We start from the raw sequence: 144179 nt of genomic DNA, 5'->3' as shown, positions 1-144179 counted from the left end.
TTTTTTATTTAATTATTTAATAATATGTCGAATTCGATCTAAATAATACAAAAATTGATGCATAATTTAAATCAATAGGGCGAACGTATATTGGTTAATTCAAAGTCTGTCAAAGATTTGTTTTAAATGTATTAATTCGATTTTTTCTAAAGTACTCTTATTATAACAAACTCAAAAATTAGTGATAATAGATTAATTTATTTGCTTATAAAAGAGCAGCAGTTATTTTGGCTAAAAGAAAAATAAATTTCACTTCACAATTGATCACAGTCCTTGCATTTAAATTGAAACACTAAAAAAAATCCTAGTGATGCGAGGCCTCTCATAACGACGTTTTAGTACAATTTTAGCATTCAACTAGATTAAATAATTAATAAATATTAACAGAATTTTATACTATTTCCATTAAACATGCCACTACTCATATCCTCTAGTTATTACAATTTTTATGTCTTCAACTTGGTCAACCTTCTGCTAGGTACCCTATACCAATCTAAATCAAGTTTTTTATAAGAACCAAAAGAAAACCGTGCCTCACATGATTCCCCAAACAAACCGTCCAAAACGATAAAGTTCCCCTCAATAATCTGTCTTGAACTTTCAAAAGGTAAAATGAAAACGTTGAGTTACTACTATACTAACCGAGTTAATAATTTCGGCACCTCCAAAACCCGACAACGGTTGAAATAAGTTACGGCAAAACTTAATCCGGGGATCTCGGAGGAAAAATAAAGTACAAGCAGCTTCGTCCCGATGAAACAAATAAGTTAGAAACTTTAATAAGAGGAAATCTAGCGATGGCGGCCAGGCCGCTTTATAGCATTAAGCAGTTTTCGAGCGACGAGGGTAATAAGTGGATTCGGATTTGATAAAGGAAATGTCTGCGCTCGGTTGAAGTTGCAAGCTGCAAGGGAATAACGTTTATGGATCCGTACTAGTTTTCGAGAGCTTTGCCTTGTTGTCAGCTCATCCACTAACCCATCCATAATTTTATTCGTGCATAACTTTAATGGACGCGACGAACTTATTTTTATTGTTTTCAAATTGCTATCAATGCAAACTATCTGGTAAAAATAACAGAAATTCTTCCATCAATTTTTTACTGTGACCCTATTAAGCAACTCTAACTAAAATTCATGCATAACTTTAATGGATACGGCCAAACTTTATATATCAAGAGAAGTAATGCATAATTCAAATGAATATAATGGAAAAAAATGTTAACGGTCATTAAAGCATCTGTTAAAAATATTAGCGACCTTTTACCACCTACTTGGACACCATTTTTTTTACCTTATGACCATACCCTCATTAACTGTTGACAGGTTTTCTCCTATCTACGCAATATTATTACCAGCAAACTTCCTTCGTAGCGGTCTATTTTAGATAACGCAACCTTTTTGGCAACATCTGCTAGTTGATAATGGCCTGTCTATCCTAGTGACGGCAGGTGATCGCACTGAAAACTAGATAATTGATTTGAAGAAACCCAAGCGTGGTATGCAATTAGTGTCACTACATATTTTTGCAAACAAAAAATCGACGTTATTGCAGTAATTATATATAATATAGGTAGCCCTTGTTAGTTATATAAATTAAAAAGAAACTCGTTATAGCTTGACAGGCAGTAGTAAAATATGCGGTCTAATTAAGAATAATTTTTAATTAATATTATCTTAATAAAAGATGGTTTTCCACATTATAGGTTTACCGAATACTGATTAATTTAGAATGACTAAATGATACTGGTGTGCCCAAAGCATTTATTAAACACGTACCTACTGACAATGTTCTTTTGTTTTAGAACCAGCTCGGCTTATAAGGTGACTTGCTAAGTACCGGTCAGTATGAGCCAAAGCGGTCGAGGAATAAATCTTAAATAGATCAGAGCTTGTTCACACTGGCCCGCAATTACGATGTTGGTGTGTGTGCTGGCCTTTTCTTGCCCTTTTTGGGATTATCTGCTTGGTAGAAGGTATTGAATACATTGGCGACTCGTCAACCAACAAAACCCTCATCATTAAACTCCTCAACTTATCCTATAAATTCTTACGCCAAAATAATCTCTTGTCTTATAATTTAAATCTTACCCTGACATAATTGAGATTCTTTTTTATTGTATCTCAGTCAAAAATCTTAAACCCAAAAGGTTTTCTTTGTTTCAAACCATTTAGGGCCTTGTTGGCCGATTCGAAGGACCAAATAAATACAATTTATGGTGACAACAACGATTTATAAGTCAGTTTTTTAGTCTTTATTTAAGTGGATCGGTATTTTAGATATTATTGTTGTTTATATAGTAAAGGACGCCATAGAACTGACATTTTTTACTAAATTCATGCTGCTCCATAAACCATAAATTCCTCAAAAGGAAATGGATATTGCTTACCCGTTCGTAAAACGTTTAGCGATATGTCGAGTTCGATCGGATATAATAAAAATTGATGCATAAATTAAGTAGATATGGCATGGATATGTGAAAGTTTATCAAATGTTTATTTAGGATGATATACGACTTTTGATGTCTTAATTTAATTTATTGAAATTACTGCCTTTAAAAAAAAATCTCGTGCATAATTTAATTGGACGAGACACGCCTATTTAAATAATTTAAATTTCTAAATGCTCAGCAATATTGAGAATTAAATTCCAAGAGACAAAATGCTCATATCTCAAAATTAAGGAAATTAGCGAGTAAATTCAATATGAAAATTAATTAAATAAATTATAATTTTTTTGCAGTAAGTATGTCGAGTTTCATTAAATAATATAAAAATTAATTCCTGATTTTAAGGCATACGCTGAAGTTCGATTTTTCCAACTATTTTATATATCATCGTTTCATTTTGTAAATAGTGTTTTTCTTCCATAATGTGTCTAATTATACCCGATAAATATTATTCTATTCCCATCCTCTTCTAACTTCCAGACTGAGATAGAGATATATAAATGAAAATATGATTTTTTCACCTATTTTCTATATCATCATTTAATTTTCTAAATAGTGTTCCGATCGCCTGAAAATAATGTTTTTCTTGCATAATGTGTTTATACCCGAAAAATATTTTTCTATTCCCATCCTCTTCTAACTTTTAGACTGAGATAGAGATATATAAATGAAAATATGATTTTTTCACCTATTTTCTATATCATCGTTTAATTTTCTAAATAGTGTTTGGATCGCCTGGAAATAGTGTTTTCCTCCTTTCATTTATCAATTTAAACCTGAAAAAGATCATTTCATTTCCATCCTCTTCTAAATTTTAGACTGAGATAGGAAATGAGAAATTGCTCTGTTTTAAATTTTTTTGGCATCGAGTTCCATCAAATAATACAAAAACTCATGCATAACTTAAATGGACACGACAAACTTATATTTATTAATTTAAAGTTTCTCGATTTTTTGAGGGCCATAGAGGACGTCTCTATTAAATCCATTTATTCAAGGGGCCTTACTTAAGCGAACTTTAACCACCAAACTGCCTTATTTAAAAAACCATTAATGCATAATTTAACGGGATGTGATACACTTATTTTTTAAATCTAATCTATATTATATGTTCTTAATTCAATATGGATGTTGTTGATTTTTCGAAGTGCGCCGCTGTTATTTATCTCGTCCTCTCTCTCTCTCTCTCTCGTTCTCCACCCGATTTGGCATTATTTTCAAGTATGAAGAACAAGTTTTAAATTGCGCCGGCATAATTGCGTTTTGCGATTCAGATAATATTACTATGCCGGTATATACGAGGCGACGCGAGGTGTTCTCGGTTGCTTTGTTAATATAGAATTATCGCACATGGACGCGGTTTCTTATTTACCCTTTTTCAGTGTAATTAGAGATTTTTATAATAAGGCCGCTTGGGTAAATATTTTTTTCTCGACTTAATGGCTCTTGTCTTTTTCTTTAACAAAAAAAAGATAATGGAGGAAGATTGATTGGTTCGATTGGCTGGTAATGGGTTATTCTGCGGTGCTTGCTGGGCGATGAAATTTGAACTGATGGTGTTCTTGGTAATGGTTTTCTTTATAAAATCAACCCAAGACAATGATTCACATCGAAAATGTTTTATTAATATAAAATCTGATGTAGCAAGAGCTAATGAGTTTTGTTAAACAGTAAACCCACGCCACTGTAAGGGTCAAAAGTAACAAAAACAACCGGACCTATTAATTTCGAAATAATGCGAAGGGTCAGCAATAAGTTGGAGCTAAAACTCGGTCGGAAAAGGGCTGAAATGTTAGGTATAATCAGCAAATAATAATTTTATTATTGCCACCCCGGCGAGGAGTGTTGTATACAGAAAATCGGACCTTTTCTACGACTCGGAAAAAGGAAAAGCCCAAGGCATTACGGTGGGGAAAGCTTTTGTTTCGGTTTGATGGAGCGTACAATAATTTGACGATTTTGTGTTTTAGATTAGCTCACTGGCTCTTTCTTTTTTGAGGGGTAGTTAGCACGGGTTTTCTCTCAGATATGATGATAATGTTAATTTATCCATAGGAGAGAAGGAAAACCAATTACTTTGATATTGATATTAAAGAACTAAACAAATATTTATACGATATTCGTGTTTTAGTTGCAGTTTATGCTGCATTCTTAGGGCATACGCAAATAAAGTAATAACAAAATTTCTTAAGCTCATATCCTTGAGATTGGGAAAGTTAGAAATAGGAAAATTTAGATGCAAACATTCTTTAATATATTTATTATATACCATAGATAAATTTTAATGAATCGTCTATATGCTTCTTAAATCTACTGTATAGGTTTTTTTTTAAAGAAAATAGAATTTTTCTTATGCCATTAAAGTTGGAATGTAACTGTTTAGGAGAAATTAAAACATTTTTCCAGGCAGTTGAACCTGGTGCTCTATGTACACTTTGTCAGCTAGTAAAACGTATTCAACTGCCTGGAAAAAGTCGTTTACTCCGATCCAGAAAATATTAAGAACATCTCAATAAAATTGAAATAGAAAAATTGTTGGTCAAATGTTCATAACTCTGAAATTAAAAAAAAACTAGAGCCATAAGAATTAAAACACAGATTCCTGTAATTAACTTAATTAATAACTAATTTAAACATTTTTCTCATAGCGGAAATTGAATGCAATTTATTGAAAATAATTAAATATTAAGGGACAAAGTGCTTGTATCTTTAAAACTAAAAATGGTAGAGCTATTAAAGTAAAAAATACAAATTCCTTTAACAAATTTATTAAATAGCTGTATCAGCGTTTTTTTAACATTTTTTTATAATAATGAAATCAGACTTGGAATTTGAGAAAATAATGCTTAAAAAAATGTATATATTTAGGGAGCAAATGCTCATTACTCTAAAATTAATAAAGCTACAGCACAGATTCCTTTAATGAATTTCATAAATACATGCTTCGGCGTTTTTCTCATAATTTTTTTACAATAATGAAATTAGCTTTAGAAATTGAAAAAAAATATAGATTTTTAGGGAACAAATGCTCATATTGTGCATAATTTTATTGGATAAGAGACACTTATTTTAAAATTTAACTTCTATTTGCTCAACAAATAGCAGTTTTGAAAATCGAATTCCTAGAGGAATGATGCTTAACGCTTTCTTGGTTTATTAATATATCGATTTTCATTAAATCATACAAAAATTCATGCATAACTTTAATGCACACGATAGACATATATTTATTAATTTGAAGTTTCTCGATTTCTATAAGACGTAAAAATATCTCTATTAATTTAGTTTATTTAAAGGGCCTTACCACCGTCAATTTACCACTAGATGGAGTCGCTTGAAAAAAATCAGTTATGGAAATTGAGAAAAAATTGCTTAAGAAAATAAAGATGCTAAGGGATCAAATATTCATAACTCTAAAATTGAAGTAGCTAGAGCTTTAGAAATTAAAACACATATTCCTATAATTAATTTATTAGATGCCTATTTTAGGGTTTTTCTCATAATATAAATGAAATAAGTTAATTTTTTTTAATTGTGATTCAAAATGCTTATAGCTCTAAAAATTTTAAAAAACCATAATTCTAAAATTTGAAATACGCACTGCTGAAGGAATTTATTAAATTCTTTCCACGTTTATCCAAAAATATTTTTGTTTTAATTATGAAATTATTGTCACAGTTCAGTACGAAAAATTATTTATTAAGAATTTTTTTCTCATATCATCAAGGAATATTTTTAATAAAACTCCTATTTAGAGCCCAAATAGATTTAAAAAACTATTAAAACACTCCAATTAAACGCTAGAAGAGGCCATTTAAACCTAATTAAATAAAACACAAAAAAGCTCATTAAATTGTTTTAATTTAAATTTATAGATCCACAGTGCATGTCTTTAAAATACCCTTGCTATCGCATTCCATTTAAATCCTTATGATCTCTGATTAAGGAAGGTAAATCTAATGTCCGACACAAATGGACCCGAAAGCCTGTACTGGCACTAACGACTTTTATCAAAGTTTTAAACTTAACATATACTGCAGACTGGTTTCTGCTGTTGTGGTCGTTAAGCTAAAGCTCTATCCATATTCTTAAAGCAAAATGGCCGGCTTAGACCTTATAGTATTCCAGTTACGGGATTTATTTGTACGCCAAGATTAAAAGCTTACCGTGACAAATGGTTTTCAGTATTTACTCATTAATTTAATAATAACTGAAGTTAGGCTAGTCGGATATGCATCCAGGTACGTGAATGGACCTTAAAGAAATCCCAAAAGAACGCCGTGCAATAAAGAAGTATTTATCGCGCTATTGTAGAGATAATGCCAGATCCCTTTACTTAATTTCGAAATGAAAAGAGCGTTTTAAGCGCGCACCTTACTATCTTCTGAAATTAAATTAACCGAATAGTAACAATATATAACACGGAAATCCTTTTAAAGTTTTAAAGGGGAATGGTGGGTTTTATTCGACCGTTTGACCCATCTGTCCATCAGGAAACCGGTTGTCTTTTACAAGTCTACTTAATTTCGATAAACTGACGAAATAGATAAGAATAATAATTTTTCTTTTACTTTTTCAGAATTTATTTAGCATTAATTACTTAAATCTGATTTACGAAATGTCGTATCATCAATTTTAAATCACCGTGATGTTAAGAAAATGCGAAAATCAATGATAATAACTACAAGTGCATCGTACCCATTTAAGTTATGCCTGATTTTCTAAATAAATTAATAGAGTTGCTCTGCATAATAATATTGCGTTGACAATCAGGGTGACATTATTACATAAATTTCATTTATTTTGAACTGGTAAAAAATAATAAAAATACATTCGTCGTTATCGAATGATTTTAGCGTAAGTAAAATGTCACTTGTTTTCAACAAAAGTTCCTGATATGTAAGATTTTACACAGAATAGAGTTAAATAAAAAAAATATTACAAATAAGTTAATCGTAGTTAATCTGTTTAAGTTATGCACACTTTCTCTAATTTAAAATTTCTTTTAAAATATAAACTTAATTTTTTGACTAAATCAATTTCGTCTAAATAAGAGAGGGAAGGCAGTTAATGCATAGAGGAAAACGCATTGTTTTCGACACTCCTTTGCATTTAATTAAATACGTGTGTTAACAGGAAAACGTAATTATTTTAAACATGTATGCGGAATGCTGCAGCTGAATCCTTTATAGCATCAAAATTTGATATATCATGTTGAGTGACCGGCAAATATTTAAGCGAAATAACTCCCGTGAGCTGTTTGCATATGAAGGGCATATGTATTTTTTTTATTAACTCAAATTTCCAAAGAACGTAAAATGAGTGCACTAAAATATTTCAAAGCTAAGCGTCTATTTATATTCCTCATAGTTCCCACCAGTCTCGCAGTCTATTTTTGGCCTGCACAGTTCAAAACGATAAGAATGACAAATCGGGCAGCAGCCCGCTTAATTTCCCATGGCGTTAAATTTATTAACATAAATTAAGTGATACTTGAAATGTAAACAAGCAATAAATTTGAGAAAAAAAACAGTAGGGCAATTGTGTGACAAATTGTTTCGATAAATAAGTAAGGAGATTATTTAACGTAAACACGTTGAGAGCGGGATAAGGTTTGATTATGATTTTTTTGTAAAATACCTTGAAGGTAAATCGTGGGAATGTTCAGATCAGATTTGCATTTTTTTAAATGTGTAAATAAAAATCTACGGTTGTTGGTACTGAGGTGAACAAAATGTCACTTATTTTTAATAAATTGTTTTGATATTGGCATTCTTTATTACCAAAAACCGATGAAAATAAAAATAAATTCGTCATGTACACTTAAGTTATGCATGCAAGTTTAATTATTTATCGAAATTGCATTATCAGAGGCACTTTACTGGTTATAATTCACTTTATTTTACTGGTTATAATTTAGGGTTAACGTAGCCAAAAATTTTAAAAGGTAAAATATTATATTTCAGCAAATTGTGATTGACAATTTATGACTTGAATTACCTCTGACTTTAAGATAATTAATAGAAATTAAACACATGGTTTGATACTGATTGCCTTTAAGGTTATAAATATAAGTTCATCATATCCATTAAAGTTATGCATGTATTATTTATATATAGCCCTAGTTAAGGAGAATTTATGTGATTTGAGTTTTTCATCTAAAATTTAATCGGAAAAATTAGGTGTATTTTATCATTTGCGCAAATATAAAATTTCAGGTTGATTATTGGTAAATCCGGCGATCTATAAAAGCAGATTAAGCAAATTACCGTGAAAAATGTATATTTATTTTAGAAAAAAATATTTAATTGATAATTTATGTTTTATTATATTTTATTAGGCATACATTTATTCTATGGTTGTGAAGTGAACAAAATAGCACTTATCTTTAATAATTTATGTTGATACTGATAACTTTTATTACATTAATTAAACCTGTGAAAATTAAAATATTAAACATGGGTTTGTCATATCCATTTAAGTTGTGCATGCACTTTTAATTTTTTAACGTAATTATTTTGTGAAGACGTGGTCAAAGTTAAGAATATTTTTTCATGGAGGTAAAATATTTAAGAAATGACGAGTGACAATTAATAACTTCAATTAAAAATAATTAACACACGGATTGATACTGATTAATTTAAGCTTTATAAATATAAGTTTTTCATATCCAATAAAGTTGTGCATCCATTTTTAATTATATAGACTAAAGTGGCAAATTCACGTGAATTGATACCTTAAAGGAATCAAAAATTTATAATATAATAAACATACAATCCTAGTATCCATTTAAGTTATGCATTTTTTTTTTTTAAATTACTATGTCCCGCATAATAAAATTTCACTTATTTTCAACAAATGATGCCGAGTCGCTTGAGTTAAAAACGATAAAAATAAGTGCGTCATGCCTAATTAAGTTATGCTCAAATGAAATTTTTTTAATGAATAACAAATAAAGCAGCCTTATAAACCGTTAATAAAAAACCAACGAATATCTATTGAAACCGTTACTATGTAGTCCATTAAATAATGAAAGTCTATTATAAAATTAACTTTTATTAAGCAAACAGCGAAATTTAATATTCAAAAGTTAATCAAACCCCGTCAAACAGGGTGCTCGTGGACCAGGGATAAAAAGCGAGGTTATATGCTTAAGCTTCTAAGTTAATAAACTTGAACTCTCATTATGTGGATTATGATCTTAGCGAAATTCCCCGGGGCCTTTGCCAACCCCCTTCTTTGTATATCCACAGATAATATCCGAAGTGTCTGATGCATCCGATACATATTGGAATTTTCTAGCGGGCAACTAATAAAGTTCCGCCTTGTTTTCCTAACGTTTGCCTCTTTTGTTGAATTTTTAAAGAATTTTAAAATTAATTTTTAATATATATGCGCATTTTTTTTCCTTATAAACCCCTTAAAATATTATTATACGTTGTCTGAAAGTTTTTTAAAGAGGGTGCTTTAATAATGACCCACGCGACAGATTGTGGATTTAATTATGATTATAATTTGTCAGTCCCATATTATATGGCAACAGTGGTAACTCACTCTACCCGTTCGCTAAAGTTTACTACAGTATTTTGTTACAAGAGAACAAAACAATTTCCCCGGTTTATCACTAATAAAACACAACCTTAGTTAAAAGTTCTCATATAGTTTCAGTTGCCTTAAGTCTAATGCCAGATAACAAAATGGCTGTCTGTTAATCTGTCTTAAGTTGCTAATAAGTTAATACCCCCACAAAAAGACGCTCGTTTCATCCCCTATCTTTATTTATCCCTATAAAGTTAATCTTCCCTTATTCGAGGTTGCAGTTATATGTGCACTTCTCAACTTCCCTTTATCTCTCGAGAATTTACTATGATTAATTCTTTTAGAAGCGGGTTGTCAGACGAAATCGCTGTATAGGGTGGACAATATTTATTACTTTTGTTCTTGGATGTTTAAATATTATGGAAGATTATTTGAGAGAGTTATAGTTACTATAAGAAAAATTGAAATATTTTTTAAATTGCGTTTTCAGTATAAATTTTTATATAGCACAAAATTCTGTTATTATTTTGTACTATTTTTTATTTAAATGGCTTATAAAATTGTACTGAAAAGGCCTTATGCGTGGTCAGAGGCCTCGCATCACTAAGAATTCTTAACGTGTTTCAATTTTAATGCAAAATTAGTGACAACAAAACATTTTTTGCCTCTAAATTTAAGTTTTTCAAACTTATTGTAACCTTAGGATTTTTATGCATGGGTGGACATTTGTGGCTATAACTTTGGAACCACTTGGAATATTTTCATAATTTTTTCACAGTAATATAATGGGATTCCTGAGTATTGAAATAGATGTATTTAATAGTCAACAAATATGACTCAATATATTTCTATTATTGGAGAGGTTTATGATGTTTATATTTAGTTTAAGCCAATATCCACATCGTCATCTTTCTTTATGAAAACAGAAAGCAATGTAATATAAATGCGTTTGTATAATAACTGACGTAGTGTTTTTACTAATACAAAGACCGATTCATTAGGTCCGTATTTGTCTGTATTAAAAGGGATATATTTAATATTCATTCCTTTTTCGACTTTTGCTTCATTCGCTGCTTAAGTAATAAAAATAAAAGAATAGTTATTATAATTTGTGTTTTTGTTCTACCCATATTCTTAATACTGAGGATAGATTCGAGGGTCAAAACGACATTCTACAATAAAAATTTCGAAATTTACAGCACTTTTGGTTGAGGCATATTTTTTATCAATTTTTATAGTAAATGTTCATTATTTTTGAGTATATTTTAAAAAGTAATTAGAATTATCGTAAAAGGGTTCTTGCACAAGAAAGTTTGTTTCTTTTGCAATAATTCTATACTAAAAAGTTTTTTGTATCTTAAAAAATTTTTGAGTTAAAGGCAATTTTGTCCATCAAGGTCCAAGAGCCTCCAAATTTAAGTTTTTTAAAGTTATTGTAACCTTAGGATTTTTATGCATGGGTTGACATTTGTGGCTATAACTTTGGAACCACTTGGAATATGTTCATCATTTTTTACAGTAATATAATGGGATTCCTGAGGATGAACTTAAGATTCAAAACATCGATTTCCACTAAAAATTTCAAAAGTTAGTGCACTTTTGGTTGGGGCATATTTTTTTCTCAATTTTCATAGTAAACCTTCATTATTTTTGAGCATATTTTAAAAAAGTACTTGGAATTTTCATAAAAGGGTTTTTGCACTAGAAAGTCTGTTTCTTTTCAAATAATTCCGTACTAAAACGTTTTTTCTACCTCAAAAACTTTTTGAGTTAGAAGCACTTTTGTCCATCAAGGTCCAAGAGACTCAAAATTTAAGTTTTTTGAACTTATTGTAACCTTAGGATTTTTATGCATGGGTGGACATTTATGGCTGTAACTTTGGAACCACTTGGAATATTTTCATAATATTTTTTTACAGTAATATAATGGGATCCCTGTGAATGGATTTAAGAGTCAAAACGTCATTCTGAAATTAAAATTTTGAAATTTACAGTACTTTTTGTTGAGGCATATTTTTTTATCAATTTTCATAGTAAACGTTCAATAATTTTGAGCATATTTTAAAAAGTACTTGGAATTTTCGTAAAAGAGTTTTTGCACAAAAAAGTTTGTTTCTTTTACAATAATTCCATATCAAAACATTTTTTGTACCTCAAAAACTTTTTGAGTTGGAGGCAATTTTGTCCATCAAGGTCCAAGAGCCTCAAAATTTACGTTTTTTAAACTTATTCTTACCTTAGGATTTTTATGCATGGGTGAACATTTGTGGCTATAACTTTGGAACCACTTGGAATATTTTCATAATTTTTTCACAGTAATATAACGGGATTCTTGAGGATGGATTTGAGTGTGAAAACGTTGTTCTACAATAAAAATATTAAAATTTACAACACTTTAAGTTGAGGCATATTTTTTTATCAATTTTCATAGTAAACCTTCACTATTTTTGAGCATATTTTAAAGAGTACTTAGAATTATCGTAAAAGGATTTTCGCACAAGAAAGTCTGTTTCTTTTACAATAACTTCATACCAAAACATTTTTCGTACCTCAAAAACGTTTTGAGTTAGAGGCAATTTTGTCCATGAAGGTCCAAGAGCCTCCAAATTTAAGTTTTTTAAACTTATTGTAACCTTAGGATTTTTATGCATCAGTGGACATTAGTGGCTATAACTTTGGAACCACTTGGAATATTTTTATAATTTTTTCACAGTAATATAATGGGATTCCTGAGGATGGATTTGAGGGTCAAAACGTCGATTTACACTAAAACTTTTAAAAGTAAGGGTACTTTTGCTTGGGGCATATTTTTTTGTCAATTTTCATAGTAAACCTTCATTATTTTTAAGCATATTTTAAAAAGTACTTGGAATTTTCTTAAAAGAGTTTTTGAACAAAAAAGCTTGTTTCTTTTACAATAATTCCATACTAAAGCATTTTTTGTACCGTAAAAACTTTTTAAGTTAGAGGCAATTTTGTCCATCAAGGTCCAAGAGCCTCCAAATTTAAGTTTTTTAACTTATTGTAACCTTAGGATTTTTATGCATCATTGGACATTAGTGGCTATAACTTTTGAAACACTTAGAATATTTTCATAATTTTTTCACAGTAATATAATGGGATTCCTGATAATGGATTTGAGGGTCAAATCGTCAATTTACACTAAAAATTTTAAAAGTTAGGGCACTTTTGTTTGGGGCATATTTTTTTATCAATTTTTATAGTAAACGTTCAATAATTTTGAGCATATTTTAAAAAGTACTTGAAATTTGCATAAAAGGATTCTTACACAAAAAAGTTTGTTTCTTTTGCAATAATTCCATACCAAAACATTTTTCGTACCTCAAAAACGTTTTGAGTTAGAGGCAATTTTGTCCATCAAGGTCCAAAAGCCTCCAAATTTAAGTTTTTTAAACTTATTGTAACCTTAGGATTTTTATGCATCAGTGGACATTTGTGGCTATAACTTTGGAACCACTTGGAATATTTTCATAATTTTTTCACAGTAATATAATGGGATTCCTGAGGATGGATTTAAGAGACAAAACGTTGATTTACACTAAAAATGTTGAAAGTTGGGGCACTTTTGGTTGGGGCATATTTTTTTGTCAATTTTCATAGTAAACCTTCGTCTGTTTCTTTTACAATAATTTCATATCAAAGCATTTTTTGTACCTCAAAAACTTTTTGAGTTAGAGGCAATTATGTCCATCAAGGTCCAAGGGCCTCCAAATTTAAGTTTTTTAAACTTATTGTAACCTTAGGATTTTTATGCATGGGTTGACATTTATGGGTATAGCTTTGGAACCGCTTGGAATATTTTCATAATTTTTTCACAGTAATATAATGGGATTCTTGAGGATGGATTCGAGTATGAAAACGTTGTTCTACAATAAAAATGTTGAAATTTACAGCATTTTTAGTTGAGGCATATTTTTTTATCAATTTTCATAGTAAACCTTCACTATTTTTGAGCATATTTTATAAAGTACTTAGAATTTTCGTAAAAGGGTTTTTGCGCAAGAAAGTCTGTTTCTTTTAAAATAACTCCATATCAAAACAATTTTCGTACCTCGAGAACTTTTTGAGTTAGAGGCAATTTTGTCCATCAAGGTCCAAGGGCCTCCAAATTTAAGTTTTTTAAACTTATTGTAACCTTAGGATTTTTATGCATGGGTTGACATTTGTGGCTATAACTTTGGAACCACTTGGAATATTTTCATAATTTTTTCATAGTAATATAATGGGATTCCTGAAGATGGATTTGAGAGTCAAACCGTCGATTTACACTAAAAAGTTTGAAAGTTAGGGCACTTCTGGTTGGGGCATTTTTTTTTGTCAATTTTCATAGTAAACCTTCACTATTTTTGAGGATATTTTAAAAAGTACTTGGAATTTTCGTAAAAAAGTTTTTTCACAAAAAGGTTTGTTTCTTTTACAATAATTCCATGCCAAAATATTTTTTGTACCTCAAGAACTTTTAGAGGCGTTAAAGAGGCGAGAAATTGCGTTTACAAATAAAACTTTATTTTAGAACAAATTTTTCATCCACTGAAGTTAGTATACAAGATATCCCAAAAATAAGGGACATTTAAAAAATAATAATTTAAAAGTGGTATATTTTTATCTGAATTAGTAAGCGAAACAATCCCTTAACAGTGCTCTATAACCCCTTTAATAAATAAATTATATATTTTTGTCTTACTAATTATTACTATCTTCAATCCTAAAAAGGACAAAGGATTAAACTTGTACAGATTGTTCCGTAAAGCTAGAGAGTTGTCGGGGTTAAATTCTCATTTCAAGCAAACTTGTTCGTGGGTTTTCTAAATAATGGAGCGACAATATTGTGCCACATAATACTGCCAAGACAACTTGGTAGACAGGCTTCTATTTATCCGAAGTTTTCCCTCCGAGGTCTGACTCGATCGCGTTTTATCTCTATCTCTATTTGATCCACACTATAAAAAACTTTACGACCGAAAAATCTTCACCTAATTTTTTTTTAATAAAATATTTGATATTTTATTACGGTCCTACATCAAGGATTTCTATTTCTGTTAGTAAACCGATATCAAAAACACACTTTACGAGCCATTAGTCTGTTGGCACATAAAGCAAAAGATCCTAAAACTGGTCCATATGTTTTTATTTTGAACGTTAACACACGCTAGGAAATGGGCATTACGGCGCTAGGTGACGACAACTATATGCATCTGTGACATTAACACTAAGTTCATCTTATTTGAACCTCACGTGAAGGCAATGCACTGTCTATATGAGGTTTTTATTTTTTTAATATTTTATTGACTGTTATGAAATTATTTTTAGTTGGGTAAATCACAATTTACGAAGACAGTTACATTCCCAAGTAACACACGATAGTTAAATAAACGTTTATTTTTGGTTTATACGAGATGTAAATTTTTTTGGTTAAACCTAAATAATGAAAAGTTAATGACTTAAGAAAACGGAATTTTCACTTATTTGCGATTAAAAAATAACATAAGTACTGCAATTCTCATAGCGATACTCCTAATTATTTCCTACAAAAAAACGCGTTTCAGTAACCTTACCCTTATCCCCCCCACCCACCCCACACATCTTACCAGTTAGAAATTGTTTTCAAAAATCATTGTTTTCCAAAATAATACGCATGAATAACAGCTGCTTTTGCCGTTAATATCTAATCAAATAACACAGTTTATTTATTTAAATTGATATAATTTTATATATGTATATTTATAAATATTTAATACAAAAAACTGCTATTAGGTTGGATATTATGGACGTAAAACGGGGATTTTTCAAAAGAATTTCTTACTGGGTAAATTTTTGGGGTGGGTGGGGGGGGTAAGGGTTGTGTTAATAAAAACAATATTTTTGCAGAAAATATATATTCAATATTTAATTAAATAACATTGTTTATTTGAATTTGATATAATTTTATATATAAATATTTAATATAAAAACAGCGTTATTATATTGGATAATGTAGACGAAAAACAGTGATTTTTCAGAATAATTTCATCAAATATTTGAGGTGCAGTATATTGCGTGTCAATTTTTTTAAATGCCGAAATTTTCTCACTTTTGTAAAATAATTATAGCTTGACCATATACGGTGGATAAATACACTAAAATCAAAATAATAAATAGAATTGAATAAATATATTTACTATAATATTAAGATTGCTTAAGCCGAAAAAAAATTATAAACTTCGCTACTCAGTTTTATACAAAAACCCTTCTTTTAAGACTGATCTTTTTACAATACAAGAAAACGCCTATATCCCTAAAACGCAATTTCCTAGGAGGAAGTTCTTTTAAGAACTTAACAGGCAATGACTGGTAATAATGCACCTAACCCACAATAATAGTTCTAAGCGACCCAAGCGTTCCCTCACTATTTCCAATCGACGTGTTTTACAAAGCAGCCAACAGTCACGCCAATATAACTTTTTTCTCATTTTTTTTTTTGCATTTTACGAAGAACAATTAATTAATCCTAAATTGCCGCGTTGTCATCGTGTTGTACAAAAACCGACAACATTCGGTTCTGTGTCCGACAAACAACAGAGAATAATAATAATACAACAAAAAAAAAAAAAGAATCGGTCGTCTCTGTTTTTATAATGGTGTCGGACGTACGTCCGTCTTTTTCTTCTTTCTCTTTTCGGTTTGTTGTTCTTTGGGCATTGACGGCCTCTCGGACCCGACCGTCCTGTGAAACGTCGGCTTGTTAGATTCCGATGTAATTGCATTTCTGCACACTCATTTTTTTTTTCCTTTTTCTTCTTTTGTGCGTTATAAGGTCCCATTTAGAACGTTTCAGGGCCGTACCTACAACAAAAAAAAAACAGCATAATCATTAAAAGAAATTATAATAACCTCAAAGGTTCTTGGGAAACTCAAGTCAAGTTTTCTTGAAAACTTGTAAAGCGTAAAGTCTTTAGGGGTCATCGTAGTAGCAATACTACGATCAACGATATCGAAAAATTAGTTTTTTTTTTACGAGAACTTAAAATCTGCTACACTAATACTACACTTATTTTTCTACGACTAACCATTTACGAGATCAAAATTCTTACTAATGAACATACATGATTATTTTAACAAATAATAAGCAAATGAATTTATTGTAAAAATATTATTTTACAACCAAATACTCTTCAAAAAAACCCACCTAAACTTTGGAACATTAGGATGATGCAATCTTTTGAATCAACACGTAAATTGTCATCTATTTTCTAAATAATTAATAATGACCTCAGAAGGTCGTGTAAAGTATCTGTAGTACTATGACCCGGTAAAAACCCATATTGTTTATCTGATATAATATTATGAAAGCGTAATAATCATTTTTTTTTAATTTTCTTAAAACACGTAATTTGGCTACTTGGGCGGTAATTGCCTATAGCATTTTTGGGTTCTAATTTATAAATAGAAGTAGCAACTGATGGTTTAAAGCTATATGGTACTTACCCTGTTTCATAAATTTTGTCTATTATGTAGAATAGGGGTTCAAGAATTTCTACATGGGTTTCTTTTATTAGGGTAGCAGATATATCTAGACAAATTTTGTTTTTGAGATTTTAAATATGTCTAATGAATTAATTTTTAAAACATAGACTGACACTTTTACAGCGTTTGCAAAATATTTAGTATTTATATATTCTTATTTCAGTTTAATAATTACAAAAATGTATTGGAACGAAGTGATGTTTTTCTGGTTTAATTTGACAAACCACGCCAAAAAAACACTATTTCCAGGCGATCCAGATGCTATTAAATAAATGAAACTGCAAAGGTTCCTATTTTGCCTATTAACTTTAGGTTTTGATCTAGGTTTTAGCTATGCAGAACAATAAAAAAAATTGGAGAAAACGGCTGAAGTATATAAGAAATTATTTTAAATTCCTGAAGGAAGTAAAGAATTATTGATTGTTTTAATAACGAATTTAAGGTGATTTTCGAGATAACCATAACTCGAAGATGCCTTGGATTTAGTTTAAAACAATCTGTTTCATTATTTAGATATATCTATTTCATTTGCATGAATTCATAGACATATCAATTTCATTTTACAGACTTCAGAAGGGCGTTCAATACAGTAAAAGACCTCCTATTAAAAAGATTTTGAGAGTATCATTGTCACATTAATAACGCTTTTTAATAAGGAGAATTCAAAGAGTAACTACAGGTAATAGACTCAGCTTAAACTAATTGAGTGTGGGGGGCCCTGTATTTTTCCTAATATAATTCTTTTCGGTAGCGTTTGCAGATGACAAGGAAGGCTTCATAAAAGGAACATCATGGGATAAAATATAAAGATAAAAACATACAAATAAAAATTTAAGTATATCTTAGAATGGATAAAAACTGGCTGGACCTAAATGTTCTTAGTCTAAATCGTAAAAAAGTCAAATGATTTTGCTTTGTTATTCACGGGAGAACAAGCTCAAACCGAGATTTTTTTTACGGAATATCATGGCTTAATTAAGCAAACCCTATCGTATTTGATGATCATGAGTATGTATTTTTTTATATATCTAAGAGCTGAGGTTTAATCTATTAATCTCTGAGCTCGTTTCTTCTTTTTTCTCGTTATTTTTATCCTTTTTTAATTTTAATATTTATTAATAAAAGAAGAAACGAGTTCAAAGATTAATAGATTAAACCTCATTAAACCTCAGCTCCTAGGTATATAAAAAAATCTATTATACTTCAAGTAAGTTATCATGAGTAGGGCCAGTGCTATAAAAGTATTTTACATAATGTTTTAATTCTTTTCAGGCAATTTTAATTAATTTCAAGCAATTTAATTTTAATTGAAGGTAATTTTAAATGTATTTAAGGCATCTTACGTAATTTCTAACGTCTTTTAAATATTTGAAGAAACTTGTCGAGGCATTTGAAATAATTCTTGTATACCGTTTCATTATTATAAATATTTTTAGCCTGGAATAAAATAAAAATTTGCCTGGAATAAATTGAAACATTAATATTTCACATTCAAGAAAATTTTAAAAAATTGGATGTATTCCAGGTATTTGAAATTCTCTGTCGCTGAAGTCTTCCAGGCTTTTAAAATAATTTTTCTTTTTTTTTATTCCAGGCATTTGAACTAGTTTGAATGCATGCCAAGATTTAAAAATAATTCATCGTATTTTTTAAGCACTTCACATAATTTTTCAATGTTTTCAGGCAATTGGGGTTAATTTTCGATTTATTTCAGGTATTTTACATCATTTCTAACGCCCTTCAAGTATTTAGAGTAACTTTTTCAGACAATTGGAATAATTTGTTTAATTGGTTCGTTATTAGAAATATTTTTAGCCTGTAAAAGCCTGGAATAAAATAAAAATTTAATAATTTTTTTTTTTTTTTTTTTTTTTTTTTATAGGATCTGAGGTTTAACCATTAATCTCTGAGCTCGTCTCTTCTTTTTTCTCGTTGTTTTTATCGTTTATTAATTTTAATGTTCATAACAAAGTTAGGTAGTATCTTAAAAAGAAGAAACGAGCTCAGAGATTATTAAAAAAAAAAAAAAAAAAAAAATTATAAAATTTTTATTTTATTCCAGGCTTTTACAGGCTCAAAATATTTCTAATAACGAAACAAGATAAGCAAATTATTCTAAATGCCTTAAACAGTTACTTTAAATATAAAAAAAAATTATTATACCTCTAGTAAATTATCATGAGTAGGGCCAGTACTACAAAAGTGTCTGTGGGGGTAAACTTTGACAGCCATTGAACGCCAATTCAATTTGACATCTAGCTTCAAAGCTCAGAGAACTGATTAAATAAAATTAAAACATATTATATAAAAAACTACTATACTATATGTAAAGAATCGTTCCTGTCCAAAGACCCGCAGGTAAATTACGTAATATCTCACGATAAAGCGACCTTATCAGATCCGAAAGTGGCGTTTCTGAGCTGCTAAACAAACAGAAATTGTAAGGTCGGCTCTGCAAAGGTAACCTCTAGAGGCCACTCCATAATCGGTCGTACCGTGAGCGAGCGCGATGCAAGATAGTACCTATAAAGGTGTTATTAGGGGCACTAAGCAGGTGCCGAAAGGGGCAGGCCTCGCGTCTGCTTATTACCTCCGCACTCGAGTGGCTCATTATATTGTTTGTGGCTGCTTAGCGAGAATCACAGAACCAAGGAGACGTGGACCGAACGAGAACTACTTTGGGTGTTGCTTATCTGCACCAATAAACACTACTAATGCACTTGGAATAATTATTTTTTCAATATTATCATTAGTTATTAGTTCCGATTACCCTCTCATGAAACTAAATTAGTGATTTATCCACATCTGTTTCTTCACTGTGCAAAAGTGACGGGTATCTTCAATGTTCTGAGAGTTGCATTCTAACACCACTGTTTCATTTATTTAATAGTATTTGGATCGCCTGGAAATAGTGTTTTTCTGGCGTGGTTTGTCATATTAAACCAGTAAAACATCACTTTGGTCCAATACTTTCCTAATTATTAAACTAAGATAAGGATATATAAGCGGCAACCTACGTAACTTTTTTTGAAGACCTTTGAAATAATATTTGATGTCTTGCAAAATTGTCAAGCAATTTTTAATTTTATTTCAGTTAAATATTTTTTTTAAAGTATTTTAGTGTTTTGAAATAATTTTTAACTTTTCCTCAGGCTTTCAAAATAATATTTATTATTTTCAAAATAATTTCTGCTTTCTTCCAAACTTTTAGAGTCGTTTTCACAAGTACGATCTTTTTTGCTATCCAGGTATTTTAAATAATTTTACACCTTTTCCAGGCTTTTGGAAAAAAAATGTGCATCTTTTTCAGTCATTCCAAGTCATTTTAGTCCACGTATTTCAAAGATTTAAAACAGTATGTTGTATTTTATTCCAGGAATTTGGAATTTTATTCTTCCAGGTTTTTAAAATAATTTATTTATTTTATTCAAAGCATTTGAAGTTATTTTTATGTTCTCCAGGAATAAAAATTATTTTTTCTCAACATATTTATTTTTTATATCATTTTCAGGCATTTCAGGTTAATTGCAATTTTATTTCTGCTATCTTGCATATATTTTTACGTTTTTCAAGTCTTTGAAGTAACTCCTCAGTGTTGAAATAATTTTTCCCTTCTTGCGAACTTTTGGAGTCTTTTTTATGTTTTCTTGGAGACATCTGAGGTTAATTTTATTTCTGTAAGTACGATATTTTGCTATCCAGGTATTTTAAATAATTTTACACCTTTTCCAGGCTTTTGGAAAAAATTTGCATATTTTTCAGTCATTCCAAGTCATTTTAGTCCACGTATTTTAAAGATTTAAAACAGTATGTTTTATTTTATTCCGGGAATTTGGAATTTTATTCTTCCAGGTTTTTAAAATAATTTATTTATTTTATTCAAAGCATTTGAAGTTATTTTTATGTTCTCCAGGAATAAAAATAATTTTTTCTTAACACATTTACTTTTTATGTCATTTTCAGGCATTGCAGGTTAATTGCAATTTTATTTCTATTATCTTGTATATTTTTTTTACAAGTACTTTTTAAAATATGCTCAAAAATAGTGAAGGTTTACTATGAAAATTGACAAAAAAAATATGCCCCAAACAAAAGTGCTCTAACTTTCGAAATTTTTACGGTAAATCGACGTTTTGACCCTTAAATTGATCATCAGGAATCCCGTTATATTACTGTGAAAAAATTATGAAAATATTCTAAGTGGTTCCAAAGTTATAGCCACAAATGTCCACCCATGCATAAAAATCCTAAGGTTACAATAAGTTTAAAAAACTTAAATTTGGAGGCTCTTGGACCTTGATGGACAAAATTGCCTCTAACTCAAAAAGTTTTTAGGGTACAAAAAACGTTTTAGTATGGAATTATTGGAAAAAAAACAGACTTTCTTATGCAAAAACCCTTTTACGATAATTCCAATTACTTTTTAAAATATACTCAAAAATAGTGAACGGTTACTATGAAAGTTGATAAAAAAATATGCCTCAACCTAAAGTGCTGTAAATTTCAAAATTTTTATTGTAGAATGACGTTTTGACTCGAATTTATCCTCAGGAATCCCATTATATTACTGTGAAAATATTATGAAATTATTCCAAGTGGTTCTAAAGTTATAGCCACAAATGTCCACTGATGCATAAAAATCCTAAGGTTACAATAAGTTTAAAAAACTTAAATTTGGAGGCTCTTGGACCTTGATGGACAAAATTGCCTCTAACTCAAAAAGTTTTTAAGCTACAAAAAATGTTTTGGTATGGAATTATTGTAAAAGAAACAAACTTTTTTGTGCAAAAATCTTTTTACAAAAATTCCAAGTACTTTTTAAAATATGCTCAAAAATAGTGAAGGTTTACTATGAAAATTGACAAAAAAATATGCCCCAACCAAAAGTGCCCTAACTTTCGAAATTTTTAGTGTAAATCGACGTTTTGACCCTCGAATCCGTCATTTGGAATCCCGTTATATTATTGTAAAAAAAATATGAAAATACTCTAAGTGGTTCCAAAGTTATAGCCACAAATGTCCACTGATGCATAAAAATCCTAAGGTTACAATAAGTTTAAAAAACTTAAATTTGGAGGCTCTTGGACCTTGATGGACAAAATTGCCTCTAACTCAAAAAGTTTTTAAGGTACAAAAAACGTTTTAGTATGGAATTATTGGAAAAAAAACAGACTTTCTTGTGCAAAAACCCTTTTACGATAATTCCAATTACTTTTTAAAATATACTCAAAAATAGTGAACGTTTACTATGAAAATTGATAAAAAAATATGCCTCAATCAAAAGTGAATATATTTCTTTATATCGTTTTGTTCTTAGAAATATTTTTAGCTTGTAAAAACCTGGAATAAAATAAAAAAATATAATTTCACATCCCTAAAAAATTGACGTATTCCAGAAATTTGTTGTCATTTAATTAGTACTTAAGAAATATTAATCGCAAATTTCTTCCTTCAGTTTCTAGTTTTATTGTACAGGCCAAAAAATCAATCCTTCTGCGCTTAAACATTAACTGCATCAGTGCGCATCAGATTTCAAATTTTTATTATTCAGGGTGGAACTCGACAATTATTTTAAATAAATAAAAATAGGATAATTATCACTCTCATTATTCAGCATGGCGAGTTATGTGAAACTTAATAATATAGTTGGCCGCCTTAATTATCTTGGGAATCAGTGAGGTGTGGGTTTGTGTGTCTCTTTAATTCGTCAGTTTTTAATTGTTTAAGGGCATTGGTTTGCACTTCCTTAGAAAAAACAGTTGGTTTCTTATGCTTTAAGATTAATTTATTTAATTTGTGGGTATGTTTGTTTGCTTCGTGGGTGAGAAGATGCTTTTGATAACTTTATAATTAAAAAATAATTTTCGTGCGAGAAAAAAATTTAAATAAGACTAATCGAACTTAAAAAAAAAAATAAATAAATAAGACAAACTCTCGGAAAGTTTCGCCGAGATTTTCCGAGACCCACACATAAGCGATCCAACTATAGACATCCATCTAGAAATAAGTTTTCAAAAGAATTGCGTCCCGTATTTGCTAAAGTTTTTGATTGAAAATAAATAAGAAGCTGAAAGGAAGTTTCCCCGAAAGTTTCCCTACAGTCAAGGGAGAGAAGGAATTTTTATTTGTTAATTTCTTAAAGTTAACTCAAGGAAGTTTAAATAAATTTGGATGATAATAATATTTTAAAGTTGCTTGTCCTTGTATTCTTGAGTTTTTTTTTAATTGTATATCTTATTTGGTATAATCATTGCCTATTTTTTTTTCTAGATTTCTTTAAGTATGATAATACATTATTGCATAAGATATATACATGTATGAAAGGTATATCGTATCCTACACAGTAGAATATATGTGATCAAGGCAAATATTTTCTGAAAAAAAATGTTTTTCATAAAACTTACCTTCACCCCCCACCCACCCCACACAACTTACCAGTAAAAAATTATATTCAAAAATCATTGTTTTCCAAAATAATACGCATGAATAACATCTGATTTTGTCGTAAATATTTAATCTGGTAACACAGTTGGTTTTATATTAATTTGATATAAATATATATGCAGTAAATTAATAAATATTTAATACAAAAACATTGCTATTAGATTGGATATTATGGACGAAAAACAGTGATTTTTCAAAAGAATTTCTTACTGGGCAAATGTTTGGGGTGGGTGGGGGGGTAAGGGCTGTGTTGATGAAAAACAATGTTTTTGCAAAAAATATATATTCAATATTTAATTTAATAACACTGTATATTTAAATTTGATATAATTTTATATATACATTTTTTATATAAAAACACACAATTAGATCGGATATTATGGACGAAAAACGGTGATTTTTCAAAAGAATTTTCTACTGGGCAAATATTTGGGGTGGGTGGGGGGGTAAAGGTTGTGTTTATAAAAAACAATGTTTTTGCAGAAAATATATATTCATTATTTAATTTATTAACACAGTTTATTTTAATTTGCTATAATTTTATATTGTTATTAGATTGGATGTAAGTAATCAAATTACTTAAGAAAATTACAATTTTAAGGTGATTCTGGCCGTAATAGAAAAATAGAATGCAGTAGAGGCAAATAAATCTATTTTCTGTCATAAAAACTAATTTTAGGCCCAATAATCATGACAAATCACAATGAAATATTTAATTTATTAATATTCAGGTATTAAGAGAAAAATGAAATGCAGTACGATGGATAATTAATTTTGAACTACAGAAATAAAAAAGATCAAACGAAACAGAAAAAGAACCTTCTAAAATATCCGGAGAATGGTACAGTTGACTTAACCTCAAACTTAGGCATTACACCCGAATCCTCCACTTTATTATTCCGGGCAGGTTGGTCTAATAAAAATTCCGATACCATCGTGCGGCGCGAACTTACAAAAACCGATCCAGAAAGGAGAAACTTTTTATCAGCAAAACTCCGTGTAAAAATGAAACAAAAATTCATAAGAAAAGTTAGTTAGCGGAGTTATAATTGCGAGTTAAAATCTTCGTAAACGTTGTTTTTAAAGTTTTCGTAATTTTCAAAGAAATTCATAAAAGTTTCATCGCTGGTCGCATTACTGTTTTCCTTTGCTAGACACTTTGCCATCTTCATTAGGATCTTGTAATTATCTTTAGTTTTTCTTTCCTTGTTCATATTTGTCGTATGCTACGCATAGTAAACGGATTGAACATAAAAGAGCTCCTACTCCTCACGGAAATGAACGTTAAAGTGCAACAGAAAGTGACGTGACTCCCTAAGCGACAACTCACCAAGCTAAAATATTCAGGTGTATTGTCGTTAAGTGTATCTGAAACAATTATCTTAATTTTATGCAACTATTTTCAGTGGCTTAATGGCTCGTTAAATTCAACACCGCCGCAAATTATCTGATTATTTAATTAATTGCTTTGCCATGATTTAACTTTGGCCGTAGCAATTCTTGTTCGCCTCGCATAATTAACTACCGATTCACTCAATGAGCTTTTGATAACGCGACAAAATGTTTTTAATCAGGTTTGTACCTTGGATGTTTCGCGTTATTTGGCAACGATGTGCGTGTGGACTCACAGGATAACGCTGCTGCCGTATCACCCTAAAAGTCTTGAAATCTATTTAAATTAAAGTATTAAGGCGTACCTCTTTGAAAATTGCAGTAGTTGTGCCATTTTTTTATCGCAAATAAGTGGAAATTTAGTTTTTTAAGATAAATTATTAGGTTTTAAAAATTTAAGGTTTTTTTGGTTCTATAGCTTCAAAAATATAGTTTTTGAATTAAAACTGTTGGTATATTGATTAACCGTATAAGGTCAAGGTATATTTATTAAGCTATAGAATATACGTATATCATATATGATTCTGTTATACAAGGGGAAAAATTTCGGCATTTAGAAAAATTGACACAGGATTTAACTATCAAGTTTTTAAACTCGATTACTACGGCTCAAATATTTGATGAAATTCATCTGAAAAATCACTGTTTTTTTGTCCATATTATTCAATCTAATTTAATTAAATATTGAATATATATTTTATGCAAAAACATTGTTTTTCATAAAGACAACCCCTACCCCCCCACCCACCCCAAACATTTGTCTAGTAAGAAATTCATTTGAAAAATCACCTTTTTTCATCCATTATATCCAATCCAATAGCACTGTTTTTGTATTAAATATTTATTAATTTACTATTATATTATATCAAATTAATTAACAAACTGTATTATTAAATTGGATATTAATGTTAAAACCAGCTGTTATTCATGCATATTATTTTGGAAAACAGTGATTTTTGAAAATAATTTCTTACTGGTAAGTGGTGTAGGGTGGGTGGGGGGCTAAGGGTAGGCTTGATAAAAAACATTTTTTTTTTCAGCAAATTATTGCCTGCCAAAAAAATTCTGTTTAAGAAAATTATAGGTGACAGAAAATTTATATTTTTTTTATCTATTTTTTATCGCAAATAAGTGGAAATTTAGTTTTTTAAGAAGAGTCAATCAATTTTGAAGAAATTTTAGATTCTAAATAATTTTTTATGAACATGTTGTTCTCCAATATTTGTCTAGAAAACGGTCCATTATTCCATCAATTTTAACCAGAGTGTTGGCCACCTGATCGGGAGAAACAACCCCACACCATTACGCTTCCACCACCATGTTTTACCGTAGGCATTTGGTATTTGTGGCTGTACCTTGTACCTTTTGGTCGCCGGACATAACGTCTCCCGTCACCCCCAAATAATTGAAACTTACTTTCGTCACTAAACAATACAGTATTCCAATTTTGTTGAAACCAGGTAAGATGATCTCGTGCAAATTTCAAGCGATCCTTTTTATTTTTCTTTGATATTAGTGGTTTCTATACAGCAAGTCTTCCAAAAAGCCCCGCTTCATTTAGCCTTCTTCTCACCGTCCGAGCAGACACAGAAATCCCCATTTCACTCATTTTTCCAGAAATATCTATAAAAGTTTTCTTTGGGTCGTTCATCGATATTCTTTTCATTACCTTTATAGCCCTTTTGGACAACTTTCTTGATTTTTCTTGCTTGTTGGCTACCGAAACATTTCCTCTCTTCAATTTTTTTAATTATTTTTGAAACAGTGTCTTTTAAAATGTTCAAATTTTTACTTATTTCAATTTGTATAGTTCAACTAATTTACTTTTTAAATCACTAGATAAGTATTTACACTTAGGCATGATGCCTGTCTTCACTCAAACAAAATCGTACCGTTAAATAGCTTGTAGTAAACAATTACTATGATTTTATTAAAGGTTTCCATACATTGGGCCACAGAGAAATAACTCCTCTTTCATTAAAACTAATAAACAACATTCATTTGCTTTAGCTCCATTGGAATTTCTTTATTTGCTGATAAGCTGTTTATTTATATTTTTGAGAGTTTTCGCATTGAGATATTTGCTGAATTTTATGAAAAAGTTTAAAGTTTCCATACTTTTGGCCACCACTCTATGTATGAACCATATATCATCAAGGTATATTTAATAAACTGTAGAATATACGTATAACATATACGATTCTGTCTGCTGACACAAGGGGGAAAATTTCGGCATTTAGAAAAAATGACACGAGATTTACATCAAGTTTTTAAACTCGATTACTACACCTCAAATATTTGATGAAATTCTTTAGAAAAATCACTGTTTTTTCTCCATATTATCCTATCTAATAACGCTGTTCTTATACAAAATATTTATACATAAAATTATATCAAATTTAAATAAACACTGTTATTAAATTAAATATTGAATATATATTTTGTGCAAAAACATTGTTTTTCATTAACACAACCCTTACCCCCCCACCCACCCCTAACATTTATCTAGTAAGAAATTCATTTAAAAAATCACCGTTTTTCATCCATGATATCCAATCTAATAGCACTGTTCTTGTATTAAATATTTATTAATTTAATATCATATTGTATCAAACTAATACACAAACTGTGTTATTAGATTGGATATTAATGTTGAAACCAGCTGTTATTCATGCATATTATTTTGGAAAATAATGATTTTTGAAAAGAATTTCTTACTGATAAGTTGTGTGGGGTGGGTGGGGGGCTAAGGGTAGGCCTAATGAAAAACGGTTTTTTTTTCAACAATTTATTGCCTGCCAAAAAAATTCTTTTTAAGAAAATTATAGGTGAAAAAAATTCATATATTTTTATGTATTTTAAAATTGCAAATAAATGGAAATTTAGTTTTTCAAGAAGAGTCAATCAATTTTGAAGAAATTTTAGGTTCTAAATAAATTTTCATGATCTAGGTTCAAAAGTTTTTATAATAAAACTACTGACATATTTATGAATCATATATCGTCAAAGTATATTTATTAAACTGTAGAATATACGTATAACATATACGATTCTGTTTGTATAAGGGAGAAAATTTCGGCATTTAGAAAAAATGACACGACACAACATATCTAGTTTTTAAACTCGATTACTACACCTTAAATATTTGATGAAATTGTTCTAAAAAATCACTGTTTTTTCTCCATATTATCCTATCTAATAACGCTGTTTTTATACTAAATATTCATACATAAAATTATAACATATTAAAATAAACAGTGTTATTAAATTAAATATTGAATATATATTTTATGCAAAAACATTGTTTTTCATTAATACAACCTCTACCCCCCCACCCACCCCAAACTTTTGTGCAGTAAGAGATTTTCTTGAAAAATCATTGGTTTTCATCCACGATATCCAATCTAATACCACTGTTTTTGTATTTTAATATTTACTACCATTTTATATCAAATTAATAAATAAATTGAGTTATTAGATTAGATATTAATGACGAAACCAGCTGTTATTCATGTGTATTATTTTGGAAAATAATGATTTTTGAAAACAATTTCTTACTGGTAAGTTGTGTGGGGTGGGTGGGTGGCTAAGGGTAGGCTTAATGAAAAACGGTTTTTTTTCCAGAAAATTATTGCCTGTGATAAAAATCCTTTTTAAGAAAAAGCTGATAAAAAATCAATTTTTTTTTCTATTTTTTATCGCAAATAAATGGAAATTTAGTTTTTCAAGAAGAGTCAATAAATTTTCCAGGAATTTTAGGTTTTTTTGGTTCTAAACTAATTTTCATGATCTAGGTTCAAAACTATCGTCATTATAATAAAACAACATATTAACATATCATGCGGTTTTTATACTAAATATTTGTATATAAAATTATATCAAATTTAAATAAATAGTACTATTAAATTAAATATTGAATATATATTTTATGCAAAAACATTGTTTTTCATTAACACAACCCTTACCCACCCCCCCACCCCAAAGATTTGTCTAGTAAGAAATTTATTTGAAAAATCACCTTTTTGCATCCATGATATCCAATCTAATAGCACTGTTCTTGTATTAAATATTTATTAACTTAATATCATATTATATCAAACTAATACACAAACTGTGTTATTAGAATTGATTTTATCGACGAATCCAGCTATAATTTATGCATATTATTTGGGTAAACAATGCATTTTGATAACAATTTCTTAATGGTAAGTTGTGTGGGGTGGGTGGGGGGCTAAGGGTAGAATTAATGAAAAATGTTTCTTTTTTCAAAAAATAATTACCTGAGAAAACAATGCTTTTCAAGAAAATTATAGGTGATAAAAAAATCTATGGTTCTTGTATTTATACTTTTTTTATATCCCTTAACTATTGGTGTATTAAGTTTTTCCTGATTAAAATGTTAAGTCTTCATTTTTACCACATTTTAGTTCTCCATTATCACTATCTTAAAAGTGTATTTTTGGTTTGTAGTTCGTATCTACTGTGTTCTATTTTTCCATTACAACCTGGATTCCTTTAAAATTATAATTTTCTTAAGTAATTGATTTGCTTGCATTGAGAGTGTATTTTTTTAGTATTTTTATTCCGTACTAGAAAAATTAATATAAAATTATGATTATCCATGACACTTAAGTCTAAAATTAATTTTTACATCTGAAATTGAATTTTTAGGTCTCTACCACCTATAACTTTTTTATTATTCAAATTTAAATAAAACAAAAGCTTTGTGTTATAAAAAAATTAAATATTTATTATTATGGCCTGAATCACTCAATTGTATCATCTATTATCTACTAAACCTCAATGTGTTATTTTTCTAAATTGCATTATTTCCCTTCGGTTTTTTTATGATTCTTGGGTCTGGACTAAATTTTATTGACTGGAAATGAGTTTTTTAGGTCTTTATTAATTATAACTTTTTAATTGAAATTTAAATAAGAAACAATATTAATTCAATTGATTACTCATACAACCTCAATGTATTTTTCTCAAGCAATAATTGCACTTTCTGCATTATTTCACTACAATGTTCTGAGATAAGTTTTCATGTCTGAAATGGGTTTTTTAGGCATATATCACCTGTAACTTCTCTATTAATTAAATTCAAATATAAAATTTCTAAAAAACGTTAACTAATTAATGTTATGACTAACAGGACGTCAAAAAGAGAAAATTCCTAATCCAATTTTAGAACCTTTAAAGCAATTTGTCGCAGCCAACACCCCGGTCAACTTTTCACATCTCATTGTTCAACCTAATTAGCAGGAGCCGCGAAATTTCAAAGAGCAGTGGTATAAAAAACAAACATATTGACAAAGTATTTAATTGGATCCATTCGTTAGTGGGTGGGCGTGTGTATGTATATCAAAGAGTTCTATTTCGGGCAACTCGACCGCATATAAACCGACAAGTGGCCGAGGAGAGTAATTTAAAGAGTTTACGTCAGCTGTGACAAATTGGACGCCATAGATCACGCGGTTAGGATTAAGTGAACTGAAACACTAGGGATGTTTTAGCACTGTATAGTAGTGGTTCAAGAAAACCCTCGCCCGATCCAAGCTTAATTCCGCTAATAAAAACAAATGTAAGTTTTTAACAATTTTTAAATTAAATATCTAAGCGGAAAATTTATCCTTTTTAACGTAAAATCCGGAAAGTTTTAAGCCCCACGGCCGTAAGAACTTTTATTCGGGCCGTCGAGAATATAATTTTACAAATTTCCTGCCGGAGGCGTCTTTTTGACCGACCATTTATTTCTCTCCCTTGGGATCTCTTATTGGCAGGAAAGGTTAATGATTTTCATTACTTAACAGTGAAAATTCTTACGCCCTCCTGCTGGGAGAGCTTTAAAATAAATTTAATTTTTTTTCAAATAATAACCATCAAAAAATTTAGTTTTGAAGACTGTGAAATTAGCCCCACTTCTAACACAGAGAGCACCCTTGAAGCTAATGGAAAAATCGAATTCTTATTCATATATCCTTATCTGAGTGTAAAAATTAGAGGAACATGGTAATAAAATTGGTTTTTTGGGTATAATTTATAACTAAGTCCCTTTGTTTGTTACGCCACTGGAAATTTTTTTTTAAAATTGGCTCTATCAGTATTTGACAATTCACTACAATAACCTGCAGGCGAAATTTAATTAGAATTGAGCTGGTCGATTAAAAGTTATGATAAATAAACAAATAATTATTGTTAACTTTGTTATTAAATATTTCTGAGAAAAACTTTATAATAATTCTCTATCACGTGCTAAATTAACGACGTTTAAACTGGACCACTATAAGAAATTGGTCCCTGTTAAATTTATGGCGAATGCACCGGGGTACTAAGGGATTGGCTGCTAGGGGTACAACGATTGAAAAATTCTTGATTTCCTAAGATTAATGCAAATATCTTTACAAAAGTAAATTCTCTTATATTGGATATTCTTAGTACACCACAAGCGGCCCATTGTCGGGCAAGAACCCAAGAAAAAATTCGAATTTCTTTATAAAACCCAATGAATAACCGCCGACTCCGTGTCAAATATGGGCAAAGGGGCGGAATTAATTCGTTTCCATTGTGATGGCAAAATGCTCAATAGAGATTCTATTAAAATTACACCATATACCTGTCAAGAAATTTTGGAAATCTGGCTTCGGTATAAATAAACCGTTGATAATTTTTGATGGGTAATCTGGTAGCTATTAAAACGATACGATGTTGAAAGGCATACCTGTTTTTATTTATTAAAGATCAGACACTGTGTCGAATCGGTTCTCAGCCGTTCACCTTTACGTTTCGGTAGTTGGCTGCTTTTAATATTTACTACTAAATTGGTTTAGAAAGTTTTTTTTTTCAAATAATTTCACTTGCTTTTCCTGTATTATTTGTCATTTTTCTAAATATTTTAAATGCATATTTTAAAATAGGTGTCAATGTGTAAATTATTCTTGTAATGTGTGTACAAATTTTCAAAATTTTAACTGAAGAACTTTTTGAGTTATAAGGGTTTTGTAAAATAGTAAAAATTAAAAAAAAAAAAAAATCTCCAAATTTTGACAATTTTTTTAAAAAACGCTTAAATAGGTGTTTAGTTAAATTAGTCAAAGAATGTGTATACAAATTTTCAAAATTTTATCTAAAGAACTTTTTGAGTTGCAAGCGTTTTGTAAAATAGTAAAAATAAAAAAAAAATTCTTCAAATTTTGACAATTTCTTAAAAAACGCTGAAATAGGTGTTTAGCTAAATTACTCAAAAAATGTGTGTATAAATTTTCAAAATTTTATCTAAAGAACTTTTTGAGTTATAACCGTTTTGTAAAATAGTAAAAATTAAAAAAAAAAAATTCTCCAAATTTTGACTATTTTTTGAAAAACGCTAAAATAGGTGTTTAGCTAAATTCGTCAAAGAATGTGTATACAGATTTTCAAAATTTTATCTAAAGAACTTTTTGAGTTATAAGCGTTTTGTAAAATAGTAAAAATTAAAAAAAAAAAAAATCTCCAAATTTTGACTATTTTTTAAAAAACGCTGAAATAGGTATTTAGCTAAATTATTTAAAAAAATGTGTGTACAAATTTTCAAAATTTTATCCAAAGAACTTATTGAGTTATAAGCGTTTTGTAAAATAGTAAAAATTAAAAAAAAAAAAAAAATCTCCAAATTTTGACTATTCTTTGAAAAATGCTGAAATAGGTGTTTGGCTAAATTAGTCAAAAAATGTGTGTACAAATTTTCAAAATTTTATCTGAAGAACTTTTTGAGTTATAAGCGTTTTGTGAAATATTAAAAATTAAAAAAAAATCCAAATTTTGACCATTTTTTAAAAAACGCTGAAATAGGTATTTAGCTAAATTATTAAAAAAAATGTGTGTACAAATTTTCAAAATTTTATCTAAAGAACTTTTTGAGTTATAAGCGTTTTGTAGAATATTAACAATTAAAAAAAATTAAAATTTTCCAAATTTTGACTATTTTTTGAAAAACGCTAAAATAGGTGTTTAGCTAAATTCGTCAAAGAATGTGTATACAGATTTTCAAAATTTTATCTAAAGAACTTTTTGAGTTATAAGCGTTTTGTAAAATAGTAAAAATTAAAAAAAAAAAATCTCCAAATTTTGACTATTTTTTAAAAAACGCTGAAATAGGTATTTAGCTAAATTATTTAAAAAAATGTGTGTACAAATTTTCAAAATTTTATCTAAAGAACTTATTGAGTTATAAGCGTTTTATAAAATAGTAAAAATTTAAAAAATTAAATAAAATTAGCCAAATTTTTACTATTCTTTGAAAAAAACTGAAATAGGTGTTTGGCTAAATTAGTCAAAGAATGTGTGTACAAATTTCAAAATTTTGTCTGAAGAAATCTGAGTTATACACGACTTGTGACATTGAAAAAAAATTTTGTCCATTTTTTAATAAACGCTGAAATAGGTGTCCAACCAAATTAACTGAGGTTTCTGTGACTAATTTTCAAATATCTGTCTAACCTGGTTTCTGATTTATGAGCTTTGTTTGGCACATCAGTTTAATCATTTAGTCGCCGTCGCACTTATTGTGTGTCTTATTTTGTTTCTTTTTTTTTCAAAGTTGAGCCTAACGTTTGATTTTCAGGATTGCCTAAAACATACTTACCATCTTTTTTTTTTTTTTTTTTTTTTTAAAGAGGTTAAAAAAATCTGCAAACAGACACCCCAGGCCGGCCTGGGGTAGTGTGGGGTTAAGGCTTTTCCAGCCCCGACCCACTAAAAACCATTCCTCTAGGTCAATTTTTCAAGGGAAAATGCACACTTATACATGATTTGTCAATTTTATTCAGGGAAGCACACTGATACATGCTTGGTCAATATTTTCAAGGGAAAATGCACACTGATATATGCTTTGTCAATTTTTCAAGGGAAAAAAATTGCACACTGATACATGCTTTGTCAATTTTTCAAGGGAAAAAATTGCACACTGATACATGCTTGGTCAATTTTTCAAGGGAAAAAATTGCACACTTATACATGCTTTGTCAATTTTTCAAGGGAAAAAATTGCACACTGATACATGCTTGGTCAATTTTTCAAGGGAAAAAATTGCACACTTATACATGCTTTGTCAATTTTTCAAGGGAAAAAATTGCACACTGATACATGCTTTGTCAATTTTTCAAGGGAAAAAATTGCACACTTATACATGCTTGGTCAATATTTTCAAGGGAAAATGCACACTGATATATGCTTTGTCAATTTTTCAAGGGAAAAAAATTGCACACTGATACATGCTTTGTCAATTTTTCAAGGGAAAAAATTGCACACTGATACATGCTTGGTCAATTTTTCAAGGGAAAAAATTGCACACTTATACATGCTTTGTCAATTTTTCAAGGGAAAAAATTGCACACTTATACATGCTTTGTCAATTTTTCAAGGGAAAAAATTGCACACTGATACATGCTTGGTCAATTTTTCAAGGGAAAAAATTGCACACTTATACATGCTTGGTCAATATTTTCAAGGGAAAATGCACACTGATACATGCTTTGTCAATTTTTCAAGGGAAAAAATTGCACACTGATACATGCTTGGTCAATTTTTCAAGGGAAAAAATTGCACACTGATACATGCTTGGTCAATTTTTCAAGGGAAAAAAATTGCACACTGATACATGCTTTGTCAATTTTTCAAGGGAAAAAATTGCACACTGATACATGCTTGGTCAATTTTTCAAGGGAAAAAATTGCACACTTATACATGCTTTGTCAATTTTTCAAGGGAAAAAATTGCACACTGATACATGCTTTGTCAATTTTTCAAGGGAAAAAATTGCACACTGATACATGCTTTGTCAATTTTTCAAGGGAAAAAATTGCACACTGATACATGCTTGGTCAATTTTTCAAGGGAAAAAATTGCACACTGATACATGCTTGGTCAATTTTTCAAGGGAAAAAATTGCACACTTATACATGCTTTGTCAATTTTTCAAGGGAAAAAAATTGCACACTGATACATGCTTGGTCAATTTTTCAAGGGAAAAAATTGCACACTTATACATGCTTTGTCAATTTTTCAAGGGAAAAAATTGCACACTTATACATGCTTTGTCAATTTTTCAAGGGAAAAAAATTGCACACTGATACATGCTTGGTCAATTTTTCAAGGGAAAAAATTGCACACTGATACATGCTTTGTCAATTTTTCAAGGGAAAAAATTGCACACTGATACATGCTTTGTCAATTTTTCAAGGGAAAAAATTGCACACTGATACATGCTTTGTCAATTTTTCAAGGGAAAAAATTGCACACTGATACATGCTTGGTCAATTTTTCAAGGGAAAAAATTGCACACTTATACATGCTTGGTCAATATTTTCAAGGGAAAATGCACACTGATACATGCTTGGTCAATATTTTCAAGGAAAAAAATTGCACACTTATACATGCTTTGTCAATTTTTCAAGGGAAAAAATTGCACACTTATACATGCTTTGTCAATTTTTCAAGGGAAAAAATTGCACACTTATACATGCTTTGTCAATTTTTCAAGGGAAAAAATAGCACACTGATACATGATTTGTCAATTTTTCAAGGGAAAAAATTGCACATTTATACATGCTTTGTCAATTTTTCAAGGGGAGAAAATTGCACACTGATACATGCTTTGTCAATTTTTCAAGGGAAAAAATAGCACACTGATACATGCTTTGTCAATTTTTCAAGGGAATAAATAGCATACTGGTTACATGCTTAGTCAAATTTTCAGGGTAGAATTACTAAACGTTAGTTAGTTAAGTCGAGTGTCACAGTTAAGTCACGTCAAGTCATAGTTCTTTATAATAAAATTATTAAACTAAAAAATTACATCTTAAAATCTAAAAATTAAAAAAACATTTAAAACGAAATTAATACATCACAAACGCAGTTGCTGCTTATCTAGGATTGGATGTTAATTTATTCAGGTCCCATAAAATTTGAGTTATTAAAACCTCTGTTTCAATTATAATATAAAGAGGAAGCAATTTCAATAAGGAAATTTAACGCATAAATTTCCTATAAAAAAACCCCTAAAAACCAAACCCCAAGTATAGATTTAACGAATTATAGAAAAAAAAAACCATTGTTTGTTCATTGTTTATTAGAACCTACCCATAATAATGTTTGACTATAGTGATCTGGTTTAAAGTGCAGATTTAGCGAATAAATCTGCTTGCCAATTAGAGAGCAAAATTTTAATAAAGAGGAAATTTAACGAATAAATTCCTTATAAAAAAACCCCAATATTTTAATAAATTCTAAATTCCCTTTTTATAAAACAAGTTTTGAAGTGCAAATTTAGCGAATAAATCTGCCAATAAATATTTTGTTTGTTATTTATTAGAACCCCTTATAATAATGTTTGACTGTCATGACATTTTTTAAAGTAAAAATTTAATTAATCAGAGAGAAAAATTTTAATAAAGTGGAAATTTAACGAATAAATTTCCAATGCCTCCCCCTGCTCCCTTGAAAAGTATTGAAACATAACCACATAGCAGAAAAATGGATGAAAGCACCAAGTCGAGGGTTCTGGCAGCAAGCCCCTTATTAGAGAGCAATTACAACGTACCGTAATACCTCAACAAGGAGCTCAACACCCCTAAGTCTTTTTAGTCACACCAAGTCCAAGGTGTATACCCCGGATCTGAATAAAATTGCCACGAGTACCGTGGATATTTACCAAATACAAACGGAATATTCATCAGACATGGTGAACGTATGAGGTTATGCTTCTTTTTAAGTGTTTTTTTTTTAAGTGTGAATTTAACCGAATAAATTCACGAGAGTACGAGAATTTTTATTTAAATTTTCCCTTAATAACTCCCCTTATTAGTTTTATTTCATTTGAGAGAAATATTAAAAGCTTTTCAAAGAAAATATTCGAGTGTTTTAAAAGGTGGAAATTTAACGAATAAATTTCCTTATGTATGTGTAGAAAATTTTAAAAAAATTTGAGAATTTATTTAAATCTGTATTTGTTTTATAACCCCTTAGTGATTTGATGTGAATTTAGTGAATAAATTGACTGTTGTTGTTAAAAGAAAATATTTGACTGTTTTAAAAGGTGGAAATTTAGCGAATAAATTTCCTTATGTATATGTAGAAAATTAAAAAAAAAATTGAGAATTCATTTAAATCTGTATTTGTTTTATAACCCCTTAGTGATTTGATGTGAATTTAGTAATTAAATTGACTGTTGTTGTTAAAAGAAAATATTTGACTGTTTTAAAAGGTGGAAATTTAGCGAATAAATTTCCTTATGTATGTGTAGAAAATTTAAAAAAAAATTGAGAATTCATTTAAATCTGTATTTGTTTTATAACCCCTTAGTGATTTGATGTGAATTTAGCGAATAAATTGACTGTTGTTGTTAAAAGAAAATATTTGACTGTTTTAAAAGGTGGAAATTTAGCGAATAAATTTCCTTATGTAGAAAATTTTAAAAAAATTTGAGAATTCATTTAAATCTGTATTTGTTTTATAACCCCTTAGTGATTTGATGTGAATTTAGCGAATAAATTCACAAGAAACTTTTGAAAGAAATATTAAAAGCTTTTCAAAAAAAATAACCCCTTAGTGATTTAACGAATAAATCCACAAGAAAATTTTGAAAAAAAATATTAAAGTTTTCCATGTTTGAGTATTTTAAAAGTTGGAAATTTAGCGATTAAATTTCCTTATATTTAGAAAATTAAAAAAAATTGAAAATTCATTAAAATCCGTATTTGCCTTAAAACCCCTGAGTGATTTCATGTGAATTTAGCGAATAAATTCACATAATTTATTTTATTTCCCCTTGCCAACTAACGCGAATCCAATATCCAATCGTAAATAAGCATGCAAAAAGAAATCAACACTAGCAAGAATTACACAGAATCTCCGTAGTCGTAATTTTCGGATTGGGTATGCATCAATTAAAATAAAATAGTAATTCGAATTTAAAACATTTTAAAATTTGAACTGCTTTTCTTGTTACCAGAATTGCTTTGCTATTTAAATGTGAATTTAGCGTATAAATACACAAGAAATTTTAGCAAATAAAAATATCTTTGAGATGGAAATTTAGCGAATAAATTTCCCTATGAAACGTTAGTCTTCATGTTATTGTGAATTTAGCGAATAAATCCACAATAAAAATTATGTTCTTATTGACGTGTAAATTTAGTTGTTACAAATAAAATATTAATTTTGCTTCGATGTTAAATATCTATACCGCAAAATAAATTGCATGCAATTGTAAAAGAAAAATTCAGTACTTACCTTTTACTCCTTCAACTGTACAGGAACCACAATTAAAACATACACTAAAAAAACACCATATTAAAAACACTGTACCACTCAGGAACCACAAGGGAACAACTTTCTTCCGACCTACTTCTACCGCTGCAGGAACAAGACTGAGCTACTCTGCTGTACCTTCCAAGTGAGGCGAAATGTTCTTATCCCCTCCACTCGTCCGAATCCACCCGAACCCATACGAACGACTCCGCGCTCTCAGTAGAGGATGCGTGCGCTTCTACTTTCACTTTTCGTGCGCATTAGTTTACTTCTTAGTCCGGTCAAATTAGAAATTTAACTATAGGGCGTAATATTTTAACTCAGTTTACTGAACCTTTATCCCGAGATTCTATTACCGAGTTCTTCAACTAAAATGTTCTGAGCAACAATCTTGTTTTAATTATTGGTTTAATGTAGAAATGTTTAAAGACATTTTTTGTAGAGTCCTAAATTTTTGTTAAAAATCTATATTATTTTTTTTATCAATTTATTAAATTTAAAAAATATATCAATGTTTAAAAAGTCCTGTCATATACGTGAAATTTGACATTTTATCGAAAAATCTGCTAAAAATTCCAAATCTATGGGTTCGCAAGAAAATTTCCAACTGGTTTTATTGTCCTAGAAGTAATAACGAATAAATTATTTTAACTACTTAGAAAACCATAGTACATTAGTAGCTTAAATCTAATGCCCATAATATTTTTTTTGAAAAACCACAATACCACTAACACGACCATATTCTACTTCAACCACCAATATGCCCCAGAACATCCCTAATACTCTTTAATTAATTAAAAAAAAAAAGAGGGAGATCCCCAATCCATTACCCTTCGATTACCGTATTTCACCGCGTTCATTTTCCGCATATACCTTTCATGTTCCAATATACTCAATGGGTAAAGGGAGCATTATTCGTATTTAAAAAAAGGAGAAAAAAAACAGTAGCAGTCAAGCCCAAAAAACCTAATCATATAAATGAACGTGTACACCGCACACAAGCGGATTGAAAAGGAAAATTTGAAATGCAAATCTTCAGAGACTCACATGTCGGTTTCTCTGATGATTTATATCCAATTTGGTAATTGCAAAGGCATCCATTTTTTTCCTGGCTCTATAAAAGGGGATTGTACGTATTAATTTCGTATAGGAAAAGTCCATTTAGGAAATCATCGGCCGATGAAATATGTGAACGCGAGGACGGTTGAAATATACGTGTTTCGAGAAATAATAATTCGAGAGCTTAGAAAAACGAATGAAAAAAGAGCCTTTAATGACATAATTTATATTAAAACAAAAAAGAAATTCTGGCGTCTTAATGAAGCTGTTATTTTCCCGAGGATCTTAGGGGATATTAGCTGTTATTAACATATAAATAAAAGATGGAAAAAGTGAAAAGAAAGGCCCGTCCCGTCCGTTCGGCACAAAACGCGAAATGAAATGCAAGTCATTTCACCTTGGCTAGGCATTATGGGAGACGTTTACATGCCGGAAAATTAAGTTGGTGTCGGGAAAATACTGCTCCGAAGTAGGGATGGGGAAAACTCGAGAAACTGTATCGAGGAGACCTTAAAAATTCTGCCTTATTAAGGGTTATTTTTAGTTTTTTTCCTCCTCACTTTTCAACTTTTATCAACGTTTGTTACACCACCTAAGGAACATATCATATATTATTATCGTTAAATATATATTTATTCAAGGATTTTTTAGTACATTTTTTCAACCATATATGGTCAAGGTATTTTTATTAAACGATTGTGTAATTGATGAAATTCTTCTGAAAAATCACTGTTTTTTGCCCATATTATCCAGTCTAATAACTCTGTTTTCATACTAAATATTTATATATAAAATTATTAAATTAAATATTTAATAAATATTTTCTGCAAAAACATTGTTTTTTTATTAATACAACCCTTAACCCCCCCACCCACCCCAAACATTTGTCCAGTAAGAAATTCTTTTGAAAAATCACTGTTTTTCGTTAATAAAATCCAATCTAATAGCACTGTTTTTATACTAAATATTTATATATAAAATTATATTAAATATATAAATAAACTGTGTTATTAAATTAAATATTTAATTTATATTTTCTGGAAAAACATTGTTTTTTTATCAATACAACCCTTAACCACCCACCTACCCCAAACATTTGTCCAGTAAGAAATTTTTTGAAAAATCACTGTTTTTCGTTTATAAAATCCAATCTAATAGCACTGTTTTTATACTAAATATTTATATATAAATTTATATTAAATATAAATAAACCATGTTATTAAATTGAATATTTAATATATATTTTCTGCAAAAACATTGTTTTTTTATCAATAGAACCCTTAACCCCCCACCCACCCCAAACATTTTTCCAGTAAGAAATTCTTTTGGAAAATCAGCGTTTTTTGTCCATAATATCCAATCTAATGTTACTGTTTTTGTATTAAATATTTATTAATATTCATATTATATCAAATTTAAATAAACAAACTGTGGTATTAAATTAGATATTGATGACGAAGCCAGCTATTAGTCATGCGTATTATTTTGGAAAACAATGATTTTTGAAAACAATTTCTTAATGGGAAATTGAGTGGGGTGGGTGGGGGGCTAAGGGTAAGGTCAATAAAAAATGTTTTTTTTGCACAAAATAATTGCCTGAAAAAAATGCTTTTTATGGAAATTATGCTTTTCTCACATAACCTTAAGGTTTTGGAGTAAAACGTGAAAAAACCGTATTTTGGCAATTAAGAGCCTGGAAGAAATGTTCATTTTTTATTTCACTCTTTTTTAAAGGCCATTGTCATATTTTCTCTCTCTCTCTCTCTCTCATCACTTTTTTTTTTAATTAATTCCAGGGAGTTGAATGCCTGCAAGAAAGTTTAATTTTTTGATTCACTATATTTTATTATTTCATATTTTCTTCTTCACTTTCCACTTGTTTCTTAAATATCTCGAAAACTATCAAGTTTATCAAATAAATCATAAAAACCTAAATGAAAGGAAATTTAATTCTTAACAAAAAATGCACTTGTAACTTTTTTCATAAAATGAGTCATTGACGAGTTATCGGCTCATCAAACACTCCCATTTTCCAAGCATGCGCAGTTAATATTAAAAATGTCACTTATTATGCTGTTTTATTGAAAAATTCATAAAGCAAATTAGATGCTTTATAAGATCAGCAAATATAAGATTTTCATAAAAATAAAAAATTAGGGAAATTTTGGTAAAATGAATGGGTTACACTCGTATAAGTCGATTAATTATTACGCATTTTTTTGAATATCTTGAAAACTATTAAGTTTACAAAAAAATCATAGATACTAAAATAAAAGGAAATTTAATTTTAAACAAAAAATGCTTCTATAATTTTTTTAATAAAATAACTCCTTGACGAGTTCTAAGGTCGTCAAGAATTATAATTTTCCAAACATACGCAGTCAATGTTAAAAGGGCTAAATCGCCTAAATCTGTAGTTGTATGGGAAACTATATAGATCACTTTTTTAAAGCAAATTAAATTCTATATAAATTTCTCATAAAAATAAATATTAACGGAGATATCAATATAACAGAAGAGAAACCTAAACAACAGAAAATTTGATTTTAAACAATAAAATTTATACTTCAACGTTGACCTGTATTTTTTATCACGTCTCCTTGATATTTTTTTTCTTTTTTGCTCCTAGAATACTAATACTTTTTTCTGCATCCCTCTCCCTCTTTCTATATCAAACCAGAAAATGGTCCTTTTTTATTTAATTAGCAATGCGATTAATTTTATATATATATACATATAATATTTTTTTAGTTGAATATTATTCTAGTTCCAGTTCTCTTTTTGCTATTTTCTACCTCTATTGCTCCTTTGATGGCAAATGTTTTCTTCTTGAAACCCCTTCTATTGGAATGAGGTGCTTATTTCATCATATCTAACCCTAAAAACGCATATAAATCCTTATTATTTAATATATATGGTACGTAATGCTTGAAAGTTGATATAAAGTGAAACTCGATAGAAAATTTCTTGCCCATTCCTACTTTTTTACTTGAACTAATATGGTCCTTCCGAGTCGGTTCTATACGAGAGCATATTTTCTGCTTCGTTAAAAAATTCTGCGCTTTTCTGGTTACCGCTACAAACTATTTTTGTTCGCCGGAGAAACCTCAGACTCTTTGGCTTTTTAGGTACACATGGAAAAAGGCACGAAAAGGATTTCAACGTAAATTCGAGATTATAAAGGGTAAACCGCACCACGGTCCTGAGTAACAAGCTTTTTGGTCGGATAATTTGAATCTTTTTCCCCCCTTTTTTCATAAATTTTTAAGTAAGGGATGGGAAGAACCGTTTTTATTTGAATATTTTTTTAAACATTATAAGACCTTACCCTTTAATACCGCTAGTAAATGACCAGAGTGCCTTTTGTTGGAACAGTGAGGCTTAACAAACAATTCGGAATTACTACTACTACTACTACTAGGCAAATCGAGAAAACTTTTTGTTCCTATTTAAACCCGACCCATCGAACATTATAACAGGACTTCATTTTCCCAGTCCTTGTCTTTCTCGGAACTATTATCTGTGGACTTTTGTTCGGGACTCGCAGACTTAACAAAAATAAAACTTCTTGCCGATTATCGAGATTAAGCCCGAATAAAGTTAGAGGCAAACAAAAAAAAAATAACCGAGAGGAGACGATTTTGTGTTAAGGATTAAAGCGAGATGAAGAGGGACAGAGAAGAATGGGCCGCAGTTCTTCTAAGGGTTCAAGTTGAATTTTACAAGTGCGCAAATATCCCTTAAATGTCACGTTTTTAATAAGAATAAAAATGCTAGTTGTATACTATATATACCAGATTAAATAATAAGTCATGCTGTAATAAGAGAGTTTGAAAATTCTTTCATTGTTGCATTACATAGCATACATTCAGATTATTATGATGAAGTAAAAATATAGAAATGTAAATCACATCCATTTAAGTTATGCATATTTAAAACAAAAAGCTTAAGGATAACATCTAAAATAAGATGTTAATCCTTAAGCGGGTGATTTTAAGAAGAAAAATTCAAACCAACCTATGTCGCAATTTCAATCTCTTAACTTTTGACCTACAGTGCAATAAAATTATTCATTTGATTATACAAGAGATGGTGAGGGTCATGCCCATTTAAGTTATGCACAAAATCTATCTCAACTGATGATATCTTAAATTCTGTGGTCACAGCAATAAAAATATAGAAATGTAAGTGATATCCGTTTAAGTTATGCACAATTAGGGCCATAAAAATTTTATTTTTCACGTTTCGAAAATCACGTTTTTTTGCAATGGGAAATAAATATAGAATTAGACGCTAATTTTGAAAGCACATGTATGCATAAAGGTCTAAAATTGAGTTGAGACAGTGAGAATTATATCGATTTAAATAACGCAGGAAGATAAAGGAACCACATTTCTTCTCCAAGGGGTTTTTAATTTTTTAAATGATTATACAGGGTGTATTAAAATAGGGGGCTAATCTTTAAAGAGGTAAGTTGTTACCTAATTTTAAGGAGAAAAGTTCAAACGAGCCTATTTCCTAATTCAAATCTCTTAATTTTTTAGCTACAGCGTATTAAAATTTCAAGAAAATAACGAAATGAAAATATATTTAACATATTTTAAATGTTCAAAACAATTGATAGATAAAAAATGAGAAAATAATTTAAAAATATAATACTTTGGAGTGTAGACAGCAAAATAAATCCGTCTACTAAGTTACTTTAAGTAAAACTTTAAATAGTGAGCTTCTTATAGTTAAAATATGAAAAATAAAAATATAAATTTTAAAATGTACTTATTGATTTGTTTTAATCTGAGAAATTAATTTTTTTTATATGCGAAATTTAAATTTAGGGAAGGAAATGTTTCTGAAACAAAATATTTTAATATTAAATATTTGAGGTCTAAAAATATTATTTTTTGTAATTTTTTTAGCCTTCTTGAATATTTTCAGTTATTTTGTTTTTTTTTGTCTTCCTACTATATTTCCAATTTTTTTTTATTTGCTTTTTTTAAATTTATTATTTTTTACATACAATCGGAAAATTTTCATGTGAATTTCTATCTAAATCCTATAAAGCGTTAATGTTCATTTCACATTTGTTACTTACAAAGAGAAGCATGAAATATGTTAAAATTTATGTCTTCTTTTTAATTTATTTTTTTTTTGTATGTTATATTTTTTAATTTTTTGGTCTTTTGTGACAATGAAGCATGTTTTTTTTTTATTTTTAAGTCTCGTAATAATGCGTTTAAAATAAAAAATATATTTTAAATAAAGCAAGAATTTCATTTAAAATTTAACGAGATATTGGACATATTTTAAGTACTACTTGCGTTTTTTAACATAATTTCCAAATTTAATCTGGAAAATATGAGAACCGCATTTTTCAAAATGGAAAATTAATTACAGAGCAACTTATTGGCCTTAAAAGCCAAATATAGAAAACATATTTGCAGAAAAGTTTAAAAATCGAACAGAGAATAAAAAAACAGAGAAAGTGAGAGTCAGGTCCATTTAAGTTATGCATTTGTAAATATACCTCAAGAGTCTTAATTATGTTTCTGTATTTGCGGTGTGATTAAAACAGGCCAATATTAGCCAATAGAGGCTATAAATTTAAAAGGAGAATCAACAATTAAATATAAATAATAGTTGATACTAAATGAAATTCTCGTCTTGAACTACGCCTTAATTGTATTAAATAAAATCTTGAAATTAGGAATGAGAATTAAAAAAAAGAATGTGAGAATCATAACCATTTAAATTATGCACACATAAGCCAAAATAATCAAGTCCCAAGAGATCTTTTGTGGTAGCAAATATGATTGAAAACAAAACATTTTTAATAATACCAAACGCCATAGAAGGTCTCAAACAGTCTAGAAAAGTTAGAAAACAAAGCCCCTGCTTAAACCACCCACGTCTTAATCCATTAAGAGACAAGTTTAATGGAAATTCCCATGTCTTTTCCCTAATTGAAACTGACAGGGTTGCTTCATTATCCCTGCTAAGCAAATGCAATATATGCTATTAGAAGGTAAGCTGAAGCTCCAAGGACAAATAAAATAGAGGAAAAAAAACGGGGGTGGAAAATAGCTGTGCAATCGACTACAGCCACCATGCAGCGCCTTAAGTCGTTTGTTATGATTAGCGCTGGAGTTTCTTCGCATTTGGAGAAGCGACGGGATAAAAGGGACGTTGGACTTTCCCAGTCAATCGGGGGAGGGTTAACGGCCCTTTAATGTTAATGCAATATATCCCTAAGCTTTTTTGCCGTCGAGATATGAAATAAAATGTTTGCAATAAAAGGGCTAGAAGTCAAGCTTCCGCCCTGGTGCCTCCTCCAAACCTACACAATTATTACAACAAGCGATTTTCGTTTGAGCAAAATAAATCCAATAAAATATGATATTGCTTTTCTGCGAATATATAAAATACAATACATAATGGGTCGGTGGTCATTCTCTCCGCGTCCGGCGTAATAATGACCGAGGCAGACTGGAAATCACGCAAAAGATTGGTTTTACAAAACCTCCCGTTTTCTTTGGAGACCGTATAATCACGGAACTCGGTTCAGATGGTCGTCTCTCTAAAAAATAATTGGATTGCCAAAGACCAGTCGATGGGGATTTTGTACGTGGATGGGAGACAGATATCGGAAATTTCATTAGTTCAATGTACAATCAGGTGATTTTTACTTAAATTACTTAATCTTATTATAAATGGTATGTCATGTAAATAATCTAAATTGCATCTAGGCATCTATTAAATAATTTAGTAAAATGTGAGCCGTGTCCATTAAAGTTATGCATTTATTGGGTATAGTAAAATGGTTCGACATAGGTGTTATTTAAGAAAAAAAAAACGATTTCAAAAAAATGGTATTATTGTAAGAAAATGCAAACAAATTATTTACAATATTTATATAACCATACTGAAAATTTAAGAGTGATTTTTTATTAAATTTTTTACAAACCGTAATAGACATAGAAATGGTGTTATTAATTAAAGTATTAAATAATTTGGGTTATTATAAGAGCATGATCTTGTAAAGAGTTTTTTGCAATGTTTGACTATTAGAGTATCTCTTTGTCGTACATTTATCTATGCATATCCGTTTTAAACCGCATTTGTCTTAAAGGTAGCAAGGCATTTAATGTTTTATGATTTCAAACCTTACAAACGAAGTTTTTATTTAGCCAATTTAGGTGTAATTCTAGATCCGCTAATTATTTAAATATTTATATACGTAAATCGAGATTGAATTGATCCAGATTGACATTCCTAATGGATCTATATGAAAATTGTTTCTCCAAATTATTTTTGACGATTTTGAATTTAAATTCTAAATAAATTAAAAAGTGATCGGGTAGTTTTGCATATCTATTTAAGTTAGGCAAAGTTTGATAAAAGAGGTTTTTTTTGTTATGGGACAAAATGGGTTAAAAAGATTTAGCTTATGCATGTATCAAGTAATATTACACCTAATTAGATATTTTTTTAGGAATTTAGTAAAGGTCATTAAAACAATTGGAAATATACAGGGTTTAAGCCATTATTAAAAAAAAGGAAGTGCTACCCATATCTATTTAAATTATGCATATATTGGGCAAAATGTGTTCTAATCAGTGATTTTTTTAAAGCTTTGTAATTAAAATAACCTAAGGTACAATGCAATACTTAAAAAAATTTATATAATTGAAAAAAGAACATTTATAAATTTTGAAAATTATTTTTATTTTTCTTATTAGTTTTCAAGGTAAATTAAAGAAAAACTGTTTTGGGTAAAAAGCTATTAAAAGTCGAAATAGGTTAAATTAAAAATTATTGAAAAAAAATACAGAGTTTAAAGTTATATTAAAAAAAATGATATTAGTATATCTTTAAGTTATGTAGCTATTAGGCAAAATCTGTTACCTATTTACCTATAAAATGTTTTATGGTAATTTTACATTAAATTAACGTGATGATATTTATAAATATTTTTAAGAAAACTAATTGGTTATAATATATAATTTAAAAAAATACTTATAATTTTAGAAAATTATTATTATTTTCTTTGTTAATTTTGAAGAAAATAAACTTTTGCGAACACTGTTTTGGGTACAAAATTTAAAATATTTAAGAAAATTAATCATTGGAATTAATTAAGGAGGGTTTGGGTTACAACTTAAGTTAAATATTTACTATTAATAAAATTGTGATTAACTTTGAAAAGAGTGATTTTATGTAAAAATTTTAAGAGACCTATAGCATTAAATTTTCTTTAACAATCCATACTATTCTTTTCAATACATTTATTTGTTCGTTAGTTACAAAATTCCTAAATAAAAAAGGTAAATCTAAAGAATTTATTAATGTTTATAGCTTGATTATTGAGAAACGCTTCCTGTGGCGAAAATAAAAAAAAAAAGGTTTTTTGCAGGGCCTCTAATTTATTATAGATATCCATATATATGCAGATGTTTTTTTTTTTGACCCACCTTGAAAAATAAATTGTTAATTTTTCTGAGCCCAGTCTAATATATATAATATAAACCTCTTAGAAAAAATATTACAATCATATCCATTTAAGTTATGCATGTATGAGGGCAAGATGGGTTAAAAAAGGCTTAAAATTATTCCAAGTCACTAAATTTTGATAATTTTAGTAATGAAAAGTTCTATTGACATATAGTTGTTAGTTTTTAGCATTGGACAATTTTTTTTTTTCGTTTTTTAATAATATTTGTTAAAAAAAATATATTTTTTTTATTTATTGCTTATTATGTTCAGTGTAATTTTTTTACTCTCTTTAGAAATTTAAATTAAATTCAATTTTTTGCTTCATATATTGTTGACGCGCATCAGAATTTCTCTATAATCCAAGGATAAAAAGGTTTTTCTTTTAAACAGTTTATTTAAAAAGTAATAATGTTATTAATTATCGTCACTTTCTTATTAATATTATGGCATTCATATTTATTTAAATTATGCATATGTATATGTAAGGACAAGATATAAAAAACTCATTTTAAAGCGAGAAGGACTAACATAAATATTGTACTTAAATATTATAAAATAATTTCTTGGGTCCAAATAAGGGAACCTTTGATTATGCCTAGAATTAATCAGTGTTTCAATTTTTTTTTTAAATCGCTAACGTTTGAATAATTGGGTTGAACAAAGTCAATTTATTCTAAATTATATTATAGTTCTAATAATTATCTCAATTTGATTTAAAAAGTGGGAAAAACATTTTTTAAGTAGTAAGGATGGAAATAGGTTAAAAAAATCATTGACACGATTGAAGTAACATCAGTTATTATATATTTTTTTGTTGATTCTGAAAAAGCACGATTTTGTGTGTGAAATATTTAAAAAAAATTAGCCATTGGAATTAGATAAAAGAACTCTAAATGAACATTAAAGATAGAATATGACAATCATATCGATTTAAATTATGCATATATTGAGGCAAAATGGGTTAAAAATGCCTAAAATTCGTGTTTAAGTACAATTCTGCCGTGACAAAAATATGAGAAATGACAAGAAAAGGACGAAATTAAAAATAAGTCTTTAATTGAGGAGCGATCAAGCAAAACCATATTAATCCACTTTTTAACAAAACTCGCTAAATCACTTTTAAAATCGATCTAAAAGTCAAGTAAATCAAGCAAAACCAAACAAATCCACAAAATAAAATTGCGATTCATGTTTTTTTTTTGTAGTGTGTATTTTGTACGAAGAAATGTAATTTAAAAAAAGTCTTTTTTTTTCTTATTTTTTGTAGTAAAAAATAAACGTGTGAACATATATTTATTTTTTTTTCTAAGTGAATATAATATTATTTAGCTTAAAAGAAATGCGAATAACATCATGCATACATTAAAATATTCATTTTACATTATAAAATAAACTAAATATATTACTAAAATACATACAAACGAAAAATTTTGATGTTAATTTTTATCTTAAGCCTACAAAGCGTTAATGTTAATTTTATATTTGTTACTTACAAAAAAGCATAAAATATGTTGAAATTTATGTCTTCTTTTCAATTAATTTTTTTTTGTAAAGTATTTTATATTTTTTAATATTTTGGTCTTTTGTGGCAATAAAGCAAAATAATTATTAAATGAAGCATGCATTTCATTTAAAATTTAACGAGATATTGGACATATTTTAAGTACCACTTACGTTTTTTAACATAATTTCCGAATTTAATCTGGAAAATATGAGAAACGCATTTTTCAAGATGGAAAATTAATTACAGAGCAACTTATTGGCCTTGAAAGCCAAATATAGAAAACATATTTGCAGAAAAGTTTAAAAATCGAACAGAGAATAAAAAAACAGAGAAAGTGAGAGTCAGGTCCATTTAAGTTATGCATTTGTAAATATACTTCAAGAGTTATGTTTCTGTATTTGCGGTGTGATTAAAACAGGTCAATTATTAGTCAATAAAGGCAAAAGTCTATACATTTAAAAGAACAGTTAATAATTAAATTTTACATTATAAAATAAACTAAATATATCTAACTCATGCAAAATTTGATAAATCAATTGTTTAATTAGCAACAATTCTTATGGACCAAAATATTGTCTACTAGGCTTATAATATGAAACCTTTTAAGTACACTATATTTTATCTTGTTAAGTTCAGTGATGCTCTATTGCCACGTTTTTTATTATTATCTCGAAATTTTATGTAATGGATTTATCTGGTTTTGCTTGATCGCTCCTCAATTATGCTAAAAAATATACATAAAACAAATAACCCCAAATAATTAACTAGTTTAAAAATGCCAATAAAATCATTCTTTAACACCCCAGATAGCGCATACTCTAGGGATAAACTTAAGGCTAACTTACGTCAGATTCTCAGTTTCTTCGAAAAAAAAATCATCAGCAAATCATCACATACCAATTCCTTATAACATTCTGAAGTTCACAAGGCGGGGCGGACCGAAATCTTCGCTTGTCTCCGACCGTAGTCGTGAGCTTTCGGCCCGAAAGCTCCTCATCAAAAGCTTTTGACTGTTCGCGTGCATCATACGCCAAACTCTGCGCTAGTTTAGCTTCGAAAATCGTGCAGAGCGGTTGCTTGCCGCTCCTAACCGACTCCGTATTTATCGTAAATAATCGGGTGTAACGTGTTACTCTTTTAACTTTTTCGAAAAAAATTTTTTTTTAAATGTTTTAGACAGTGATGACTGAACAAAGACTGTAATATTGCCATGCTTTTATTTTTGTGATAGTGTTTTTAAAAAAGAAAAAGTTTCACCATGTTCCTCTCGTTGCTCTATTATTTCGTTATTTTTAAAAGTGGTTGTTGCCTAGACGTGTCTACCACTAGTGATGCCTCCACTGGCTTAAGATATGAGGCTCCTGATGATTGCCAATGGTGGATCAAAGACCCTTCGGTCTCTGGACAAGACGAGGTGGCTCTAACATGCAATCTTCGCACTATAAACAGTGAGTTTGACACCACTAATTTTAGTGTCATCCCTTCTGAGCACACCACCTCTCTAAGGATAGAGTGCAATCCAGAGATAATGTCGAGGTCTAGCTTAGACGAGAAGAGTTTTTTCCACTTAACTAAACTTAGGGCCCTCGAATTAGAGCATTGTAAGCTAGCCAGATGGCCGGCAGGAACCCTTTTTGGCTTAAGAGACTTAAGAAATTTAACAGTAAAGACCCACAACACCGAGTGGCCTGCCATGAACTTAGACTTTGCTAGAGAGAGCTTTAACCCCATTAGGAACTTAGAAAGACTAGACGTCTCTTGCAATAACATCTGGTCGTTTCCAGAAAACATCTTCTGTCCCCTGATCAACTTAGTGTTTCTAAACGTAAGTGAAAATCGTCTGCAAGACGTAAGTGACTTGGGATTTCGAGAAAAAACCCCTGGACTACCACAACCGTTGATCAGCGTGGCCGAGGATGAAGTGCCTCAGACTGAAAACACTAGATCACCAACACACCCTTGCAGCTTGGATATTCAGGTACTCGATGCTTCGTTTAACCATTTTGTCCTTATACCTGCCAATGGTTTCAGTGTTTTACGTAGACTTAAAGAGTTTTACATTCATAATAACGAAATTAGCATGGTGGCTGATAAGGCCCTAAACGGCCTAAAGGCTTTGCAAATTTTCGATCTCTCTAACAATAAAGTCGTAGCCCTACCTAGTGAACTATTCAAAGACTCTCGCGAGTCCATCAAAGAAATATACTTGCAGAATAATTCAATCAGCGTCCTTGCTCCCGGCTTATTCGCCAACCTGGAGCAGCTCCTTGCCCTGGATATATCCAGAAATTTACTTACGAGCTCCTGGATTAACGCAGACACATTTGCCGGCTTAATAAGGTTAGTGCTCCTAAATCTCTCTTATAATCGCATATCTAAATTGGACCCCACGTTCTTTCGGGATTTATACACACTACAAATCCTGAACTTGGAGCATAACTCTCTCGAAACCATTCCGGCAGACACTTTTGCCCCCATGAATAATTTACATACTTTAATAATATCGTTTAATAAAATTACGTATTTGGATGCCTACTCGCTTAATGGTCTTTACGTGCTCTCTTTACTTGCTCTGGATAATAATTTGCTGGAGGGGATCCACCCGGAGGCTTTTAGAAACTGCTCTAGCCTGCAAGACTTAAATTTAAACAGTAACCAACTTAAAGCCGTACCTTTGGCATTAAAAGATATGAGACTATTAAGAACAGTGGATCTCGGTGAGAACATGATTACTTATTTAGAGGAGCCTGGTTTTAGAGGGTTAAGTAATTTATACGGGCTCAGGATGCTTGGGAATAGGATCCAGAATGTAAGCAAACGTGCCTTTGCTGACCTGCCTGCCTTGCAAATATTGAACTTGGCCAAAAATAAAATCCAACGCATCGAACACGGTTCGTTCTCAAATAGCCCGAATTTGCAAGCGATTCGGTTAGACTCCAATTCGCTAACTGACGTGAATGGCTTATTTGCCGATATCCAGAGTCTATTGTGGTTGAATGTTTCGGATAATCAACTGGAGTGGTTTGATTACGCCCTGATTCCGCAGGGGTTACAATGGCTCGATTTGCACAAAAACAATATACGCGAACTGGGTAATAGATACAATTTGGATTATGAGCTCAGGCTCGCCCAACTGGATGCTAGCTTTAATAAAATATCTAAAATTGGGGCCTCATCAGTGCCTAGCAGTATCGAGCAACTGTTCCTAAACGATAATTTAATCAGCATTGTGGAGCCTCACACTTTTATAAAAAAGACTAATTTAAGTCGCGTGGACTTGTATGCCAACCAAATCTCTTCTATGGACCTAAATGCTTTGAGACTCACCCCAGTTAGTCCTGAGAAGGCTTTGCCAGAGTTTTACATCGGGGGGAACCCTTTTATGTGTGACTGCACTATGGAGTGGCTGCAAAGGATTAACAAGCTGGATCACTTGAGGCAGCATCCAAGAGTCATGGATCTGGAGAGTATTTACTGCAAGCTTTTACATAACAGGGAGAACAACTATATGCCTTTAATAGACGTTGAGTCCTCACAGTTCCTATGCACTTACAAGACCCATTGCTTCGCCTTATGTCAGTGTTGCGACTTTGATGCTTGTGATTGTGAAATGACTTGCCCTAACAACTGCACTTGCTACCATGACCAATTATGGAGTGCAAATGTGGTGGAATGTTCTAATGTAGGATACTCTGAGATGCCTAATACTATTCCAATGGATGCCAGTGAGGTTTATCTTGACGGAAACAACTTTGGGGAGCTCTCGCGGCACAGCTTTATCGGTCGTAAGAACTTACGGGTCCTTTTTGCAAATAATTCTAATATCGCAGCCATTTATAACCACACTTTTAGCGGATTGAGGAGGCTCAGGATACTGCATTTGGAGAATAATAAAATTAAGGAGCTCCTTGGATTTGAGCTTGCTACCTTGGAGTCTCTTAGGGAGTTGTACTTGCAAGGGAATCTGTTGCACTTTATTGATAATCGTACTTTCTTGGAGCTGAAGCAGTTGGAGGTGCTGAGGTTGGACGAGAATCGGTTGTACAGCTTTGAGGTGTGGCAGCTGTCACTGAATCCTTATTTAGTAGAGATTGGGTTGTCGTATAACCATTGGTCATGTGATTGTCATTATGTTACGAGGTATAAGCAGTGGTTGAAGCAGAACTATGCTAAAGTGGTTGATGCCACAAGGATTACTTGCATTGTAAATAACTCTACGAACCTGTTAGGGCCGAAGATGTCAGATTTCAACTCCTCAAAGTGTTTGCACTTCTTCTCTGATGGAAACCATGCTATAGTGGAGCAGCAAGTAATGAATGATTATCTGCCCCTTCTAATGGGCACCATGTGCGTTTTCATTGCTAGTGTTGTAATCGTTTGTGGGGTATTCTACTACAGAAGAGAGCTAAGGGTCTGGATATACTCCAGATGCGGACTAAGGATGTGCTACAAAACAACTGCCTATGATGAGCAACAAGACAAGGACAGACTATTCGACGCTTACGTCAGCTACAGCGTCAAAGATGAGGCGTTTGTTAATCAAGCTCTAGCTCCAGGTTTAGAAGGGGGTGACCCCTCTTATAGACTATGTTTACACTATAGGGACTTCAACGTGTCAACTTACGTAGCCGATACGATTATAGAGGCAGTGGAATCGTCTAAAAGAACGATTATAGTGCTCTCCAAAAACTTTTTGCATAACGAATGGTGCCGGTTTGAATTTAAAAGTGCGCTCCATGAAGTGCTGAAGGATCGACGGAAGAGGTTGATATTTATAGTGACGGGTGAGCTGCCCTCCAGGGATCTGGATCCAGACTTGAGGCTCTACCTCAAAATGAACACGGTGATCGAGTGGGGCGATCGGCAGTTCTGGCAGAAGTTACAGTTCGCCATGCCGGATGTGAGGAGGTCTTGTGTGCACCAAAGATCTTCTATAAATATTTATGCGACGGCAACACCTTCGCACTTCTCGGATCGATCCAGGAGTCCTAACTTACCTCCTCCGCCGCCTCCTGGAAAGCTGCCGCCCTTTTTGCAGAACTCATCCAGTTTACCCAGAGACAGTAGGGCGATGCCACATCCTTTGTGGGCGTAGCGGTTAAAGTTTAATAGGTAAGTTCTAATAATTATTTTTCCAGTAATGGTAAAGGGGTTTCATATATCAGAGCGTATAATCGTATACATAGCACAATGCTCTGACTAAATTCAATGTTACTAACTGTGTGTCTGTTTGCATTTAAACTAAAATTGATAAAATAACTCCTTGGAAGGAAAAATTAAGAGGGTTTTCTCTAAAACGCCCCCCCGTTGCAGTAAAAGCATTTTCCCGAAAAACTTTTACCCTTAATAAAACTTTTGCAATGCCGTTAGCAAGGTGTTATTACTTGTCGTAAACTTGCACAATAAAGAGGCAAATAGAAGTCTATAACTGAATCAAGTGAATGTTCTAATTTAAATGAAGGCGAAATTAATAATTCCCTCCTCGTCTACATTTTCGAGTATTTTCTTGTTAATTAGTTGATGTTATTCGCTCGGTTATTTATGATTGCAGGATGGAAATTTCCAGTTTAATTTCTTCGCGAGTTAACTGGGCATCGATCAAAATTACTTTTGTATATCATTAAGTCTATTTGCGGCATTTCTATCAGCGAGGTTGCTTTCATTACGTGGAGTTATTAAACGGAACTGAGTTTAAATATTTGAGGTTGAAACTTAAATTATTTATTTTTAATTAATGGGGCTGCTTATTGGAATTTCTTAGTATAATTAATACTTACTCAGAGTTTACGATCGGAATAAAATGAAGCCTTAGTAAGACAAGTTATTAAAGGGTAAAATGTTTTTTTTTTAATTAAATTAAATGCAGTAGAACTTTAAAAAAAAATAATTTAAAAAAATTTTTTTTTTTCAATTTAAATAAAATAAATTCAGAAAATTCGGTTTTCAACCCATTTCAGTCATGTCAGACCTGGAAATAATATTTTAAGACAGTTAAGATTATAGTTAGGAAATGAAATGCGATGGAACATTAAATCCAAATAAAAATTTTATAACAAAATCAGTTTTTAACCCATTTTTGTCATTTCAAAATCAGCAATTGTAATAGAATTATACTCATTATCTATAGGTATCATAATAACTTAAATAAAATTGTATAAAAAATTGTAAAAAAATATAGCGGTCGAACAGAAAAAAAATATTAAATTTTGCTCATATTTTTCCCAATGTTAATCCAAACAAAAATTTAAAAAAAAAATTTAACCCATTTAGTCATCTCAGACTCTTAGGATGAAATGAAAAATTGCTTTAAATGCCTGAAAGTAATATAACCACAATTTCAACTGCCCTAATACTATTTAAACAAGTAGCTTTAAGTTTTTAGAAGAAATACTTTAAATTTGAAATAATCAGGTGCCTAAAATAAAATAAAACTTAACCTAAAATACTCGGTAAAAAAATTCTAAGTGGCTTCAAATGCCTGGAATAAAGTAAAAATTAATTTGAAATGCCTGAAAAAATAAAACGTATCTTCAACTATCATAAAGCCTTAATTAAAAAAAAACCTTTAAGTGCCTGGAAGAAGTATTTTAAATTTAAAGAAAATTTTTTAAATAGCTTCAAGTGCCTGGAATAAAATGAAATATGTCTTTAAATGCTCGGTAAACAAATTCCAAATAGCTTATTCCAGTATCGAGTATTAAAAAGTGACTTTAAGTGCTTGGAAAAATGGCTGCAATGAAAAAAATCGAAATTGCTTCAAGTGCCTGGAATAAAATAAAATATGAGCTAAAATACTTATTAAAAAAATTCTAAATGGATTCAAATGCCTAAAATAAAGTGGAAAATGGCTTTAAATGCCTGGAAGAAATAAAACATATTTTCAACCGCCTTGAAGGTATTTAAAATAAAATTTCAATAGTCTAGAATAAATCCTTCAAATTTGTGGAAAAAAAATGCAACAATTTTAAGTACTTGGAATTAAATACAGCATAAGTGGCTTTAAATAACCAAAATAAAGTGAAAAAATGACTTCAAAAGTCTAAAAAAATAAACCCTATCTTTAAGTGCTTTAAAGCTACTGAAAAAAATTAACTTCAAGGACTAACTGGAAGAGATAAACCGTGTCTTCAATTATTTTCAATGTTATTTTCAATGAAAAAAATTCAAAATAGTTTCAAGTATCTGGAATAAAGTGAAAAATAACTCCAAAAGCCTAGAATAAAATAAAAAGTGACTTAAAATAATTAAAAAACAAATCAATAGCTTTTATTGCCTAGAATAAGGTGAAAAGTGACTCAAAATTCTAGGAAGATATAAACTGTATGTTCAACCTTAATAACGGTATTAAAGAAGTTTACTTTAAGTGCCTGAAAGAATTATTTCAAGTTTGAGGAAAAAAGTTCTAAATGGCTTTAAGTGCCTGGAATAAAGTGAAAAATGCTTTAAAATGCCTGAAAAAAATAAAGCGTATTTTCAAGTGCCTTGAAGATATTTAAAAAAGTATATTAAGTGCCTGGAAGAATAACCTTTTAATATTTTTTTTTTTCTTTTTATAGGCAAATAAAGTATTTTGAATTTGAATTTAAATTCAAAATCCCTTGTAAAAAAAGGCTTCTAATGCCTGGAATATAGTAAAAAGTGACTTCGAATGCTTAGAAGAAATCAACCGTGTCTTCAACTGCCTTGAAGGTATTTAAAAAAGTAACTTCAAGTGCCTGGAATGAAATAAATTATAACTTAAAATACCTGATAAAAAAAATTCTAAATATCTTCTTATGCCTGGAATAAAATGAAAATTTACTTTAATTTCCTGGAAGAAATAAACCATGTTTTCAACAAACCTTAAAGATTTTTAAAATAGCGCATTTAAGTCCCTGGAAGAACTCCTTCAAATTCAGAATGATTTTTGATATCTAAAATAAAATAAAATAAAATAAGACTTAAAATATCTCATAAAAAAATCTAAATAGCTTTTAATGCCTGAAATAAAATAAAAAATGACTTCAAATGCCTGCAAGAATAACTTCAAATTCAATATGACTTCAAATACTCAAGATAAAGTGGAATTCACATTCCACTAAATGCATTAAAGAAGTAAATTATATTTTCAACTGCCTTTAAGGCATTTAAAAAACCAACTTAAAGTGCATGGAATAAAATAGGTATGACTTAAGATATACGATAAAAAATTTTAAATGACTTCAAATGCCTTGAAGAACTACTACATTAAAGTTATTTCAAAAGTAAGTGCCTGGAATAAATAAATCATGATTTTTTGCTTTCAATTCGAGTAAAAATTTCAAATTAGTTCTAAATTCCTGGAATAAAAGAAAAAATCATTAAAAACCGAGTAAACAAATTCCAAGTGACTTCAAATGCCTAAAATAAAGTGAAAAATGGCTTTAAATGCCTGCATGAAATAAAACATATTTTCAACCGCCTTAAAAGTTTTTAAAATAATAACTTAAACAGCCTAGAGGAATTACTTCAAATTCGTGAAAAAAAAAAATGATATAATTTTAAGTACTTGGAATTAATGCAGTATAAGAGGCTTCAAATAACCGAAATAAAGTGAAAAATTACTTCAAAAGTCTGAAAAACATAAACCCTATCTTTAAGTGCCTTAAAGCTACTGAAAAAAAAATAACTTTAAGTGCCTGGAAGAGATAAACCGTGTCTTCAATTGTTTTCAAAGTTTTTTTTTTCAAATTCGAGGAAAAAAATTCAATTCATGATTTCAAGTGCCTGGACTAAAGTAAAAAATAACTGCAAATGCCTAAAATAAAATAAAAGGTGACTTAAAATTATTAAAAAAAAATCAATAGATTTTAATGCCTGGTGTCTAAAATAATTTAAAAAATTCTACATGGCTTTAAATGCTCAAAATAAAGTGGAAAGTGACTCTAAATGCATTAAGAAAATAAACCGTATTTTCAACTGCTATGAAGGCTTTTAAAAAATCAACTTCAAGTGCCTGGAAAAATTACTTTAAATTTTTAATGACTTTAAGTGCTTGGAATAAAACAAATATGACTTAAATTATACGGTAAAAAAATTCTAAATGCCTTAAAGAACTAGTACAGTAAAGGTATTTCAAAAGTAAGTTCAAGTGCCTGGAATAAATAAATCATGATTTTTTACTTCAAATTCGAATAAAAATTTCAAATAAGTTCTAAATTCCTGGAATATAAGAAAAAATGATAAAAACCCGGTAAACAAATTCCAAGTGACTTCAAATACCTGAAGGCAATAATTTAACAGTCGTAAAGGATCGCAATAAAATGATACATCTACAGAGGTCATAAGTACGTAAGAAAAATGATATGTTATATTTTTTTCATATTATATAATATTAAAAATTTTAGGAAAATCGTATTTTAACTTATTTTAGTTAATATAAAAGATCACGAATTATATACAATACGGACACTATCAATAACACATTTAATTTTTCTTCGTATCGCTATTGTAAAGAAAATTTAAATTTACTTGGGACATTTTTGATTTTTTCCCTAATCAGGTGCAAAATATTAATTTATACAACGGTCAAATTATAGTTTATTAGCTAAAACTTAACAAGATGATTTAAAGGGAATATAGTGCAAATATAGCAGTGTAAATTAGTATAATAAAATTAATTAAGATGAAAGTATTTCATATACAAGTGCAAGAAAATGATACCTATAATCTGTACTGGTGATTATTACATTTAAAGTATACAAATAAAAGAATAATATCACATCCAAACTGATCATTTGACGTGCTTCTAACATTGAAATTCCTAAATAACAAACTTGGCTTGCTATCTATAAATAAATCATCCCAACCTTTTAAGCAACTGATTTTTTTTTAAAGTTCAAAAAGCTTTTATGTACCGGGCCTAGTATCCAACCCCTAACCGTCTTTATAGACTTAAGTAAATAAGTCAAGAAAGCCCCATATATTAGTTTTTTTTTGCCATAAATAAAAGTCATATCAGATAATATGTTTCATCAAGCAAAGCCAGAAGGGCGCCCTCGCATATATCTCGTTCTTTTTATCATATATCCTTACAAAGAGATTTTTATAGGGAGGACTAAATTGGTCGATACACCCTTTTCTAGAACAAGCGAGATGTTTTACGACCAGTTTCAATCCGAGGGTCATAAATAGATTTTTATCGCCTCGTTTTTTTTTAAACGATTTAATACTTTTAAAAATCCGTATGTATGTAAAACAATTTAAACATTGTTCCTAATGAGTAAAAAATGCATCCCCAAGAAGCAAGTAATTAAGAGACCCTCGGCAAGTAACCGAAAATCAGATACGACCAACGCAGCAATAAATATGATCCTATCAGCAGTTAAAAATCGAATTTCAACCATTTTTACCGAAATAAGGAGCCTCTCGTTAGTTACTATCATTAAGTAGTTTCGGTTTTTAATGAAGGGTAGTTTAAGGGAGATTTATGGAGGCGATTTATTAAAGAAACGCGCGCATTTAATAAGATAATTTATATTTAAAATCGTGCTACTCGAAACAGCGCTCGTTTATTTAATTATTTTTCTTAATTAAAAATGAGCGATGGGAATAATGGCTTCCTTTCTCGGAAAGCGTTGAGTTGTGTGTGTGTGTGTTTTGATGTTAATTGCTTCCCCCACGGGTACGACGTGTAGACTGTTTAACAATTGTTGTTAACAATAAAACATTTTTTCGGTATATTAAGCTTTATTTGGTTAAGTTATGGTCATATCCGTCTTGGTGAAAAGCTTTATTATCTCATTAAAAAAACTGGTATTTTTTTTAACACACCTAAGGAAAGTAGGTCTCTATGAATGTCATTACATGAAAATCTTACTCTTGACGTAAAGTGAAAATTAAATATGTTGGATTTTATTCTTTAATTTTTTTTTCATAGGTCCAGTTGACCCAGTAAGGGCCAGCTGAGGTGAAAAATATGTTTGCGGAATTTGATACACATCTGATCATTATTCAACACTCATTATGACTAAGAAAAAAGATATAAGTGATTTCTGTGCTGTAGCTTCCTTAATAGAAGTACGTTGTATACCAGCTGAAATATCTCCACTGCTTTTAAATTTGGGGCTTTACTAGTCTCTATAAGTATTCTAAAGAAGATCAATACCAACCGAATAAAAGTTATTTGAAGACTATAGCTTCAATAGATCAAAAGTTATCAACTAAAAACTCCGAGGTTGACCTAGTAAGGGCCTACTGCCCTCAAACAAAATTTAAGGAGGCATATCTCATAAAGCGTTTAGAAAATAAAAATTATTTTACAAGAATATGCTAGCCAATAACATATACTTGAATACTCTTTATAAGACTCATGACTGTAAGTGCACTGCGAAAGAAGATATCAGCGATTCTAGTGTTGAAACTTCTTTGATAGAAGTATTTCTTGTAACATCTACTACATCTTCATTGCTATTAAGTTTAGGGTTTTGGTAGTTATGACCAATATTATTTAGCAAAACTTTTTAAACCCAATAAAAGTTGTTTGAGGACTTTAGCTTAAGTAGATCAAAAGTTATCAACTAAAAACTCCGAGGTTGACCTAGTAAGGGCCTGCTGACCTCAAACAAAATTTAAGGAGGCATATCTCATAAAGCGTTTAGAAAATAAAAATTATTTTACACAAATCTGTTAGCCAATCACTCATTCTTTAATACTCTTTATGACACTCATGACTGTAGGTCCACTACCAAAGAAGATATTAGCGATTTTTGTGGTGTAACTTCTTTGTTGACAGTATTTCTTCGAACATCTAGGATATTTTTAATTCTATTAAGTTTAGGGCTTTAATACTAATTACCAAAATTGTTTAGCGAAACATTGTTAATCGATTAAAAGTTATTTGAAGACTTTAGCTCTAGTAGATCAAAAGTTATCAACCAAAAACTTTGAGGTTGGCCTAGTAAGGGCCTGCTGACTTCAAGTAAAATTCAAAGACTTATATCTCATAAACCATTTAGAAATTGAAAATTATTTTACAAGAATATGCTAGCCAATTAGTCATTTTTCAATACTCTTTATGACACCCTTGACTGTAGATCCACTGCCAAAGAAGTTATCAGCGATTTTTGTGTTGCGACTTCTTTGATGAAAGTATTTCTTCGAACATCTAAGATATCTTTAATTCTATTGAGTTTAGTACTTTAGTACTTATTACCAATATTATTTACCGAAATATTGCCAATCGAATAAAAGTTATTTGAAGACTTTAGCTCTAGTAGATCAAAAGTTATTAACCAAAAACTGCGAGGTTGACCCAATCAGGGCCTGCTGACTTCACGTAAAATTCAAAGACCCATATCTCATAAATCATTTAGAAAATGAAAATTATTTTACACAAATTTGTTGGCCAATCACTCATTTTTTAATACTCTTTATGACACTCATGACTGTAGGTCTACTACCAAAGAAGATATCAGCGATTTTTATGTTGTAACTTCTTTGATGAAAGTATTTCTTCGAACATCTAAGATATCTTAAATTCTATTAAGTTTAGGGCTTTAGTACTTATTACCAATATTATTTAGCGAAACATTGTCAAGCGAATAAAAGTTACTTGAAGACTTTAGCTCTAGTAGATCAAAAGTTATTAACCAAAAACTGCGAGGTTGATCCAGTCAGGGCCTACTCACCTCAAATATAATTCAAAGACCCATATCTCATAAACCATTTAGAAAATAAAAATTATTTTGCAAGAATATGTTAGCCAATCACTCATTCTTCAATACTCTTTATGACACTCATGACTGTAGGTCTACTACCAAAGAAGATACCAGCGATTTTTGTGGTGTAACCTCTTTGATAAAAGTATTTCTTGGAACATCTAATATATCTTTAATTCTATTGAGTTAAAATCTTTAGTACTTATTCCCAATATTGCTTAGCGAAACATTGCCAACCGAATAAAAGTTATTTGAAGAGTTTAGCTTTAGTAGATCAAAAGTTATCAACCAAAAACTTCGAGGTTGACCTTGTAAGGGCCTGCTGACTTCAAGTAAAATTCAAAGACTCATATCTCATAAACCATTAAGAAAATAAAAATTATTTTGCACAAATACGTTAGCCAATCACTTATTCTTCAATACTCTTTATGACACTCATGACTGTAGGTCTACTACTAAAGAAGATATCAGCGATTTTTATGTTGTAACTTCTTTGATGAAAGTATTTCTTCGAACATCTAAGATATCTTTAATTCTATTGAGTTAAGGACTTTAGTACTTATTACCAACATTACTTAGCAAAACATTGCCAAGCGAATAAAAGTTACTTGAAGACTTTAGCTCTAGTAGATCAAAAGTTATTAACCAAAAACTGCGAGGTTGATCCAGTCAGGGCCTACTGACCTCAAGTATAATTCAAAGACCTATATCTCATAAACCATTTAGAAAATGAAAATTATTTTACAAGAATATATTAGCCAATCACTCATTCTTCAATACTCTTTATGATACTCATGACTGTAGGTCTACTACTAAAGAAGATACCAGCGATTTTTCTGTTGTAACCTCTTTGATAAAAGTATTTCTTGGAACACCTAAAATATCTTCAATTCTATTGAGTTTCGGGCCTTAATAGTTACTATCAATTTTATTAATCTAATCAATATCTACCAAATAAATATCATTGGAAGACTTTAGCTTCAGTAGGTCAAAAGTTATCAGTCAAAAATTCCGAGCACTGATCTGCTGACGTGAACCAAAATTCAATGCGTCATACCTTTACGAACAATTTACTCAACTCCTTTGAATTAATGAATTAAATAACCTGCTTTGAACATATGCATGAATACCTACAACTCAACTCGTAATTAAAACCGATGGTGTTGGTGACGGTGGTGTAATTTAGAGTAGATATAGTGCTTGTGTGACTTGTGATCGTATGTATACTAACAAAAAATCCAATTTTTCTAACTCAAACGCTTGATCTAATGGCTGTTGCTCTTTGCAGGAATTCAATTAAGATGTCTGCTTCTAGTGACAGTTCTGACAGCTCCAACAATGAATGGACAATGACTGAAGACCCTTTACCAAATCATAATGCCTTAGCGTTAAGAGAAATGTGGTAAAGGCCAGAAGTGTTTTTGTGGTGAAATAACTGATACTAGTGAGTTTAAAGATTTCGTTTTGTTAAAATATTACGTATACTACTAACAGAAATCTTGTTTTTGCTGTGATAAATATAAAATAATACTCTCCACTTGAAATTGAAGCCTAAAAGGAATTTTCTGAAATTAATTTGAAATTATTTGGCCCACCATTAAAGCGGAATATTTTTTTATTAAGATTTATTGTTTTAAAATAAATATTTTGCATTTTCCTGCCCCGAATGCTTATAAACATTTCTCTATTGACACTCGTTTACAATATTGAAATGCGTATAAAATATAACCGTGCATTGATTTCGGAGCCCATTAGTATAAATATGTATATTGTTTTGTAAATATTCATCGAATATTCGTACCTGTACATAAATTTCATCTGTAAAATGAAAAATTTTTATTTGTAAACTGGTTTATTGATATTTATACATACAAATATAACAAATGCATAGGAGCATTGTTTTTTTTAATTAATGAAACGAAATTGTTTCCCTTTATGTATGTATGTACTAATATACGTTTTGTAAATATTACATTTAACTTAATATAGCTGTAATTTCATCCTTTTGCAACTGTGATATATATTTAATATTATTTATGTAGTATATTTTTTAATAATTTGTTTTTTGCGTCTCGACCATTTGGTATTTGTGCTAAATGTTTCAAATCGTCTAAAGTAAAATGATAATAAATTGAATTTTTTTGTCATAAATATATAAAATTGTTTTATTTTATAACCTGTAAAAATTTCAGATTTTTAGCATCACGTTTAAAAATAAAAAATCTGATTTGTGTATCATGAGCCAAGTGCGTGGTTAAGTTAAATAATTAAAATGCTCTGTTAACAAATACTTTATTTAAAAAAAAAAAACAAACTTTATTTACCTAAAGTGTCCAAGAAGAAGTTTGCTTGGTGATCACTCACTTTGAAGTCCAGAATCTAGGAAACTAATAGGAATATTCTTATGAAATAAATAGCATGATATTCAGAGGAATATCTGTTATAAATATTATTTATGGTACAAGTCATTCTGAGCAAGAGTTGAGAAAGTATCAGGTTTCATAAGTAAAAGTGTCTAAAATGAAGGTTTGCTTCTTAAGGTAATCACTCACTTTGGAGTCCAGTATCTAGGAAACTATTAAGAATATTCTTATGAAATAAATAGCATCATATTCAGACGAATGTCTGTTATAAATATTGTTTAAGGTATTGGTCATTCTGAGCAAGAGTTGAGAAAGTATCAGGTTTCATAAGTAGTAGTGTCTAAAATGAAGGTTTGCTTCTTAAGGTGATCACTCACTTTGGAGTCCAGAATCTAGGAAACTAATGGGAATATTTTAATGAAACAAAAAGCATGATATTCAGAGGAACATCTGTTACAAATATTGGTTATAGTATAGGTCATTCTGAGCAAGAGTTGAGAAAGTATCAGGTTTCATAAGTAGTAGTGTCTAAGATGAAGGTTTGCTTCTTAAGGTGATCACTCACTTTGGAGTCCAGTATCTAGGAAACTAATAAGAATATTCTTATAAAATAAATAGCATGATATTCAGAGGAACATCAGTTACAAATATTATTTATAGTATAGATCATTCTGAGCAAGAGTTAAGAAAGTATCAGGTTTCATAAGTAGTAGTGTCTAAAATAAAGGTTTGCTTCTTAAGGTGATCACTCACTTTGGAGTCCAGTATCTAGGAAACTAATAAGAATATTCTTATCAAATAAATAGCATGATATTCAGAGGAATATCTGTTATAAATTTTGTTTATGGTATAAGTCATTTTGGGCAAGAGTTTTAAAATTATCCGACTTCATAAGTAGTGGTGTCCAAAAAGAAGATTTGTTCTTTAAGGTAATCACTCACTTTGAAGTCCAGAATCTTGAAAATTAATGGGAATATTTTCATGAAATAAAAAATGTGATATTCAGTGGACTATTTGTAACAGATATTATTTAAGGTATAAGTCAATCTGAGCAAGTGTTTTTAAAGCATCAGACTTCATAAGTAGTGGTGTTCAAGGAGAAGGTTAGCTCTTTAAGGTGTTTACTCATTTTAGGGTCAAGTATCTAGAAAACTAGTAAGAATATTCTCATGAAATAAAAAGGATGATATTCAGAGGAATGTCTGTTATAAACAGTGCTTAAGGTATAAGTCAGTTTGAGCAAGAATTTTGAAAGCATCAGACTTCATAAGTAGTGGTGTCCAAGAAGGAGGTTTGCTCTTTAAGGTGATTACTTACTTTGGAGTCCAAAATCTAATAAACTAATGAGAATATTTTCATGAAATAAAAAGCATAATATTCAGAAAAATGCTCGTTACAGATCTGAGAAAGAGTTTTGGAAATATCAGGCTACAAGGGAAAATCAAAAAGTAAAATATCGCCCAAACTAGTAAAAATTAATTACTAGCTGGAGTGCCTGAAAGAAATAAATTTTTTCCACTGGTTTTATTATTATAAGTATTATTATTATTATTATCTTAAGAATTCTTTATTTATATTATAATTTTCTCAATTTTTAATTTGGCTATTTTAAATTAAAAATTAATTAAAATTCCGCTTAAATGAAAGACAAATGATAACCAGAACAATTAATTAGTTCCACGACTGCCTGGACGAAATAAATAATTTATTTTATTGAGAATATTAATTTAATCAATATAAAATTCTTATTTAAAATCGCTAATTTAAAAATGATTTTAAATAACATATAAAAGCCCCCTTTCGAGTCCCAACCCTGTTTTTAATCTTTTTTTGTGCTATAAAAAAAATATAAATGCTAACAAATTTAATAAATTTGAAAACAAAATCGCCATTTAATTAATTTCCAGTTTATATGGGTTACGAGTTTATGTGAGTGCAACAATGCAGCACGAGCGAAACAAAATTGCCCTTTAAAAATATTATTTACCATAAAACCAAACAAATAAAATAATTTTATTCGATTAAAATTGTGAATAAAAAAATATTACTCGCGCTACTTTAGTAAATCGATAAATTTAATTGTTGCTGTCCTAAGAAGAAATTCTTAGACCAGAAAAGCGATAAAATCCACTCATTAAAGTCGAAATAAATCTCCTGCCCGGTCATTTAAATACCAAAAGGACCTAATCAAAAAAAATTTAAACATCACGAGCTGTAAAAAGCCAGTGGTAGGTGTCCCGGGACATATAAAAAACGAAACCGAACCACCATGGGGTCAGTTGTTTTTATTTTAGGTGGAACATTAAATATAAATAGAGATGCGTCCGTACAACAAAGCGTAATTTATTTTTAATGTTACAGCGTGACGGGTACAGGGAATGCCGGATGATATACAACATGCATACTCTGGGCCTGATTTTAAAAACCACCATCCATTAATATTACTTAAACTGCAATTTTATTTGAAAAATAAATATTATTATTAAGGGACCGCGCTGATTGATAGTGTTTCTTTGAAACGGGTAAATATAAACGATTTGGGCGCATAAAAATAGACTAAATAATAATTAATTGCCTTCATTAATTTAGGACGTTCAGAATGCTGATTTTATACTGACCTACTTTTAAGAATTATTTACATTATTAATATGAACAATAATTAATTAATGGGTTGCAAACGCATAACTTAAATAGATATGTTGTGCCAATATTTAGGGAATTTGAAAAAAACGGAAATATTATTATAACATAAAAAACTATTGTTTAATTTAAATGAGTATGATGTACCACTTTTTTATTTGGCTCACTTTTAACGAAATAATCATATTTAAATAAAATGTTTTTAAGATATAAAGAACCTCAAAAAATTACCCTAAAAATTACAAATTACGTTATAATATACTAAGAAGATTATGCATAACTTAAACGGGTCCGATGCACCTTTTTATATATTAGACTTATTAGTAGTAAAAATAGTGGTATCTTAGTGAAAAGTACTTTGGATAACATTAAAAAACATTCCTAAGAAAAAGAAAATTACGTTATAACATAAAACGAAAAGCTAAACCCGTGGAAATTTCAAATAAAATTTTAATACGACGGCCAAAGAAGAAAAAAGAGGAGAAGCGACCGCTGTAAGGCCGAATCCATTTCTCGTATTCAGTGGTTCTTTTTAACCCACGTGTGTTGTTTTTTTTGCGGAAAATTTGGCCTAGTTATCGAGCGCTTTTCGGTTTTAGTCGTAAAAACAAGAGTACACGTTTTAGGCCAAGGGCTATTACTTTTCCAAGTGCGGAAAGTTATTAGATTGAACATCCCCAAAGGGGTATTCGATGAGTAATCGGGTTTAAGGAGTATCATGCAATGCGAGAGGGATAAAGCATCCCTAATTTATTTTTTCAGGGTTCGAGGGAATAAAATTGGTGCCTAAGAAGGGTTATGGATAGATGTGATATGACTGGGTACAAAGTATAGTAAGGTTTAATTAAAATGAAAAATAGAACATCTATTCACAAAAAGTCAAGTTAATGAAATTCTTATTCCAGGAGTGCCTGTAAGGAACAAAATAATTTTTTTCTTATTGGAAACTTAATATTTTGGAATTTAGTAGTCAAAATTTAGGAACTATTGATTAGTGGACTAATTTGAAGAATTCTTAAGTCTTTTTTAAAGAAGTGACTAAAATCCATTCACAAAAAGTCAAGATAATGAAATTTTTATTCCAGGAGTGCCTGTAAGGAACAAAATAATTTGTCTCTTATTGGCACGTCAATATTTCAGGTTCAAATAACCAATATTTTGATTATTTAAAGATTCTCAATATTAATTTAGTCCTTTTTGAAGAAATTACTAAAGTCGATATGCTGAAAGTTACGATATTGGAATTTTATTCTAGGAGTGCCTGTAAGGAAGAAAATAATTTGTCTCTTATTGGCACGTCAACATTTCAGGTTCAAATAGTCAATATTTTGATTTTTTAAAGACTCTCAATATTAATTTAGTCCTTTTTGAAGAAATTACTAAAGTCGATATGCTGAAAGTTACGATATTGGAATTTTATTCTAGGAGTGCCTGTAAGGAAGAAAATCATTTCTCTTGTATTGGTAAGTGAATATCTTGGGTTCTGGTAATCAAATGTTTAAAATTATTGACTTGTAAACTACTTTCAAGACCTTTCTAGTTTTTTTTGAAAAAGTGTCAAAAATCCTTTCATAAAAAGTCAAGATAATGGAATTCTTATTTCAGGAGTGCCTTTAAGAAATAAAACAGTTTGTCTTTTATTGATAAATGAATATCTCGAGTTCTGATAGTCATAATTTAGAAATTATTAATTTATGGAATACTCTAAAGACCTTTTTAGTGTTTTTTGAAAAAGTGTCAAAAATCCTTTCATAAAAAGGATCAATATAGTGGAATTCTTATTCCAGGAGTGCCTGTAAGGAAAAAAATAATTTGTCTCTTATTGGCAAATGAATACCTCGGTTCCTGAGTCAAAATTTGGGACCTTAATTAATTTATGGACTACTGTAAAGACTTTTATTTTTTTCTAAAAAGGGACTTAAATGGACCTAAATTCCAGGAGTGCCTGTAAGGAATAGAATAATTTTTCTCTTATTTGAAAGTGAATATATTAGTATCTGGTAGTCAAAATTTAGGAATTGTTGATTCACGGACTACTCTGACGATTTTTTTTTTGTATTTTTTGAAGAAGTGAATTAAGTCTATTCATAAAAAGTCAAAATAATGGAATTCTTATTTCAGGAGTACCTGTAAGAAACAAAATAATTTGTCTCTTATAGGTAAGTGAATATCTTGGGGTCTGGTAGTCAAATGTTAGAAATTATTGACTTGTGAAATACTCTGAAGACCTTTCTAGACTTCCTTAAACAAAGTGACAAAAATCCTTTTATAAAAAGTCAGGATAATGGAATTTTTATTTCAGGAGTGCCTGTAAGGAACAAAACAGTTTGCCTTTTATTGATAAATAAATATCTTGAATTCTGATAGTAATAATTTAAAAATTATTAATTTATGGACTATTCTCAAGACTTTTCTAGTGTTTTTTGAAAAAGTGTCAAAAATCCTTTTATACAAAGTCAAGATAATGGAATTCTTATTCCAGGAGTGCTTGTAAGGAACAAAATAATTTGTCTCTTATTGGCAAGTAAACACCTTGAGTCCTGATAGTCAAAATTTGCGAATTATTGATTAATGGACTACTGTGAAGAATTTTTTATGTATTTTTTGAAGAAGTGATTAAAATCTATTCATAAAAAGTCAAGATAATGGAATTCTTATTTCAGGAGTGCCTGTAAGGAACAAGACAGGTTGTCTTTTATTGATAAATGAATATCTCGAGTTCTGATAGTCATAATTTAGAAATTATTAATTTATGGAATACTCTAAAAACCTTTCTGGTGTTTGTTGAAAAAGTGTCAAAAATCCTTTTATAAAAAGTCAAAATACTGGAATTTTTATTTCAGGAGTGCCTATAAGAAACAAAATAATTTGTCTCTTATTGGCAAGTGAATACCTCGGGTCCTGATAGTCAAAATTTGGGAATTATTAATTTATGGACTACTGTAAAGACTCTTTTACTCTTTTTTGAAAAAGTGACTGAAATGCATTTACAAAACGTCAAAATAATAGAGTTTTTATTCTAGGAGTGCCTGTAAGGAACAAAATAATTTGTCTCTTATTTGAAAGTGAATATATTGAGATCTGGCAATCAAAATTTAGAAATTATTCATTCACGGACTACTTTGAAGATTTTTTTACTATTTTTTTAACAAATAAATAAAATTTATCTATAAAAACTCAAGATAATGGAATTCTTGTTCCAGGAGTGCCTGTAAGGAACAAAATAATTTGTCTCTTACTGGTAACTAAATATCTTAACTCGTGGTAGTCAAATGTTGTAAATTATTGATCTATAGATTACTTTAAAGACTATTTTAGTCTTATTTGAAAAAGTTACCAAAATTCATTGATAAAAAGTCAACATAATTGAGTTCTTATTCCAGGAGTGCTTGTAAGGGCCAAAAACCTTTTCTTTTATTCATTCATTATTCAAGTGAATATCTTGACTTCTAATAGTCAAAATATAGAATTTATTGATATATGAATGCAGAGTAATTTTTTAAAAAAGCGACATAAATCTATTCACAAAAATCAAGATAATAGAGTTTTCCAAAAAATAGTTGCTTGAGTGGATTTATTTAAAGTATACTTGCCGTCTGCTATTATTTACCTTGCCGTCTATGCCAGGAGTTTCAATTTCCAGGGCGAATTTTTGATTTTTAAAAATTAATTAAGAAAAAACTGAAATAGATGTTTAATGAATTTATAAGAACAAACTCTATTCAGATTTTTAAATTTCTAACTTCGTTATTTTCAGAGATATGATCATTCTATCCATCAATTTTTTTTTTTAGTTCCAAGGTAAAAACCTCAATTTTTCTGAATTTTTAGAAGAAACGCTGAAATAGGTATTTGATTAATTTGTAAGAAGCAATCGTATTTTTATTTAATATTTTTTAACTTCGTTATTTTCAGAGATATAATCATTTTGCCCCTAGAATTATTTTTTTTTTAATTCCAAGTTAAATATCTCTATTTTTCAGAATTCTTCGAAGAAACGCTAAAATAGGTATCTGATGAATTTGTGAGGAGAAATAGGGTTCCAAATTTTAAATTTCAAACTTCGTTATTTTCAGAGATCTGAGCATACTCTCCTGGACTTTAATTTTTTTTTGCTAAATTTTAAATTCCAAGGTCCATATCTCAATTTTTCAGAATATTTGGAAGAAATGATGAATTAGGCATCTCATTAATTTGTAAGGAGAAATCGTGTTTTAATTTTCAATTTTTCAAAGTTATAAGCATTTTGAGCCTAGAATTTTACATTTTATATTCCAAGTCAATTATCTCTACTTTTAGAATATTCAAAAAAAAAACGCTAAAATAGGTATTTAATAAATTTATAAGGAGAAACGATGTTCCAATTTTCAAATTTCCAGCTTTGTTATTTTCAGTGATATGAACAATTTGTTCTTTGAATTTTCGATGTTTTTTATTTAAATTGAACTCCTAAGGCTTGAATGCTGTGTACCTCATGAACAGTTGCTCATAGACCTTATGCGCTTTTAAGATATATATACAAAAAATTAATTGGGGCATAAATCAATTTTTTTACTTTGACGCCTCATAACTCAAGAACTGTTACTGAGATAAGACATTTTGTTAAACAACTATTGCGGTATTGTTAATATGCCTAAAATTTCAATCGCTCACCCCTTTGGCGTCTCAATGGAGAATATATGGACAATTAAATGGCGCCTCCATAGTCGTCCCCACTACGCGCCCTGTCTTTTATCGTTTTCATCCTGTCGAACAACAAGGAAAGTTTTTTTACTGGTTTATAGAATACTGGCCGAAGAAGGGAAAAATAAAGGGAGGGCGAATTCTTTTTGTCAGAAAGTCGACACGCCACTTTCGGGATGAAAAGGGATACAACGACGTGTATAAATCAAGATTTATTCGATAGTGGGGCCACGGATATAAACTGGGGGATGACTAGGTTGTTTGTCATGTTTTCCTACGTCTTTTTGACGACTTTCGAAATATCGGGTCGATTTTATCGCGCCATATTATAACTACATTGACTCCTAAACCTGTTATAATTTTTTTTTGTGTTGCCAAAAGAAGACACAACTAAATTAAAAGTAGTTCCACGGGAGTTGTTTTAATAAAGTGCTAAAGTTTCTAAGAAGTTACATAGAAAATTCCCTATCGGGAAACTTCTTCGGTAAACAGAATCGATACACATACATATTATATCTAAGCCCCCTTTTTCTTTTATGTTCAGTTTCTGTTAGAGACAGACATAATAATGTCCTGTAGCTTCGCGCCCTTTTGCCGCAGCACGAAAGAATTATGTCGGAAACTCAATAACGCGAATGGGGCAACGGGAAACTTTAGGAAAAATTATGGGATCTCCGATTGGAAGTGCCTTTGTTTTATCTGTGGGAAATGTAGATTTTTACGGTTTCTGGGGAAAAAAGATTTTTATTGGATTAAAATATTTTATGGCAATAGGGGTGGGTTTGATATAAAACTTTAATATTCAATTATTATTTTTTTTTTAGTGTTGATGGCTTATGATACTGTCGAGAGTCGCTTTTCTGAAATTTGTTATATTTAAAAAAAATTGTTTTACCTTACTTGAGATTTTCTCTATAATCCCAAAATCAATAATCTTTTCTACATTTTTTTTCCAAGAAAATCAATTAGGCAATTTTCGATTTTACTATAAAAACACTCTTTGGAAAATATCCAATCATTTATGAACCATAAAAAATATTAAGGCTAAGATATGACATAAATAAAATAGATCGGTGCATCATATCCATTAAAGTTATGCATCTGACTTATTTTATAATTTAAAGTGAGTTTTAATAATCAAATTTTGCGATAGGAAACCTAAAAATTAGTTGAACGTTCGAGAATTTTTGAGCATATATAAAACGGGCCCGAAAAAACTAAAATAAACGACATTAATACGCTAAAAAACCTGAAAAGTGAGGGCAAACAAACAATGGGGCCATTATAGAAATGCTGTTGATCGTATTAATAATATACTTAACAATAAACCAAATTGTTGTATTGTGTATAACGGAACATTGGAAAATAATGGATTAACTTAAATTTTCAGCACTAGATAACTTTATCTTAGGTGCATGTTTCTATCGTGAAAAGAGAAAACATGAGGGTAGTGCTGATAAATAAATTATCAATTGTAAATAATATTGAATGTGCTGCTATAGACTGCAATAATACTTATTAATTTTTAATATATATAGACCACCAACAAAATACATGAACATATTCATCTTTTTTCTTTTCATTATTGTCATTAAGTTATGTCATCATGTCATTAAGTCCCTTTACAAAAAAAGGCGATTAAAACTTAATTGAAACTGCAGTGTCCAAAGACTGTCACATTTTTTAAATCAATTGACCCATCAGTATACTTTAAATAAATCCACTCAAGCAACTGTTTTTTGAAGAACTCTATTATCTTAATTTTTGTGAAAAGATTTAAGTCGCTTTTTTAAAAAATGCTAAAAGAGTCTTCAGAGTAATTCATATATCAATAATTTCTATATTTTGGCTATTAGAAGCCAAGATATTTATTTGTGAATAAAAGAAAAGGTTTTTGGCTCTTACAGGCACTCCTGGAATAAGAAGTCAATTATGTTGACTTTTTGTGAATGAATTTTGGTAACTTTTTCAAATAAGACTAAAATAGTCTTTAAAGTAGTCTATAGATCAATAATTTACAACATTTGACTACCAGATCCCAATATATTCACTTTCAAATAAGAGAGAAATTATTTTGTTCCTTACAGGCACTCCTGGAATGAAAACTCTATTATTTTGACGTTTTGTGAATGCCATTTAGTCACTTTTTCAAAAAAGAGTAAAAGAGTCTTCACGGTAATCCATCAATCAATAATTCCCAAATTATGACTATCAGGACCCGAGGTATTCATTTGCCAATAAGAGACAAATTATTTTGTTCCTTACAGGCACTTCTGGAATAAGAGTTCCATTATGTTGACTTTTTATGAATGGATTTTAGTCACTTCTTCAAAAAATACAAAAAAAAATTCTTCAGAGTAGTCCGTGAATCAATAATTTCTAAATTTTGATTACCAGATCCCAATATATTCACTTTCAAATAAGAGACAAATTATTTTGTTCCTTACAGGCACTCCTGGAATAAAAACTTTATTATTTTGATGTTTTGTAAATGCATTTTAGTCTTTTTTCAAAAAATTCTTAAAAACTCTTCAGAGTAGTCCATAAATCAATAATTCCCAAATTTTGACTATCAGGACCCGAGGTATTCACTTGCCAATAAGAGACAAATATTTGGTTGCTTATAGGCATTCCTGAAATAAGAATTCCATTATTTTGACTTTTTATAAAAGGATTTTTGACACTTTCTCAAAAAAATATAAAAAAAATTCTTCAAAGTAGTCCATAAATTAATAGTTTCTAAATTATGACTATCAGATCTCGAGATATTCATTTGTCAATAAAAGACAAACTGTTTTATTGCTTAAAAGCACTGCTGAAATAAGAATTCCATTATCTTGACTTTTTATAAAAGGATTTTTGACACTTTTTCAAAAAAGACTAGAAAGGTCTTTAGAGAAGTCCACAAATCAATAATTTCAAACATTTGATTACCAGAACCCAAGATATTCACTTACCAATAAGAGAGAAATTATTTTGTTCCTTACAGGCACTCCTAGAATAAAATTCCAATATCTTAATTTTCAGTATATTGACTTTGGTATTTTTTTCAAAAAAGACTAAATTAATATTAAGAGTCTTTAAAAAATCAAAATATTGACTATTTGAACCTGAAATATTGACGTGCCAATAAGAGACAAATTATTTTGTTCCTTGCAGGCACTCCTGAAATAAAAATTTCATTATCTTGACTTTTTGTGAATGGATTTTAGTCACTTCTTTAAAAAAGACTTAAGAATTCTTTAAGTTAGTCCACTAATCAATAGTTCCTAAATTTTGACTACTAAATTCCAAAATATTAAGTTTCCAATAAGAAAAAAATTATTTTGTTTCTTACAGGCACTCCTGGAATAAGAATTTCATTAACTTGACTTTTTGTGAATAGATGTTCTATTTTTCATTTCAATTAAACATTACTATACTTTGTAATTTCTGTACCCAGCCATATCACATCTATCCATAGCCCTTCTTAGGCACCAATTTTATTCCCTCGAACCCCAAAAAAATAAATTAGGGATGCTTTATCCCTCTCGCATTGCATGATACTCCTTAAACCCGATTACTCATCGAATACCCCTTTGGGGATGTTCAATCTAATAACTTTCCGCACTTGGGAAAGTAATAGCCCTTGGCCTAAAACGTGTACTCTTGTTTTTACGACTAAAGCCGAAAAGCGCTCGATAACTAAGCCAAATTTTCCGCAAAAAAAACACAAGTGGGTTAAAGAGAACCACTGAATACGAAAAATGGATTCGGCCTTACAGCGGTCGCTATATATTTTGAAATATTGGCCTTGGACGTTAAAATTAAAAAAAAAAAATAAAGACAGGGCGCTCATATCTCTAAAACTAAATAAGTTACAAATTTTAAAATTGGAACACAGTTTTTCCTTATAAATTCATTAAATATTGAAATTTTGAAAAATGGAGATATTAAACCTTGCATGTCAAAATTGAAAATAATTCGAAATTCCAGGGTCAAAATTCTCATATTTTTGGAAATAACGACGTTACAAAGTTGAAAATTGAAACACAGCTTCTCCTTATAAATTCATTAGGCACCTGTTTCTGTATATTTTTCAAAAATTACAAAAAAAAGAGATATTGGCCTTCGGAATTTAAAAAATAACCAAAATACTAGGCACACAGTGCTCATATCTCTAAAAATAACAAAATTACACATTTGACAATTAAAACATAATTTCTTCTTATTAATTCATTAAATACGTATCTTAGAGTTTTTTCCAAAAATTCGGACCTTGCAGGTTAAAATTAATAATAAATTAAAATTCCAGTAATAAAATGCTCATATCTCTAAAAATAATAACGTTACAAATTCAAAAATTGAAATACAGTTTTTCCTTATAAATTTATTATTAGACACCCACTTCTGTATTTTTTCAAAAATTTTGGAAAATAGAGATATCGGTCTTGGAATTTAAAACCTTAAACAAAAATTAATTCTAGGGATAGAATGCTCATATCTCTGGAAATAACAAAGTAAGAGATTTTGAAATTAGAACATCGATTTTTTAAGTTTTTGCTAAGAAGATTTGAAAGGACTCTAATAAGGAACCTATTAAGTATTGTTGTCCAAAAACACTCTTTGCACTTCAAGGTGACCAGTCACTTCAAACCCCAAAATCTCAATAACTACTTGGAATATTCTCATAAAATAAAAAGCTAAATATTTAAAATAATATTCTCTAAAAATAGTGGTAAATAATCAAACCAGTTTAAACAAGAATTCTTAAGATATTAGCCCTTTTATGTAGTGCTATCCAAGGATACTGTTTAATCCACAGTCATCATTCACTTTAAAGGGCAATATCTTGAAAACTAATTAGAATATTTTAATGAACTAAAAAGCAGAATATTTAGGATAATATTTAAAAAAAAATGTTTAATGTCCAAACTAGTTCAAACAAAAATTCTTAAGATATCAGCCTTTTTAGGCTTTGTTGTCCAAAAACAATCTTTGAACCACAAAGTGACCATTCAAACATTTCTTGTAATATTTTTATAATGCCAATTTATTTTTTTGTATATATATCAATAGAGTCAATAAAGTCTTTATACAATTAATGACAAGGATAATTTTTCTTGTCAGATCAACTATTCAAAAATAAAATGAAGTATTTGTCTGCTCTTAAGAACATCGGACATAATGAACGAGTCCTTAAGTACCTTTCAAAAATCAGGTAATTAAATTTCAACCGACTCGCCCCCGTCCCTGGACAAAACAAACTTTAATCTCTCAACCCTCAACGAGCTGTATCGAGGGGTGGAAAATGAAAAGCGGTTTTGTACTCGGCGCTGTATTGCGCGTTCTGTATACTTTATACGTCAGCTGTCTAACTGCGACTTCAGAGGTGTTTGGCAACATGTTTTGTGCCGACAATCGCTGTTTCATATAAACGGATTATCATTGGCTATTGTAAGTTTTGGACAATGATGAGGGGGATGGTTGGGGTTATTGTGTTTTGTAAAGACCAAAGGGTTGTTTCAGTGAAACATTCGTTTTTATTGGCGTGATTGAACTGCCGAGGGCATTTTATATTAACTTAAGCAGGTTTAAATGTTTATTTAAGCCAGACGGTTTTAATTTGGGTTTTTTACTGGGGGACGACTTTTTTTTTTAAAGTATAAACGTAAGTTTATTTTTTGTATAGCCAAAGAATTAAAGTTCCATTACAGAAAATCATATTTGAATTCCCATCGACGGTCGTTCGTTTCCCCTTCATCTCCTTAAGCAAACATGTCGATCCATCCTAACTAACCGAGACCACTTCAACAGTCCGAAAATATTTCCGATCGTCAGGCAGGGTACGTATTTACCCACCACTCGAAACTTTTGAGCATCTGAGTGTTATGTATTCACTATAAGAGAAGAAAAATGTCAACCGATATTTATTCGTATGCTGCTTTTGTTAAAGAGCAAGTTTGCGGTGGAACGGAGGGTGCTTGAACAGCGGCGTCCATCTACCGGGTGTTCAAACAACCACAAGTAATTTATGCACAAGGTCTTCTTGAAAATCCCATTATCATTTATATCAATAAAAATCATATAGTGCGTTAAAAGTCAGTTAAAATTGCTTTTTAAATTTTATTCGATATTCTTGGGTATTGTAAGTAAGTAAACCGCAGGACCAGCGCCGTTCCTGAAGCCCAAAGCGGAAACGGAAACAGACCGCGTGTCGCCGGCACCATGTCGACATTTCACATCGATCGTTCAGTTTTGTTAAGGGAAAAATCCGATTATTTGTGTGGATATTTCGGTTGAACTAGCAGCAACGATTTAATTGACTTAAAGTTAAATTCATAGCTTCTAGATAGTTAAGGCAATGCTTTGTTAAAGGCGGATCTCAAAGAATAGTCTTGTTTGTCAAGGATGCCAAAAGGTTAATGGAAAATAAAAACAAAATAGGATTTTTATTACAGGAGAGCATGTTTTACCACAAAAATTTCAACAAAAAAACCTTTTTTTCTATTAAGACTCTTTCTTAAAATGGAAAGTGGAATAACTAAGTAACTTGTAAATAGTGACCATTTTTTTAATTTCTTATAGGCAGTTACTAATACCTGTTACATATTTAATTTAATTGGAAAATTTTTAATAAAACACCGAAATATTCATCATATAAAATTTCGGAATTTGCATAACTTAAATGTACGTGATACAAACTTATTTAATAATTAATTAATATTTATTAACTCTGATTTGTTTAACTGCCTGGAATTTCTTTGTGAATTGCCTGAAAGCATTAATTTCATAAAAATACCTAAAATATTGATGCAAAAAATACCTAAAGGTACATATAATCGATAAGTAAAATATTATTTGAAGAATCGGTAAATCACGTATATAAAAAAAACATTAGTTGGCATAACCTTAATGGATGTGGTCACCACTTATTTAATAATTAAATAAAAATTGATGTTTATTCAATCAGATTTTTTTAATCATGTCAATTGCTTGGTATAGTTATAGAGTGCCTAGATGTAACAAAACATTTTTTTAAATGACATGAATAAAACACGTAAATATATATAAAACGTTAGTATTTGCATAACTTAAATGAATGCAATGCACACTTATTTAATAATGTATTAGGGAATTTTAACAATGGAATTTGTAAACCTTTAAACAGTGACCAATTTTTTTATTTCTTCTTGGCAATTAAAGGTATTTAGTAATACCTATTATATGTATAATTTAACTGAAAAATTCTCTATAAAACACTGAAATATTCATCTCATAAAATTTTGAAATTTACATAAATTAAATATACGTGATACAGACTTATTCAATCATTAAATAAAAAATTATATTTACTATTACTGCCTGGAATATCTTTGTAGATTGCCTGACAGTAATAAACATTTTTGTGAAAATGCTTTAAATCTTGATGCAGAAAATGCCTAATAATACATATAATCGATAAGTAAAATATCAATTGAGGAATCACGTTAATAAAAAAACATTAGTATTGGCATAACCTTAATGGATGTGATAACCACTTATTTAATAATAAAATAAAAATTAATATTTATTCCATCAGATTTTTTTAATCATGTCAACTCCTTGGCATAGTAATAGAATGCCTAGATGTAACAAAACATTTTTTTTAAAATGACATGAATAAAACACGTAAATATATATAAAACTTTAGTATTTGCATAACTTAAATGGACGCGATGCTCACTTAATAACTAGCTATCATAAAGCAATTCGACTGCCTGGAAGTAACTAAAAAATTCCTTAAAATAGCTTTAAATCGTAAAACATATATATTGATGTCATAAGTACGTGCATAACTTAAATGCACACTTATTTAATAATGTATTAGGGAATTTTTTCAAAGGAATAACTAAGTAATTTGTAAACCCTTAAACAGTGACCAATTTTTAAATTTCCTATAGGCAGTTAAAGGTATTTACCAATACCTTTTATATACCTAATTAAATTGAAAAATTGTCAATAAAACACTTAAAGATTAATCCTCCTTTACTTCGGAGTCCTTTATTAATTGAATGGAAATTGATATTTACTGTATGAGAGTCCCTGGAAGTAACGACATTATTTTTAAAATGACTTCAGTATTTGCATAACTTAAATGGACACGATGCTCACTTAATAACTAACCAACAAAAAGCAATTCAATTGCCTGGAAGTAACTAAAAAATTCCTTAAATCTAAGTTAAACGTATATATTGATGTCAATGGTTTGTGCATAACATAAATGGAAGCGATGCTTACTTATTAATTAATTCTTTAGATATAAAAAGACTTTATATAAAGATTTCCGAATAAAAACACGTATATATTGATATATTAAATCTGTACGTTCAGTGACTCTATCCTCCTTTAAAGCCGATAAAAAGGCATAAAAATATAACAAGGAGAACGCTTTAAAATAATATTAAAATGCCAAGGAAAAGGTCTTATAAAAACAAACCTCGATGCATACAAAATTCATCCACTTATACTGCAATACACGAAATTGAATAACAGTGTGTCGTGTAGCTGAGCCAAACTGCATAGCTAAACTACCCGTTTTATTATTCATACCGTGTCAGCTTGCTTTCTTTTCTCTATCATTTATTTTACAAGAGAAGTAAGACTATAGACATTCCGTATTCCGGGCGGAAAACAAAAATTATTATATACAAAGCCATGGAAGAATTGAAATTCAAATTTTATGCCGTTGCAGCCCTCTTTTGGTTTGATGGCTACGGTCTTGGAAAGGGTGGACAGGATGTCTAAAATGCTAAACGGTCGAGAGGGAAGGAATTGAAATAATATTTATGTTCGTTTTTTTTTCTTTCTTGCGGATTTTCATCAAGGATAATCTTTTATCAGTTTATTTGTTTGTGCCGCAAAAATACCACAGATGTCCAAATAAGTAGTAATCCAACCGTTTTTATCCGAAGGAAATGAATAGATTTCGTTTTTTCCTCCACTGACTCCCATAATAATACACGATAGAAATGTCACCAAGGGTCGGGTCTTTCTGTCAGCCCTCTGATGGCAAAAACTACCTATTAAGTTCACCGTCGTCTTAAATTTCAATGTCCCCAGGTCCTTTTATTGTCCTTTTATTTCTGAACTACCGTTTTGAGTGACAGAGCCATACGACAACGACCGGTCTGTCTTTTGTGTAGATTTTTAAAAAGCAAACTGAGTCTCAAAGGGATGATTCGAATAGTGTAATCACATATTTTTTTTTTCATGGGTCGATATGAAAGGAGGGGTTATTTAAACGATTTACTACCCTAGGGCCTTAGTTTAGATGAATAAATTACAGAATTTTTTTTAGTCAATACATAGTTGTTTATATGCGAAAATTAATGTGGTTACTCGTTTTCGTCCAGGCTCTTGAAATTAATCTATTGTTAGTGGAAATAGGACTAAGTTAGTTTGCTGCAATAATTAAAATTAATATTATTAAGCACTCAAGTAATATTTTGTTAATTATTAAGTAGGTGCGTATCGCGCCCATTTAAGTTATGCAAATTTTAAAGTCGTTTTAAGTACATTTTTTCATACGTCCAGGCACTTCATAAACGTATTGCAGACAGTTCAACTGCGTACAAAAAATCTAATTAAGTAAACATCAGTTTCTATTTAATTATTGAGTAAGTGCGTATCGCATCCATTTAAGTTATGCAAATATTGAAACTTTTTTAAATAATTTATTCCAGTGAAAAAGTTTCCTGGTACATTGTTAAGTAGGTGTGAATTGGGTTGATTTAAGTTATGCAAATTTTAAGTCTCATGATATTGGTGTTTTACTGGATTTTTTCATACGTCCAGGCACTTCACAAACGTATTCCAGACACTTCAAATGCGTGAAAAAATCTGATTAAGTAAACATCAATTTCTATTTAATTATTGAGTAAGTGCGTATCGCATCCATTTAAGTTATGCAAATATTGAAACTTTTTTTAGCAATTTATTCTATTAAAAAATTTCCCTGGTACATTATTAAACAGGTGTGAATCGTGTTCACTTGAGTTATGCAAATTTTAAGTCTCATGATATTGGTGTTTTACTGGATTTTTAAATACATTTTTTCATACGTCCAGGCACTTCATATTCCAGACAGTTCAAATTTGTGAGAAAAATCTGATTAGGTAAATATCAATTTCAATTTAATTATTGAGTAAGTGCGTATCGCATCCATTTAAGTTATGCAAATATCGAAACTTTTTTTAACAATTTATTTTAATTAAAAAGTTCTCTGGTACATTATTAAACAGGTGTGGATCGCGTTCATTTAAGTTATGCAAATTTTAAGCTCATGATATTGGTGTTTTACTGGATTTTTAAATACATTTTTTCATACGTCCAGGCACTTCATTAACGTATTCCAGACAGTTCAAGTGCGTACAAAAAATCTAATTAAGTAAACATCCATTTTTATTTAATTATTGAGTAAGTGCGTATCGCATCCATTTAAGTTATGCAAATATCGAAACTTGTTTAATAATTTATTCCAGTGAAAAAGTTCCTTGGTACATTATTAAACAGGTGTGAATCGCGTTCATTTAAGTTATGGAAATTTTAAGTCTCATGATATTGGTGTTTTACTGGATTTTTTCATACGTCCAGGCACTTCATAAACGTATTCCAGACACTTCAAATGTGTGAAAAAAATCTGATTAAGTAAACATCAATTTCTATTTAATTATTGAGTAAGTGCGTATCGCGTCCATTTAAGTTATGCAAATACGTAATTTAGAACCTAATAGGAAATGCGATATGACACATAAGTACATTAAATAATTTAACAAAAAACAGCCCTTCGGTAACGAAGTGTTTAACACCAGACGTAGCATAAACACATAAAGCGCATCAAAGGGCTCTAAAGTCTATAACACTGAGAACCACCCCCGGGGTTATTTTCAAAGTTCATCCTTTCCTGCTTCCCTGGACCCTGTGAGATATAATGCCGTTCGCTTTGTCTGACCGGTAGGGATTTTAGTTTGTAAGATCGTAAGTTCAAAATTCATTGTATGTGAAGCGTTGAATTGCTCTTATAACAAACCTAGTTAGGTCAAATCTTTAATGAAGAAATTGCGTTGTTTTTGAGAGATAAACCGACTTATGGTGCATAACTTGAATGGCTATGACGAAGTAAATTTTTAATTATTAAATATTTTGTCACAGTCCAGGTTTATATGAAATAAAGCAAGATAAACCTTCTCGTGGTGCATAATTTTAATGGTTATGATAAACTTTTTCCTGAATATTGTATTAAAATTAAATTTTATAAAATCTCTTATGTGAACCAGACTAACTTATGGCAAACCCTTAAGAAAGAATGTGGTGCATAACTTTAATGGCTATGAGGAACATATTATTAAAATATAATAAGCAAATTTATATTTATTTCATATCCTGTAGCAGTCCAACAACGACTGATTTTATATGAAATAAATCAAGATCACTCATTCATGGTGCACAATTTTAATGGATATGACGCCCATTTTTTTAAGTTCATTAGGAATTACACCTCTAAACTAAAATATGAGAAAGTTTTTCATGAATTCTTACGTTGATGCATAACTTTAATGGTAATTTAGGCTATAAATTAGCTTTTTTCTAAAACTCCTATTTGTAATCCACCGAAATGCTTTTCCGGACTATCCATTTTAAGAATCAGTACAGGTATGTTGTTATTCATGGCATATTAACCGTACCACGGGTAACCGCGGGCCCTTTGAGCCCAAAAACCGAAACCCTTGATACCAAAGGACATTTCCAGGGATACGACTTACTTGCCTTTGTGCAACGATTTGCTCGAGTTCGCCTCGTCGGATATTGCAAATTGACTGATTGTCCTGTATGGGATGAAACGGTATAGGGTCTAAATCCTGGACAGGGATGGACTTTACATCTTGTTTACATTCCAAAAATAAACGTGCTTCGAAGCCACTTAAATTATGCATAGATGCTTGAGCTAAACATGGCCCAGAGTGCACTGAATAAATGATTGAAAAGTAATTTTTTTGTAACCCATGTCCAGTCCAGCCCTGTCCAACACTAGTTACACCGACAGACAGAATAGAGACGCTTCATATTTTTACCTGAGTTTTGGCGTAGTATGAGACAGCTGACGTGATTGCGGCCAATGCTTTGTTACCTCTTGAATTCGCTACCTTGACATTTATATTTTCGTTTTTTTATTTTATGTTTATCCTAATATAAGATCTCTTGCGTGACGCTTTATGTAATACATCGCGTAAAGGTGTTTTATTATTTTGGAAGGCGATAATTATTTTATCACGTTACGTGTCTTAATTATATGAAATCAAGGTGTCAGAAGAGATTCTTATCAGATTAAATAATAACATGCAATTGCTCTGGCAGGTGAATATCGGCCCTTACTCATCCCACATTTTTTATGGAACAATTTTATAATAAAAAAATAAACCAATGATAAATAAATTTCGTGTACACTTGATGAATAAAAAAATACAACCGAAAATAGAAAACTTGATTGCCGTGTCAATACCAGCCTGGAATTTATGACAAACAAAACGCAAATTTAAAAATTAAAAATACCCATTCGAAATCGTGTATCATGTACGTGCAAACTAAATGTTTTTTATTTATGCTGCTTATTTTATTATTTAACTGTTTATGGAATTATAAATATCGCTTTCGTAAGCATTTATGCCCTTAAGTCTCTGAAGTTGATCAATTAATGATGTAATAATAACAGTTACTTATTAAAAAATAAATGAAAATTATCATTATTATATCCATAAAAATTATGCTACGGTGTTTATATTAAAATAAAAATATTATTATCATATGTGAGTAAAATAAATGTGTCCCTATAATTTGCAATATAACCACCCTTAGTGGTTAACAAGGTTTTTTGCTAAAAAAAATAAATAAAAATATTTCTATCGAATGCAGTTAAGTTATGCACTATATATTACGATTATAAGAAATTATGTATTATTTGTATTTAAAAAAAATTATAATATATTAAAAATTATCATATTTTAGTAAGAAATTTAAAAGTATTGTTATCATGTCCTATTAAGTTATGCACAGGTGCTTAAAATAACTTAATAATTTTTCGTTCAAAAAATTATTACTATCATACCTATTTAAGTTCTGTACAAATTAAAACAAAAATCAGAATTAATTGAACATTCACGTTTCTGCAAAACATTTAAAATAAATTGGAATATATTATTAAAACCGCTATTTTTAACACGAAACCACCCTTGTATTTAAATTGCAATCTAACCACTTTAGTGTGGTATAGGATAACAATTGAAATTATTTTTAAAATTACAAAAGTTCATCATATCCGTTTAAGTTATGCACAGATACTAAAAACAAAAGTGAATAACAATTATACATAATTGAATAACATAATATGGCCCTAGAAAAAATAAATTAACAATATACTTACCTCTAGTGTGGTATATTTAGTGGAATTAGGCATAATATTATTGCCATATCTAATTAAATTATGCACCATATAACAAGATATGTTAATAATTTTTTTTTTTAATTGTCAACCAAATGTTTTATAACATGAAAATGACCAGTTTATATTAATTTTTTTTTGCAAATGTTACCTTTTTATTAAATTATAAGTGTCGTTATCGTAGACATTTAAATTATGCATTTAAATCTCTAAAGATGAATATTTAATAGGTTAATAATTACAGTGATTTACTAAAAAAATATATGAAAATTATTGTAATATTTTCCACATCAAAAAAAAACAAAAAAGTTCATCATATCCATTTAAGTTATGCACAGGCATATATATGACCTCTAGTGTGGTAAATTTAGTGGAGTTAGGCATATCATCACCATATCCATTTAAATTATGCACAAGTACTAAAACTAAAAAACCATATAACAAAGTATATTATAATTTTTTTTTATTCTAATACCAAACCATTTAGCGTTGTTTAAACACTAAGAATCACATTCTAAATTGTACATCATATACGTGTCAACTAAATGTTTTAAAACATGAAAATGACCAGTTTATTTTAATTTTTCAAATTTTTTTTGCAAATATTACCTTATTTTGAGACATTTACCTTTATACTATATTATAAATGTCGTTATCGTAGGCATTTAAATTATGCATTTATACTTAACTTACATTTTACTTAAAAATTATATGAAAATTATTATCATAATATCCACATAAGTAAAATAAAAAATATTATTATCATATGTAAATAAATTAAATGTGTCCCTATAATTTAATAAATTTAAAATATAGTTAATAACAATTGGAAAAAAAATATGTTAAATAAAATTTTATTATAGAACCCTGCAAATTTAAAAAAAAATAAAATAAGCAGATCTATTGCAGTTAGAAGCAAAGTTTCTGAAATTCATTAAATTATTATATATTTTTTTTTTACTTAAAAATATTTATTAAATTTATAGAATTAGTTCATGTTATATGTGTATTTAAAAATAAATTATATTATTTTAAAAATTACTGTATTTCAGAAAGAAATTTCAAAATAATGTTGTCATATCCTATTAAGTTATGCACCGTAGGTCAAGATTATAAGTAATTACTAAAAAACTTAATAAGAAAAATGTGTTTAATAAAGTTTTATCACTCAACCCTAAATATTACATAACTTCATGCATTTAATTTATGCAATATGTGTATTTAAAATAAAAATTACCACATTTTAGTAAGAAATTTCAAAATATTGTTTAGGTATGAAGTTATGTTCAAATTAGGGCAAAACCCGAAATTGAATGAATATTCGTGTTATTTTTAACATCAAACCACCCTTGTATTTAAATCCCAATTTAACCACTTTTAGTATCGTATAGTATAAAAATTATTTAGACAAAAAAAAACAAAAAAGTTAATCATATCCATTTAAGTTATGCACAGGCAAGAATATGCGGCCCCATAAATTACCAACATAATCACTTCTGGTACGTTATATTTAGTAGAATTAAACATCACTAAGCCCTTTAAAACTTTAGAACATCATCACCATCATATCCATAAAAGTTATGCACAAATATTAAAACTAAAATTACATTAACAAATATAATAATAAAATCGTTTATTTTTACTGTGTAATACCAAACCACACAGCGTTGTCCAAACATTACATATAAATAGAGACGCGTCCGGACAATAAAGCGTAATACATTTTAAAATATGGTTGCCTAACGTGCAACAAAAGTTGGGCTTTTATTTGAGCAGTGATTTATGCATAATAAGGCTTTTATGCTTGCCTACCCCCATGTGAAATAACTCGTTGATATGTGCCTGTGGGTTCAGTGAGAGGGATTAAAGTAAACTCATGATGTTGTGTATAGGGTAGTTTAGAGGCAAGCAGTTTATTGTTTTTCAGATAAAATAAAATATATGGCTCCTAAGTTTTAAAAATCTAAAACGAATGATGGTATGTCTCTTTCTAAATAACCACCCTACAAAATGAAATATTTAGAAGCATATATCCAGTCGCTTTTTGTTTACACAATTAATTAATATTTCTGGCATGGGACTGGTGTTTATTTTTGATTACGTTGTGTAAATTGTTCAGCTTTTGCTGCAGTAATTTTAGTTTAGTTTGTTCATCCCCGTTTTGGTTTATTGGAGTGCATCCCAGTTTTATTTAGCCAAAATATACTGGTATATTGTACTGTTTTTTTTAAATCAAAAATAAGCACAAAAATAGATGTTAAAAAATCCCCCTCTGAAATAAATTATTTTACAGTATCAATTTACTAGACAAGAAACATCCTATAAACGTCTAATATCTTTCGTGCATAGCAATCATTTGCCCCATAAATTACCAATTGTTTTACAAAACTCGCTCCATTGTTATTTATAGTACCAAAAAAAAAACTGAAACAGTGATAATTAAATTACACAAGGAAGAATGTCTATTTTCGAAAATAATTCCTCAAATATTTACGCGGCTTATTTAGGCAGCTTCATTATTTCTTAGAGTTTATTTTAAAATTATAACGTCGGTTAGTTGGAATTTTAATATCGTTTTACGGAAGTAATCTTCTATAGGGGAACAACGTTATTTGACCAAGGATCGCAAAGCTTAAATCAACCAGCAATATTTATGAAAATAAATATGAACAGCTTTCGTTACGTATTGGCATAACTTAAATACACATGATGCACACTTATTTAAATATACTTTTTTAGTGATATAGCTAAGGTTGACAATTTTTTTTTGTGTCCTACAGGCAGTTAAAAATATTTGTCAATCATCAATATCAAGTAAACACTTAATATATTTTGGTGTTTGCATAACTAAAATGGATGCGATACGCATTTATTAATAGTGGTTAAAACGAATTAATTTTTTTAAAGCCTCAAATGGGTTACAAGTAGGAACATATTGTAATCAGAATTGAGGCTAATGATACAACATAATGGTATTGTACACATTTCCTTCATAATGGTGATTCTGTATTAAAGTTCGCTCGTTTTGTATACCCTAAACTAGTAAATTATCAGCGGAGCGAGAATCGTTCCGAGCAAACAAGCAAGTTCATTTCCATTTCGCACTATATTTGTATTATAATGAAAATCCCTTGTGGCCACTTTGGCACCGGCAGACCAGTATGCAAAATTCGGGTGTCGGTAATAAGACTCTCGCACAGCATTGTTTGCAGAACACTACATTACCGATATGGAGGTCTAATATTCGAGTGCGGGAAATTTAAGACGCTTTGGGATTATTGTGTGCGGCAAAACTAATTTTCATATAATAGGGACCAATAAAATGGAGTAAATAATAAAATGTGTAGGTTTATACCCTGTATATAGTCATAAATCAACGGACAAGATTTAAGTGTTAAATTAAGTGAAATAAATTATTTAACCTGACTCAACCCAAATCAATTTTTAATTCATTTGTTAGGTTTTCCTCAATAGACTATCAAATTCCCATAAAATAACTATAGTAGTTAAGTGGTAATTTCAGGCAGTCACAGTCAATCAGAGTTACTATCAGGATTCAAACATAACTTTGAAGGTGATTCTGAGTAATCCCAGTGACAGTTTGAGTCAAAAATGTGAACCATCAGGGAAATAAGCCTAAAAAAAGATAATTTCAGGCAATGGAACTGGCTCAATAAAATGTGTAGGTTCATACTTTACATATAGTTTGCTTATAATAAGTCATCAATGCAATGACTCAGATTCTTGGTATAGGACTCTTAATATAATCACATTGTTAAGAGCCATAAGCCAAAGGGCAAGTAAAGTGAAAAAAGTACTTTAACGTGACTCAACCGAGACCAGTTTTCAACCCAATAACTTTGAATATAGTCTCAGGTTAAATCAAGTTTTTCCTACTATGACTATCAAGTTTTAATAAAATAACTATAAATAGTAGTTAAGTGATAATTCCTGACTCAAATTCCTATATTAAGACTACCAAGTCACCTGATTCACTAACAGTGACTCAGTTTGACTATCAAGCTCGACAGAACAGTTTGAGTCAATGAAATGAATCGTTAGGATAATAAGCTTAATAAGAAGGTAATTTTAGGCAATAGAACTGACTCAATTGCCTGGAAAAAAAAATTAAAATATTTCAGGCAAATGATTCAAAATCCCAATCTGAGTTAGAGGGCCTTTAATTGGCTAAATACACGTAAAATGTGATTCAAAGTGACTCAATTTCCCGCTATAAAACTATTAAGTTCCATAGCATAACTAGAATCGAAGAAAGGAACCTTAGAATTATTAGTTGCTTAAAAGAAGCTAGAAGATGGTTTCTGGCAATAGAACTGACTCAAATTCCTGGAAGAAAATTTTAAATATTATTTTAGGCAAATGATTCAAATTCCATGCCTGAATCAGAGGACCTACAGCTGTTCCAAGAGCACCTAAAACATGATTCAAAGTAATCAATGTGATTCAGTTTCCTGTTATAAAACTATCAATTTTTTTTAAATAACTATAATTAAAGAATTGATTCGATAGGACTCTAAATATTTCAAATTATTAGGAGTTATAAGCCAAAGGGCAAGACTTGAGTCAAAATATCTTAAATTGAGTAAAAAAAGTACTTTAACCTGACTCAACCGAGACCAATTTTTAACCCAATAACTTTGAATATAGTCTCAGGTTAAATCAAGTTTTCCCTACTATGACTATCAAGTTTCAATAAAATAACTATAAATAGTAGTTAAGTGTGAATTCCTGACTCAAATTCCTATATTAAGACTATCAAGCTACCTGAGTCATATCCCTGATTCACTAACAGTGACTCAGTTTGACTATCAAGCTCGACAGAACAGTTTGAGTCAATGAAATGAATGGCTAGGATAATAAGCTTAATAAGAAGGTAATTTTAGGCAACAGAACTGACTCAATTGCCTGGAAAAAAAAAAATATATTTCAGGCAAATGATTCAAAATCCCAACTTGAGTTAGAGGGCCATTAATTGGCTAAAGACACGTAAATTGTGATTTAAAGTGACTCAATTTCCTGCTATAAAACTATCAAGTTCCATAGAATAACTAGAATCGAAGAAATGATCCTTGGGATGATTAGTTGCTTAAAAGAAGCTAGAAGAAGGTTTCTGGCAATAGAACTGACTCAAATTTCTGGAAGAAAATTTTAAATATTATTTTAGGCAAATGATTCAAATTCCTTGCCTGAATCAAAGGGCTTAAAAGTGTTCCAAGAGCACCTAAAACATGATTCAAAGTAATCAATGTGATTCAATTTCCTGTTATAAAACTATCAATTTTTTTTAAATAACTATAATTAAAGAACCGATTCGATAGGACTCTTAATATTTCACATTTTTAGGAGTTAAAAGCCAAAGGGCAGAACTTGAGTCAAAATATCTTAAATTGAGTAAAAAAAGTACTTTAACCTGACTCAACCGAGACCAATTTTTAACCCAATAACTTTGAATATAGTCTCAGGTTCAATCAAGTACTAAGAAGTATGACTATCAAGCTTCAATAAAATAACTATAAATATTAGCTAAGTGATAACACCTGACTCAACTTCCTATATTAAGACTATCAAGCTACCTGAGTCATATCCCTGATTCACTAACAGTGACTCAGTTTGACTATCAAGATCGACAGAACAGTTTGAGCCAAAGAAATGAATCGTCAGGGTAATAAGCTTTAAAAAAGGTAATTTTAGGCAATAGAACTGACTCAATTGCCTGAAAAAGAAACTAAAATATTTCAGGCAAATGATTCAATCTGAGTTAGAGGGCCTTTAATTAGCTAAAGACACGTAAAATGTGATTCAAAGTGACTTAATTTTCTGCTATAAAACTATCGAGTTTTTAGAATAACTAGAATCGAAGAAAGGATCCTTGGGATGAATAGTTGCTTAAAAGGAGGTTTCTGGCAATAGAACTGACTCAAATTCCTAGAAGAAAATTTAAAATATTATTTTAGGCAAATGATTCAAAATCCCAACCTGAGTTAGAGGGCCTTTAATTGACTAAAGACACGTAAATTGTGATTCAAAGTGACTCAATTTTCTGCTATATAACTATCAAATTCCATAGAATAACTAAAATCGAAGAAATGATCCATGGGATGATTAGTTGCTTAAAAGAAGCTAGAAGATGGTTCCTGGTAATAGAACTGACTCAAATTCCTGGAAGAAAATTTAAAATAATATTTTAGGCAAATGATTCAAATTCCTTGCCTGAAACAGAGGGCCTATAATTGATTAAAGATGTTCCAAGAGCACCTAAAATGTGATTGAAAGTAACAAATGTGACTCAGTATTCTGCTATACATTTTTTTCAAATAATTATAATCAAAAACCCACTCGTAAAATTATAAATTGTCTAACAGAAGCTAGTAGATGGTTTTCTAGATGGTGGCAGTTTTCCAGAAGAAAATTTAAAATATAATGCCATGCATGTGATTCAAATTCCTAGCCTGAATCAGAAGGCCTTTAATTAATTAAATATACTTAAAATGTGATTCAAGACAATCAATATGACTCATGTTTCTGAAATAGAACAACTGGAATCAATGAAGGGATCCTTAGGATAAATAAATGTCTAAAAGAAGCTGGAAGATAGTTTCGGGCAATAGAACTGACTCAAATTTCTGGAAGAAAATTTATAATATGATTCCAGGAAAATGATTCAAACTCCTAGCCTAATTCAGAAAGTCTTTAATTGGTAAATATTTTCCGAAGAGATTTAAAATATGATTCAAGACAATAAAAGTGACAGAAATTTTTGCTATGAATCTACCAAAATTTAGGATAATTAGTTGCCTAAAAGAACCTAGAGGCAATGGAATTGACTCATTTTTCTGGAAGAAAATTTAACATATGATTCTAGGCAAATAATTCAAATTCTTAAACTAAATCAAAGGGCATTTAATTGGCCAAAGGCACTTTAAATGTAATTTAAGACAATCAAAATGACTCAATTTCCTAGCATGAAACTACCAAATTTCTTAAATAACTGAAATCAAAGAAAAGTTTCTTAGGATAACTAGTTGCCTATAGAAAACTAGAATATAATTTCAGGCAATAAAACTGACTCAGACTCCCGTAAGAGGATTTAAAATATAATTCCAAGCAAATAATTTTAATTTCTAGCCTGAATCAGGAAGCCTTTAATTACTAAAGGTGTTCTATGAAATTTAAAATATGATTCAAATGAATCAAAGCGACTACTCGATCCTTTGCTATAAAACTACGAACATTCTTAGAATAATAAGAATCAAAGATATGAACCTTGGGATAAGCAAATGATTCAAATTTCTAGCCTGAATCAGAGGGCTTTCAATTGGCTCTAAAGGCATTTAAAATATGATTCAAGGCAATCAAAATGACTCAGTTTCCTGCCATATAAATATCAAATTCCTTAGATTAATTAGTATAAGATAAACGATAATAGATGACCTAAAAGAAGCTGAAGGGCAATAAAACTGACTCATATTTCTAGAAGAAAATTTGAAACATGATTTCAGGTTAATGATTCAAACTCTTTTACTTGTGTTTAATTGGCTAAAAGAACTTAAAATATGATTCATGGTAATTTCTTCTACTATTTCCTGCTATTCCTAATTAATATTGTTACTTTATTTCTATCAAACGATTAAGTTCCATAGAATAATTGGAACAAGCTAGAATATGACAGGCAAGTGATTCAAATTCCCAATCTGAATCAGAAGGCCTTCACTTGACTAAAGATATTACAAAGGTACTTAAAATATGATTCAAGGTAATCAAAGTGAATCAATTTTCTACTACAGAGCTGTCAAACTGTTTAGAATAATTGGGATCAAAGAAACGATCCTAAGGATAACTAATTGCCTAAAATAAGCTGAAAGAAAATTTCAAATATGATTCTAGGCAAATGATTTAAATGCCTTTAATTGGCTAAAGGTGTTTTAAAGGCACTTAAAATATGATTCAAGGCAATCAAGTGACTCAATTTCCTGCTATAAATTATCAGATCACATAGAATAATTAAAATCAAAGAATCAATCCTCAGGGTAATTAGTTGCCTTAAATGATTATTTCAAGTAATGGAACTGACTCAAATTCGTGAATGAAAATAAAAAACATGATTCAAGGACATAAATGTGAATCAAGGCAATCAAAGAGACTCAATTTCTTGTTATACATTTATCAGATTCTATAAAATTATTAGAATCAAGGAAACAATCATTAGGATAATTCGTTGCCTATAAAATAATAATTTCTGACTCTCTGAACTGAGTTTCGTAGAAGAATATTTAAAATATGATTCCAGGCAAGTGACTCGAATTCCTAACCTAAATCAAAGAGACTTTATTATGACTCTGGAGTAAGACTTAGAATAAAAGTAACTAATACTCCTGGAATAATACTTAATTTTCTTTGCAAAATATTAAGTCAGACCTGATTAAGATTCTATAGGTACTTGCTTTTTAATTAAATTGGTCAATCCGCGAGAACAATTATCAATTTCCTAAATATGCCTCCTTAAAGATCTCCTCCGTTCGCCCTAATCTTCTTAGCTACGAATTCCATCAAACTACCCCTTTTTTTTTCATCCCTTATTCCCAAGCCATTCAGGTGGATTCAATCAGAAATAATCACCACTTAAGACCACAAAGGCAAAAACCGGTTTCGGCTTACGTTCGTCTCAGCAAGCCTTTTGCGAAGCCAATTGCTTATCATTCCTTAAGCCGATTCAAATTTTAATTTTACCAAAAGGAAAAAGATCCGCTCCTCTTATTTTTTTCTCTTTAGGAGTATTTGGAACCTTTTATTTCTAATTAGGATTTGAGAATAAATCTCTTGGGTTGGCAGATCGGTTTTTATTGCCCTCTTTTGTTGGAAGGGTAAATACTTTTATTGTAATTGAAGTTTAACAATCAATGACAAATTTGATAATCCTTTTGGGTGTGCTGAAGTTGGTTGAGAGTAAGAACCCCAATTAAGGAAATAAAGCCTATTAAAGAAATGCTTTATTGCCACGAAATTACAGGTCGCATTAAATAAAATAAATTGTCCATATTCTACCCGCGACATCTATCTTGATCTACCAGCGCTATTACCCCATATGGCGTAACAGAATTAAATTTTTGACAATGTTATCGGGAGCAGAAATCAAAATTTTCCCCTCATTCCATAGGGCTCAATGATTCGTATCAACTGGGCCCTACCATTATACAAAGCACCCCACTTTATAATAACGTTAATGATTGTGGTCAAAACTGCTTTGTGATGTTGGAATCGGGAGAGTTTTTGCGTTAGGGTTTTATTGTGGGACACAACCAATTATATGTCATAGAAATAAAGAGATTTTTTAATACTTAAATTAAATTAATAGAAGAAATATATATTGGGGATTTTCCGTTATCAATATAGGCAATAGAAACAATGAAAACCTAAAAAAAATACCCATTTAATTTCTGACTCATCATAGGCCCAAGTATCATGGGATATCATAATAAAAACGACATTTGCCGTAACAGGAAGTGTATTCTATGCAAAAACTCACGCTTTTCCTATTTCAACCAGCCAATCTAACAACTGCAGGGAATTTCCTCTTAATACTTGACATAAAGTTGGTATCCCATGAAATTCTTGAATTATGACTGTTGGCCAGATGTCCCTCGCCTGTACGGAGCGGTAAACTAAGATTTATGTCCTTTCAATTACAAATGTTTTCCCATGTTTTTAAATGACAATTGTTTTATTAGCAGCGAGTCATTACAGTTTATTATCACGATATTGAATATATTAAAAAAGAAGTTTTTTAGAGCAGTCATACATTATAAAAAGTGCCCAAGAAGCTCCTCAGTGGAGCACTTATAAGACCGACTTAATTGTTCTTCTCTAGCGCTCAGGTGCTCTTATTAATAAAAGACAATGTAAAGTCAGTTTTCTTTGTTTAACCGTGAAGCCGCCTCATAACAGATGCGAAACTCTTACGTTCGTTTTTTTTTTCCTTACCTGTTTTCTGAAGAAATTCTGTTTAGCTTGGGTGATTTTTCAGGTAATTAAAAGATAGAAAAACGTGCCACAGTAAAAATGAAGGTAATTCTCTTTTGTGCTCGTTATCGAGGATGTTAATATGTTTTTCAAGTGCTGTTCTTTTATAATATAAATGGCGATGTCATTGTTGTGCCACTTTTTCTCAATAATAAGAGATCTTAAGCAACCGAGAATCTGATTTTCTATTTTTAAGTAAAATTATTGCAATAAAAATATACAATATATTTTTTTGCAAGGCAGGCATGATTTTTATGTTGGGCGCCAAAAATGTTGAAAGGTACCAACGAAAAAATTATTTTAAATGATTGTTTTACTCCTTCAGTTGTCAATTTGACTCCAAAATCCAGTAATCAAGAAAGAATTTCTGTCGTTGATTTTAACGTTTTAAACTCAAAGGTGAAAAATTAAATAAATAATTCCCGAATTTTGGAAGTACTCATTAGGACCTTTAAATTCTCACATGACCTTTTCTATTTATTTATTTTCTCTATATTTAGAAAAAAATTGCTTTTATTTTATAAAAAATTCAAAGATTGGAGGGACACAAAGTCAATGGTCTCAAATATTTTTTTTTTTTTTTTTTTTTTTTCAACGTATTTTGTCCTAAGGCATCATCAGATCTAAAAGTAGAAAGCGGTCCTAGTATAAAAAACAACAATGCATAAACACGAATTACAATGTTGAGATATGCCTTACCGAAAAAGCTATATTGCTGACGTTCACGTTATATCCGGTTTCAAAAATAAATAAAATAAAAGTATACAAAACAAGCAGAATGAAGTTAAGTTGAGCGGGAGAATGGAAATAAAACAAGAAATAAAATATAAAAAATAAAAACTAATTAAGAATTCAAGTCATATTAAGAAAAAAAAAAAAAAAAAAAAAAAAAAAAACATAAACTGAGACCATTGACTTTGTGTCCTTCCAATCTCTATAAAGAGGTCTCCTTGCGAAAAATGAACTACTTTTTTGAATTTATTTTATGAATTATTTAACTTTAAATCTAAAATTTCAAATATGAAAAAAATCAAAATGACAAACTTAGTGGTCACACTAATAAAATATGTCTAAAATTTTAAAAGTGCTCATTAGGACCATCAAAACCTCACAACACTTTCTTTAATATTCAACAGACAAGTGAACAAGGGTCGGGGTTACCAAAGGGATACATTATATGAATCATACCTTATTTAGTGTTTGGTTTAAAGTAAGATTTAATTAGGCAGAAGGCTGCAAACCCGAAAATTTCAATAATTACCAAGGAGGCGATGCCATGCCGTGGAATTCTTGAGAAATTAAGGTGTGCTTTAATAACGGACTAAAATGGTCTGTTTTCACGATTAGGGTTCGAAGAGTTTTTCATTATTTAGTGCTATGGCCACAGTAACGTTGAAAACAGCCTGAAATTACTCGATGAGGTACAAGCTTGAGAAATTAAACTTGTAGTAGCTCTGCTGACGATAATCCAAACCGTTCAACCTCTACATCCATTTAAGTTATGCATAGATTGATATTTAAAAACACGGTTGTCGGGTATAAACGAATTAAAGTTAATTAAACGAAATAAAGTCTTTGTAATTCGATAAACACTCGATAAACTACTCTAATTATAAAATTATTTATTTCAATTGCCTGGAATTAATAAGAAATTACCTTAAATAAAAAATCGTCCAGGCAGTTGAACTGTTTTAAAAAATACACATAATTTGTCTTAAAAATTGTACAATTACTGCCTTGGGAATAATGAAATTATTTGTTTCAACTGCCTGGAATTATTAAAAAATTACATTAAAAAGCAACAGAATAAATAGCAAAAGAGAAAAATAAGAAGTTTCTTCCAGGCAGTTGAATTCTTTTAATGGGAAATCGACTTAAAAATTGTATAATTTTTGCCTTAAGAATTATTAAATTATTCATTTAAACTGCCTGGAATTATTAAAAAATTACATTAGAAAGAAAAGAACTATAAGCATCATATACACTTAAGTTATGCTTTATAGAATAATATTGTTTTTGAACCAACAAAAATTTCCGCCTTAAAATTTACATTAATCGATTTGATCTGTTGAGATTCTGATGTTGTGGGAGATGTTGGGGGTTTCATTTAATTTTTTTGATTACGTTAAACTGAATCTATCTACAGCTGAATTGCATAATACTCAATATTCGTTAAAGCCTTTGGATCGCATTAACTCAATTTTAAGCTGACTTCGAGAAAGCCTCTTGGGACTCTTAATTGATGGATATCGATCGTAAAGTGAATTTTTCAACTTCGCCAATATTATAATGTTTTTGATTTGCATGTTCTATCAAAAGTAAAAAATAATTAACAGAAGAAACCATATAGCCGGTGGATAAAAAACCTTTAAAATCAAACACTTTAATGTTTTAGGTGTACTATATTCCAATGAATAGGAAGAAATTCAACTATAAATTCAAAAAAAATAAAGTAAATTAAGGATATTAAATATTCTTAATAAAAGTAAAGCTGTTTCTGATAATTTAAATAACATGAATGAATTAAATACACACATTTTAAACTACTCACGTTGCATATTATTATTATACACACAATACTAACATTGTAAATGGTATTTCAAAATACTAAATGCTCCTTAAATGAATTCGGTAAAAGCGGATTATTTAGCAGCTTAATAAGAAAAATTCAAAATTCACCTAAGGTCCAAATATAAATGTGAAATACGATTAAATTTGCATAAACCACAAATAAACCTTAAGCAAGCGTTCTACATTTTCTGTATGCAATTTTTGCTCTCTAAATCAAGGGAAAACTATAAATATAGGCACAGTATACAAAATCTAATGACACGAGAGTTTTATGTAATTTATGTTAAATATTAAAAATAATCCCCCCGTTTTTAGTACTGCCTATAAATGTTAATTCCGAATTATTTATAAATATATTGAAATTATTCTTCAAAACTCACAATTTTTTTTTAAAAACCATAATATTCAATAGATCGTGATTTACCGTATCAAATGCTTTCAAAAAGTCTAGTAACACCAAAATCGTATAATTTTTTTATTGTGCTCTAAAAATATTATGATAAATAACTAAATATATTTTTTTAAAGGAATATAGTAAGTATAAAAGTTTGGAAATCCTTAACATAAATTTTTGCTTCTGCCATATTTATTAAATATGTAATCCCATTTATATTCAAATTTATATAATTTTTGTTTGTATTTTAGGTTACGTAAATTATGGCTAGACTTCGCCTACATAGCTTGGTTTGGTACTAATACAGTCATTTATTATTAAGTTATGCACAAATACTAAAATTTAAAAAAATCTCACTTTGCTGAGTATATTAATTTGTTTGATATTTTAATAAGAAGGCCGTAGCTCTTGGTGTTTTCCTATAGCCCGAGCATCAAAAACTTCTTTGAAATTGTTAACAAGAAAATTGGGCTCGCCATGACGAGACTGATCGGGAATTGCTCCGAATGATATACGAGGGCTTGTTTGAATTCCCCTGGCCCTCAATTATCGAAAATTAGTAGGTGCCCGTACAGGCACGTTAAAAAACGTCGGGCCGCCGTTTGCCCAGCAGCGAATTACCGAACGCGTTTCTCCCAGACACTTTTAATTACAAATTGAAATTTTTATGGGGTGCTTCTTCTAGTAGGAAGCCACTCCCTTTACTTTCGTTTTAAATATTGAGCGCGAGAAACGTCACCAGTGTGCAGTAAAACCATAAAAATCTCTTCTTCAAAGACGGATTTCCAAACGAAAATAGACAATAGGGCATTAGCAATTTACGAGATAATTCACGAGGTGGCGTTCGAGTCGTTTACCAACTTAATTGTCAACGACTGATCCGATAAAGTCTAGAATTCCGCGCCATAGCTCACGATAATGGCGTTTCTGGGAAGAAGGTGACACTAATTGTTGTATACAACCGTCCGAGAAATCTCTGAGTCGGTGTCGTATTTATACGGGGCTCAGCTATCTTTATACGAGGGCAACACCAGCTTATATAACCGATATTCTTATTTTAGAACTAATTAAATCGAGATTAGCATGAGTGACAACGGTGCTTAAAATTTATAATGACACGACACACATGTAAGGTTTCAACATCCGACAATACGGTCAGTGTGTTATTAATGATGCCCAATGATCACAAAGTTGTTGTCGCTTAGGTAACAATAAAGAAAAATTGTTCAGTTATTAAGAATAGGCATATGATACCGTAAAGTTATGCACGATTTATAAGAACTCAATATAAATTGAAGAAATATATCATATTAGAAAATAAAATATTATATAAAAACTGTCACAAATCTATTAGGCAATAATTTAAATACAAAAGGGCTGCGTGACCAATAAAATTATGCACGTTAAAAAAATAATTTACAAAGTTCAATCACAATATTTGTTTTCTGCTCTGGTTGTCGATTATTGACAATAAAAATTTTTCCAATAGATCTGTATATCTATTCTGACAGAATTGTCATACAGAAAATTAAAGTAAATTCTCAATAATGTAAATTGAGGACAAATGCTGAATTTAAGAAAAATTGCAGCCTATATTTCCAATAAATTCCTATTTATAGTTAACCCTGTTTAAATCTTATTTATTTTTTAATAATTAATAAATATTTAAATGCCTTTAAAAAAAGCAAAAGAGGCAAACAGCATAAATCCGTGGGAGAATATTTTAATTACTTCCAGGCAGTTGAGTGACTTCAAAAAGTAAAAAAAAATTAATCCAGGAAGAAATTGCCTGGAATAAAACAAATATTTCAACTTAAAAATATAAAGTCATTGTGCATTAAAAAAATTGTAAAAACGACAAATAGTAGTTGAACTACTTTTACGTTTTAATAATAAATTAATTGATGAACTGCCTTGAGCTATAGAGGAACTTCGATCAATTGTGCAGTTAATAGACACTATACTATACAGACAACACCAAGGAAAAATAAATCCAGGTATACATTCGAATTGTCAATTACATATATTCAAGCCATAATTTTATTTAACCAAAGGCAAATGAGTGGTTCAACTGAAAAAATATAAATAAAAGAATCAGTAATGTTTGTCTTTTAAATGAAATTAGTTACTTAAATAATAATTAAAAAAAAGATAATATATTGTTCTTAAAATGTCTATTTTTTAAATTCTGTTGACACCTATACTGAGATCTATATTTGATAAAATTAATAAGCGAAAACCGTCAAGTAAATGTGATTTTTATATTAATTTATATATATATATATATATTATTATCTCTTAATTTTTAAGTAAATTTTTATTCTTGAGAAATTATGTGATTTAGGTATAAAAGAAACATTTTTTTTTAATTTTTGGTAAACTTAATTTACGTACTATTTAAGTTATTGCTACTTAAATATGCGCTCTAAACTACTACTTGTTTTGACTGGGCAAGTAATAATTAATCCCTAGATTCCTTATATGAAAAGAGGTAATATTAATTGTTTTATTACCCAAGTAAGGCGGTACTTTGGAAGTATCTTGTACATTATTATTGAAACTAATAGCTAAATTTCATAAATATCATTAATAATTAATCAAAATTAATAAATATTAACAATTAATGATAAACGTTTTTTTCAGGAAATTATTTTGTGCAAAAAAATCGTTTTTGATTAGGCCTACCCTTAGCCTCCCACCCACCCCACACCACTTACCAGTAAGAAATTCTGTTGAAAAATTACCATTTTTTGTCGATAATATCCAATCTAATAGCATTGTTTTTGTATTATATATTTATTAATTATATTAAAATTAAATAAACGAACTGTGTTATTAGATTAGATATGAAAAACAATGATTTTTGTAAACAATTTTTTACTGGTAAGGTGTGTGGGGTGGGTGGGGGGTTAAGGGTAGGCCTAATCAAAAACGATTTTTTTGCACAAAATAATTTCCTGAAAAAAAAAACATTTTTCATTAACTCTACCCTTGCCCCCCCACCCACCCCACACAACTTACCAGTAAGAAATTCTGTTGAAAAATTACCATTTTTTGTCGATAATATACAATCTAATAGCATTGTTTTTATATTATATATTTATTAATTATATAATTATATTAAAATTAAATAAACGAACTGTGTTATTAGATTAGATATGAAAAACAATGATTTTTGTAAACAATTTTTTACTGGTAAGGTGTGTGGGGTGGGTGGGGGGTTAAGGGTAGGCTTAATCAAAAACGATTTTTTTGCACAAAATAATTTCCTGAAAAAAAAAACATTTTTTATTAACTCTACCCTTGCCCCCCCACCCACCCCACACAACTTACCAGTAAGAAATTCTGTTGAAAAATTACCATTTTTTGTCGATAATATACAATCTAATAGCATTGTTTTTATATTATATATTTATTAATTATATAATTATATTAAAATTAAATAAACGAACTGTGTTATTAAATTAGATATGAAAAACAATGATTTTTGTAAACAATTTTTTACTGGTAAGGTGTGTGGGGTGGGTGGGGGGTTAAGGGTAGGCCTAATCAAAAACGATTTTTTTGCACAAAATAATTTCCTGAAAAAAAAACATTTTTTATTAACTCTACCCTTGCCCCCCCACCCACCCCACACAACTTACCAGTGAGAAATTGCTTTCAAAAATCATTGTTTTCCTAAATAATGTACATGAATAACAACTGATCTCCTCGTTAATATAAATATTTATAAAATAAAATAAATAAATATTTAATACAAAAAACAGTGATTTTTCATTAACTTGTTAATAATTAATCTAAATATCATTGTTTTTAGCCCAATGTACCTTCAGAATTGATCATTTTTTAAATCTCAAGAATCAGTGTGGAAATATTCAAATAATTCAAAAAAACAAACCTTTTTATAGACTATTTTATAGGCATTTAAATCAAATTACTAAAAAAAAAATATTCAATTTTCTATTGTCCAGGTGACAATAACCAAATTTCCCATTTTTGCCAAATTAATGAAAAACCTAAGAACGCCTAGAAAAACTGATTTTTACATATTGTTCGAATTCCTTTATTATTTGATCATTATTGTTATCCTAACTCATATTCAGAATTAATATTTTTTAACACTCAAAAATTGGTGTGGAAATATTTAAATTCAGTAATTCCAGATTTCGAGTACCTGGCAAAATATTCAAATTTATTATTTCTTCCAGGCATTTGGGGCAAAAGTCTGAAAATAATAAATTTGATTTTTTTTTTGGTAAATGGAGTCTTTAGGTATAAAAAAAACATTTGTTTTTTGAATTTTTGGAATATACAGGGTGTTTGGCGGAGGGTTAGCCAAACTTGGTGGGCATATAGATAGGCTTAGATAGAAGATATTTTGTTCTATCTGAGCCTATCTATATGCCCACCAAGTTTGGCTAACCCTCCGCCAAACAGCCTGTATAATATATTCTTGAGAATTGACTTTAATTTTCTGTCTGAAAAGTCAGTCAGAATAGATATACAGACCTATTGGAAAAATCGTTATTGTAATTGTTAATAATCGACAACCAGAGCAGAAAACAAATCAGACAATGAAATATTGTGATTGAACTTTTTAAATTATTTTTTTAACGTGCATAATTTTATTGGACACGCAGCCCTTTTATATTTAAAACGCAAACTGTTTACATTATTCTTTTCAGTTTTTTTTTTGACATACTGCGAGAAAAAAAGAATGCTGCGCAATTCAAAACGTGCGTTCCTATTGGGACACCCTTTATATCTAATACGACATATTTCTTCAATTTATATTGATTTCTTATAAATCGTGCATAACTTTATTGGATACGGTATCATATGCCTATTTTTAATAAGTCAACGATTTCTAACTGACAATAACTTTGTGATCATTGGGCATTTGGGGCTAAAGTCTGAAAATAATTAAATTCCTTATTTTTTCCAAGATTTCGTCCAGGCATTTTAGGTAAAAATTACCAAATTTTCCATTTTTAAAGAAGTTAAATACTAAAACCATGAGAAAACTAAACATGCCTGGAAAAACTGATTTTTACAAATTTTTCAGACATTTGGTGCAGAAGTTTGAAAGTGTTCAAATTCCTTCATTCTTCATTTATTTTTATTAGTCCAACTTACTTTCAGAATTCATTTATTCCAGACTCCAAATACCAGGAAAAATAATCAAATTTATTATTTCTTCCAGGAATGTTATCCAGGAATACAAATTAAAAAGCAATGAAATTTGGCACTTTTCCAGGCATTTGAAAAACAAGTTTGAAAATATTTTATATTTCAGGTTACTATAAAAAAAATTATATTTCCTCTTTCGTCCAGGCATTTTTACTTTAAAATTATGAAATTTTTTATTTTTTTCCAATCATTTGAGGTTAAAAATTTAAAATTTCTAAGGCTAAAAATGCCTGGAAAAAAATAATTTTTACACATTTTCCAGACATTTGGGGCAAGAGAACTTGTTCAAAATTTATATTTCAACATTGAAAAATCATAAAAAATGAGCTATAAATAACAAATTCGGTTATGCACGTAGGAATTGCCAAAATGAACCTGAAGGACTTGGTGAACTGTTGTAACTAAATATAATAATAATTTTCAGTGCATCTATAATATAGCAACATTGAATCAAATCCATTCCTGCTTAATTAATGATAGTAGCTAGAAAATGAAATATCCTACTGTAAATCTGGAAAAATTAATTTAATTAAAAAAAAAATCATACCTTACCTTCAATTATATATATTAAATTTATATACTATTTGAGCTATTTTTATAAGAAAATTATGCCATGTTAGCAGATAAACACCAATGACCATTTTCATTGAGTGACACTTTAATTTCCAAAAAATCCCATACAAAAATTAAAACTCGAGAACATTGATTTATCAAAATATGACCGACGACCCATATAAACCATAATTTCACCCGTCAAAATTTCACTTGCAAATTTTTCACTGTATATGCAGCGGTCTTGCCTCAGAATATTCAATTACAGCGATGTTACAATATCTGATCGAACTGGTATTAAAATTAATGCTTCAATGTGTTACGGAACGATTTTCTTTAAATAACAGGTGCCTTGTCTTTAAAATTATTTGTAAAAATCCGACGTTGGTTGACTTAGGAAGTAGGCTGTCAGTCCACCTAACAAAGGTACAATGAAACAAGTATTTCTACTTATGGTGAGAAACGCAATTTGAGGCATCCGCGGAGCAATTTCGCCCCTAGGGACTGAAAATTTAAAATTGAGAAGGGTCGAAATCTACTCACTTTTATGCTCTTAACCCACATCAAAAGAAAGGCGCCGACTCTCGAATTATTTAACACCCTGTGACCTGGTTTTATCGGTTTAAGTGGTTTCAAGTGGGCTTGTTTTAATTTTCGGATTGAAATACCAATGACAAGGTTGTACATTATTTGTAATTGGAATTAGGTGGTGAAAAATTTAAATGGTGCACCTGCAACAAATTGAGCGACAGTTTTCTCATTGTAGCAAATGCCTATGAACTAATCTTAATTGGACTGTTATTTATGGTGGGCTTTAAATTAACTAAGCATTAATCTCTCTCTCATAAATGACAAATTGAATTGAAAAAGGTATTGAATCGAATTGAACTGATACAACAAACTAAATTAGCTAATTTAATTAATTGTTTTGGAGATAAATTGGTTGTATGTTACTATATATTCAATTGACAGTTGGTTCAATTGGGTAATTACTTAACACAATAATGGTTCTTCTCGTTTATTTTAATTATAATGAGCCTTCTTTGAACATAACTTTGCTTTCATTTCTATTACGTTGAGGCCCTAAAACTAATTCCCACCTTGCTCTATTAATATTTCTTAAGAAAAGGCAAGGGAGCCTCCGCATTTACTCATTTTATTTTTTTTTAAACAAGAGGCAGGTAATAGCTTCGCTGAATAAATTTAAAAATACATATTTATGATGCCGCCGAACAACTTTGAAAGCGAAACACTTAGGGAGAGCGCCCTTTTGTCTTGTAATGCTCGTACAGTCTAAAATTGGCTCGAGAGGAGTAATGAAAAAAGCTACACAGAAGTAAAATGCTTTAAATTAGTTCTTTGTACTTTGTTCTGCAAAAGATTACGTATTAACAGCGATTTAGGAAAACAGACATTTTTACGAAACCTTTTTGTTCCATTTATGTCCTTATTGGAGCTTTCTGGATGTTTAATAAAAATTCAAAAAAAAAAATGTTTTAAGCATAATTTACGATAAAATAAATTATTGATCGTACGCTCCTGATTTGTAGTTTAATTTGTCAATTTTTGAAATGCGTCAAATTACACATCAAACGAATATGGATAACCCGTTATATGGGCAATAATTTAGCTTAAAACTTTTGCCAATATCAGCTTCAAAGCAGTTTTAATTTTTAATTAATAGGGTCCGTCAGTAATTGATGAGTCTGATGGGTTTTTTGTTTACCGTTTTGATTGAATGTTATTGCCAATTTATGGTTGATACATAAAGAATGAATTGAATGCGTTTTTTTTACTTATAGAAATAAATACAATTGGACAGTTTTAATGGGAATTTTCTATCTGCACAACATGTGTCCCAGTCTTTACACTCGATGTGATTATTTGGTAGAGCTGTTTATAAATTAAAAATGTATAATTCAATATGGCGTTCAAGGAAACGTCGTTAATTTAAATCATATAAAGCAAAAAAATTATTTCATTTGCTAAAGAACTAACCTAAACACGATTTTGATAATTTTTTTTTTAACAGAACATGCAACAAAGAGTTATAAACAATTTAATTGTTTAAATGCAAATAACTCAAAAGATATTGGTTATATGGTAAAAAATTGTTAATAAAAAATGTTGCCCGTAAATTTTTCTAAAAAAAAGGTTATTTGTTATATATCGAAATTCGCAACGGATTTTAAGATACAAGCGCTTAAATAAAATAAATAAAAAATTACTGCATATTGGCTATTTCTAGAGTGTACGAGTGTAAGGTGGTATAACTCTATTTTAACTATTTTAATTAATTCGCTACTACTAAGTGCCACAACAACGCATTATAATAAACAAATTTGCATATGTAAATAAAAAATGATTTAGAATTTCTGCATATCTGCTTATATTTGCGGTCAATTTGCATTGCTGTAAATATTTATTCACGAAGATTTGAACAATAGGACAAAATTAATTTTCTTTCGAATTATTCTAAGAATAAAATAAGCGATTTTTTAAATTCTTCAGTTATGCCACTCACGGTCAATCAAACAATATGAAATTTGTAAAAATAATAAAAGTAGTAAAAATAGAATTAGACCACGCAAATATACGCACCACGCTTATAGGCGTGCACTATAGAAATTACCATTATGCACTTATTTCTTACTTATTTTATTCAAGCGCTTGTAACTTGAAATCTATAGCGAAAAAAAATACCAAAAGACAAAAACTGATGCAAACTGGAATTTCTACAAACAAATTAAAAATCAAACTAATGTTGCAATTCGTCAAGAGACAAGACAGTATCTTGGTCATGCGGTATCCTCTAATTTTAATAATAACAATATAAATAATCATTTTATTCAAACATCAGAACAAAATAACCCAATAGATGTAGAACTTTTAGAGTTTTACAGAAACAATCAAAAACTTGAGATGCCAACAACTAAATTTAATTTTCGTGTCGTATCCATCGATGTTGTGCAAAAGTATTTGTTTGAAATAAAGTCGCTTGCTAACGGGGTGGATCAGATAAATTTTGATATGTTTCTATTGTGTGTGGATACGCTTTTGCCGTATATAGTTCATATTGTCAATTCTTGTATTTTGGAAAATTGTTTTCCTAATGTTTGGAAGGTGTCAAAGATTTATGCACCTTTAAAAAAACAAAACATTAATGATTACAATGATCTTAGGCCCATAAATATATTGCCAGTTTTATCCAAGGTTATGCAGAAGATAATGAATGCTCAGATAAGCGAGTATCTTGATTCCCACAAAATCTTACCAGAATATCAATCAGGGTTTAGATCGGGGTTTGGATGTACAACAGCACTTTTGAAAATTACAGATGATATAATTGGAGCCACTGATCGTGGAAAATCTACTGCACTAGTGCTGTTAGAGTATAGCAGGGCATTTGACCGAATCAATCACAAACTGTTTTATGCGATTTTGACTATAATGCACTTTCTCTCATTAAAAATTATTTCTTCGGATGATACACCAGCAAAGGTGTATCATCCGAAGGTACACTGGTGTGTGGGGTACCACAAGGTTCTATCCTGGGGCCAATTTTGTTTTGCATTTATACTTTTAACCTTACTAGTTGCCTAAAACATTGCAAAGCTCATTTGTATGCAGATGATACACAGCTATATTTTTCATTTTTCCTAAGCAAAAACAAAGTGCTACCAGCAATTTATTAGTATTTCTATTAAACACAATTTAGTAATAAATGCATCAAAATCAAACTTTTTAATTTTTGGTAAGGATCGGAGAGCACTTAAAGAAGATCTAATTTTAATGGCTTCTGCGGAACAACTTCCGCATTCTAATTGTTCTCGTAATTTGGGGCTTTATATTGACACCAACCTTCGATACAAACAGCATGTAAGTAAATGTATGCAAATTTAAAAAAATTGTTTCCGTCTAGGCATTTACTTTCAATATCACAAAAAATAAACTTATTTAGAGTCATTTTAATTTTGCTGACGTAGTGTATGGGCCATGCTTGGATCAAACAGATAAAGACAGTATACAACGGGTTCTTGTTTACGATTTATATACGGTATTCGTCGCCGCGAACCGGTAAGCTACAAACTGCATGAAACCAAATGGCTCTCTATGGAATGTCGAAGAAAGTCACATGCTTCAAGTTTATTTCATTCGGTAATTCATTCTAATTGTCCCTCGTATTTGACAAACAAAATTCGATTCCGAACGGATGTTCATTCCTTAAATTTAAGGCATAGAGGATTAATTTCTCCGCCGCTGCACACAACGTCTTTTTACGAACGATCTTTTTCATTTAATATATATATCGTATATAACCAAATTCCTGAAAGTTTTTTATAAGAAATTTTTAAAATAATAAAATGTTTCCCTGTTAAATTTTTATCGCATTCATTTGGCACTGAGCGTTATTGTGTTGCTATAGTAGTTGTTATTACACTAGTAATGTCAATATACACATATGTGTATGGCGTGTGTCTGGAATAGTATAGGATTATGTTATGAGTAATATAGATAATATGGTATTATTTGGAAATATGTAAATTTATAGATAATTTAGACTTATTATTTTGTTTTTTTTATTTTTGAGTTTTGTAATTTACTTATTTACTTTACACAGGAGGTTAAACCTGTATCTTTTTAAAATTGTTTTTTTAGCTCCTTTTTTGTTATTTTGTAAATAGATATAGTTTAAGATGTTAAATAGTATCATTTAAATAGTGGCAAATAAAAGACTTATTATTATTATTATTATTATTATTATTATAATACCCATTAAACTTTTATATGGAAAATTTTACGGACAACATTTTTTGGTAACAAGTTTTTTCAATACGACCAATACTTTTCGAGTTATTTGCATTTAAACTATTAAATTGTGTATAATTTAGTGTGTCCTGTTCTGACTAAACAATAATTATCAAAATCCTATAACGGCATTTTAATAAAAATTACAAGATTTGGCCATATACACGTTTGGCGAGTTGAATCTTACGGATTGAGTTTTAATGTATTAGACCTAATAGATAGAGAGTAGACAGAGAATGACTGCATCGGTAACCTCCTACCGATAGCGACGCCGATTCTCCGTACCGCTCGCAATGTGAATTTAATTTCGGCTTGCTCGCAGTGATATCAAGTGCTTGGAGATGGGTAGGTTAGCCTCGAATCAAGTATTGGAAGTTTTTTAACGTGCTTATAATCGCAAGTCAAAAAAACAACTTTAATATGGTCAAATTTTAAAAACATTTGATGAAAACTAAATACAATATTCTAAAATAAAATGAAAAATAACTCTTAAATAATGTTCAAATGCACCTCCTTGTTGGGCTTCACAGTATCCCAACCTGTCGTAAAATTCTCTACGTACATTGGCTAACATTTCAGGTGTAATGGACTTAGAAATATTAATAATTCTAAGCCGCAATTTGACTAAATTAGCGGCTGTTTCATGTCGGTGTTGGTAAAGAATTTCCGTCAAATAGCCCCATTAGTCAGATCTGGAGATCGCGCAGGTCATGGTATGGTACCTCTTGTGGAAATAAGCCGTTCAGGAAAAGTGTTTGTTAAATAGTCCTGCACTTATATAGCGTTGTGAGCGGGACATCCGTCTTGTTGAATCCAAATTTCCTCAAAATTAACATCCAAGTTTCATACAGCGGGTATCATATTTTGTTGCAATAAAAGCAAATATCTCTAAGAGTTTAATGTACCATCAATAAAAAAGGCCCTACAATGTGATATATGGCTAAAATACCAGCCCAAACATTTACCTTTTGCGGGTATTGAGTTCGTAATGGTACACTCAAATGTAGATTTTCCCGAGACCAATATCTCACGACTGAAGAATTATGTCGACCTAGAAGAGAAAAAGATGACTTGTCTGTGGATAAAATATTACTTGTGAAGTCGTCATTTTGATCAATGTTTTCTCTTAAGGTTTCACAAAACTCCAAGCGTTTTATTTGTTCTTCTTGAAAAATTTCTTGAGTGTTTTTAATTTTATAGGCTTGGTACTTATTTCTTTTCAAAATATCACGCACTATACGTTCATATCACGTTCTTTAGAAATTTGGGAGCTAGAACAAGGTTCACTTACTTCCACAAAAGCACACACCTGACCTCCTTTTCAATCCTAGCGTCAGGTGTTCGACGAGGTTCCTGATGGCCACTAGAACATTTTGCACACCGGTTTACACATCCCGACTGCTTAAACTTATGCCAGATATTATAAATCGTTTTAGCAGTAGGGACTTGCTGATCAGGATATGCAAATATAAAACGGCCGACAACTTCTTCTGTACTATCCGCATGACAATACCATTTAATGATATTAATCTTTTGATCAACAGTGAGCCACCCAGGGTGGAGCCAAGTTTGTTCTCGCTCTACTCCGTCTCCTTCTTACACATTACGCAAAAATCATATTCGAAATTTTTCAACCGCCGAACGTGTATATACAGTACTTTCATTTCAAAACGATCCACCCTTAATAACTTTCTTAAAAAAAAAAAAAAAAAAAAAAAAAAAAAAAAAAAAACACGTCAAATTAGATAGACAGGGGGACGCTTAATTATGCATTTACTGAAGTTCTGTCAATCACCTCCTCACCTCCAGCTAACCTCACTTTAATATGTCAAATGGGAAAATGAAATCGGTAAATGTCTAGAAATAATGAATATTTTATCTACGCCAAAATATATGAATGAATATTTTTTTTTTTTTTTTTTTTTTAAGAAAGTTATTAAGGGTGGATCGTTTTGAAATGAAAGCACAGTATAAATTAATACATATATACATACAATATACAGAATAAATAATACGCTATTGGCAACACCGATTTTATACAGCTAATTATTATGTCATATTACCAGTTTTTTAGATATTTGGTGACTTTTGAAAAAATGTAGTTCTGAGACAATTAACCCGATATCTCGATTGCAATTGATATTAAAATATTCCTTATTATAAGCAAATTTCCTTTAAACCACTATTATAAAACTAGTGGTACCCTACGTTGTTTAATAGTCCTTAAGGGTCCTGCAATAAAAATCCTTATGACTCGGTACTGACCGCATAGTAGATAATAGCTTTTCAATTCTAAATTATAAGTTATTCGTAAGGAATTGGGAATATTAATTTATCTATAAATTAAATTGTTGTTAATAAAAAAAAACTTTAGAAAGTATACACTAAAAAATTGACATTACATTTATAAGTTTACATAAAAATATCATTCGACTATCAATATCTAAGCTTCGGTTAAACATAATTTTAAACAGCTTTTAGGTCTTTTGCAATGGTAAAAATCAGAACAATTTTATCCTAATAAATTAGCATAAATGGTGAAGTTGTTTTAAGCTATCGAAAAAAATTACATATATTAAAAATAAGGAGAAACGCTAATATTTAAAGAAAAAATAAAATAGCAGACCTATCGACCTATAAAAATATTAGTAAGATGTTATTTTAATCATTAATAAAATATATAAACTTTCCCAATAAACGCAGTATAATTTTATGAAATATTAGAAAAATTCATGATTCCAGAATAAAAAATCCCTATTCTTGTTGCAAAAACCATTTGACCTTGACAGGTTACTTCAACCCCAAGGCTAAATACATATATGAACGTAAAATTTTCCGCTCTTTCAGATTCCAGAATAAAAAATAGGGGTTTCTACCTAAAAAACAAAAGTTGACTTTAAAATGACCCTGAAAAATAACCTTGAAATCTAAAACAAGGCTAGTTCATTAATTTTTTATTCTAAAAATTTTGAATAAATAAATATGCTTTTTAAATGGTGAACTTCATATTCTTACTTTAATCTGCAGGATCTGGCTAATTTTTTTTATCTTTAGCTCTTCACGAAATAATTCCTCATTACAATTTGAGCCTTTTGCTTCCTTGTTTTCTACTGTTGGTTAAAAATAAATATAGAGGCAGCATATCCATTTAAGTTCTGCACATTTCCGCAAAATACTCCCAATGGCTCTAATACCAGCCCAGCTTTTCACCCTTAACGTCACCACGGTTTTCGATTTTCCACACTGATAAATGCATAGAACCAAATGCCCCCGATTAAAAATCCCACCCGTTTTGTCCCAGTTTTCATCGTGATGATTCTACAGTTTCACTGTTTACCACAATAATAAACCCGAGCGTCATTTATCAAACTTAGTGTCATAAGTTGTATGAGTTTTTACGATCTTGGCGGCTTTTGTGCCCCAGTCTTTTTCACTTTGGGTTTTGTTTGTGCCCAGATTATGGGCGATTTAACGCTTAATCCGGTGGCGAACAGGGGCATAATATATATTTTCCATTTTTTCTAATGTAAATATTGGTGTTTGCTTGAGGACGTGTGCTTCAGTTAATATTAAGGATGATTCGTAATTTTTTTTTTAAATCAATTCATTGAGGTACGAGATTTTTAAATCGGCTGGGTAACTTTAACTGGCATTCCTTTCCCTAGATCGGTTAAAAATTGAACGTTATTTGTTAAAGGAAATAGTCAGCCTATTTACGTAATGTCCCGCCATTAGTTCTGAATGACTACACCTGAATTTCTTTAACGTTTAATGGGGGAAAGGATTTCCACTGTTAGAAAGTTAAATGTGAACGATAAAACTTTGCCGAGAGCATTAGATCCAAATTAGATAGCTCAGGGGTGTTCTCTTGCAAACAGAAAATTTGGAATGATTAAAAAGTTTTTAAATGATACAAATTATTGAGCAAACAATTAAAATTAGGCATAACTTAAATGGATATAAGGCCTCTTTGACATTTAGAAGGCGTTTTGTTGAATTTTTTTGTTTAAATTAAATAAAAACGACTGCTAATTTCCTTTAAATATTTTTTTTAACAAATGTTTGCGACCAATTATTAAACAATTTAAATAAAAACTTCAATGCGTTTTTTTTTTTAAGAATTTAATATAAATTTAACAAGTATATCCAGCAGCCCCAATAACTGAAAATAAAATTGCAATTTTGCAAGTTTAATAGAAAAAAGGCTGCGTATCCAATAAAAATATGCCCTAAAAAAATTTAAATTTTAAAAATGCATTTGGCAAAACAAACACAACATTTCATTATTTTTTGTGCAATAATTAAAGCCTTTATAAATGTTAAAAATCGGACGTAGCAAATCAATTAAAATATACCTTAGAGCAATCTCGATTATTAAATATTGAATAGAATTATGCAACTTAAACTTAAATGGACGCGATGCCACTTTTATATCAGAAGGTCTAAATTGAATTTTTACTGTTAGGGCATCGCATCCATTTAGGTTATGCACACATCAATAATGTTAACATTAGCAAACAAATCAACGATATCTTTAATCTCTGACATTCAAGGATGATTGTTGCCATAAAAAGTTCTATTGAATGCCGGGCAATTAAACATGACAAAAAAAACGTAAAAGCACAAACGTATAAATTCGTTCGAAACAAAAATGAAATTTGTCACAAACGGATCGCGTTATTTCTCGGTGTCATGTTTAACCGATCGACGTAATTTGTTCAACACACAGCAGGTTTTGTTCTGACATCCCTCCCTGTTCAATTTTTTGACTTGCCGCTCTGGATGACAGCCTGTGGGATGCAGATATGTACGGATTTACGTCACCCCGACATAATTCAATTAATTTTTTTGACACCTTTTGCATACACCTTTTTTAATCTGAAGCTTAGGATATGATAGGCGTATTCCGATAACACATTCATAGAACGTGAACCTCCCTTAAAATTCAACCATAATAACGTGCTAAAAAGCTCTTTATGATGGTTTAAGTATAAATATTTTTTAATCACCTATAGTAGCCATAATGGCCATCTTCCTGCATTAAATCGTTCTCACTCTTTTTTTTTCGTATGTTTTTTTCGTGTGTCACACAGGAGGAAACGAGAAAATAATTGCGCGGCTTTACACTTACAATTTTAATCCCGGCTGTTGTAAAACGGATCGCGTGGGGAATTTAATGCTTTGTAAATACTACGGAAACGTTATTATAGGCTCGTATGCGCAGGCTTTATTTTTACCCTAATATTTAACGATAGTCGCATCCATTTAAGTTATGCATCACTTATCAAACAAAGGAGGAAATATATTAAGGCTCCGTATCCATTAAAGTTATGCACGTTTTGTAGGAGTTCCACAAAATTTAAATATAAAAAAACTGATTTCTCAATAAAGCACATTTAAATCATCAACATAAATTACTTAATTTTTGTCTGTTTGCGACATTGTTTTTTAATTATTAAACAATTAGAGTAAATATGCGAACTAAAGCATAATGTATATTATATAATTTTTTAGTAATTAAATATAAATTTAAGAAGCTAAATAATTTAATTTTTAGTGTATTTCCTTGTTGTAGATGCGTATTCTTTAATAAAATTTGTGGATTTCCAATTTGATAAAACAGTGTATTTCTTTAAAATATAAAAAAGGTTCACATCCATTAAAGTTGTGCACATTTTGTAAGAATTTAATTGAAAAAAATTGGATTTTGTAATTCATTTTCAGTATATAAAAAAAGCGGCGTACTCAACACAGATATAAAAATTTAACGTTTATTAAACAAAATTATTACAAAATTGTTTTTTTTTTGTTTACGACCTTATTTTTTTATTATAAAATAATTACAGTAAAATTACAATTTTACCTTATCATTTATTGAACAAAAAAAAATTGTGCGTCATATTCAATAAAATTATGCATTATATTTAGAAATTTAATATAAATTTAAGAAGCTCAATATTTTAATAAAAAGTAATAAATAATTCAAAAGTTATGCACATTTTTAAATAATTTTATAAAAAAACTCAAGCTCAATTATTTGATATTTATTTTTAATTTAATTTTATTTTATTTTTTATTTCTTATTAGATAAAAAGGCAAATTTGCCACAATTATAAAAAAGGCGTCATATACATTAACGTTATATATAATTTATTAAACAAAAATTATATGAAGGTGCCGTATCCATTAAAGTTATGCACATTTAAATTATAAAAAAATTAATGAGCAAGATTTTTTTTTGTTGCAATTTCACCTCACAACTTTCCAACCAATGCTTGTATAAGTAAGTATGTTATATCATTATAAAAACATATGTATGCATCATTTATTAAATTTAAGAAAATAAAAAATTGAGTGTCGTATCCAATAAAATAATGCACATATTTAAGTGATTTAATGTAACTTAAGAAGCTTAACTATTTCATTGTAATTTGACCTGGATTGGATAAATAAGAATATTTCTTAAAAATAAAAAAAGGCGTCAAATACATTAAAGTTATGCATGATATGTCAAACAACAAAAAATATATAAAATGTACAAAAGGTCTTAACCAATATGGGAGGTCTAACCGCTGCTCCGTGTCGCCGTTGTTAATCTTTTAAGTTTAACACCGAAATCCGCCCATAATCCGATTAAAACCCCACCAAAAAAGAAAATAAAGCAATTCGTGGAAACTTCTTTATCCAACAATTACAGAAATTTATTTCTGTTTAGGTATTTCAGTCGGCTTAAGCGAGCCGACACGCCTCCACCTCAGTGTGATGCTATTTCTGTATTAATAGCCAATTTGTCTAGTGACTGGTACAAAATGAAAATGTACGAAAAGCTTTCTGGGTACAAGCTAAGCCGTACACTAACAACAATACTGGCAAAGTAGAATTTTGTGTATTTTACTGTGGAAATTTATCTTGGGGTACTTTTATTTCTCAAAGCCCTAATTAGGGCAGTTGGATTATTAAAATTTAAATAAAACGTTAGTCATATCCGTGAAAGTTATGCATCTAAAGTGGCTTATGCATAAATATTTTAAATATATAAATATTTTTTATCTGTATTTTTTAAATGCAAATAAACAGTTAATCGTATCCGTCAAAGTTATGCTTTGAAATGAAATGAACAAAAACAATATCTAATTGACGAAAAAACTTCCCTATTGTTAAAATAATCGTAATAAATTCCCGATTCCTGATATTTCTGCTCTCCCGGTTTTAATATGATCCGTCATTGTTCCTAAATTTCGGTCCGACGCAACATTCGAATTTACAAAATCATATGAATTTGAATCAATTTTACAACATTTAGGTTAATAATTTTGTATGCAAATTTTGTTGCAACCCCTTTCGTTTTTGATTAAATAAATGTTGAGGTTTGTGTGAATATAACCGATTAGAAAATCATATTTTCTTAGGTCTACATGCAGGGAAACTTGTATTAATACGTACTGACAATAAGTAACAGTGTAAACCGGCTTATCCTGTCACGTAATCCGCCTTCTAACTTCAATAATTTTACTTGCTCGAGAGTATATTAATTAAAGGATCAAGAGTCGAGCTCAACAACCAGATATGCACAGAGCTTAATACCTTGTCACATTTTTGGGCCAAATTGCATGGAACGGTATTAATACGGATTATAATGTCACTGTTACGCGACCTATAGAATTAAGGGAGTGTAAACAATTGTCTAAATGGGTTGTTGTTTATGAGTTTTAAATACTGTTTAATCCTAATGTATTTTTATCCATTTGTTTTATCTTAGGCATTCATTTATCGGCTCTTTATAAAGAGGTTTGGTATTTTGTGCCATATTTAATGAATGGAGTGAATATTGTTTCAATTTAGGTCAGTAACGTACTGAATATGTGAACTTAATGAATAATTTGTTTGTCTAAATTAAAAAAATAAATTACAAGCACGTGAAGTGAAAAAAAAATTAAAAATTATCAGAAAATTATTTAAACGTTTTATTAGGTTTTAAGACGATTTTAAAGGGTCACTTGTAATCCAGTCCAATTTGTTAAAACCATTACATAATTTGTCTTGAAACCCGACTTTTCTCAATTTCCACATAAATTCTTCATTAATTAATATTGAATATGTTTCACTTAAGCCTAAATTTACAAATAAATCAGTCTCTTATATGGAAAAGAGTTAACTATTATTACTGTATTTATTAAACGACATATAAAAATAAAAATAAATATTCTCAGAAAGTTACATGATGGATATACTGACTTGTTGAATTCCTTAAAAATAGGCATAACTTTATTGGATACCAAGCCTTTTTTGTTTAAATTGAACTAAAAAATTGCCTTGGGAATGTAGATTTAAATATACAAGTAAAATGTAAAAGTGCAATAAATAAAATGTAATTTTTTAGTGGTATTAAATAATAACCCCAAAACCGCTATCTCCGACTGTAACGCCCAACAAATTTTATAATTCTCAAAAATTCACCTCCATTAGCTGAAGCGTTTATTGAAGTTACATTATTACAAAACGATAATATTTAATATATTAAACCATTATCAAACGATATTATAAAGGATATTAATTTGCAATTCTTTGGAGATAATTATAAAAACATTTTGTTTGATACTATTGTTACATACCCACAATATTATGAATATCCACCTGCTAAATAATCATATAGTTGCCCTATATTACGTCAAATTCACATTATGGTAAATCTATTTATAAATAATGGCCAAGCAACACATTATATATTATTATCGTTAAATATATATTTATTCAACAATTTTTTTAGTAAATTTTTGGTTATAGGATTTAGATATGTAGTTTTTTAAATTGATTATTACACCTCAAATATTTGAAATATTTTGTGCAAAAACATTGTTTTTCATCAGCATAACCCTTGGCCCACCACCCACCCCAAACATTTACCCAGTAAGAAATTCTTTTAAATAATCACTGTTTTTCGTCTATAATATCAAATTTGATAGCACTGTTTTTGTATTAAATATATATTAATATACATAGTTATATCAGATTTAAATAAACAAACTATGTTATTATGCATGCGTATAATTTTAAAAAACAATGATCTTTAAAAACAATTTCTAACTGGTAAGCTATGTGGGGTGGGTGGGGGGGTAGGGGTAGAGTTAATAAAAAACGGTTTTTTGGAGAACATAATTGCCTGAGAAAAAATTGCTTTTTAAAAAAATTATAGTTGATAAAAATTTCAATAGTTGTGCCATTTTTTATCGCAATTAAGTAAAAATTCAGTTTAAGATAAAAATATAGTTAGTTGTAATAACATAGTAATTATTACAATTTTATGGCACATATTCAACATTTCTTAGCGTAATTATGCAAGTCTAAATTTAAATAAGTATACTCGTATTTTTCCTAAGCTTGATTCCAAACCGTCTAACCATTTTCAAGGACTTAACAGAAATTGTTGTATAATTGAGTTGATGATTTGAAACACTGATTTTTTTAATTGCAATTACAATGGAAATGCTTCTAAGTTTTTACTGTTTGTGTTAGACCACTACCGTTTTTAAAATGTGTGTATTTAATGTAGTGTTTTTTTTTTTTTTTTTTTTTTTTTTTTTAATTGTCTTATGTGCAAAGTGCCAAGTCAATTAAACGGGAAAAAAATTAATGAGTTTATTAAGTTTAGTTAATTTAAGTAGTAAAAAATTAAGGGGGTAACATAACAAATTCCTTTTTTGATATTTTTTCTAGTACTAACAATAATTAGTGCGCCGACAAGATGATATTCCTTATTGTCAATACTGTGGAACTAATTTAACAAAAAATGTACAAATCAGTGCAAATGAGTTACTGCTTTATCAAAATAGTCATAAAAAAAGTCACTTTCGATTTATTAAAGTAGACCCTAGGGCCTAATGGAAGTTAACTCAAAACCCCTTTTATTTTACCAATGATAAATTTCGCGAATTTTGACCGAATTCCCTTCTTGTCTAATGCATTAATAACTGGGATAATATCTACGAGTCATCGGATCATCAATCATGGAGGCGGAGACAGCGCCTAAGGCCAACGCAAAAAAAAAAAAAAAACTGGGTCGCGAGCTTTATCAGATTATTTCGTGAAAAATGTCCTGTTTATGGACAGAATGAAGAGAGAGGTCTGGATAGTAAATTATATGGAAATCGTGTAACTCCTCATTTATATTACTCCCTTTAAAAAAAAAAAAAACCTCCTTAAATGCATTTTTAAGTGTCACGAAAAGTTCGCCAGCACGACCCGGAAGTACAAAAATTGCACTTTTTAAAACCGGCCTGAAGTTAAAATATAAATTTATTTTGCGACACTCTTGTCCAACCCGTGTTCCAATTTCATGCTCTGAAAACAGTTTAACTAGTTCGGATTTAAATTCTCCGACAAAAAAGTTTTTGTAGGACAGATAAAGTTATAAAAGTCTCGCGATGTATCATTAAAAAGACTTTTTATGTCCCAACAAAATAATTCATTAAAATAAATCTAACAGGTCACGACAGGCCTCCCTAATTAATAATACCCGTTGCATTATTAGCCTTATAAAAAAAAAAACGAATTTTGCCATCTACCTGGTTTTTGGCAGACCATCCGCCATCTGCCACAATCATTTCATCAATAATAAGCCAGGTGTTTGCATTAAGGTGTTCGATACCACCAGAGCTAATGTTCTTTATTGTTTCAGGCTATTTACACTCAAGATAATCTGATATAGTCGTGTATATCTTATTAGAGCCTGCTTTTTGCAACCTATTATTAAACCCCTTATTTATTTGGGCACTAAAGGGCAACCCACTTATCGTAGAGCCAAAATAAAATTGTATCCATTTAAGTTTTGCATAATTTTTATTCACTTAATTTAATTGTTCTTTGGTGTGACTCAAATAAGAAAAATGTTTAGAAGAGGCAGTATTGGATCCCCCTCACCCCTTAAATAAAATATAATGTTGTGCAAAAAAAATTAAAAATAAAGAATGTTGAGCACAATAATTTTTTTTTAATTACTCCATTGCTTTTAAATAATTTTTTCGCAACTTTTTTTGTTGAACTTCGGCGTTCTCTAACTTCGTTCCTATTTGTTATAGGGCTTCAGTCTTAAAATATAAATCGTAAAGAATTTAATTTTCTTCATTTTTTGCTTATTACATTTTTCTGTACGACTTACGTTTAATTCAGAAAATAAAATCAAGAATTCAACGAAAAACAACCAGGCGGTGAAATTTTAAATTACACATTGATTGTGCTTCACGTCACTTAATTGCCAATCATCATACATATACAATTTGTTTTTAAATATTTTATAGTTTATTATAACGAAAGAAGCGACATATCCATTTAAGTTATGCACATTTTTAATATTAGTCAACATTTCTTTGCAAACTTTTTAGGGGTTATTATTACTATATTAATAATTTTCTTTTTTCTTTTTTAGTATGCCTAGACCTAGCAGCAGAAGAGTCCATCGCAGCAATAATGCAACCCCAAAAAGAAGCGAGGCCAGGCATACTATAGTCTACTAGTCATGTAATTTTGCAACATTAAAAATTACTGCCAAAATTGTATTTTTTTAAAATGTTTCCTGCATGTGTGTAAACCTTTACAAGGCTTTGGCTGATTTTTGGCAGTTATTTTTAAAAATATTATTATTTGTAACATAGGTAAAAAAAAATGACTTTTTTATTGTGATATAATTGTATATTGTATAATATTTAATAAATTTTCACCAATCTCATAAACGAAAAATACTCCCTTATAATGAACTACGCTAATTAAATAAATATGTATCTAAGCCACTTAATAAATAGCAAAAATTGTATAATGAATTAAATAAATAAATATATAATATAATTAGATAAACAATAATTTTCATGTCTATGATAACGTTTAATAATTGATTTGTTATTTAAAATGGTTGTGAACGTTTTTAAGTAGTTTTGAAATTCAGCAACGAAGTATGTGTAGTAGACAATTTTTTTAATTAAAATTAATTACATATCAAGTGCAGAAAGTGACAAATTGATCACTTTCTCATTAGCTATGTATGTACATTATTATTTTTCTTATATACAACTAAAGTTCCCAAGCAACACATCATATTTTGGTAAATTTTTGGTTTTGCTATATTTATCAACCTTATATGGTCAATGTATATTTATTAAACTGTAGAATATACACGATTCTGTTTATAAAAGGCTATCGCTCCTCAAATATTTGATGAAATTGTTTTAAAAAATCACCGTTTTTCGTCCATATTATCCAATCTAATGACGCTGTTTTTATATTAAATATTTATATATAAAATTATATCAAACTTAAAAAACAGTGTTATTAAATTAAATATTAAATATATATTTTCTGCAAAAATATTGTGTTTCATTAACACAACCCTTACCCCCCCACCCACCCCAAACATTTACCCAGTAAAAAATTCATTTAAAAAATCAACGTTTTTCGTCAATAATATCCAATCTAATAGTACTATTTTTGTGTTAAATATTTATTAATTTCGACATATATAATTATAATAAATTTAAATAAAGACAGTGTTATTAGATTATATATTAACGACGAAACCAGCTGTAATTCATCCGTATTATTCTGGAAAACAATTTCTTACTGGTAAGTTGTATGGGGTGGGTGGGGGGGGTAAGGGTAAAGTTAATAAAAAACGGCTTTTTTTGCAGAAAATAATTGTTCAAAAAAAAACTGGAAGGTGGAAATTCGGTGTAAACCAAAAATAAACGTTTATTAAACCATCGTGTGTTGCTTGGGTTCTTAAAAAACCTATTTTCAACGTAACTTATTTAAAATTTTGTATATTGTAAACTATGTAATTATCCCTTTAAATAACATACCATAATGCAAATATATATTTTCAGTCAGATTTCAGCAGTAACATATTTATATTATATTAATTGTTGTATATAACATTTGAAGCTTTTAAACTCGTATTTGAAATTATATAATAAATTTAATGTTTATTAATATTTTTTGTGTGTTTTTTTAAATCTAAATCATTTATTTTTTTTTTAAATAATTTACCTGCTTAAGGTCACTACAGTAAAATCTGCGGACCATCCCGGGACGATTTCCATTGTGTCCACCGGCAATTGTTAAGGAGAAGAAAAAAGGTGTGGACCTGAAGCACAAATTGTATTGAATGCAAAAGAATCTCTAACGATCTTCTATATCCCAGAGTGTCATAAATAATCTTTTATCAATGGCCGTGATTTCTTTCTGGTTTCGGATCATTAAGCAAATTTCTTTTCTCGACGTACACATATTGAGCAGTCGATTCAAAACGAAATTTTGCGGTTCTTTTATTTAAGGATTATTAATGGCTGGTTAAGTGTCTTATTGTTCCCACGAATTTTTTTATATTCCATGATAAAATGAGTTAAAGAATCTGTATTTAAGCCCTATTTAACGATTCTTTCACATCCATAAGAATAATTTATATGTGCAACCAAATAGATGCAATCCATTCTCTCTTATTAATTTATCATTCAATTAAACATGATTTAATAATTATTATGATTCAGGATCATTTAGTGATGCAATGATTCGGATAAGTATTTATTAGCAAGAATTGATTATATGAACAACTATCATGCATATCCAATGAGTGATCGACTAAAGGCACTGAATCCATTGTTTTGATTCAAAAAATCCTTTAATAACTCTTTAATGAATGGATTTGATTATCAGGAAAAATTGTATTAATTGATAAAGTTCAACTTTAAATAATTTAAATTGATAATTTCCATCATGCATTCATCAATCAATAATAAAATTGCCTTGATGCTTCTAAAGCTAATAATACAATTGATTGTGAACTAAAAGAGTCATCGAGTCGAGTCTTTTAATTTGCTTTTTAAATTACAAGACCAGTTGATTAAAATATTATTGATTATGCTTTCAATTTAATGAGCAACAGTATAAATACAATGGACAATAAAACAAATAATTTTGCTAATATTATAGTGTATTGATTTTGGTAAATTGTTGATTATTGTGATTTGATTCAGGTGAGCTATTAATGACAATGTAATAATTAAAATCATCGGCCTAGGATATATGATTAAATTAGCATCGATATATTTAATAAGTTTAATCAATGCAAATTTTGCTTTGATTTAGAGACACTATAAAAGCCATGAACTGATAATAATTATTGAGTATTATAATTATCGTAAAATTATTGATTATGGTGATTTAATTAACAGCGATTTAGTAATTAAAATAATAGTCCTGGGATAATTGATTAAAATATAGTTAATATATTTTTAAAAAATTTGCTCTGATTTAAATACCCCATTAAGAGCCGTAAATGGAAAAAAAATGAGTATCATGATTTAAGTAAATTATTGATTTTCTAATATAAGAAAAGAACACCAATTGATTATAGTGATATACTGATAATGATTTTTTTAAGTCGGTAATAGCCATGAATTAATAAAACTATCATCAATATATTCAGCAAAAACAATTATCAATGAAATATAAACAGCTGCAATATTATTCACATAAATCAATTTGATAAAAAAAATTTGCTCTGATTTAAATACTCTAGTAAAAGCCGTAAATTGAAAACAAATATGAGTATCATGACTTAGGTAAACTATTGATTTGCATTTACATTGATTAAGAATCGCCGATTGTTCTAATGTAAGAAAAGAGCACTAATTGATTATAGTGATTTATTGAAAATGATTTTTTTAAGTCGTTAATAGCCACTAATTAACAAAACCATCATCAATATATTTAGCAAAAACAATTATCAATGAATTACAAACAGATGCAAATTGATGGAATTATCTAAAAATCATTTACATAAATCAATTAAATATTCAACCAATGCCTATTGATTTTTTTAGTAAATTATCGTTGTACTAATAAAAATCAATATTAAATTCATTAAGTCAACACTGAAGAACCGCGAATTGATAATGATTACATTTGTTTAAATAAGGTATTAGTGGACGCAACTCAATATTATTGAAAAAATTGTTTTAATTTAGTGCAAGAAGAAAGGAAAGACTAATTAACGGAATTGATTATAGTATTTTATTGATTATGGTGATTTAATTAATAACGATGTGGTAATCAAAATAGGCCTGGGATAATTGATTAAAATATAGTTGATATATTTAAAAAAAATTTGCTCTGATTTAAATACTCCAGTAAAAGCCGTAAATTGAAAACAAATATGAGTATTATGACTTAAGTAAACTATTGATTTGCATTTACATTGATTAAGAATCGCCGATTGTTCTAATATAAGAAAAGAGCACCAATTGATTATAGTGATTTATTGATAATGATTTTTTTAAATCGTAAATAGCCATGAATTAATAAAACTATCATCAATATATTTAGCAAAAACAATTATCAATGAAATATAAACAGCTGCAATATCATTCACATAAATCAATTAATTATTCAATCAATGTCTATAGATTTTTTTAGAAAATTATCATTGTACTAATTAAAATCAATATTAAATTCATTAAATCATTAATGAAGAACCGCGAATTGATATTGATTACGTTTGTTTAAATAAGGTATTAATGGACGCAACTCAATAATATTGAAAAAATTGTTTTAATTTAGTGCAAGAAGAAAGGAAAGACTAATTAACGGAATTAATTTTAATAATTTATTGATTATTGTGATTTGATTCAGGTGAGCTATTAATAACAATGTAATAATTAAAATCATCGGCCTAGGATAACTGATTAAATTAACATCGATATATTTAATAAGTTTAATTAATGCAAATTTTGCTTTGATTTAGAGACGTCATTAAAAGCCGTGAACAAATAATAATTATTATTGAGTATTTTGATTATCGTAAAATTATTGATTATGGTGGTTTAATTAATAACGATGTAGTAATCAAAATAATAGGCCTGGGATAATTGATTAAAATATAGTTAATATATTTTTAAAAAATTTAAAAAAAAGAGGCGTAAATTGAAAAAAAATGAGTATCATGATTTAAGTAAATTATTGATTTGCATTTACATTGATTAAGAATCCCCGATTGTTCTAATATAAGAAAAGAGCACCAATTGTTTATAGTGATTTATTGATAATGATTTTTTTTAAATCGTATATAGCCATGAATTAATAAAACTCTCATCAATATATTCAGCAAAAACAATTATCAATGAAATACAAATAAAAAATAAATAAAGTAATAGGCCTGGGATAATTGATTAAAATATCGTTAATATATTTTTAAGGTTTAACCACTTGAAGTAATGGAAAATTTACTTGGATTTAAAAATCCCATTAAGAGCAGTTAATTAAAAAAAAATATGATTATCATGATTTAAGTAAATTATTGATTTGCATTTACATTGATTTAGAATCGCCGATTGTTCTCATATAAGAAGCTATAAAAGAGCGAGAATTGATTATAGTGATTTATTTTAATGATTTTTTTAAGCCGTTAATAATCATGAGTTATAGTATAGTAAATAGAATTATCATCATTATATTTACCAAAAACAATTATCAATGAAATACAAACAGCTGCAAATTGATGGAATTTTCTGAAAATCATTCACATAAATCAATTAAATATTCAACCAATCTCTATTGAGTCTATTAATGAATTATGATTTTATTAATTATAATCAATAATTAATTCATTAAATCATCACTTAAGAACCGCGAAATAATGAAATTATTGACTCCCTTGATTAAACTAAATTATTGATTACGTTTGTTGAAATAAGGTATTTGGCCGCGACTCAATAATATTGAAAAAATTGTTTTAATTTAAAGAAGGCATTAAATCTTTGAGAGTTGTCGAGGTTATTGATTAAACATATATTGATTAAAAATTTCCGATCTGAGAAAATAAATAATTGTTTTAATTTAGTGCAAGAGGAAAGGAAAGACTAAGAATTGATTATAGTAATTTATTGATTATGATCTTTATAAGCCATTTATAACCATTAATTGATAAAATTATTTTAAAACATAAAAAAAGAATGTTGGCTAAGTTGCAAGTGGCAAAAATTAATTTAGAATTATTAAATTAAAATAATTGCTTATTTAATAAATCTTTATTGAGTCTATTATCATTGTATTAATTAAAATCAATAATATATTGATTAAGTCGTGAATTTAAAACCGCTAATTGATAAAATTATTAAGTATCTTGAACATAGTAAATTATTGATTAAGTTTATTGAGATAAAGCATTAATTGCCGCAACTCAATGAAATTAAAAAAAATTGCTTTGATTTAGAGAAGAGAGCAAGGAAAAACCACGAATTGGTTTTATGCTATAATTTGCTATTTTATTAAATCCTGAAAAATGACAATCAATGGAAAAAAATATTTCTGCTTATACAAACTCCTTAGAGTTAGAGGAACGCAGTGATTTCCGCACTTAAGGCCTACATTGGCCAGGCCGGTATAGTAGTATCGAAGGATGGTTCTTAAAGGTAATTACTCGATTTAAAGTCCAATATCTAAAAAACGGCTTCAGTTATTTATCTGAAACAAGAAGCATAGTAACTGGCAATATATATTCTTTAAATATTTGTTAAGACTTAAATTAGTTCAAGCATTAGTTTAGGAGATATTTAGCTTTATATATAGGAGCTTGCAAAAAACAAATTTGATCTTTAAGGTGACCACTACCTTTGAAGTCCAAAAACTAGAAAACTAATAAAGCTATTTTTCTGAATCAAAAAGCATGTTATTTGGAAACATATGCTCACCAAATGTTACTTAAAGTCCAAATTAGTTGAAGCAATAGTTTTGAAAATATTTGGCTTTATATGTAGGAGTGTGCAAAAAATAAGTTTGATCTTCAAGGTGACCACTCCTTTTGAAGTCCAGAAACTGGAAAACTAGTGGAGCTATTTTTCTGAGGTAAAAACCTTGTTATCTGGAAACATGTTCATCAAATATTATTAAAGATCCACATCATTTCAAGCGATAACTTCGGAAATATTAAATTTCATATGTAGTAATGGCCGAAAAAATATTTTGTGCAATTCAAGTCCGATTTCTTAAAAAGTAGTAGATGTTATCATTTATTAGCTTAAAGTCAGTTGGTTATTTAATCAATATCTATTGAGTCTATTGATTTTAGTGTTAATTTACATTGATTTTATTTTAACTTAGAACCGTGAATTGATAAAATCACTGATTAACTTTCTGTAATTTAGATGAGTCATTAATAGCTGGAATTTATTAACATTGTCATCAATTTATTGATTTAAAACAATGAATAAATTATTTTGATCGCGAATTGATAGAATTATTGATTATGGTGATTTGATTTAAGTTTACATCGATTCAATTCAAATTTCAAAAGCAATTCGTTCGTACTAATTATGTTTATATTACTCGAAACGGAAAAAAGTAACGTTAATTAAATTAAAAAATTAATTAACGGTTTTTAAATGAATAAACTATAACTTATAATTAAATGACGCATAGGAAACAAAAATCCCAATTAAAAAAGAGATAAACAGTCGGTGGCAATTAAAAGTTGAAAAAAGGAGGCAACACTTAAGAGACACGACGGAAGATATCCGCAATGCTAAAAATAAAACCGCGAGTTGGGAATTACACGTTTCGCAGGAAAGGCGTTTTTCCAAAAATATAATGAAAAAAAAACTCGTTTAAATTAAAAGACGCTTTGGCAAAGTGTAACTTTTATATTGCGCAGATTGCAAATTGTTTTTGCGTTTCGGGTGGTTTCAAATACAATGTCTGGTTTTTGCTTATTTTCTTCACGCTTATGTTAACAAGTTAAACCAAATTTCTCTCGCTTTTGTTGATTTAATTTCGTAAGGATTCCGGGTATGGTTAGCATTAAATTTAATGTTTAAATTAAGCTGACGTTAATGGGAATATTATTACATTTAAAAGTTACGTTATTGAATACTTATTTTCTATTAATTGCCAAAAATCGGCAAAAAACATAAAGCTTCCCATACCAAATTAGGTTCACTGTGATACCTGTCAACCAGCTGCAATCACAAAATTTATCACCAAAAATAGAATTCTTTGAATTCAGAGTGAAGGCATGGTGCCCATTGTGCCGCGTCACTCTCTAAGACATAAACTAAATAAAATTAGTTTTTAAGATATCCCTCTCAGCGTGAAGCACCTAAAGCTACAAAAAGCTTCACAAATTGCAGATTGACATTGGAAACGTTTAAAAGGTGTTTTTAAAACGATCAATAGGTCCTTATGGAGAGCCATTGTGTTGCCTGAATGGGTCAAGAGAAAAGGTGTCGAACGAGAATACAATTTGTATTGGATTCGGAATGGAATCTAATGGCATTTCTTGAGATTCGAATGCCGTAAAAATGCACGGTGACTTTTGGTTTTGGGTCATTTGCTTCATAATTTTGTTATTGATGGGACTTTCTGTGCTTTTATGTTGTTCTCAGGTAAAGCAAACAGCTGACTTCAAGATTTTTAAGGTACTTTTATTGTTTTCCCCTATTACCGCCCGATAACGTAACTCGCCCCAATTCAATTTAAAAAAAAAAAATACTTGAAACGCACATTTGAACTTTTACGACAGCAAATTGGCCCATTGAAAGCCATTTTTAAGCGGGTGCCTAACGTTCAAAAACGATAAAAGTATCATTCTTCCTGACACGCTAATGAAGCTCATTCATCCCGACACTCTGACGGTTAAAATCGATAATTCTTGCTATTGAATCGCAGCCAGTTTTATTTTATTTTATTTTTTCCAAGGGAGCACTTTTTTCGCGGCAATCAGATGGTAATAGCGACGCTTAGTCAATTTTATGTCGAAATATGCTATAAAAAAATGATAACTTTTTTAAATCAATTTTCCCTAAGGAGAATTTTACTGGAAATGTGTTTTTTGCTTTGTGGGAGTAAATAGGTGAACCGGGTTTACTTAAAGGCTGTTTTTTGACACACCGGTTACCAGTAGCAAACATTTTTTTTGTTTCATAGGAATACCTCAACTAGTTTTATAGATAAAGGCATTCTTCTATAAATAACATATTTTTTTATTACATTGCAATAGCTCGACTATTTTTTACGATATTAGACTTTGAATTGAGTGGCCACCTTAGGCATTAAATATTTTCTCGAACATACTGCATATGACATTAATAAGTCCAAAGGTATTACTTGAACTCGTATAGATCAGTGACAATATTTGACAAATACAGCTAATTTTCCAATTTTTGGACTTGAAAATGGTTGGTCATCTTGAAAAGCAAATGTGTTCGTCCAGATATTAAATTGAATATTTCCAAAATTATTGATTGGACTAAATTGGGCCTTAAGCAATATTTGGCGAACATATGTTTCTTAATAACATGCCTTTTGATTTAGTAAAATAGCTCCACTAGTTTTCCAGTTTTATGAACCAGAAAGTGAGTGGTCAGTTTTTCAGTTTCTTCTGAAATTCACTCGTTACTAATGCCCTCAATTGCCTGGAAAAGTCACTTTTCTTACGTAGTGGTGCTCCTTACAGACGATGAACATCAGTTTATATCAATGATCAATGATTCGTAGGACTAAGATAGAGAGTTAGGTCAAAAAGTGAATAAATAAAAAGTTAATTTTGTGAGTTTCTACCTACGTTCACTCCTAATTAATGACCTCAATCACCTGGAAAAGTCACGTTTCTTACATAGAACATCATTTTATAGAGATCGTCAATGACTCGTGGAACTGGGAGTATGCGTTTAATTAAAATGACTGTTTAACAATTTATGTAGATCGCTATAATTGAAGTGTTTCTACAAGAGTAAAAGAACATATAAGCATGTGGAGAAGTTAAGAGACTTCAAAGATAGTGAGACTCTGGTCATCTTTTAAAGAGCAATTGTGTTCCTCAGATTCGACCAAATATTAACTTGAATATTTCCAAAATTATTTCTTGGATTAATTTGAATCTTAACCAGTATTTGGTAAGCATATATGTCTAAATAACATGCTTTTTAATTTAGAAAAATTGATTTACTAGTTCTCCAGATTTTGGACTTCAAAGCGAGTAGTCACCTTAAAGAACAAACTTGTTTTTTGCAAACTACTACATATGTGGCTGGATATTTCCAAAATTTTTGTTTGGAGAAACATAGACCTTAAGCATTATTTGGCTAGAATACAGTTTTAAATACTATGCTTTTTGATTTAGAAAAATGGCTCCACTAGTTCTCCAGATTTTAGACTTCAAAGCTAGTAGTCACCTTATAGAGCAAACTTGTTTTTTGTAAACTACTATATATGAGGCTGAATATTTTTAACATTATTGCTTGGAGAAACATAGACCTTAAGCAATATTTAGCTAGAATACAATTTCAAATACTATGCTTTTAATTCAAAAAAATGGCTCAACTAGTTTTCCAGATTTTGGACTTCAAAGCGAGTAGTCACCTTAAAAAGCAAACTTGTTTTTTGCAAACTACTATATATAGGACTGAATATTTCCATAATTATTGCTTGTAGAAACATGGACCTTAAGCATTATTTGGCTAAAATACAATTTTAAATACTATGCTATTTGATTTAGAAAAATGGCTCCACTAGTTCTCCAGATTTTGCACTTCAAAGCGAGTAGTCACCTTAAAGAGCAAACTTGTTTTTTGCAAACTACTACATATGGGGCTGGATATTTCCAGAAATATTGCTTGGAAAAACATGGACTTTGAGTATTATTTGGCGAGCATATGTTTCTAAATAACATGTTTTTGTTTTAGAAAAATGGCTCTACTAGTTCTCCAGATTTTAGACTTCAAAGCTAGTAGTCACCTTATAGAGCAAACTTGTTTTTTGCAAACTACTATATATGAGGCTGGATATTTCCATAATTATTGCTTGGAGAAACATAGACCTTAAGCAGTATTTGGCTAGAATACAATTTCAAATACTATGCTTTTTAATTTAGAAAAATGGCTCTACTAGTTTTCCAGATTTTGTACTTCAAAGCGAGTAGTCACCTTAAAGGGCAAACTTGTTTCTTGCAAACTACTACATGTAAAGCTGAATATTTCCAAAATTATTGCTTGGGAAAACATGGACTTTAACCATTATTTAGCGAGCATATGTTTCTAAATAACATGCTTCTTGTTTCAGAAAAATTGCTATACTAGTTTTCCAGATTTTGGACTTCAAAGCGACTAGTCACCTTACAAAGCAAACTTGTTTCTTGCAAACTACTTCATATGAGGCTGAATATTTCCAAAATTATTGCTTGTAGAAACATGGACCTTAAGCATTATTTGGCTTAAATACAATTTCAAATACTATGCTTTTGATTTAAAAAAATTGCTTTACTAGTTTTCCAGATTTTGGACTTCAAAGCGAGTAGTCACCTTAAAGAGCAAACTTGTTTTTTGGAAACTACTATATATGAGGCTGGATATTTCCATAATTATTGCTTGGAGAAACATAGACCTTGAGCATTTTTAGGCAAGAATACAATTTTAAATACTATGCTTTTTGATTTAGAAAAATGGCTCTACTAGTTTTCTAGATTTTGGATTTCAAATCGATTAGTCACCTTAAAGAGCAAACTGGTTTTTTGCAAACTATTACATATAAGGCTGGATATTTCCAAAATAGTTGCTGGGATCAAGATGAACCTTAAGCATTATCTAGCCAGCACAGGTCTGTTAATAACGTGCTTTTTGGTTCAGAAAATTAGCTCTACTAGTTTTCCACATTTTGGACTTCAAAGCGAGAGGTCACTTTAAAAAGCAAACTTGTTTCTTGTTAACTACATATAAGGCTAAATATTTCCAAAACTGTTGCTTGGAGAAACATGGACCTTAAGCATTATTTATTTAGAATACAATTTCAAATACTATGCTTTTTGATTCAGAAAAATGGCTTTACTAGTTTTCCAGATTTTAGACTTCAAAGCGAGTAATCACCTTAATGAGCAAACTTCTTTCTTGGAAACTTGTACATATAAAGTTGAATATTTTCATAATTATTGCTTAGACCAATATAGACCTTAAGAATTATTTGGCAAGCATTTGTTTCTAAATAACATGTTTTTTTATTCAGAAAATTAGCTCTATTAGTTTTCTAGTTTTTGGACTTCAAATTGACTAGTCACCTTACAAAGCAAACTTGTTTCTTGTAAATTACTATATATAGGGCTGAATATTTCTAAAATGATTGCTTGGAGAAACATGGACCTTAAGCATTATTTGGTTCGAATACAATTTCAAATACTATGCTTTTTGATTAAGAAAAATGGCTTTACTAGTTTTCCAGATTTTGGACTTCAAAGCGAGTAGTCACCTTAAAGAGCAAACTTGTTTCTTGCAAGCTACTACGTATAAAGTTGGATATTTCCATAACCATTGCTTTGTCCAACATGAACGTCAAGCATTATTTGCCTAAAATACAATTTCCAATACTATGCTTTTTGATTTAGAAAAATGGCTCTACTAGTTTTCCAGATTTTGGACTTCAAAGCGAGAGGTCACCTTAAAGAGCAAACTTGTTTCTTTCAAACTACTACATGTAAAGTTGGATATTTCTATAATTATGGCTTAGACCAACATGAACCTTATGCATTATTTCAAAATAATCATCCACTATTCTCAAAGAGACTTAAGTATATGAACAAATGGGGGGAGAAAGTAAACTCAAAGTCCAAGTCTCATAAATCAAGCGTCTATTTAAAGGTTACGCGTTTCGCCGCATTAGGGCATCATCAGACCTAAGTAAAATTAACAAAATTAAATAATACGGAACAGAACGCTAATTAACAAAAAAGACATACCTATCTAAATACAAAAAACTGCACATTGACTCACACTAACATAAATAAAAATAAAATAAGTTCACACAATCGCGTGTATCGTTATTGACTAAAATATGAATTTTAAACGCCAAATATCACATCCAGTAATTTTTTTTTTTTTTTTTTTTTTTTTTTTTTATGAGACTTGGACTTTGAGTTTACTTTCTCCCCCCATTTGTTCTTATGCATTATTTGCCTAGAAGACAATTTTAAAGACTATGCGTTTTGATCCAGAAAACTGGCTCCACTAGTTTTCCCGATTTTGGACTTCAAAGCGACTAGTCACCTTAAAAAGCAAATTTGTTTTTTGCAAATTTTTCATAAAAAGGTGAATATTTTCAAAATAATTGCTTGGAGTAATTTAATCTCTTAGCAATATTTGAAGAACGTATAATACCAAATAATACGCTTTTTGTTTCAGAAAAATTGCTTAAGCGGTTCTTTAGATATAGGACTTTTAAGCGAGTGATGTCCATCCTCCGATGCTACTATACCGGTCTGGCCAGTGTAGGCCAGAAATAGAGGCGCTACTTGGAATATCAAATTAAAAAGAGAAAAAATAGCATAGGGAGTATGTCTCGGTTATCCACCTCTAATTGGCGATTTACCTTCGTTCTCTCTTCTACTTAACTCCTTGCACTCAAGAAATAAATTTGCCTGACCGGTATATTGAACTTATATTATTAAAGTAAGTGGAATTGCAGGACCACGAAGACAATTCAAAAAAAACCATCAAACTAGTTGTTATTTATCCAATATAACTTGTCGCTCGGATGCGAAAACTAATTCAAACTCTCCTGCTCCTCTATTTATTTTAGTTAAGCGAAATATTTAACTGAGGCTGCTGACAAGTTCCGTCTTCGCTGGCAAGTAAACATTGACGCCCATGTAAATTACTTTGAAACTGAACGACGGCATAAAGAACACATGGTACACAACTACAGAGCGAGGCCTTTTCGTACACACACACACAAATTAAAAGCGCTTTTGGCTCGTAAAAAGAGCACGACTGTTCGGAACATGATTTGATGCCTATTGTGTTCATTATTGCTTTAGGTTTTTGACACAGAGCTGTATTAGTCATGCCCAACATAAGGATATAAGTCTATGAGCAACCCAAGGTATTGATCACACAAGAAGTCAAAAAGACTGTTTGCAACTTGACTGCCAACTCAGCGATAAATAAATTATTTAATTTTTTGACGTAAACATAAAATATTTTTATAGTGTTATACATCATATTAAAGGGAAAAAAAAGATCTTTTTAATTTAGCAAAAAAAAACAAAATGGCCGCCATAAGAAAAAAAGAAGTTGAGGATGGAATCTCTGAACCGAAACGTCGAAAACAAAAACTGATTTCAGGTGTGCGTTGTCCTTAAAAAGTTGCCCTAATAATGTTTTTACAGATTTTAAAAATACGTTGAAATAAAAAAAATACAGCCCTTTTTCAAAATCGAAACAAGATATAATCGTTCTGAAAGCGGCACTAAATGGCCTACAACTTTCCCCATTTAACCAATTTTCTATCTCTTATAGTTTCCAAAATACCCATCCATACATGTACACCCCATTGGGGCCACACAGTATACTGAATTGACTCATCTTCACGCCTGCGCAATAAAAACTACTTTGGCCAGTGCTGAATTACAAAATAACAAAACTGATATTTAAATTGATAATGGTAATCAGCAAATTAACTTAATTTTTTATTGACATTTACATGGGGGGGGGGGGCGTCAAAGTACATGAATGCCAAAATATAAACTGAATTTTCCCAATTCAGCAATTTAATTGCTTCGCAATTTCTAATTACGTATCCGTTAAGCGGTCGTAATTTCGAAAATTAACATTTGCAAAAGTTAAATCATTTTGGTTAAACAGTCCGCAATTTGGTTTCGACACTGGCTGGCTGGTAATTGATCGGCGAATAGGACAAAAACAGTATTACTAAACTAATTACTAGTTTGTTATTAATTCAAATTTGACTAGCTTAATGCATTGAAAACTCAAACTAATAATATAAAATGACGTTACGCTTAAAATGCACAGAACCGCACAGGATATAAAACATATCGTTTTCCCCATCTAGCAAATAAAATGCCTTAGCACGTTCACAATTAAATGGGCATATCCTTTGTCGGCATTAAATCAAATAAAACGATTCATAATTAATTTTCTATTAATTCCTGTGACAATTCATTGAACCCGCTAATGTCTTATTTAAATGCACATTTATGTGGTGTGAATGAAGTTGTTACTGTCGAAACACAATATCTTTCGTTGAATACTCACTAAATCACGTGTCAATAGTAGTTTTAACGATTTGTTTATGAAAGTGCCGTTATTATACGAGAACTGATGGAATATTAATATTTCCTTTCGTTTATAAACACCATACGACTTTTAGTGCTAATAAACGTGTTAGTAATTGACGCTTTAGGGATAAAATAAAAGTCCAACAGCCTGTAAAAATTTATAAGATTACGGACATATCTGAAATTTATTATCCTTGACCCTGTCCTGCATCAACCGAAAAACCATGTTTTCAAATCAGATGTTAGCGAATACTTAGTTTCCATGGATGGTTGTTATCCTCCAATACAAATTGAATTTGAATAATAAATAATTCACAAGGAATGAACTATTATTCCTTACCATTATAAATGAACATCTTAGATCTATAATATGCGACAACTTCTTGTCCAACATTGAATAAATGTGACTTTTTATAATATTTTGGATATTGCTCACAAAAACTTAAAAGAAACTAGACTTCTCCTTGAGTATTCCATTTGTGCATACAATGTGAAATTTCAACTAGGTTTTGTTATAAGGCTATATTAAAGACACTGAGGCAGCATTGTATGAAAATTTGAATTATTATTAGAATTAATAAATATTATTAGAAAGAATTATTGAATTAAATTAGAATTATGGTCCTAGGGATTTGCTTGCCTACAGGTCAAGCATTTCTTTTTTTCTGATCCTTCTTTAAGGACGTCAAATGTCTGAAAGAAATTATTGATATTTTACAGGCAATTGAGTAAAGAATTTCTTCTCTTCTTCCTTTTATTCTGCTTTTTCTTATTTTGCAAAGATGCCAAATCCCTGGAAGAAATTGTTAATTTCTTATAGGCAGTTGCATCTAAACTTTCTTTCCTTCTTCTTTTCTCTCTTTTCTTCTTTTTAAGGACGTTAAATACCTCGAAAAAATTATTGATTTCTTATAGGCAATTGAGCCACAAGTTTCTTTTTTTTTCTTGTTCTTCTCTTTCTGCAAGAACGTCATATGCGTAGAAGAAATTATTGATTTCTTACAAGTTTAGTCAAATGTTTGTTCCCTTTTTCTTCTTCTTAAATGACGTCAAATGCCTGGAAGAAGTTATTGACTTCTTACTACACACTAGAAATCAATAATTTCTTCCAGGCAGTTAGGCCCAAAGTCTTTTTTTCTTCTTCTCCTCTTTCTGCAAGAACATCAAATGCCTGGAAGAAATTATTGATTTCTTACAGGAAGTTGAGCCAAAAGTTTCTTCTTTTTTTTCTTCTTCTCCGCTTTCTTCAAAAACACCAAATGCCTGGAAGAAATTATTAATTTCTTACAGACAGTTGAGCCCAAAGTTTCTTCTCTCTTTCTTCTCCTCTTCCTTCAAAGGCATCAAATGCCTGGAAGAAATTATTGATTTCTTACAGGCAGTTGAGAACAAACTTTTTTTTCTTTTTCTTCTTCTCCTCTTTCTGCAAGAACATCAAATGCCTGGAAGAAATTATTGATTTCTTACAGACAGTTGAGCCCAAAGTTTCTTCTCTTTTTCTTCTTCTCCTCTTTCTTCAAAAACACCAAATGCCTGGAAGAAATTATTAATTTCTTACAGGCAGTTGAGCCCAAAGTTTCTTCTCTCTTTCTTCTCCTCTTCCTTCAAAGGCATCAAATGCCTGGAAGAAATTATTGATTTCTTACAGGCAGTTGAGCCCAAAATTTCTTCTCTCTTTCCTCTCCTCTTCCTTCAAAAACATCAAATGCCTGGAAGAAATTATTGATTTCTTACACGCACTTGAGTCAAACGTTTCTTCTCTTCTTCTTCTTCTTCATCTTTTTTTTTCATTTTAAATGTCTGGAAGAAATTATTGATTACAGGCAGTTGAGTCCAAAGTTTCTTCTCTTTTTCTTCTTCTCCTTTTTCTGCAAAAACATCAAATGCCTGGAAGAAATTATTGATTTCTTACAAGCAGTTCAATCAAATGTTTATTCTCTTTTTCTTTTTCAATGACTTCAAATGCCTGGAAGAAATTATTGACTTCTTACAGGCAGTTGAGTCAAACGTTTCTTCCCTTCTTCTTCTTCTTCATCTTTTTTTTCACTCTAAATGCCTGGAAGAAATTATTGATTTCTTACAAGCAGTTAAGTGAAATGTTGGTTCTCTTTTTCTTTTTCTTCAGTGACGTCAAATGCCTGGAAGAAATTATTGCTTTCTTACAGGCAGTTAAGTCAAACGTTTCTTCTCTTCTTCTTCTTCTTCTTCTTCTTCATCTTTTTTTTTCATTTTAAATGCCTGGAAGAAATTATTGATTTTTTACAAGCAATTTAGTCATATGTTTGTTTTCTTTTTCTTCTTCTTCGATGAAGTCAAATGCCTGGAAGAAATTATTGATTTCTTACCAGCAGTTAAGTCAAATGTCTGTTCTCTTTTCCTTTGTCTTCGATGACGTCAAATGCCTGGAAAAAATTATTGATTTCTTACAGGCAGTTGAGCCCAAAGTTTCTTCTCTTCTTCATTGCCTCTTCCCTCAAGAACATCAAATGCCTGGAAGAAACTATTGATTTCTTACAAGCAGTTTAGACAAATGTTTGTCCTCTTTTTCTTATTCTTCAATGACGTCAAATGCCTGGAAGAAATTATTGATTTCTTACAGGCAGTTGATCCCAAAGTTTCTTCTCTTTTTCTTCTTCTTCATCTGTTTTTTCATTTTAAATGCCTGGAAGAAATTATTGATTTCTTGCAGGCAGTTGAGCCCAAAGTTTTTTCTCTCTTTCTTCTCCTCTTCCTTCAAAAACATCAAATGCCTGAAAGAAATTATTGATTTCTTACAAGCAGTTGAGCATAAAGTGTCTTCTCTTTTTATTCTTCTCCTCTTTCTGCGAAAACATCAAATTCCTGGAAAAAATTATTGATTTTTTACAAGCAATTTAGTCAAATGTTTGTTCCTTTTTTCTTCTTCTTTGATGAGGTCAAATGCCTGGAAGAAATTATTGATTTTTTACTACACACTAGAAATTAATAATTTCTTCCAGGCAGTTAAGCCCAAAGTTTCTTCTCTATTTCTTATTCTCCTTTTTCTGCAAGAACATGAAATGACTGGAGGAAATTATTGATTTCTTACAAGCAGTTTAGTCAAATATTTGTTCTCTTTTTCTTTGATGACGTCAAATGCCTGGAAAAAAATTATTGATTTGTTACAGGCAGTTGATCCCAAACTTTTTTCTTTTTTTCTTCTTCTCCTTTTTCTGCAACAACATCAAATGCCTGGAAGAAATTATTGATTTCTTACAAGCAATTTAGTCAAATGTTTGTTCTCTTTTTCTTCTTCTTCAATGACGTCAAATGCCTGGAAGAAACTATTGATTTCTTACAGACAGTTGAGCCCAGAGTTTCTTCTATTTGTCTTCTTCTTCAGGGACGTCAAATGCCTGGAAGAAATTATTGATTTCTAACAAGCAGTTGAGCCAAACGCTCACTCAAATCACCATAGAAAACCTTTTTAAGGGTTTCTTGATGATATTTTGATGTTGATGAGTTACTTGAGTATTTTTTTTACTTTAATTGGCTCTTTTAAAAAAAAAATCTTTATAACCCTGTTACTAAGCAATTTAAAGAAAAAGAGTATTTTAGCTTTATTTCGGGTATTCATCCAAAGAAGCAAACGCAAAAATAAAAACACTGATTTTCCATACAGTTTTCGAGAAATTGGCAAAATAAGAAAAACGGTTTTCCTGGATTTTCTGGAAAACGGTTACACATAAAAACCTAAAGTATTTTCCGAATGACACATCCCCTTAGGCCAAACAACTTTTGTAAAAACTGTTTTTCGGGCACACCAATAGTTTTTTTAATAAAAAATAAAAACCATTTTTAAGAGACATTTCTAAGGGGTCTCGTTGAATTTTTTTTAATGAGCGAGACATTCACAATTTTTTGGTGACGTTGCTATTAAACTGAGAAATATTATTTATAAGGATTTTTTATTGGTATTTTATTGCTATATCTCTTGGAAAAATATTCTGTCCAAAAAGTTAAAGTTTTATTATAAAGCTTCATTTGCCTGGAAGTAGTTTTTAATTTCCACAATAAAATAATCTTTAGATACACTTTTAAGACATTCAGGAAAAAAAACACTTTTTTTTGCCTTAAGAATCCTTGTCGCACCTATAGTACGTCACGATAAAGATAATAAATACAAATAAATCAAATCAATAAATAAAAGTAAACCAAGCCCTTACAAACTTAGGTTATATTCCATCCCTTTTAAAACGCCAAAATCGTTTTTGCTATGAAGAATCGTATATATTATATCGAGACATCAGTTATGCAGATGACATGTCATTTATAATACGTCGTCTCGTTATACTTGATACCGAAAATGTTGCCTTACACTTTTTCCACGACGACATTTGTCAGGGCTGAAGTAAACTGCTCCAAGCATGATTGAGATAGATATATTTTATGTTGGCAGGCTTTTTTCGCTAGGTGAAGTTTATAAAATGCCCGAAAAAAAAATATATATATGACACGGGGTTAAATGATGTAGGAAGAGTACGTTTGCTGTTGAGAGAGATTTTTTTTAAAGATTTATAAACTGCCTGTAAGGTTCCACAATCATTTTTGATTTTCTTAAGAAACTTTATGCTGGAAAGTTGTAATTTTCTGGTCATTCGTCACAGCTTTCTCTCCTCGTTCGGAAATTCGAAGTTGACGGGTTTAAAACTTTTCAAAATACTTTTTCCCCCGGACTGAACTTACCGTGTTTCGTATTTTTGTCTCGGGAAACTTTCTGCAAATCTTGTAACCGGGAATGGGGCATATATCTGGATTTGGGGAAGCAACGGATTAGATGGATATTACTAAATTTAATATTTTATTAATATGTACATATGTGAAAAATTTTATTTTGAAGTCTAAAATTGTCCAGCATAACGGTCTAGAAAATATAAAAATATTCCCAAAGTTACCCGGAACTTTCAAATAGATTAATTTTCCTATTTCCTCGCTTCGCTAGAAAGTAGATAATATCGTGTTTACCAGGATTTCCGCCCTGCAAGATGTAGTCCTCCATAATAAACTCCAAAATGGAGCCTTATGAAAATGGGGAAATATTAGGAGTTTGAAGTAAATTTGAACATATTGTCTGACCTTACGCTTTGGCTTGGGGAAAAACTTTTAACTTTTCCAAACTGGTTTCTTGCACATGAGTTATGTTTTAGAAAAACTCGTACTACATTAACGTAAAGTTCCATTAATAAAAATGCTTTATTTTAGACTAAAACTTAATAGATTTAGAGTAAAAATTTGTCTTGCGCTCTAAAATAAATTATAATTATTCTATAGTTTTAAGAGCCTCACTAGAGACCACTAACAAATTAATAAATAATTTAAATTAAAAAAAAAGAGTGAGAAATAGAGTACTGATCCCGCTTACTTTGATAATATAAACCAAAAATGTCAAAAGTATTTTTTAAGTGCAAACATACCCATGCAATAATTATTGCTAATTAATACGATAATTTCCGCACTCAATACCTCCGCTTGCCAAGTATATATAATATATTATAGCACTGGAGCAAAAAATTTCTCGTTAAACGTAACTCACTTAAAAAGAAATAATTATGAAATTTTATTAACCTTACTACTTTCTGTAACATATGGCAACCATGCAAACATGATTTTAAGACAAGACGAGTGGTTCATTGGTCATATGTGTGGACACATCCGCAACAAGCGCTGTTGTCGGATCTGATTAAAACAGTAAAAATTTAAGGTAATTTAGAATTATTTAATTCTGCTTAGTCAAGAGTTGGATTGCGTAAGTTTTGTTGACTCTAGCACAAGGCTTGCGCAATAGCTGTGATTTTTATCTCAATTAAGGCAAAAATTACTTACACGTTTCATATTTAACCGTAGTCTTTACAATAGAAAATCCTTGAGCGAACCTCCTTATTTTAATATACCGGCCTGGCATATATTGGCTGATACAAAAATTCATAAACAAACCGTTAAATTGAAAAAAGAAGGCTAGTTCTTCATCGAACCCTGACTCCTGACTTACCCTTAAAATAAAAAGAGGATAGCAAATCACTAAAATACAAGTTTCAATAAATTCTAATAATTTTCAAAATTTTCTGAAAACTTACGGAAATTTATTCGTTAAATTTCCATTTTTTAAAACAGTCCAAACACTTTTTTTAAAAAATTCAATATTTTCTTTCAAAAGTTTTTTTACGGATTTATTCGCTAACTTCACATCAAATCACTAAAATACAAGTTTTAATAAATTCTAATAATTTTCAAAATTTTCTGAAAACTTACGGAAATTTATTCGTTAAATTTCCATTTTTTAAAACAGTCAAACACTTTCTTTAAAAAATTCAATATTTTATTTCAAAAGTTTTTTGTGGATTTATTCGCTAAATTCACATCAAATCACTAAAATACAAGTTTTAATAAATTCTAATAATTTTCAAAATTTTCTGAAAACTTACGGAAATTTATTCGTTAAATTTCCACCTTTTAAAACAGTAAAACACTTTCTTTAAAAAAATTCAATATTTTCTTTCAAAAGTTTTTTTGTGGATTTATTCGCTAAATTCACATCAAATCACTAAAATACAAGTTTTAATAAATTCTAATAATTTTCAAAATTTTCTGAAAACTTACGGAAATTTATTCGTTAAATTTCCACCTTTTAAAACAGTAAAACACTTTCTTTAAAAAATTCAATATTTTCTTTCAAAAGTTTTTTTATGGATTTATTCGCTAAATTCACATTAAATTATTAAAATACAAGTTTTAATAAATTCTAATAATTTTCAAAATTTTCTGAAAACTTACGGAAATTTATTCGTTAAATTTCCACCTTTTAAAACAGTAAAACACTTTCTTTAAAAAATTCAATATTTTCTTTCAAAAGTTTTTTTATGGATTTATTCGCTAAATTCACATTAAATTATTAAAATACAAGTTTTAATAAATTCTAATAATTTTCAAAATTTTCTGAAAACTTACGGAAATTTATTCGTTAAATTTCCATTTTTTAAACAGTCCAAACACTTTCTTTAAAAAATTCAATATTTTCTTTCAAAAGTTTTTTTATGGATTTATTCGCTAAATTCACATCAAATCATTAAAATACAAGTTTTAATAAATTCTAATAATTTTCAAAATTTTCTGAAAACTTACGGAAATTTATTCGTTAAATTTCCATTTTTTAAAACAGTCAAACACTTTCTTTAAAAAATTCAATATTTTCTTTCAAAAGTTTTTTGTGGATTTATTCGCTAAATTCACATTAAATCATTAAAATACAAGTTTTAATAAATTCTAATAATTTTCAAAATTTTCTGAAAACTTACGGAAATTTATTCGTTAAATTTCCATTTTTTAAACAGTCCAAACACTTTCTTTAAAAAATTCAATATTTTCTTTCAAAAGTTTTTTTATGGATTTATTCGCTAAATTCACATCAAATCATTAAAATACAAGTTTTAATAAATTCTAATAATTTTCAAAATTTTCTGAAAACTTACGGAAATTTATTCGTTAAATTTCCATTTTTTAAAACAGTCAAACACTTTCTTTAAAAAATTCAATATTTTCTTTCAAAAGTTTTTTGTGGATTTATTCGCTAAATTCACATTAAATCATTAAAATACAAGTTTTAATAAATTCTAATAATTTTCAAAATTTTCTGAAAACTTACGGAAATTTATTCGTTAAATTTCCATTTTTTAAAACAGTCCAAACACTTTTTTTAAAAAATTCAATATTTTCTTTCAAAAGTTTTTTTATGGATTTATTCGCTAAATTCACATCAAATCATTAAAATACAAGTTTTAATAAATTCTAATAATTTTCTAAATTTTCTGAAAACTTACGGAAATTTATTCGTTAAATTTCCATTTTTTAAAACAGTAAAACACTTTCTTTAAAAAAATTCAATATTTTCTTTCAAAAGTTTTTTTGTGGATTTATTCGCTAAATTCACATCAAATCACTAAAATACAAATTTTAATAAATTCTAATAATTTTCAAAATTTTCTGAAAACTTACGGAAATGTATTCGTTAAATTTCCATTTTTTAAAACAGTCAAACACTTTCTTTAAAAAATTCAATATTTTCTTTCAAAAGTTTTTTGTGGATTTATTTGCTAAATTCACATAAAATCACTAAAATACAAGTTTTAAATTAATTCTACTAATTTTCAAAATTTTCTGAAAACTTACGGAAATTTATTCGTTAAATTTCCATTTTTTAAAACAGTCCAAACACTTTCTTTAAAAAATTCAATATTTTCTTTCAGAAGTTTTTTTATGGATTTATTCGCTAAATTCACATCAAATCATTAAAATACAAGTTTTAATAAATTCTAATAATTTTCAAAATTTTCTGAAAACTTACGGAAATTTATTCGTTAAATTTCCATTTTTTAAAACAGTCCAAACACTTCTTTTAAAAAATTCAATATTTTCTTTCAAAAGTTTTTTGTGAATTTATTCGCTAAATTCACATCAAATCACTAAAATACAAGTTTTAATAAATTCTAATAATTTTCAAAATTTTCTGAAAACTTACGGAAATTTATTCGTTAAATTTCCATTTTTTAAAACAGTCCAAACACTTTCTTTAAAAAATTCAATATTTTCTTTCAAAAGTTTTTTTATGGATTTATTCGCTAAATTCACATCAAATCATTAAAATACAAGTTTTAATAAATTCTAATAATTTTCAAAATTTTCTGAAAACTTACGGAAATTTATTCGTTAAATTTCCATTTTTTAAAACAGTCCAAACACTTTTTTTAAAAAATTCAATATTTTCTTTCAAAAGTTTTTTTATGGATTTATTCGCTAAATTCACATTAAATCATTAAAATACAAGTTTTAATAAATTCTAATAATTTTCAAAATTTTCTGAAAACTTATGGAAATTTATTCGTTAAATTTCCGCCTTTTAAAACACTCGAACATTTTCTTTAAGAACCTTTAAGCAAGGTAATATGTGCCTTGTTACTTGAAGTTAGTACATTGATTACCGCACTCAAAACTTCAACTTGCCAAGCTGACGG

General features: G+C 29.6%; 1 protein-coding gene across 2 annotated transcripts; it reads left to right on the top strand.

The window, feature by feature from the left end:
- Positions 1–50731: 50731 nt before the first annotated feature.
- LOC126748806 (toll-like receptor 6) lies at positions 50732–122038 on the top strand. 2 transcript variants are annotated; one of them, XM_050458273.1, is made up of 2 exons: positions 50732–54800; positions 120484–122038. In XM_050458273.1, exon 1 carries the CDS (start codon positions 50947–50949, stop codon positions 54781–54783), a length of 3837 nt encoding a protein of 1278 aa, XP_050314230.1. In that variant the 5' UTR covers positions 50732–50946; the 3' UTR covers positions 54784–54800; positions 120484–122038. The 2 variants fall into 2 exon arrangements, with proteins under 2 accessions (XP_050314230.1, XP_050314229.1); XM_050458272.1 differs by lacking the exon at positions 120484–122038 and adding an exon at positions 63654–64274.
- The last annotated feature ends 22141 nt before the right edge of the window (positions 122039–144179 follow it).

The sequence above is a fragment of the Anthonomus grandis genome, chromosome 22 (genome assembly GCF_022605725.1).
Source record: "Anthonomus grandis grandis chromosome 22, icAntGran1.3, whole genome shotgun sequence".
NCBI lineage: Eukaryota > Metazoa > Arthropoda > Insecta > Coleoptera > Curculionidae > Anthonomus > Anthonomus grandis.
Note: the sequence above shows the minus strand (reverse complement) of the source record. Positions and strands in the feature narration are given on the sequence as shown.

What these genes read in the sequence shown, in the direction of transcription:
- LOC126748806 (XM_050458273.1), top strand. Translation starts at nt 50,947, where the DNA reads ATGTTCCTCTCGTTGCTCTATTATTTCGTTATTTTTAAAAGTGGTTGT.